A 144,179-nucleotide genomic window follows, 5' to 3' on the forward strand; every position below is an offset into this window, starting at 1 on the left:
CGAAAGATTACTTTTCAAGAGAGACATCAACGAACCTGGAGAGAGAGGTGAAAAATTTAAAACTAGCCCTGACAATCTTTTTCTTTTTTCTTTTTTCATTTTCATTGGTTTATAATTGCTTTACAATGTTGTGTTAGTTTCTGCTGTACAACAAAGTGAATCAGCTATATACATACATATATCCCCTCCTGCTTGAGCCCCTCTCCCCCCCCCCCCCCCGCCCTGAGGTTGTCACAGAGCACCGAGCTGATTTCCCTGTGCTTTACAGCAGCTTCCCACTAACTATTTTACACATGGTAGTGTATATATGTCAATGCTACTCTCTCAATTTGTCCCAGCCTCCCTTTCCCCAACCCTTACAATCATTTTTGGTAACTAATTAATTAATTTATTAATTAATTTATTGTTGGGTCTTCATTGCCGCACATGGGCTTTCTCTAGTTGCGGGGAGTGGGGGCTACTCTTTGTTGCAGTGGATGGGCTTCTCATTGCAGTGGCTTCTCTTGTTGCAGAGCACAGGCTCTAGGGGCGTGGGCTTCAGTAGCTGTGGCACGTGGGCTCAATAGTTGTGGCTCACGGGCTCCAGAGCATAGGCTCAGTAGTTGTGGCACATGGGCTTAGTTGCTCTGAGGGCATGTGGGATCTTCCTGGACCAGGGACTGAACCCATGTCCCCTGCACTGGCAGGCAGATTCTCAAACACTGTGCCACCACGGAAGTCCCTAGCCCTTACAATCTTAACAAGTCCTTCAGCTATTCAGGGATATCCTTTCCCTCTCACACTCTTATTTCATTCTCTCCCCACTCACTCCATTTTTCCCCTCCAGGTATGACCATCTGTGGTAAGGATGCTATACACATTAATATAATTTTGTAGATTAAAAAATTGAGGTACAATTACATACAGTAAGATGAGAATGGCAAGCAAATGTGTGCTTTTTTTTTGTTTTTGTTTTTGAAACTTAGTAGGCTTCAAAAATTTGTTTTTTCTAGATTCATTTGCTTTTCCTCCTATCATGCTCAGCCTTACACAGCTGTCCTTTATTTTCAAATTCTTTCAAGTACTGTGTGCTACCCTGGAGTTTCTTCCAACGGAAATGGCCTTACCTGGCACACACGTTTCCTTCAGAGCTGAGCTTCTTTGAAACCTTCCCCGACACCCTTGGGGTTCTGAGTTCCTTTGGTACACTTTATGTGATTCTTTTTTTCCCTTTTCAATTATTAGCCTTAACCAGATTGTGAGTTCTTCCTCTTAAGACAAAGGTCGGGGTGTGATGTAGCTTGTCTCTTTGCAATCCAAGTGTGTAGCCCAAAGAATGACACAAAGTGTGTTCTCCATAAATGTTTACTGTCAATAAGTGACCATTAACACGCATACATGTACTTCAGTTTTCCCAGCGCATTCATACGATCTCATTTATTCCCTACTACAACCTTATAAAATAAATGATACCGCCGTATCATTTCCCATTTCATAAAGTGTAGAGTGGAGACGAAGAGGTTAAGTACCTTGCCTAGCGCCAGTCAACAGTAAAGCACGACTAGTCCCTGGTCTTCCAGACTCCGAGTACCGGGCTCCTGACATCATACAACACGCTGAGGTCAGCACCAAGTTTGCGCCAGGATTTAAACTTGGAGAGAGACCCCTCCTGCGGCCGCACTTTCCGACGAGGGGCTGAGATGGCAAAAGCTGAGAGGAGCACCTGGGACCCGGACTACATCTCCCAGAAATCCCTGGGGCAAAACCTCAGGCGCGTGGTCGGGATCGAGCAGCCAATAGAGCCGCGACGAGCTCCTAAAGACCAATCACGGGCCTGAAGGGGCGGGACCTCCCTCGCGGAGGCTGGATTGCGCGCAGAAACTAAGAGAGTCCCGAGTTGCCCCAAACCCCTAGGGGAGAGTGAGCCCTGGCCCGGCGCCTCGGCTGCCACGTCGTCCTCCTCTCCGGGTCTGTCCCGCGCGCTCCCGGCGCCCCGGCCTGCAGCCGCGCAGGTCTAGCCGCCAGGCCCTTGCCGAGGACAGGCCAGGTGGTCGAGAAAAAAGCACGCGCTTGAGCAGCGGTCTGGGCCGGGGGTGCGCCTGCGGTCGCCGCGGCGCGCGCGGGTCCTGAGGGGGTCCTGAGGGAGGCCCCGCGGTCGGCGTCTGGGGCGGAGAGGCCCCGCAGTGGCCCCGGCCCCCGGCCTGGCGCGCACCGCTGGCCGGCGTGGCTCTGGGCCGTCACGTGTGGAGGGCGCGCCTCCCCCGCCGCGTGCCCTGCCCGAGGAGGAGAGGACCAGGCAGCATGTGCCCCGCGCTCCGCGACCTGCCGCCATCCGGTAACGCTGCGACCCGCTCTCCGCGCTCCGGGGCTTTCTTGCCTCCCAGCTCCCGGGGCGATTCAGTCGCCACCTGATTAGGTTTCCGCCTTTGAACTTGCCGAGGAGCGCCGAGGTCCCCCGGGTTTTTTTTTTGTTTGTTTTTTTGGTTTTGTTTTTTTTTTTCTGCGTTCCTTCCTTCCCCCACCCATCCCCCTCTTCCTCCGCAGGCAGACAAACCATCACGTCCGCAAAGCGCATCCCCTCCCCTCGAGCCCCCGCAACACACTCTGAACGTCCAAGTAACTAACCTTCGCAGTCTGACATCGCGTGTTCCTTGCAGGGCCCTGTGGAAGTTTCGCAGGATTGAACGTTTTCGTGCAGCATATGTTTACGGAGCACTTAACCCAGGAAAGGTTCAGGTGCTGAGAGATAAGGAAGCCCAGAGAAACATTTAAAACGGAGTTGAACTTTTTTTTTCCATTTTGGGATTGGAGCAGTAGATGTGCAAACTCCGGTGTGCATAGAATCGCTATGTTAAAATAGATTAGCGGGTACTCAGATAAGGAGTAATAATCCTGAGTGATTTTGAGGTTCCTTGCTCTGGCATCAACAATGGAGGGGAAAAAAACTAGTTTAGCACAAGAACTGAATGTATTTTCATCTTTAAAATGAGCTCTGGGCCTTTAACGCCGTCCCTGACTGTAATTTGTGGAGAGGTACTCCCATAAAAACAGGTGAGGTGTGAAGTAGAAAATGAAAAAACAAGAGAATCAGGAATAGAGACAGAACAGCAGCGATATCTTGATAGGTGAAGACGTTCAGCTCAGGAGGAGGGTGAAGACGGAATTCGTAACTAAGAGTGAAATTTTTCAAAGGTGAGCTAGGGACCCTTTTGATTCTAAGGTCCTAATAAATGGGACCGTTAGAATTGTTCATGAAACAAGTGGAACTGTGACTGAGAAACATTTTATTACTGTTGCTGTAAAGTAAGACCTATATTTCTCATAGGGGTGTCATTTATTTACTTGAAAATATCTCTCACTGATGACTTCTGGCCTTCCCCTCCTCATTTAATTAGAAAAGGAAGTATGTGATTTCCCTTTCATCTGAATGTATCCAGCAGCAAAATGCCTCTAAAGATTTAGAATAGTTTGAATAGTGAGTGATCTTTTTACAGCAGATGAAAGGATAATTGTTGAGTATTTGAATCTAGCTCAGCTCCCTGACCCCAAGGCTCACCTCTACAGCTGAGCACCAGGTCAACAAAGTTTAATCAAGTCTTGGGCCCCTGAAGGAGCTCTGAGCCAGGCCAGTGGGCCTAGAAAAAGACTTCAAGTTTATTCCCGCTTCTCTCTATGTGGGCAGCCTATATGCTGGGATGAGAATCAGGTTTTAACTTCCTAAAAACCCTTACTTACTTACTTATTGGTGTCCAGTCTTAGTGAAGCTCTTTAATGAAGAACTGGGAATTTCTGAATCTCAGGTTTGGGCCTTAAGCCTAAGTGTACATGACCTCAGACCATGGTTGTACCCTCTTAGGAAAGAGGATGGTGGGCTAGCGAGTACTTCTTGTGAGAAAAGTTTAACCACAACTTCTAAAGATTGCTTAGTTTCATCCTTGCTTGGTAGTACTGTGTATGTTTTCTGGAACTCAGTTAATAAATGATTAATGAAAGAATGAGTAAATGAGCCAGTGAATTGATATCAGCTGGTGACCTGATTCTAATCCTTCCCTCTTATTAAAATCAAAAGGGAAATAGTATATCTCAGGAAAGGAATATTGCACAAGCAAAGACGTCTACAAAGTGTCACAAGTTGGTGCAAACTAGGAGATAGAGATTCAAAAATGAAGTCTATTGCAAGGGACTTTGTAGGGCAGCAGTATAGTACAGTCTTTAGTATTGTAAAGTCAGGAAACTGCTGAGAATGTGTTGAGATCATTTGTTTATAATGCAGAAAATACATTCTTTTCCTTGCTCTGTGTGTTCCCCAGTTAATGCTGTGAATATGGGAGTCCTAAGTGAATCAGAGCTGCATGGGATTGTTCTGTCTCAGAGGAAATGTGTTCCTGACACTAATTTATTACCTAAAATCCTGTGTATTAGGGGTTTATTGGTTTATGCCTTCATCTTGTGATTCTTCAGGGTGATTCTTAAAGGTGATGCTATCTGACTTACCTCAACATCTAATTGGTGCTTTAACCAGTTAATCCCATGTTTGTTTATTCTTTGGAACCCCTACTATGAATCACAGTATCATCACTGGGAAATAAAATGTTAATGGCAGAAAAAAAATCACCCAAACAAAGTACATTGGCTAGGTCCTCTCAAACTTGGAAAAACACTGTGATATTTTAGGCTCGCTAGACAAGGACATTCTCTTCTGGACTGTATTTCTATAAACATATATACATTAAAAGTAAAATTATTTCTGAGACAGTGTTGTAACTAGTCAGCTAAATGAAGGACCAGCAAAGCTGTATATTCTTTTGTTCTCTGTGGAAGATATTAGGGAGACTCTGCTCTCATTTAGAACCTGACTAGTCAGGAGTAGAGTGTACAGAATGTTCTAGACCTAGTGAACTGAGTACAGATAAATACCAGAGCAGCGCTTTGGTGGTTTTTGTTGTTTATGGGAGAGTGGCATTTCAACGAAGGCTCACCCTACCAAGGGAAAAGAGAGTTGTTAAGTGACTTACGCTTACGAGAAGGCTTTGCAGGAGCAGTGGTGATTAGAAGCCAGTGAAAGGTAATCACCTACTGGAAAATCTTGGGTAACACATAAAGATTAGAACAGTGAGCACTTATACCCACAGACATGGGAGGAGGATCTTTCAGTGTCTCTTACCTTAAATCCTACGTTATCCCCCAAAGGAAAATAGGCATGTGGAAAATGTAGATGCATTGGATTTTTAAGGACCTCAGTTGCAGAGGAGTTTTGTATTCAATCCTTACAATCCCCACTCATGTTTGTTTTATTATGTGTTGCCTTTTACCTCTATTTTCTGTTCACAGTTCTCTTGCTCCTGTTTCACATATTTCCACATATTTGTACATTTCCTTGTAGACTCTAGTCTGTGTATGTGTTTTTTTTTTTATAAATTTATTTATTTTATTTATTTGGCTGCGTTGGGTCTTTGTTGCTGCACGCAGGCTGTCTCTAATTGCGGTGAGTGGGGGCTACTCTTCGTTGCGGAGCGCTGTCTTCTCATTGCGGTGGTTTCTCTTATTGCAGAGCCCGGGCTCTAGGCACATAGGCTTCAGTAGTTGTGGCATGTGGGCTTAGTTGCTCCACGGCATGTGGGATCTTCCCAGACCAGGGCTCGAACCCGTGTCCCCTGCATTGACAGGTGTATTCTTTTTTTTTTTTAAAGCTCTTTATTGGGATATAATTGCTTTACACTCTTGTGCCAGTTTTTGAAGTACACCAAAGGGAATCAGCTGTATTGGCAGGTGGATTCTTAACCACTGTGCCACCAGGGAAGTCCTGTGTATATATATATTTCTTAATTTTTGTATGTGTATTTTTAATTCATGTAAATAGAAACCTGGTAGTCATCTCTAACTTTCTCCCTTGATGTTCTGTCCTTAACGTTAGAGCAATACAGAGGTAGATCCCATCTTCCGTACAAGCATCCTACACATTTGGCTTTGACATTTTCCAAGGTTGTCTCTAACATGCTCCTTCTACATCCTCTGATGTTTTCTCTATGGATTGTTGGAGACTTTGTTTGGGAAAAACACCCAGGAGTGAGATTGTTGGGTTTTCCGCATGCTTCATTTTACTGACTCCCACTAGGCTGCTCCCCGCAGTGGCTGTATTTGTCTACGTTCCAAAAAGCAAGGGTTTAGATTTTCTTTGGCATTATCCAATCTTCTCATTACTGCCCATCCGTTGCGTATATATTGGTTTTGTCTTGTTTTAATTCCTGTCTCACTGATGGCTAATGAGTTGGAGCATCTCTTCATATACTTGTTGATTATTAAGTTTTTCCCTCCCTTGATTTGCCTGTTCACATTTTTTGCCCATTTTTCTATTTGATTTCTTATTGATTTGTAGGAGCTCCTGGCACATTATAGATGTTAGTCCCTTTCATTTTTTTTCTTTTTTTTAATGTTTTTTCCTTGGCCGCACCATGCAGCTTGCGGGATCCTAGTTCTTGGAGCAGGTATCGAACCTGGGCCTCCAGCAGTGGAAGCGCAGAGTCCTAACCACTGGACTGCCAGAGAATTCCCAGTCCCTTTCAGTTTTAGACGCTGCAGAATCGTCCTTCAATTCGTTATCTGTGATTATGGAAAAGACTGGGGTTTTTTTCCTAGAAGGTTTGAATACTTTTAAAATTAAATTTCAGATTCATGACCTACTCCGCCACCCATGCCATACCCTGTGGTCCTACCAGTAGGGTGATTCGGTCACACCCATTTAAGCTCACATGCTCTAATTTCTGGGTGAATTGCAGCTGCATTCTTTTAAGAAAAAAGGAATTCAGTTGAGCATATAGGTTAAAGCTTTTAATCTTCTCTCTTCTTATTCCCCATCTGAAAGGATCTCAGAAAGTTTTCACTGAGTATTGTCTTCCCTTGGCCACATTCATGTTCATTTCCAAACCTGTAAACATGCCATTCCTGCCTCCTGCCCCAACGTGAACAGAGCTGAGAGCTTCAGGCTTACATGATGCTTTCCCATGGCCAGCTGGACTCTAGTGTATAGAAAGCAACCTTTAGAGTTTCAAACCCAGCTCCACTTTTTATAGCTATGCGATGCTAATGATATAATGAGTCGTTAACATTTACGGGCTGTTTATTACAAGGCTGTGTGTCTCATTTCATGACTCTGTGATTTGAGAGTGCCATCCGTTAACATCTGAAATGTGCTTTCAAACACACTGTTTCATTCTGTTGTCACACTTCCTATGATAAAGGCAGGACAGATATTTCCCGGTTTTTCAGAAACACAAAGTCTTGTCCAAAACCCCATAGCTACTTAGGAGAGCTGGGACTAAAACCCAGATTTCTTGGCTGTTTTTGTGCTGTTACCGTTAGCTTAGCCATGTCAAATTCTGGATGCTTATTAGCTGATAGGACAGCCACATCATGGGTGGGGGAGGGGAGTCCAAATTAGTGCCACATCTGAACTGCCTTTGTTGACTTTAGCTGGAAGTGACTGGACCACTGCCTGGTTGCCTGCCAGTCTTTCTAGTATACATGTCTCATTAAACCCTACTTTTTCTTCACATTCCCAGAAAGTGGTTTTTTTCTTTTGATACTTGAAGTACTGCTGGTCAGATCATTGGATCTTAACTTTGTTCCTTTTCCAGGAAGATTTTTCTTTCACCTATTAGCTCAATAAACAAAATTAGGTGAGTTGGCTTTGGAAAGGAATAGTAAACCCTGAAATAAACATAATGCCCTTTGGGAAAGAAACCAGGTATTGGCAGATTTGCCTTGTGGGTTGCTAGAGCAACCTTCCTGAAGCCTGTTAGGAGTAATTCAGTCAAAATAGCTCTGTAGCCACCATTTAGCCCCTGTTTCTATATTGAGTACCTAAGACTGAACAGTAAGACGGGGCTGGGTTGTAAATTTGCACCCAGTGCCAGCTTACAAATATACGTACTGGTTTGGGTTCTAAATGACCTTCTCTTCTTTCTCATCTTTCCTCACTTTTTTGCTGTCTCAGTTAAGGAAATAGTTATTGAACACTTAGGTGCCAGGTACTGTCTTTGGTGTTGCTAGGGGCAGAGATGAGTTGGTCTGGTCACAGTCTTTTCCTCCAAAGGCTCAAATGGCTTAGAACCAGCTGCATTTTACTCGAGCTTTGTTCTCCTCTCAGGGAGCACAGAGAACATGTTGACAAGAGAGGTGGGTGTCACTGTGATTTGTTTTGAATAACTTGTAACTTTGGTAGGCAGTAAGGAATTGTTGAAAGTGTTTGAGCAAGGGAAGCGACTGGTTTAAACTTGTTCTTTTGGAAGATGGTGTATAGGATGGGTTGGAATGTGGGGTGACCAGGTGCAGTCACCCCGGTGGTTGTGAACTCTTACCTTTGTAGGACACGTGAGTTTTTACAAAGCATCTTCATATCTGATCCCATGTAACCCATAAGACAACTTTGTGCGGTAGGGAGAATGGGCGTTGTTATTCTCAGTTTTTGTGGATGCAAACTGAAGCTCAGAGGATGTCTGGGATGTGTAGTAAGGGCTTGAAGAAAGGGTGGCACTGGGGGTGGAAGGTGGACGCAGTGTGAATGCCATTTTGTTTTTTGTTTTTGGACGTGCTGCACAGCATGCGGGATCTTAGTTCCCTGACCAAGGATGAAACCTGTGCCCCCTGTAGTCGAAGTGCGGAGTCTTAACCAGTGGACTGCCAGGAAAGTCCGTGAATGGCATTTTGGATGCCAGCTCTATAGGGCTTGAGATCTGAGTAGATGTTGGTTATCAGGGAGAGTAAGAAGTCAGATAACACTGAGGTTGTCAGGTCAGGCTTCTGGGAAGGGTGGTGCCGTTCACAGAAACAGGGAGATGAGACAGGAGATGTGGCAAGTTTGGATTTGGATGATAGATTGAGGGGCAGGTGGGATCTCTAGGGGCCATCACAGGGGGACAGCTTGAAACCCGAGTCTGAGATTGGAGCCAGGCGTTTTTGATAATTCGAAGGTCATGGGTGACTTTAGAGAGTAATTTCAGTGGAGCAGTGGAGGAAGAACGCCTAGCAGGGAGGTAGGGTGAGGTAGAGTTGCTGGGGGTGGGAGGGGTAGATGGGAGGAGCAGTGGGAGGTGTGGGTGGAGTTGGTCACGTGCTCTTTGTTAGGTGCCCAGGGAGGGAAAAGAGACGGAGCTGGGCTGTGAGAGGATTGGAGGTGGAGGGGAGTGAATTTGAGGAGCTCCCCAAAGAAGACTCTTTTGTACAGGTGTAGGTGAAATCACCTGTCAGGAAAGAGGATGAGAAGGACTTAGTGCTAAAAGCAAGCAGAGGTTTGGGACAGCAGGCGTCGGAAGTGTTGAGGGAGCTGAAAAATGGTGAACCGAGGAAGAGGCTCAATGTTAGGAATTTTTAGTGACTCCAAACAGTACAGTTCTGTGGCTTTCCAGTAGTTCTTGGAAACCAGAAAATAGGCTTGGAAGGAGTAGGCATTGGGGCTTTTGAGGGCTGGGAGTTTAGGAAAAGTCAAGGACATGGGGAGAGTTGAGAAGCTCCAGGGTGTTAGGTGGTCATCACTTCAGAGATGGGGCAGGGGTGAGGAGAACCCTGTGTGTAGATTATTGTGTGTTCTGGCAGTAGGTGGGAGAGACCGTCAAAGTTAATGGTCTGAATGGCCGTTTGAAATTATTGACGGCTTTCAGTTATCAAGCGAAGTCTCCTTATTGAGGGGCACATGCACAGAATCAGCAGAGAGCCCTGAGGATGTTCTCCGGCAGCTGGCCTGGCCTTGTAGCACTTGGCTGTTTGCTGCCTATTTCAATCATTTCTGCAACAGGAATAACTACAGCCTACTTTAACCTCGGGTTGGTGCTTTACCAGTGACTCTGTGCTGTGTACAATCTCTTATTTCAGTAAGCATTGTTATAACTTAATGAAAACATTTTGGGGCAGCATTTTTCTTTTCTTTTTAAAATTTATTTATTTATTTATTTGTATATTAGCATTGGGTCTTCGTTGCAGAGAGTAGGGGCCACTCTTCATTGCAGTGTGTGGGCTTCTTATTGCGGTGGCTTCTCTTGTGGAGCATGGGCTCTAGGTGCACGGGCTTCAGTAGTTGTGGCCCATGGGCTTAGTTGCTCCGTGGCATGTGGGATCTTCCCCGACCAGGGCTCGGACCCGTGTCCCCTACATTGGCAGGCAGATTCTTAACCACTACGCCACCAGGGAGCCTGGGGCAACATTTTTCAAATGCTGCAGGGTTACATGTTTTATGGGCCCCATTTACTCCCCGTTGGGAATTATTATAATTTAGTCTACACTCCTCCACACACATTTTCTGCCTTTCATTTTGTAAAGTCAAATCTTCACTTTCTTTAAAGCAGGAATGAAGAAGACCCTGCAGGATGAGATTGACGCCACCCTGCGGGAGAGGATTATGGTGCTTGATGGAGGAATGGGGACCATGGTCCAGCGGCACAGGCTGAGTGAGGACGACTTCCGAGGACAAGAATTTAAAGATCACGCGCGACCCCTGAAAGGCAACAACGACATTTTAAGTATAACTCAGCCCGACGTCATTTACCAAATCCATAAGGTAAAGCATCCTCAGGTTTTTCTGCTTTCATCCTGCCGTTGTGCAAAGCCCTTTGGTATCCTGAGGGCAGACCCCAAGCACTCTGAGGGAGACAGAAGAAAGGTGTTCAGGAAGAGGCGGTTTATTCAGAAAGCAGGTTTCGGGCACCAAATAAAAGACATGCACAGTATTGAGCATTCGGGATAAAGAGTTCAGGAAGGTAGGTTTTCTGCCTTTGAGGCTTTTCGCCTCCAGTGGAAAACCATAAAATCCTGAACAAATTAGGGTTTTCACCTACACTAACTTATTTAAGTCACCACAACAGCCCCGATGAAGTAAAACTGAAAGGAAGTTGTTATTCTCATGTGTTAGATTTGGAAACTGAGCATCTCAGAGGTTAAATAACTTGCCTGACATTACAGAAGTTTACTGACTTGAAATCCCATGTTCTTTCATGCCATTTTCCTGTCTTTAATGGAAATGGCTAGCCTTGGTCAGGGAACAAAGATCCCACAAGCTGTGTGGCATGACCAAAAATAAATAAGTAAGTATAAATGGCTAGTCAGCATAAAGAGATCAGAAGCAAGTAACTGGGTATCACTAGACTTTTAAAATTTAAAAATATATGTAGGACTAAATTGTTTCATAGGTTATCATGGGAATTTCATAGAATTATGACCAGAAGAGATAATAAGATGATTTAATCTGTTTTTCTGGTCTGGATTCAACTTGGAGGACAAACATATTTACCAATTAAGTGAGAAAGTTTTATCTTGCAGAGAAGGGCATTGTTACAGGTGTTTCGGACCTTTTTTTAAAAAAGTGAGGCATAATTGACCAATAACTTTGGTTTCAGGTGTACAGCGTAATGATTTGATGTTTGTATATATATGTGTCATCATAGTAAGTCTAGCTAACATTCGTTACCCTATGTAGTTGCAGTTTTTTCCCTTGTGATGAGGATTTTTGAGATCTACTTAGCAGCTTTCAAATATACAATACAGTAGTATTAACTACAGTCACATGCTGTATGTTACATCCCATGACTTACTTATTTTATAACTGGAAGTTCGTGCATTTTGACCCCCTTCATCCATTTCCCCTTCCCTAAATCCTCCACCTCTGGCAACCACTTTCCTTCTTTTTTTTTAGCTCAGTCATATTCCATTGCACATACATAGGACATTTCCTTCATCCAGTCGTCTATCAGTGGATTGTCAGACTTAGATTGTCTCTGTATGTTGGCAACTGTAAATAATGCTGCAGTGAATATGGGGGTGCATCTGTCTTTCTGAGTTAGTGGTTTCATTTTCTTTGGATATTACCCAGAAATAGAATTGCTGGATCATATAGTAGTTCTATTTTTAATTTTTTGAGGAACCTGCATTCTGTTTTCCATAGTGGTTGCACAAATTTACATTCCTGCCAACAGTTCGAGAGGGTTCCCTTTTCTCCACCTCCTCACCAACACTTGTTATTTCTTGTCTTTTTGATAATTGGCATTCTGATAGGTGAGAGGTGATATCTTGTGGTTTTAATTTGCATTTTCCCCGATGATTAGTGATGTTGAGCATCTTTTCATATACCCGTTGGCCATCTGTATATCTTCTTTGGAATAATGTGTATTCAAATCTTATGCCCATTTTTTTGGGCGGCCATGCTGCAAGGCATGTATGATCTTAGTTCCCTGACGAGGGATTGAACCCACACTCCCTGCAGTGGAAGTATGGAGTCTTAACTACTGGACCGCCAGGGAAGTCCTGTCTTCTGCCCATTTTTTTTTCTAGTTTTTCTTTTCTTTTTTTAATATATTTTGTTTTTTTAAATTTATTTTTTTATTGAAGTATAGTTGATTTACAGTGTTGTGTTAATATACCTATTTTTTAAGCTCTTTATTGGAATATAATTGCTTAACACTATTGTGCCAGTTTCTGCTGTACAACAAAGTGAATCAGCTGCATTTATACATATATCCCCATATCCCCTCCCACCCTCTTTGTCCCACCCTTCTAAGTCATCACCCATCATCCAGTTGATCTCCCTGTGTTATGCAGCAGCTTCCCACTAGCTATTTTACATTTGGTAGTGTATGTATGTCAGTGCTACTCTCTCACTTCGTCCCAGCCTCCCCTTCACCCTCCACCCCTTGTCCTCAAGTCCATTCTCTACATCTACATCTTTATTCTTGCCCTGTCACTAGGTTCATCAGTACCATTTTAGATTCCATATATATGAGTTAGCATACGGTATTTATTTTTCTCTTTCTGGCTTACTTCGCTCTGTATGACAGACTCTAGGTCCATCCACCTCACTACAAATAACTCGATTTCATTCCTTTTTATGGCTAATATTCCATTGTATATATGTGCCACATCTCCTTTATCCATTCATCTGTTGCTGGTTCTGCCCATTTTTGAAGTGGGTTGTTTGGATTTTTTTGCTCCTCAGTTATATGAGTTCTTTATCTGTTTTGGATATCCGTATCAGGTACATGAATTGCAGATATTTTCTCCCATTCTGTAAGTTGCCTTTTCATTTGGTTAATGGTTTCCTTTGCTGTGCAGATGCTTTTTAGTTTGATGTGTTCCCGCTTGTTTATTTTTGCTTCTGTTGCTTTTCAGACTCTTCTTAAGGAAAAAAAAATCACTTAACAAATCAGTGATTAAATGATTCATTGATGGTGGAAGGGATCCTTCTCTTGGGTGGTCAAGAGATTGTTCTAGATAAGATGCAGAGTGGTTTTCATTTGAGGAAAAACTAGGACCGCCTTTCCTTTGGTCGTAATGGAAATTGTAGACACTGGAAGATTTAAAATTGGTTTGGTTCTGCAAGTTTTTCTGCTAGGCCGGCAAATGTGTCCTCAAATTGGATTAGAAAATTCCAGCACACTGTGGATTGGGATGCCATCATGGGTGTGAATTGCTTGGTATGGTTACAAACATCAGGTCTTATCATGCAGTGGTGACATCACCACCCTCCCCCAACCCCCCCACACCCACCGCAGCCCAGGCCCTGTGACTTTGTCATTATTCACATGGATTAGTACTAGAGTATCAGCTTCCTGAGGGCAGGAACTTGGGCCTGTTTCTCACTACTGAATCCCTACTGCCTGGAACATCTACTATCTTGCACATAGTAAGTACTCAGTAAATGTGTTTTTAGGGAATGAGTCTTTGTTCTGCATGTTAGGCCTCTAGGTAGAACAGCAGGTTTCCCAAGATAGGAACATGCAGCAAAATTGACTGTACATACAATAAGGTGTACCTGGCTGTCCCGTCTGTGGGGGGATATTGACTAGCTGGAGTTCTCTGGATATAGGGACCATGTCGTGTTGATGGATGAGGAAGGGAAAAAGACTGGGTTATTTTCACACTTAGTTATTTCTGGTGGAGTTACTGACCATAGTGCTGATCTGCTGATACTTAATTTCAGTGGAATGTCCAGGTTCTATTTGAAGTGTAAGTGCCTGACACTAAGCTTTTGGTTGCGGAGGCATCATTTCAGAGGCATCCATCTCGATAAACACCCTGCCAGCTGTGTGACACAGCTGCTGGCTAAACACCCAGACCAGGAATCAGGCTTCCCCCCATCCCCATGAAGTTCCCTTTTTAGAAAGCCCTGGGTAACCTAGATGAGTGGCCCTGCTTTTTCCTTCCTAAACCCTAATTCCTGCTCTTAGGTTTTAAGTTCTCCAGTAAAGAGTGAACCCACAAAACCCTAGGCAGCCCCCCTTGACCCCAGTAAAGGCAGAAGCCCTGGTTCTCTCAATTATTCCTCCCCAACCCCCACCTCCCTGTGTGGTCGGGCATGCCCGTGCCTACCGTCCAGGACCTGTGAGTAATAAACCTTGGTTTTTCCCCAGAAGTTCCCTGATGGTTGTTGCTGAGGTGAGTCTTGGAATCATAATAAGAACCGCTGGGGCCAGGCTAGCCATGGCATTGGTAAGGGCCCCTGTGAGTGCCTCAGGCATTCCTAGCCCATCACCTTTGCTAGGCTGGGACCAGTAGGAACAGATATTTAAAACACCTGTTGGTAGCCTCTGTCCCTGCTATCATTAATGGCCTTCTTTAATCTTGACAGCTTTCTATTGCTACGTGGGGAAACTGAGGAGTAGGGAAGTTAAGTAGCTTGCCCGTATCACAGGTGTGTTAAATCGGTGAGACTAGACTTGCGGTCTCGGGTGTCATCTCCAGAGCCCGTGAGTAGGATATTGTCCTGGGAAAGAAGGTGGAGAGAAAGGGTGAAGAGCTAGAAGAAACACCTTTTAAACTTTATAGTATGGAAAATTTTAAATCTACCCCAAATTGGAGGAAATAATAACTAGGAATTTAGAAATATCTTTCCTTAACTATAAAGACAATATATGTTCATTGTTACAAAACTAAAATGTCTAGCTAGATGCTATAGAAAAGCATAAAAGAGAAAATGAAAACCGCCTGTAATATCAATACCAAGACATAATTGCCATTCACATATTTTGATTTATATTTCAGTCTAGTTTTCTCTATTTAGATTTTTTAAATTAAATTGGGATTACTATTACTTCATACCATTTTAAATAATTTGCATTTTTTACTTAATACCATGAGCATTAAATATTCTGAGACATGGTTTTAACCACATCACAATCTATTCTACGTATATGTCATTTGCTTAACTAATCTTATTCTTAGGCATTAAGGTTGTTTTCAATTTTTCTTGCTCTCTTTTGAAAAACTAAACTTTAATTAATTGGTTCATATAAAAGAGAACCCATAGATAAGAATAAATTCCCTTTTAACCAGTACTCCAAGTTTCTATTTTTTCCCCCAGAGATAACCACTTATACTAGTTGGTGTATGTCTTTCCAGATCATTTGTTGTGCATTTACATATACGAGCATATATTATGTATGTATGTGTATACATATATATATATATATATATCTGTAGAAAGCTGAGTACTATTTGATTGTATGTATGTTTTAAACTTAATGGTATCATGGTTTACATATCAATCACTTGTTTTTTTCTCTATACTTTTGGAGATTTTTCGTGTTAGTATATGTAGATATATATGCACAGTGTTTTTTAGCTGCCACATAACATGTAATAAAATGGACGTATTATAGTTTGTTTAGCCATTTTCCTAGTGATGGATAGTTAGGACGTTTGTGACTGATTATAAATGTGTAAATCTTGGTTTTCATTTCCCAGCTGTTCTGCAAACAGCTTTGGTGGGGTTGGGTTTACTCACTATTGGAAAATTAAGAGATTCCAGAGTTTTTATCAGATTGAGGTTGAGATGGCGTCCAAAGAGTGAAATAAGCCACAAAGGTTTCAAACAGGGAGAGCCGGAGGGCACTGAGGTCCTCAGGATTTCTTAAGGGTGCATATCTGGCTCAGAGGGACCAAGAGCTGTGGACTGAAACAACTGTGGTCAGAATCAAGGTTTGACATAGGAAGATCAACTCAATGATGGGTGATGACTTAGAGGGCCGGAATAGGGAGAGTGGGAGGGAGTCGTGGGAGGGAGGGGATATGGGCATATATGTATAAATAGAGCTGATTCACTTTGTTGTACCGCAAAAACTGACACAACAGTGTAAAGCAATTATACTCCAATAAAGAGCTTAAAAAAGAAAAGTAGATTAATAGCTGCCTAGGGCTGGAAAGGGATTGGGAGTGGAGTGGTTGTTAATGGATATGAGATTTCTTTTAGGGGGGATGAAAATGTTTTAAAATTAGATTGTGGTGATGGCTGCATAACTGAATATAATAAAAACCACTGAATTTTACACATTAAGTGGGTGAATTGTATGATGTGAATTATGTATCAATAAAGCTGTTCGAAAAAAACAAAAGCAAAAAAAAAAAGAATCAAAGTTTGAAAAAAATAACAGATTAGCATGTACAGAGTCAGTGTGACCTTGGCACCTGGGGAGGAAGTCTTACCATCAATGGAGGACCAGCACTGCATCCCAGAAGGGAGGCTTTTAATCTTTATTTTTATCATGGACATTCTTTACTTCTGGTCAGTGCAGAGATAGTGTCCTTCTCTGCGGGGTTCTGACTGTGCTGAAGCAGGGAGCTGGCATAGGAACAGAAGGGGTGTTTGTTGAGGGCCATCGTGTGCCAGAAGCTTCATGTGTGACCTACACCATCATCTGGCCACCCGGTGACGTAGGGTTATAATACTTTCAAATGAGGAAACAAACTCAGAGAGTTTAAGGAACTTGACTCAGTTCACACCACAAGTGAACTTTGTCTGGATTCAAGTTCTGTGTTTACTTATATTGCGTGCCTTTCTATGAAATCCTTAAGTCTTTTTGCATCCCTAGCCTCTGTCTTGTGCAATGCCTTGCACTTAGTAAGGTCAAAAGGTGTTTGGTGGCCTTGGTGAGGAAGAGACAAGTTTATTCGTGGGGGCCGGGGATTCAAAAGCTCACAGCATTGACATTATTTTCTCTCGTTGCAGGATTACTTGCTGGCTGGGGCAGATATCATTGAAACAAATACTTTCAGCAGCACTGCTATTGCCCAAGCTGACTATGGCCTCGAACACTTGGTAAGGATTTCATTTTCCTTTGTATCTAAGATATTCATGAGCGTTTGCTGCATAGGTAGTTGCTAGTGAGAAAACCAGCCAAAGCTGCAGAGTCAAGCTAATGCCCAGTTATCCATTGTTTGTGGTCAGACGAGGAAAATGGTTGGAATCTCTTCTGTTTGTAAACACAGCAGCCCATTCATTTTCCAGCTGGTTTCTTTTATGGGCAAGTAATAATCAAATAAGAATGATACTTATTATGCAGTGACTGTGAATAAAAGCATCATGATTGGCCATGTGCACAGTCCTGTGAGGCCTTTTGAAGTTGGGTGACAGATTTGGTTTCCTTTTTTAAAAAATTGTGGAAAAATACATGTAACATAAAATTTACCATTTTAACCATTTTTAAGTGTAAGTTCAGTGGCATTAAGTACATTCATATTGTTGTGCTTCCATTACCACCTATCCATGGAACCCTTTTCATCTTGTGAAACTTAAACTCTGTACTGATTAAACAATAACTCCCAATTTTCCCTTCCTCCCACCCATTCTGCTTTCTGTCTCTATGAATGACCTCGTATAAGTGGATCATACACTGTTTGTCCTTTTGTGACTTGTTTGGTTCACTTAATGTCCCTAAGGTTCACTCATGCTGTAACATGTGTCAGGATATCCTTCCTTTTTCGAGGTTGAATACTATTCCATCATATGGACACACCACATTTTATTTCCTCATTCATCTGCTGAGGGACATGGGTTGATTCCACCTTTTGGCTACTGTGAATGGTGTTACTATGAGCACAGATAGTCTGTTCTTCACCCTTGCTCTCATTTCCTTTGAGTATATATACATATACACCCAGAAGTCGAGGTGCCGAATCATAGGATAATTCCATGTTTAATTTTTTGCAAAACCACCATACTATTTTCCACAGTGGCTGCATCATTTTGTATAGCCACAAACAATGTACACGAGTTCCAGTTTTTCTACATCTTTGCCAGCATTTGTTCTGTTTTTGTTTTTTCCCGATAGCAGGCATCCTAGTGGGTGTGGGGTGAAGGACTTGGTTTCTTTTTAATCAACACGATGCTTCCATATTCAAATTTTGTAAACTGATAAAAATATATGGTAGATGCTGAGGTCCCCATTTCTGGATGGGATTTTTCTAGAAGGTGCCTCTGTGTTCATGCACATAGTCCTGAGTGCTCTGACACTGATTTCCCTCAGGATGTTGGGGCTTTGTGAAATCACTTGCCTTTTGGGTTATCAAGGGAAAATGAGATTGCATAGCAATTACTTTTGTGTTATTTGAGGGCAGGAGTTGGCAGACTTTTTCTGTAAAGGGCCAGGCAGTAAATATTTTAAGCTTTGTTGGCTACATATAATCTCTGTTGCAACTACTCAGTGCTGGCATTATAGTGCAAAAGTAGTAATAGACAGTGCAAACGTGAATGGCCTTGAGTGTATTTCAGTAAAACTTGTGGGCACTACTTTGTATGTTTGTGCATTCTTGCTTTTTATTTCGTAGTGAGAGGGTTCGTGGCTCTTCTCCAAATTCTCAGGAGGTTAATAATCTACAAAAATTTCGGACCCACTGATTCCAACCATTGTACAGTGAAGGAAGCCAGGGCCTGAAGAAGTTGCAAAGGGAACTGCCCAGGCAGGTAGAGACAGAGCTGGTTCTAGAACCCAGGTCTCCTGTCTCTGAAGCCCATGCTTTTTCCATTACTATGCTTTTTTTTTTTTTTCTAATTCTCAGCATATTTAACTATATCAGCTTATTCTGATGTGCCAAATGTCCAGAGATTGCCCTTTTTAGCAGCTAGCTCATGGTTTTGGGGAAGAATGTAAAAGCAGTTCCCAAAGGCTTGCCTTTCCTGTTGCCTTCAACAGGAAGGCAGCTGATAGGCCTTCTTGGCTAAGATTTTATTCTGACCTCAAATTAATTCACTCTGCATTTCCTTAATGAATAAAATTGGGTTTTAGAAGGTCATGAACTCCTTGTTTATTTTATGGAGCGAGAGAAGGACAAACTAACATTCGCAGTTGATGTGTTAGGCCTACCAGATGAACAAGTGCTCTGCGGGGGTGGCCAGAAAAGCAGCCGAGGAGATAACTCTCCAGACAGGTAAGGGACAGTTTTCTCCTTTTTTTTTTTTTTTTTTTTTAAAACAGAGATGTTTCTTTTGACAGTCTCAGCTATCGTATACTTCCCTTATTGCCCCTTTTCCTTTCATGACAGTTGGCCTACAGCCGCACTGTGGACACCATCATGTACTTCTTCGTAGGTTACTTCTCTGTAGTTTCATAGTTGAGCATTCAGTGTCTCTCTGAATAGACTGTTTCTGTGGGCCTTAGGCTTAGGGTTTACCCTGTGTTTACTCTGCTGGATGTTTTATCCTAACTTTGTAGCTAGAATGGTGACTGCCTTGTACATTTACAGCTAAAACTATTTTTCGCCCTTTGGAAGTGCGTCTCCAGGTTATTGAGGCACAGCTGACTGTTTGGGTTATTTTGGTGATCATTAAGATATTTGATCTCATTGCTTTAAAGCTACCCTCATCCCTGTGATTTTGCTTTATTTAGGTAAAGAGAGATTGTCTTTTGAGCGTTTTCTACTTCATACCACTAATGTCTTTGAGGGCGCTGTGTAGCACACAAAAGAGGGTAGCGTTAGAGTCAGTCTTGCTGGGATTTGAAAAATGGCTTCCCAAAATAACTAACCTCCTGGCTGGCTGCCATGAGAACACTTGGGCACCAGCTGGAGGGCAGGCTTTGAGGACGGGGAAGGAATAGAAGAAGTATATGGAGCCCCTTAAGATTTAGAAACGGGAAATTATTGCCAACAGGAAAGGTGTAAAGCAAAATTGTTGGGAAGTTAGTATACTAACGAAGACTGAAGCAGTTTATAGGAATTCTGTTTCTGAGAGAGAACATTTAAATCTGGAAGGCCATAGACTGTTGCCCCAACAAAGTCATGGGTCCGAGGCCCTAAACCAGCTAAAGCAGGGGAAGATAAGGATGTCTTTCTTTTGCTCACGTTATTGTTCAGCTTTGGGGAAGATAAAGAATCTTGGGGCTTGTAACCTGTTCAAAGGCTGAGTTATCAACTAGTTGGTAGTTTTCTCCAGTTAAATGGTAAAGCATAACCATTTGGTTAAAATCACCAAAGGTGATGAGCAGTGTGACCCCGGCTTCTGTTGTGATATGTAAACGAACATAACATTTCAGGCTCTTTTAAAAGCACCTGGACTCTAGCCCAGAGGAAAGGTTAATAAAAAATTCTTGAAAGAGTTATTAAAGTAAGATTTGATCTGCTTCATACTTTAATTTCAGGCTTTATAATTGTTAATCATGATTTAATATTTTCCCCCAGCAAAGGCCCTGCAATACAACAGTGGAGAGCCTTTCAAGATTATCAATGCTGCTGTGAGAGCTTTTGCAGAACCCATGTTCATGACCTTCAAGGTTTCTTAAAAGTAGGAAGAGAGACAATTTGTCCAAGCATAGCTCTGGTGCTAGAGAAGGATTACTAACTGAAATTCTTTGAAGCCAGATGTGTGAGAATTGAGAGTTTTTTGGGTTGGCTTGGCAGTAACATGTGCACATACTTTATATTTCATAATTTCCCCAGTGGGGTCCAGGTCAGCCCTCATAATCAAACATTTGTTTGCAGTAAAATCTGTGACTTGTCCACTAAGTGGGGTAAAAACTGTAAATAGCCTCTTGTAGTTCAGGAGAGGTCAAGTTTTGTTGTCAAATGAAATAAGGAAAAAAGTGGGGCTTTTGCGCTTTTTGGATGGCAGAGTTACAGACAAAGGACTGTATACCTGCGTTCTAGGGAAAATCGGATAGCATGTTGACTCATGAGCTATTTAGAGATTTCACACTTTTTTTTCTTTTCCCAAAGGAATTAAGAGGTATGTGGCAGGAGCTCTGGGTCCAACTAACAAGACGCTCTCTGTGTCCCCATCTGTGGAAAGACCAGATTATAGGAACATCAGTGAGTATCAGATATAATCATTGACCTTGGGCAAGTACTTCTCTGTTTCGGTAATCTATAAATCTGTAAAATGGGGCCAATACCCACATCTGCTTAAGGGTTATTGTGACTTAAGGGCTTACAGCAGTCCCTGGAATGTATCAATAGTAGATATTAAAATAAAAAGTGAGCTATGATTAGTCATAGTATTAATACTACATATTTTGAGCCTGCTTTCAGAAGTACGTGTGGTTGTGTTTGGGCTTATGAACTGCACAAAAATTTTACCTAGGAGTGATTTTGTGTTTGAGATGGAAATTGCCCACCAGGCAGATTTCTTCTCTGACAGAGTTGGTGTCAGAGGACAGGAGCAAAATCTACAGGACCGCAGCCTTTCACCCCAGAGGGTGTGAGAGAATGTGACACGACCAGCGATGTATCCAGATGAGTGACACATTTCTCTAGTTATTCCTCATACTCATCCCTGAATTGGTTAACACCATCCCTGGAAAGATCTATTTGAAACATCTTAAAAGTCAGAGCCAGGGCTCAAGAAGTCATACACCTTCCTGCCCACCCGCTTGTTCCTGGCTCGCACAGGGCAGGTGAGCCTGTGTGCTAAGTGTTCAGGAGCAGCTGTGCTCAGTGTGCTCGTTTAACTCCGGGTACTGCCATGTTTCTTACAACAGGTGGTGTCGCCCTTAAATTGTGCATTATAAACCAGCAGTGGTCAGTTCATCTGGCACCAGGCCTGAACTCAGTGTGTGCTGATCTTTCAGAGGATGTCCATGACTGATGTCTTAGGTGTGGTTTGTTTTTTGCAGCATTTGATGAGCTTGTTGACGCATACAGAGAGCAGGCCAAAGGGCTTCTGGATGGCGGGGTTGATATCTTACTCGTTGAAACTATTTTTGATACCGCCAATGCCAAGGTGAGTTAAAGGAGAAAAAAGGGGCTGGGCTGGGGTGCATCCCCTCACGTAGTGAGGAGACTATAATAGCCATTATTAAAGTTAAATCAAATTCCTTGATTCCGTTTTATTCTTGAATATTTTTAAGTGAGTCCAGTAGAATGAAGGAGACTTTGAAAGGTTATCTTTTTAACTTTTAGAAAATGTTTTTTTAATTATGAAAATAAATATTTTCATACATAGCTACTATATATATGCATAGATGCCTAGAAATAAATATATATGCATGGTTCTAAAATTCAAAAGACACATGTGTATGGAGTAAAAAGTAAATATCCTCCCATCTCCTGTTCCCTGGGCATCTAGCTGTCTTCCCCAGGGACAGCTGCTGTTGTTGATGTGGGGGTCCTCACAGAGATTCCACGCAGCTGAAAGCGTGCCTGTGCGAATGTGTACGTGGTCATAGTCCTTGTATACGTTCAAAGGTACATAAACGTGTGGAATACAAGTTAGATATCCTCATACGTGTGTTTTTGCACAGTATCTCTGAGGATAAATTTCTACACGTGAAATTGCTCCGTTAAAGGGTATAAACACTGTTAATTTTGATCTTTAGTGTCAAGTTGGCCTCTAAGATTGTACTCATTTATCCTGCAGTCAGCAAGCAGTGCACAGTAGCGCTGCTTTCACCACAGCCTCTCTGTTGGAATTTTTGATCCTTTCCAATCTGATAGGTGAAAAATGCTACCTCACTATAGTTTTAATTTGTGCATCATCTGTATCTGTGGGTTCTGATGTGGAAGAGCCTTGAATGTTGGAGGACCTTGGTGTGTGGTCCTGGAACTTAATAAAACGTGGACGGTACAGACTGATGTGGGATTTGTGCCTTTGCAGCCATTCTAAGCTCATACTTTTTTTTGCAATGACATACACTTGGTTCATATACCTACATGTATATGAGGCTGTGGAAAGTAGAGGCGTCTTATTTATCTCTTCCTAATTTTGACTGAGAAAAAGAAGACGGAGTAGCTCTTCAGCTCTTCCTCAGAGGAAATACTAGTTCACGGGTGAACTGTGAGTCAGCATTTGTTTTGTGGTAACATGTGCAGTGCTACCTTGAGCGAGGGGTGCTGGGGTTGTGCGTTGCAGGGAGGATGTGTTTCTCCTCCCCAGGGAACACGTGCCTCTCATCTGAGGAGGGCTTGGTACAGGCAGTGTTCTGATCAGCCAGTTATGCCCACCTTTGACACAGTCTCTCAGAGACAGAGCTGTCCTTTTTCTCCCTGACAGGCAGCCTTGTTTGCAGTCCAAAAACTTTTTGAAGAGGAGTATGCTCCGCGGCCTATCTTTGTAAGTTCTAAAATATTTGCGTGATGAATTTTGTTTTTTATGAATATCGTCATTTTGAAGGGAGGGTTTTTGTTTTCGTGGCATATAACTATTGATAGTATCTTTTAGGAACCAGCTACTTTAACATCCTCTGTTCACCTCCCTCCTCCCACCATCTCTAGACTAATAGCTGTCTTATCTGTGCAAACGTGAAAAAGATGAACCTATAGGTGCTTTGTGGAAGGCAGGCTGTTCCAAAGAAGCCTGGCTGAACTGGTCCCCCGAAGCCAAAGTCTCCCTCTCGTTAGGGCCCCAGGAGGGGTGGGCTCGCGCGCGGACCATGAAGCATCCAGTATCAGAGACAGCAGACTGCCAATTCATTACTGCAATAGGCAGGCCCACATTGCTTGATGAGAATAGAATAGAATCAAACCAGGAGTGTTAGACGAATCAGATGTTGAACAGCAGGAGACCAGGATAAGCTGAGGTATCTGTTGGAAGGTCTTCTCCAGTGGGGCCGGAGGTGTGAATCCTAAAGCTTTTGCCTCCATGATGTTCCTTTTTCTCTGTTTCTGTGGCTTTCCAACCCTTCCCCTGGGCACTTTGCATTCATCTGTTCTGACCATTATAAAGCAGTGCTGCCTTGGAGTTTGAGTGCCACAGTTCTCTTTCATGTAAAAGAAACAGAGGAAGTCAGCTCGCTCCTTTTATTTTGTTTCTGTGACTGTATTCTTAACTCAGGTCTATGCTGTTGACTGAGTTTACTTTGTCAATTCAGATTTCAGGGACAATTGTTGATAAAAGTGGGCGGACTCTCTCTGGCCAGACTGGGGAGGCGTTTGTCATCAGCGTGTCTCATGCGGACCCACTCTGGTGAGTGATCATTTTTTCCTGACACCATTCCTTTTGCGGGGGGATCTCTTCTGGATGACTGCAGAATTGCTTCTCCGCATTTCCACGGTACCACTTGCATGAGATGCTGGCTTTCCTTGAAGTACATTCCAACTGCCCTGAGGATGTCAGAAGACCACTGCCCAAGTGGGTCAGTTCGAGGGGTTGGAAGAGTTCTCATACCCCCCAGCCCAGCCAGAGAGTTGCCTTTTTGTCTGTAAGTGTCCCCCTTGTAGTTTAAGATTGGCTAGGCCCAGTAATAACACCTCCGATCTATTATCAGCACTTAAAAACTCTGCTAGGTTTTTTTCACTCCCTACTTGTGGAGCAACCAGAAGCAGCGTAGCTTGGAATAAAGGTGGGAATTCTAAAGCTCAGATTTTTATCTTTAAAATTAACTAGGCTTCTACATTCTATTTTGAAACATCTCTCTGTTTTTCTGATCCAAATGGTTTAAATTCCGTGCCATGAGTGGAATGGAAGCTCTGAGAGTATGCATGGTATCCGTGCACGTACCGCCTCTGCCTGGAGGCCATGCCTGCCTCGCACCCTCACCCCCATACGTGAGCCTTTCAGACCCATCTCTAGGGTCCATTCTCGGGACCCTTCCCTCTCTCTCTTTTTTTAATGGAAATGATATTTTAAAAATATTTATTTATTATTACTTTTTAAATATTTTTTTTGGCTGCGTTGGGTCTTTGTTGCTGAGCACAGGCTTTCTCTAGTTGGGGCTGCTCTTTGTTGCAGTGTGAGGACTTCTCATTGTGGTGGCTTCTCTTGTTGCAGAGCATGGGCTCTAGGCACATGGGCTTCAGTAGTTGTGGCACGTGGGCTCTAGAACACAGGCTCAGTAGTTGTGGCACATGGGCTTAGTTGCTCCGTGGCATGTGGGATCTTCCTGGACCAGGGATAGAACCCGTGTCCCCTGCATTGGCAGGTGGATTCTTAACCCCTGTGCCCCCAGTGAAGTCCCGACCCTTCCCTCTCTTAACAGCCCAGGTCGATATTCTTCTCAGAGCACTCTGTTCACTTTTATTACAGCCTTGGCCGTGAAAATAAGAGTCATAGACATTTACTGGGAGTGTTCTGTGTGCCAGGCTTGCTTCTAGGCGCTTTTATGAGAGTCATCTCTTCTAATTTTGGAAACAACACCTTGAGGTAGCTGTTGCTCTTCAGATCTTTTGCTTATTTTTTTTAGATGGGTGGTTTTCTTATTGTTGAGTTTTAAGAATTAAAAAAAAAATTTTAGATACCACACATGTGTTTTGCTAATATTTGCTCCCAGTCTGTGGTTCGTCTTCTCATGCTCTTAACTGCATCTTTTGCTGAGCGGAAGGTTGTAATTTCAGTGAAGTCTGGCTTATCAAATTTTTTTCTTTCATGGATCCTACTTTCGGTGCTATATCCAAAACTCATCGCCCAACCAATGGTCACCTAGATTTTTCTCCTGTGTAATCCTTATATGTATATTTATATCTTTAATAGTTTTGTAATTTACAATTAGATCTATGATTTACTTTGCAGTATTTTTGTGAAAGATGTAAGTTTTGTGTCTAGAGTAGTTTTTTCAAGTGTGGATGTCCAGTGTTCCAGTTCTGCTTCTTGAAAAGACAGTCCTTTCTCCACTGGATTGCCTTTGCTCCTTTGTCAAAGACCAGTTGACTGTATTTGTGTGATTCTGTTCATGGGCCCTGTTTTGCTCCGTTGATCTGTTTGTCTGTGCTCTCATCAATACCAGAGATTCCTTTAGCTTTTCAGTGAGTTTTGAAGTCAGGTAGTGTCTGTCCTTTGACTTTCTCCTTCTTTTTCAGAAACTGTATTTGCTATTCTGGGTTGTTTGTTTCTTCATGTAAACTTTAGAATCAGTTTGTCGATATCCACAAAATTACTTGCTGGAATTTGGATTGACGTTGTGTGAATGTATATAAAATGAGGAAGAATTGATGTCTTAACTATGTTGAGTCTTCCTGTTGATGGACGTGAGATAGATCTTAATTTATTTAGAGCTGCCTTGATTTCTTTCATCAGAGTTTCATAGGTATACACACGTATTTCATTTGTTTCGGGCCATTGTAAATAGTGTTGTGTTCTGTATTTCACATTTTGATTGCTCATTGCTGGTATATAGGTAAACAATTGACTTTTGTATGTGAACCTTGTACTTTACAACCTTGGTTCTAAGGGTTTTTTAGGTGATTCTTTGGAATAGACAGTCTTATCTGTGAACAAAGACAAATTTATTTCTTCCTTTCCAATCTGTATACCTTTTATTTTCCATCTTCTCTTATTGCCTCACCTAGGACTCCCAGCAGGAGGTGAAAGAGGGCATCCTTGCCTTGTTCCTCATCTTTTGGGGAAAGCATCTAGTTCTATATCAAGTATGATGTTAGTTATAGGTTTTTTTGTTTGTTTTTAAATTTATTTTATTGGCCGTGTTGGTTGCTGCACACGGGCTTTCTCTAGTTGCGGCAGAGTTGGGGCTACTCTTCATTGTGGTACACGGGCTCCTCATTGTGGTGGCCTCTCTTGTTGTGGAGCATGGGCTCTAGGCACGTGGGCTTAAGTAGTTGTGGCACGAGGGCTCAATAGTTGTGGCGCACAGGCTTAGTTGCTCTGTGGCATGTGGTATCTTCCTGGGGCAGGGATCGAACCCATGTCCCCTGCATTGGCAGGTGGATTGCCAACCACTGCGCCACCAGGGAAGTCCGGCTATAGGTTTTTTATAGATGTTCTTTATCAAGTGGGGGAGGTTCCCCTCTGTTTCTAGTTTACTAAGAGTTTTTATTAGGAATGCAAGTTGGGTATTTGTTAAATAAACTTTTTATTTTGGAATAATTTCAGATTTATAGAAAAGTTGCAAAGACAGTATAGAGAATTCCCATATGCTCTTCATCTAGTTTTTTCTAATGTGATACTTGCATTAACTGTGGGACTTTTGTCAAAACGAAAAGTGTATTACTGTTAACTAAACTCCTGACTTTATTCTGGTTTCAGGTTTTTCCACTAATGTCCTTTTTCTGTTGCAGGATCTAATCTAGTATATCACATTGACTTAGAAATCATAATAAAGTAAAAAAAGTAAAATATGAAAAAATAAAAGATGACAGTCCTGTAACTTAATAGTTAATTCTTGAATTCCTGAAGCGCTCAGCGGCTCCCACTGAGTGTGGTTTTGGAGGGGTTTTAGCAACTCTGCTTTGATCTGTTTTATTTGAGTCTACAGTAAGTTTCATTTGCAAAACAGAGAGCCCCTTGGTTACAAATAAACCCACTTAATTTATAAGAGGGCAAGTTCTAAGTCCAAGGTCACGTTGCACGTTGGTTAAGCAAGGACTAAGTCTTTGTCTTTAAGACTCCCTGAGTGGCTTCCATATGCCATTGATCTACCTTCAAGACTTTCCTTTTTCTTTCTCTTAAGTTCTGCTTTCCAGTGTTTATTAGCAGCGGTAGTTTGCAGACATTGCTGTTTCATGGTACACCATTAACTAAACTGTGAACTTATGTAAGGAGTCACATCCATGGGCAGGGTCCTTTAGCTGTAAGATCATGTAGTGTTGGAGACATGGGTGGGAATATTTAGTGCTACAGGGGGCTTCAGTGAGGTGACTCTGACTGGAGCTGAATAAACGTGCTTTGAATCAGGAGATTTATTATCTGCTTGGTTTTAGACATAGTCCTTTCCTTATCATAACTTTTTATATGTATAAATATTTAGAATAAAAGAGGGTACTTCTAATATCTTTTTTTAAAGTAAATCTCTTTATTTATTTATTGGCTGCATTGGGTCTTTGTTGCTGTGAGCAGGCTTTCTCTAGTTGTGGTCAGTGGGGGCTACTCTTGGTTGTGGTGCGCAGGCTTCTTGTTGCGGTGGCTTCTCTTGTTGTGGTGGCTTCTCTTGTTGTGGAGCACGGGCTCTAGGTGCGTGGGCTTCAGTAGTTATGGCACATGGGCTCCGTAGTTGTAGCTCACGGGCTCTAGAGCGCAGGCTCAGTAGTTGTGGCACACGGGCTGAGTTGCTCCGCGGTATATGGGATCTTTCCGGACCAGGGATTGAGCCCATGTCCCCTGCACTGGCAGGCAGATTCTTAACCACTGCACAGCCAGGGAAGTCCCCTAATATCTTCTTTTTGTTTTTCCAGCATTGGATTGAATTGTGCTCTGGGTGCAGCTGAAATGAGACCTTTTATTGAAACAATTGGAAAATGTACAGCAGCCTATGTCCTCTGTTATCCCAATGCAGGTGTGTGTTTCAGGGGAGTCACACATGGGAAAATGCAAAATACACAAGACCTGAGTAGACAGGGTAACATCTGGATTAGAAGAGTTTGTTTTGCAGGTCTAGTATATCGTTGATTTTCAGTAGGAATTTTCTAAATGAAGAGTATTTGGGACCACTGCTTCCCTCTAGACCTGAAGGAACAGTGTGGCTCAGCCTGAAAGCATCAAAAGTGGACAGAACTTGGGGGAATAAAGCCTAGCACGTAACTGACCAGAGCCTTGGGATTGGTGACCATGCTCACCATGTGGATGTGGCCAAAGAGATGAGTGCAAAGAATGTGAGAGAGAGCCCTCTTCTCTGTTCCACTGTATCCACAGATGAGCAGACAAAGAGCCTGTTGCTTTTTTCCTTTTTAAGAGTTAGGACTTCGAATCTACAGTATATAAAAATTCCTAAGATAAACGTAGACAGTTTTCAACCTATGCATTTAATATTGGTAACCCATTCTGGGTTAACCAGATTTCCTTGTGAATGTTTTTGAGCACTGCTTAACTACTTGGGGCTAAAAATCATTTTCTAGCCTTCTTTCTCCAAATACACACTTTTTAACGTGCAGTGAATTTTATTTCCCACCAGGAGTAAGAGAACTGGAAGGGGATGATAAATAAAACAGGAAATTGGGTAATTAGATGCTAAAGTCTTGCTTGGGGAAATGTACTTGAAAGGAGACTTGTGGTGTTTGGCTTGTTTCTGATTGCACGTCTAGTGCTCGTTCGTTCAAAGGCTGTGTGGCACTCCCACAGCCTCCACCTGAGGCAGCTCGGTGACAGGAATGAATTTCCTTTACAGGAAGGGGTGGGATCGGGGTGGGGGAATTCTGTCCCATGAAGTAGTGATGGTTTTCCTTCAAATGGAAAAGAAATAATCGATGTTTATTTTCCTCTGTGATTTTGTTATAGTTGTTTTTTGGTATGGCATCTGTGTACTTACTGTGTTTAAATTAAGAATTCTTATATGTTTTTGCAAGTAATCACGATTTAATTATTAATACAGATTTTTCTATCCTTTTAATGTAAGACCGTTACAAATACTATGTCTGTTTGTTGAGGTCGTTTCCAGTAATGGTTGAAATATACTTTCTTAGGTCTTCCCAATACCTTCGGTGACTATGATGAAACTCCACACATGATGGCCATGCACTTAAAGGTCAAGAATCCTCTTTCACTTGGTTTTTAAGAGATGGAGAATGGAATTTTTGATGTAGAATATTTAGAAGTAGATTTTTCCCCTAAAGAAATCCCAGTGTATATATAACGAATGAAAGCTTACGGTAATTAAAATGATGGAGGCAGAGGGAGAGGCTTGATGTTATCAGCATCCTTCTCCCCAGTGGGTACTAATGGCTGATGGGAAATTCCCAGTGCGGTCAGCCCAAATTAACTGAAACTCAGCTCTCCTCTGCAGCCTCCCAAGTGGCCGCCTTCACCCCACAAACCCTTCGCTCCCTGTTGTCACTTCCCCCCTTCTCCTTCTCTCTCATACACCTCCCAGCTTTGAATCCCAGGTCACAAAACCATACTACCACATGAGCCCTCCTTATCACTAACCCCTGGGTCTCTTTTCCTCATTCCTTGAAGTTTTAACTTCTGGCTTACTGACATTCTCTCCTAAACTCTTTCTGACTTAATGCTTATGTTTTCAACATCTTATGTCAATGCTCTTTTCAATGCTCTGGCTTCTCAGTTCCCTGACTTCCTCTCTTGGTTATCTTGTCCTTCAAACCAGCTGTGGTTAAACTCTAGACCTGCACCGTGCAGTACATAGCCTCGACCACATGTGGTCATTGGAGCACTTGAAAGGTGGCTGTTGCGACTGAGGAACTGAATTTTTAATTCTTTAAACACTTGAATTTAAATTTAAAACCTGATACTTATTTTCTGTGTTATTGGAAAATGCATTATTCAGCTCACCTTCTTCTGCCTGGTATATGGTTAAAAGAAAAAGTCTTTATTACGATCAGGTAGGGAAATATCTCATTGCATTTCTTAGTATCTGAACTGTGCTCTGCTTTTACCCTTATATCCAAGGCTTGTGAAAGCTTGATATCTAGACTTAAGTATGCTTAGCTCTCTTTTAAATGAAAAATTAGTTTTTCAGGAAATGCAGATCTCTTTTCTGCTAAATTGGTAGTGGTGAGCTTGGAATTCAGATGAACTCTCTGAAACCTTTTCTTTTCCTAAATGCAGGATTTTGCTATGGATGGCCTGGTCAATATCGTTGGCGGGTGCTGTGGTACGACACCAGATCATATCAGGTGATAATCCCTTGTAAATAGTTTCACCTTTTGTTACGGGACGAGTCATGTTCCCCAAAATTCACAGGTAGAAGCCCTAACCCCCGGTTCCTCTGAACGTGACTGTGTTTAGAGCAGGTGTGCCCACCCCCTGGGCCATGGACCAGTACTGGGCTGCGGCCTGTTAGGAACTGGGCGCTGCAGCAGGAGGGGAGCAGTGGGCAAGTGAGCAAAGCTTCATCTGCTGCCCCCCATCGGTCACATTACCACCTCAACCATCCCCCTCCCCTGAACCATCCCCCCATCACTCACATTACCCCTGAACCTTCCCCTCCACCTGAACCTTCCCCTCCATCGCTCACATCACACCCTGAACCATCCCCCCACCTGAACCTTCCCCTTCATCGCTCACATTACCCCTGAACCATCCCCCCACCTGAACCTTCCCCTTCATCGCTCACATTACCCCTGAACCATCCCCCCACCTGAACCTTCCCTCCATCGCTCACATTACCCCTGAACCATCCCCCCACCTGAACCTTCCCCTCCATCGCTCACATTACCCCTGAACCAACCCCCCCACCTGAACCTTCCCCTCCATCGCTCACATTACCCCTGAACCATCCCCCCACCTGAACCTCCCCCTCCATCGCTCACATCACCCCTGAACCATCCCCCCACCTGAAACTTCCCTCCATCGCTCACATTACCCCTGAACCATCCCCCCACCTGAACCTTCCCCTCCATCGCTCACATTACCCTTGAACCATCCCCCCCACCTGAACCTCCCCCTCCATTGCTCACATTACCCCTGAACCATCCCCCCACCTGAACCTTCCCTCCATCGCTCACATTACCCCTGAACCATCCCCCCACCTGAACCTTCCCCTCCATCGCTCACATTACCCTTGAACCATCCCCCCCACCTGAACCTCCCCCTCCATTGCTCACATTACCCCTGAACCATCCCCCCACCTGAACCTTCCCCTCCACCGCTCACATTACACCCTGAACCATCCCCCCCATTGCTTGCATTACTGCCTGAAAGGAACCAGTGCCTGGTGCCACAGAGGTTGGAGACTGCTGACTTAGAGGTGAGGCCTTTAAGGAGGTAATTAAGTTAAAATGAGGTCATATGAATGGATCCTGGTCCAATGTGACTAGTCGGTGAGGACAGAGACACATACAGAGGAAGGGGTGTGTGAAGACACAGAGGGAAGATAGCCATCTACAAGCCAAGGGGAGAGGCCTTAGAGGAAACAGTCCTGCTGACACCTTGACCTGAGACTTCTAGTCTCTAGAACTTTAAGAAAGAAATTTTGCTGTTTAAACTACCTACTCTGTGGTATTTCACCGTGGCAGCCCTAGCAAACTAGGAAAAATTATGAAAAATTCCAGAGATTAAAGTAGAAAAATAATAAAATGAACCCCCATACGCCTACCACCTAGTTTCCATAATTTTCAGCATTTTGCTATTCTTCTTTTATGTATTCTCCAACTTTTTTTCCCTTAGACTATTGTAAAGCAAATCCTAGGTACCTTTAATTTCTCTTTTTTTTTAAATAATTCTTATTGGTGTATAGTTGCTTTACAATGTTGTGTTTCTGCTGTACAGCAAAGTGAATCAGCTATGTGTATATACATATCCCCTCTTTTTTGGATTTCCTGCCCATTTAGGTCACCGCAGAGCACTGAGTAGAGTTCCCTGTGCTTTACAGCAGGTTCTCATTAGTTATCTATTTTATACATAGTATTAATAGCATGTGTATGTCAGTCCCAATCTCACAATTCATCGCACCCCCCCTTTCCTCCTTGGTATCCATACGTTTGTGCTCTACATCTGTGTCTCCATTTCTGCTTTGTAAATAAGATCGTCTATACCAGTTTTTTTAGATTCCACATGTATGCGTTAATGTGCAATATTTGTTTTTCTCTTTCTGACTTACTTCACTCTGTGTGACAGTCTCTAGGTCCATCCACATCTGTGCAGATGACCTGATTTCATTCCTTTTTATGGCTAATATTCCATTGTGTATATGTGCCACATCTTCTTTACCCATTTCTCTGTTGTTAGACATTTAGGTTGCTTCCGCATCCTGGCTATTGTAAATAATGTTGCAGTGAACACTGGGGTGCATGTATCTTTTTGAATTATGGTTTTCTCTGGGTATATGCCCACTAGTGGGATTGCTGGGTCATATGGTAGTTCTATTTTTAGTTTTTTAAGGAACCTCCATACTGTTTTCCATAGTGGCTGTACCAGTTTACATTCCCACCAGCAGTGCAGGAGGGTTCCCTTTTCTCCACACCCTTTCCAGCATTTATTGTTTGTAGGTTTTCTGATAATGCCCATTCTGACCTTTGTGAGGTGATACCGCATTGTAGTTTTTAAGCAAATCCTAAATATCTTATTCTACCTTGAATAGCTGACTAGTATTCCAGTGCTCAAGGAGGGACAGCTCATATTTCTTGTGGGCAAATACCTGCCTCCACTAGATTCTCTCATGGACAGAAATAAAAGCAACAAGCACCTTGAGGTCAAGAGAAGCACCCTCACCTCGCCTGGCACAGTCACGGCGCAGGTGGCATCATGGGGTGAGGGCATGAGGAAGGGAGTGAGAGACAAGGGCATGGCAAAGGGTGGGGTTAAGTCCCTGCAGTTCTGTAGTTCACAGGAGGGCTGGAATTGAATGGAACAAAACATAGTTGAGGACTGTTTGCATTTGTTTTTCCCTAGAGTGACTGATGATCATATTTTGAGCTAGTCATCCTATTTACTCTTCTGCATCTGTTTTCATGCCTATAATTAGTTCACTGTACTGAATTACCTAATGTTGCACTGCTTTTGTTGACTTCTGTGATAGACTGTACTGAGTCTATATAATTTTTGAAACATCTTTTAAATAATATCTGAAAGCTGTCAATAGTTGAGGATAGCTTACCTTTGGGTCTCTTTTTGTTTTTAAGGTTATCTCCTCCTTTATAAAAAGAATTGTTTTAAAAATATCTCTGTGTGTGTGTGTGTGTGTGTGTGTGTGTGTGTGTGTGTGTATGTGTATGTCTATTTACCTATCTCTGCATGTATGTTTGCTGCTTTTACTTTGCCATTCACATACTCGTTTGGGGGGCGATAGAGTGAGCAGTTCATACTGGTCCTGATGTATTTAGTAGAACAGCCAGATTTTTTCCATGGTGATCAAAAGACATATTTCGTTGACTCTGATAAAGTTCAAAAGAGTATGAATAATTAAAACAAATTTTTAGGAATAATTATTTCAGAGTTTTAGTGATGTATTATTCCTCTGTACCCTAGTATGTTTGTGCGCTTGGAAAGAAGACCTAAAGGATTTAATTTCCTTCACTCCTGTTACCGCCTCTCCTATTTGCTCTACCTTCTCAACACTGAAGGCTTTTTTTTCTTTTAAATTACCGTGTGGATTTGATGGAGTCAAGGACATCCTCAGGTTTGGGAAGGGGTGGGAGAGATTTGCTGTTTGTATTTGTGCAAACCATCACATCTGTAGGTTCACGTCTGTGAGCACAGAACGTGGTACAATCAGTGCCCAGCAGACGGGGCAGATACGGAAATGTTAAAGATGATAGATTCATTTTCTGCATTACTGAGAAAACTGAAAAGCACAATTGCTGCTGCGCATTTGGAACTAGGTATATAATTATGTTAAGCAGACTTAATTTCATAGCTGGAAATTAGTTTAATTGAATTTTGTTGTGAATTAATGGATATTGTGTTTTCTCTTTTAACTCAGAGAAATTGCTGAAGCTGTGAAAAACTATAAGCCTAGAGTTCCACCTGCCAGCGTTTTTGAAGGGCATATGCTACTGTCTGGTAAGGCATAATGACTTGATTTTTTATGATTTCACAAATCATTTGTAGATTTAGTGTGTTTAGTCTACATGGTAGTGATATTTGTGCCACGGAACTTGCTTATTAGGTCAAAGAAGAGTACATATTTTTCTTGGCACTTAAAAACGAATTCCAGTAAAGAACGCTTTTTTTTTTTTAGGGTTGGGAGAGGGAAGATACTGACTTCAGGGAAATGTGAAAGAAAGCACAGGTAGTGGCCTTGGTTAGAATTATCGTGCACTGCTTTGAAAACGTACATAGGCCACAGCCCCTAACAATTTTAATCATCAGATTTGCTGCTAGTTCCTGAAAAATCAAGCCCAAGCTGAAGGTTTCTCAACGACAGTAGCCTCTTCCTAGAAAATTTTATTTGCTTCTAAAATATTATTGTCATGCTCTCATGTTGGCTGTGTGTTCCGGACTTTACAAAGAGTTGTAATATTTATTATTCTGTTTTATTCTCAGCAGCCCTGTGGGGTAGGCAGCTTCCCTTTTTCAGAATGAGTTTTGATATTCAAAAAAGGAGCATTAGTCAAATAGATTATCATGCCAACTATGAGAATAATAACTTTAAATTTTATATTTTTCCCATAATACTTTAATGATGTATTCTTAGATAGTATCTTTAAGCAAAAAAAAAAAGCAAAACCTGTAAACAGATTTTTGGAGAACCTGCAAATAGCACAGACGAGGAAATATGCACCCTCATAAATGACAATTTAACATTTCTTTAAATTGATGTATTTTTGTTCCATATGTTCTCCTAAGAAAAGTGAAATAAAATGTGACAGTAAAAGTAATACTCACTTTTCTCACTCAGAACATATTGCATAGAATTACTCCCAGTGAGTGAAAATGAAGTTGGGTTAGAAATATGCCTCTTCAGGCTACCCTTTTCTCCCTTTTATATTCCAGAAGACAAGATGAGATTAGAGGAAGAGGATTTGTGTTTATGACACACCCCTCTGACAAAAGGGGCTTTTGTCAGAGAGAGATATGGTAGGATAGTTAATTTCATCCTGAGATCTTAAAGCTATTAATTGACTTTAGCCAAGGATTAAGTTCAAATTGTTAACCTTTGCCAGAATCGAAACAGGAAAGAACCATTTAGTTATGATTTTTAAAAAGAATTTGTGTGTACGAATGAAAGAATCCTTTCTTCTGATTTGAATTTCATGTGCTATTTCTAAATTGTTTTAAAAATCATCTTCAGTCAGATTTTAGAAGAATGACACCAAACATACTCTTTTTAAATGTTCTTGCACAAATTGTAGACTTGAGAATAATGTAGGTTTTTTTCTTTAAGAACTTTTATTGACATACAATTGACATACAATAAACTGCATATGTCCAAAGTGTACGATTTGATATTTTTTTCTTATTAGTAATGTATATATGGCAATCCCAATCTCCCAATTCATCCCCTCCCCCCACAACACACACTTTCCCCACTTGGTGTCCATATGTTTGTTTTCCATATCTGTGTCTATTTCTGCCTTGCAAACTGGTTGATTTGTACCATTTGAGAATAGTGTAGTTTTTCTATCAGATACTTCACATTCAAATAAATCAGAAGTGCTTTGTGTGAAGTGCTTTTGGGGCAAGATGTAGGATCTCACCTGCGTTTAGCCCTGCTTGTGTGCCCTGGGAACCCCAGGTCTGACTTAGGGTCAGGGATGCCCTGAGGCCAGCGTGGAGGGAAGAGGCTGTGAGGATGTTACCAGTGGGAGAGGAAAGCACAGCCCAAACTGGAAAGTAATAGTCCTCCAGTCAGGGAACAAAAGACCTGGGGTAGTTTTGTAATTACCTGTTTCATTCTTTTCCTCTCCCTCGTGTCTATTTCTTCCTCAGCCGAAAATGCTTTGGCAAAGGACTTAAAAGCCATTACCTTTTATTAACAAGAACAGCTATGATTGCTGGTGCTGATTTTATGAGCATTGATAATGCTTATCAATGTTATGTAGTCTCATTTTTACAATAACATTGTGAGGCAGATACTTCTTCTGTCTCTATTTTATAAGCTCAGAGGCTCTGAGAGAAGTGCCCTGGGGTGTTCACTGAGCTGGCTGCACAGGGCTTGGACCCTGAGGCTGGCTTCCCGAGAGCCTGCTTGTAACCATCTAGCAAGACTGCTGCTCCGAGTACTGTAAATATAATGAGTAGAACCAAAACAGGTAAAGGCCTTGTCCTGTAGCGGTCCTGTATACTGCAAGTTGCTTTTTACCTCGGTGTAGTGTGTCCACATTAATTATCTGATATTTGCCCCAAAGTCATCCTGTAACAGGGGAGATGTTATTATTGTCCCTTTGCAAATAAGAAAGGAGGAGCAGAAAGCCCAAGTGGCTTGTTCAGAGTCGACTGTCTCCCAGGGTTCAGCCCGGGCCTTCCTCATGGCCCTGTTTGGCTTTGCTGGTTATTGGTGCTTGGCTTCTGGATCAAAGAGATGAGATAAAGCTCTAAACACACGGTTGGTGGGGTTCAGAGCGCTTGCTTGCTCCATCTGCCTTCATGCCGGTGTCTGAATGGATGGCTTTGAAGCAGTCCTTTATATTCTAACTTCATGGCTTTTGCCCCAGACTCTTGATTACATAAGAACACGATGATCATTTTTCCTTGTTTCTCAGTGCTGGTATGATTCAGCTCTTTTGAGAAATTTGTAATTTAAAGCCCTGAAGTATTTTTTCTTTTGAGAGTTCTGGTTATAAACATAGAGCCTTTGTTGTGTGTAAATGTCACAGGGGAGAAGGCCATGGTCCTATCCCCCCATTGGGCCTCCTGGCTAGTCAGATGGGCTGTGGCACAGAAACGTCTTTTCTTTCTCATGAAAACATTTGTTTTCTGTCTGTCTCATGTCATTACGTGCATTTTCAGAAAATTTTCAAAATACTTCTCCTTTTAAGGTCTAGAGCCCTTCAAAATCGGACCGTACACCAACTTTGTTAACATTGGAGAACGCTGTAACGTTGCAGGATCCAGGAAGTTTGCTAAACTCATCATGGCAGGAAATTATGAAGTGAGCATCTTCATGAGACCCTTGAGGCATCTGCCAGGTTTTTGGCTAAGACAGCACGCAAAGGCAGCAGCTCTGCCTGTGATAATTATTAGCAGAGCTGCTGGAGAGTGTGAGAAGAACGGTAAAGTGTGTTTGCAGCCGGCCAGGCTGGTGGGAGGACGAGGCTTCAAAAAATCAAAGCTGCCCTTGTCAATATTTGTGAAAAAAATGCGTTCGTTCGGGGTATGAAGTGGGATGAGGTGGGAGGCACCCAGGTTCTAGCTATTTATATTAATTGTGAAATACATTTAAAAATTTAAAGATACTTTGTTTAGGCTTCTCACAAATCCTTCAAAGGAAAGGGAAAGCCAAGACAATTCCTGTTCATTTCCTCAAGACCACATCAGACACTGACTCACATAGTGTTATTGATTCTGTTCACTGTAAACTGAAACAAGCAAACACAAAAGAAAGAATAGGCCCTGACTTGGGAAGTTTGCAAGATAGTTTCGCCATAGGATTCTTAAGCTCAGTCACTCTATGGATGAGCAAAATTTAATCCAGATAGAGCCTATCCTGGGACTTCCCTGGTGGCGCAGTGGTTAAGACTCTCCCAATGCAGGGGGCCCGGGTTCCATCCCTGGTTGGGGAGCTAAGATCCTGCATGCCACACGGTGCAGCAAAAAAACCCAAAACACAAATAAACAAAAAACAAATAGAGCCTACCCTAAACATCTGGACAGATTTTTTTTTTCTTATTCAAATATGAAGTTAAAAGTTGGAGGAAGCTGATCTGGGCTTTAATAATTTTATTTTTTTCATCAACCTTCTCTCATTTTAAGGCTTTTCAACTTTTAGGAAATAGATCTTAGTTCTAATCACAAGGAAAGGGTGCATTTATCATCCTTTATGGACTTGTTACTGACTGCTCTGTGGCATCCCTCAGAGGTCTCCTCTCCAGGTCCATCAGTAGGGCCTGGTTACCTGGTTACTGACAGTTCCCGTCATTCCTCTTCCCATCGTTCCCGCTGCTGCTCAACCAGCACGTGCTGCTGCCATGTTCCTCCCCAGTTCAGAACCTTTCACGGGGTGGCTTTTTCTGCACATGGGATAAAACCCAGACTCCTTAGGCCATCATCCAGTCCCCTCCACTTAGATACCCAACCGCCTTCCACCCTGATCTGTCATCTGAACATTTCAGGAGGCTTGCTTCTGCCTCTGGGCCTTTGTTGATGTTTGTACCCTTCTGAAATCCTAGTGACCCTTCATGGTTGTATAGGGTTCTTCAATGGCAGTGTTTCTATTTATGTTTTGATTCTTAAGACCATTCTGCAGTATCCCTTTCAGCTCTCAGATTTGATAGATTTGCTACAGAGAGCAGATGGCATTTTAGGAAGAAGCAAACAAGTGGGAGTGATATCTGCCATCTCAGTCTTGCTGTATGCCAGTCGCTATGCTGAGTGCTTTACAGCAGACCTGTGAGATAGGTGCTGTTATCATCCCCATTTTATAGATGTGCAGCTGGAGGCTTGGGGGAGATTAAACAACTTGCCTGTTGTTTCACAGCAAGTGAGTGATAGATCTGAAGTCCACCAAGCCCATACCTTTCCCCGCTCTGCTGCTTCGCCTGGGGGACACGGGGAGGAGGCTGCGAAGCTGGAGGGCGTGGGGAGGAGTGGCTTCTCGTTGAATTCTAGTTCCGCATTGTCAGCAACCCCTCAAGGCTCTGTGGTTAAGGGAATGAGCACTGACCCGAGAGAAGGTCGAGTCCTATCTGTTTGTTCAACTTGCACATCTTTAAACAAATCACTTCATCTCTCGGAGCCTATTTGGGAGGTTTTCTTCGGCTAAAAAAAATTAGGACAACATCAGAATCTACAGTTGATTTTATCCCTGCTTATTTTATTACACCGTGAAGTGTACAACAGAGACTTAAAGTCTCTGCTGTACCAGTCAGTTAGCCTTATTGAACGTCTGTTTTGCCCAGTATTGTTCAAATGAGAGTGGGAGATACATAAGACCTTTCTAGATTTCCAGATGCTTAAAATGTATTTCGAAGAATAAGCTAATAGTCATGAGATCATGAGGAAATGAGAGTGTAATACACCACGTGATAATGTTTATAATTGTTACAGACCATGAGAGGCAGCCGGTCATTGCGGAATAAGCAGTGTTTCCCAAAGTATGTTCTCTAAACACTGATCCTACAAGATTTTCCTTAAGCGATCATAAGTGGAAATTGCTGTGTACTGTATTTTGTACTTGGAGATTTAGTGTGTAATAGCATATTAAAAGATTTGAAAATCCTTTTAGCATAAAAAAAGTTTAACTCATATTTCACATAACTTTTATCAACAGCCTGCAACGAATGCTTTGCATGTTTCGGCAAACACTGAAGAGTTAGATAAGTTTCTCTAAGGACTTTTCTTGGAGGAGGTGGGACTTGAGCCGGGTCTTAGAACAGGAAGGAAGGGGATTGTGTCGGAAACAGAGGGAACGACGTGATGTGTGACACAGAGGCGGAAACGGATTTGGCTGCGTGCCGGGTGCCAGGGGTGGGAGTGGGGGGAGGAGTTCAGTTTGGTAAGAACATGGGGCAGGTTCCGGAGGGCCTGGAGCCCCAGGCTGAGGGATTGAGGTTCTTTATGGGGGGAACAGATCCTCAGTGCGTTCTGAGGAGTGACACGCTGTGAGGGAGAAGCTGTTTAAGAAAGGTTCATCTGTGGTGGTTGAGAGCACGCTCAGGGTCGGGGAGGCTGGCTGGGTAGCCTAGTGGAATCTGAAAGGACTCCTTTTGTCAGCCTTCTCTTAGTCACCCTCTCCTGATGCTGGTTCCTCTTGAATTCTGTCCTCAGGAAGCTCTGAGTGTTGCCAAACTGCAGGTGGAAATGGGAGCCCAGGTGCTGGATATCAACATGGATGATGGCATGCTGGATGGTCCAAGCGCAATGACCAGATTCTGCAACTTCATTGCTTCTGAGCCTGACATTGCCAAGGTCGTGCAAAAGTTTGATTCATCAAGGGAATTTATACGTGCTGCTCTGTCGCTCATTGAACTTTATCACTTGTCCCTTCATCTGTCGTGTCATACGCAGGTTTTCTGTTGTCATGGGTTGAAAGCCCAGTGGTTTCTGGTTGTCAGTTTTCTCACTTAATGGCAGCCTTTAGATATAAACCAGACTTGAGAGAGAGAGATGTGACTTCAGCGTGGCTGTTTCCAAGGCTTCTGGAATTGGTCACAAGGATTGACTTGAGTTTCCCCTGCTGTCTGGCTAGGCTAAGGACTAACTTTTCATGTCTCTGAAGGATATACTTATCTCTTCCTACCAAATCATTAGTTCTATTCCTACCACAGACGAGGGAACTCAGTTAATCCTTCCTTATTGCAGGAAGAAGAGACCTTTTTAGGTTTATCAGAGTAAGACAAGATTATAAAACAAGATTAAATCAAGTTATTAATGTCAGCTTTTACATTTGTTCTTTAAAGGATGAAAGTTAATTTTGGGGTCAATGTTTTCAAAAATTTTAGATGGATTCTAAAAACTTTAAAAATCTCATTTCATTTCTCTAGCATTGAATTTGTGATGAGGAGTGATTTTTGAAGTTGCTTTTGTTGTTGTTTGAAAGACACTTCCTAGTGCTTTAAGAGATAGGGCTGTCATTTTTTTATTAGGCTTCAGCAAATGTGTAAGTTAGAAGTCTTGTGGTAAATAGTGAATTACATTAACCTGTCCTTCATATGTCTTAAAACTCCACTTAAAAGCCTCAACACTCCTCTGGGAGTAAATATTTTGAGAATTTAAAGTGCAGAGAAACTAAATGCACTTGTTCAAAGTCAGAATCAGACAAGAGGCCAGTGAAATGACTTCAGTGCTTTCATTCTGATGTTTAGCTGTGATCTTTTGAGTTATCAATTTCTGGCCCATGCATTGTGTCTCTTGTTAGACTGGAATTACTACAACTATTTTGAGCTTTAGGAACAAGGGCTTATGAATAAGATTAAAATCCTGTCTCTCTCACACTACTGCTATTTGTTTATTGTTTCCCTGAAGAAGAAAGGGCATATTTGGGGTTCCTTGGAAGGGGATTTGTGGTGACTTGCAATCTTTCTGTGATTGTCTTGCCCTTCTGACCTCAGGTGCCCTTGTGCATTGACTCTTCCAATTTTGCTGTGATTGAAGCCGGGTTAAAGTGCTGCCAGGGAAAGTGCATTGTTAACAGCATCAGCCTGAAGGAGGGGGAGGATGACTTCCTGGAGAAGGCCAGAAAGATTAAGAAGTTTGGAGCTGCTGTGGTGGTCATGGCTTTTGACGAAGAAGGACAGGTGAGTGATTTCTTTTAATCTCACTCCATTGTGTTACACGGGCTTAGAGCTGTGGAAGAGAACTGAGTCCAAAACAGGTGTGTATACCATATATACCATATGTATGCATATACACACCCACAGACAAATCACAGAGATACCAAGGGTTCCGTTCCAGGCCACCGTAATAAAGCAAATACCGCAATGAAGGGAGTTGCATGAATTTTTTGGTTTCCCAGTGCATATAAAAATTATGTTTATGCTACACTGTCGTCTGTTAAGTGTACAGTAGCATTTTGTCTAGGGAAACAATGTACATACCTTAATTAAAAATGCTGATTTAACTTGGTGTACCCCCAGAAAAATAATAAAGAAAAAAAATGCTTTATTGCTAAAAAATGCTAACCATCATCTGAGCCTTCAGGGAGTTGTAGTAGTAACATCAAACGAATAGAACAATAATGAAAAAGTTTGAAATATTGCTGGAATTACTAAAACGTGACACAGAGACATGAAGTGAGCAGATGCTGTTGGAAAAGTGGTGTCAATAGATTGCTCAAGGCAGGGTTGCCCCAAAGCTTCAGTTTGTAAAAATGCAGCATCCATGAAGTATCTGTGAGTAAAATGAGGTATGCTTGTAGATATACGAGTGTGTGTGTACACAAGTACATACATGCATGTGTGCCCATACTTACGTGTGTGTGTATATATATGAAAATTACAGAAGACATAATAAATAAAGCTTTTATATCAGTTGAGAAAGGAATTATTCAATAAATGCTATTGGAATAATTGGCTCTGCATTTGGAAGAAAAAGTTAGAGCCCCATTTCCCACCATAGACCAAAATAAAATATACATCAATTAAAGATCTAACTGTTAAAAAAAATACCTAAAAAACACATGGGAAAATATTCACTGAAACTTGGGAGGCCAGAAAGAAAACTGATAGACCTATTTAGCTAAAAATGTAAAACTTTGTGTGACAAAAGATATGGTATTATTTGCAGCATGAGTAATAGCAGTGGGTTAATATCCTTAATATGCAGAGTTTCTGTAAATCAGAAAGTAAAATGCCCCAATCAAGTCAGTAGAAGAAGGAACAAAGGAAACAAGCGATTTTTAGAAAAAGAAACACAAATAGCCAATAAACCTGTGAGAAGATACTATACTTACTAGTAATTATGGACATAAAAAATGAAGCAATAATGAGATATTAGTTTCTTTTATCAAATAGAGAAAAAAAGGGAACAAATTGAGAAATGGCAGCTCTCATGTCGTCAGCACCATGGAATCAGGGAGGGGTGATGGGAAGCTTCAAACACAATGATAGTTTAACCCGGGCGATGGTGGGTGGTAATTACTGTATTGTTTTATAATGTTATAAATACTTTCATTTCTATTCCATATTTAATTTGATTAAATATTAATTTAAAAAAATCCATGCCTTATAATTCAGCCCTCTCCTGGGAATCTTGTATTAGGCTGAGTATATGTTCACATTCATTGTAGCATTGTGGCAGCAAAAAATTGAGAGGGCTCTCAATGTCCATTAATAGGGGAATGCTTAAATCTGCCTACATATCACATAGAATACCGTGTAGCAATTAAAAAGAATGAGGTGATGGAACCATGTCTGAACTATATATATATGTGTGTGTTTTTTTTGGCTGCACCACGTGACATGCAGGATCTTAGTTCCCTGACCAGGGATCGAACCTGTGCCCCCTGCAGTGGAAGCACAGTGTCTTAACTACTGGACCTCCAGGGAAGTCCCTAAAATATATTGAAAAGTGTAAAAACAAACAAAACCAAGTGGCATGATCCTGATTTTATTTACTAAAAAAGGATTTATATGAATGTATGTTTCTCTATAAAAAGAGAAAAAAACTTGGCTGTTAACTGCAGAGTAGGGATGAATTGACTTCTTATTTATATAGTTGACAAGTAGTGGAGTTGTGTGTTATTTTTCTTTCTTTTCTCTGTTTTTTCATGTTTTTGAAGTAAAACTGTTTTTAACAGGTGTTTTGTTTTTGTGCAAAAGATATATTTCATCATGAAAAAAGTTCACATAATCCAGAGGAATACGAGAGAGACAGCTTTGATAACGAACGTGTATTGAACCATTACTTGTACCAAGCAAGCACACTCACGTGTTAAGTCAGTTTTTCCTCCCAACATGTAAACGTTGGGTATGTATTACTATTTTTGTACTGCATGTGAGGAAACCAAAGCACAAAGACTTTACCCCACTCTCTGTTGTCACACAGGTAGCAAGCAATCCTGCTTGGTTCAGACCTCGGAGATGTAGGTCTGTGCTAAATGGTTGGGTGAAAGAATCCGGGGTGAGGCTGTTAGGGGAGAGTTGGCTCTTTTAAAGAAGGTGCCCCCTCTGAGGGGGAAATGTTTGAAAACCTGAATAAAATGAGAAAGCCATGTTGCCATTTAGGGAAAGAGAAGAGTCTAGGAAATCTAAAATGTTGTATGAACTGCTGTTCGATAGCTCTTGTCCTGACTCAACAAAATGTTGGTGTCTTCCCATCTTAGTAAGTATGGATTTTAACTCCATCTTTTATGCTTGCATCATATTCCAGTATGTGGGTTTTATTTAGTCTGTTATGGCATAAAATTGCAATTGTTTCTAATATTTTAGTAGGATGAACAGTGGCCAATGAATATCCTAATTCATGAAGCCTTTTTACCCTCATTGTGTGATTGTCTTAGTTTATAGAAGTGGGACGGCTAGATCAAAGGGTGTGCACATTTGACATTTTGATACACAGCATTAAATTGTTCTTCTGAAAAGGACAGTATATCTAGTCCTCTTCCACTGCTAGTTCAGTGTGGTAAGACCTTTTTGACATAATTTTTATTTTTACCAAAGGTATATATGCAGATAGTTAAAGAGACAAAGAGTTCTTTTGATAAAAAATAGAAGCCCTACGCCTCCAGGTCCCCAGAGGCACAACCACTTACAACTTAGCTGATTTGTATATCATTTACCTTCTTAACTTCAAATTATAGTTTTAGTTATTATTTATTGCCTTTATATAATGGTTAAGGATTTGACTTTTTCACCATCCTCTACCCCCACTCCACACGTTTACTTTTATCCCTCCATCCTTCCAGTATAGTCAATTTCAGTTGTAACTATTTTCGGCACTTATATGAAGCAGTGTAAAAGCTGAGCCATGTAGTATACCATGCTTCCTTTTCCTTTCCTGCACCCTCTGTCTTTTCTATGAAGTTAATACCTATCTTTTTGTTTGCTTTGTTTCTTATATATTTTCAGACTGTCCCCTAGTTGTGTAAATTTCCAATATCCAGTGTATCCAAAGACATTAAGTAGACTGTCGTTTTAATTTCTTGAAGAATTCTCTCTCCAAGTCTCCTGACATAATCCAGAAAGGTTGCTCAGTAGGCCGACTGCACAGCTGTCACTGCGACATGTCCCTCCCCATCATCTGGACATTTTGTCTCAGCTTTCTCTTAGGTGTTTAGACCTCAGAATTTCCTCATTCTTGGTTTACTCTGTCATTAAGTGAAGTGCATTTTCTGGCAGCTTCTTGTGAGAGAAAACCTGGCAGTAAATATTTCTGAAACCTTACATGTCTGAAGATGGCCTTATTCTACTTTTATACTTAATTGACCATCGTATGGGTATAGGAGCACAAGCTTGAAGTGATTTTTCTCTCTGTTTTGAGATCGTGGATCCGTTGTCTTCTAGCGTCTGTTGGTATTGGTGAGAAGTCCAGTGCTGTTCTAACTCTCGGTTCTTCTCGGGAAACCTATTTAGTGCCCCCTTCCTGGGTGCTTGGATCTTCGTGTGCACGGTGTTCTGGAATCTTGCGACCATGAGCTGTCCATTGTGTGGGGCCCTGTGAGCCGGGACACTCACGGCCGCAGCTGCAGGAACTTTCCTTGTCGTTTATCTTCTCGTGGGCTGTGGATTTTTCAGAAACCGAATGTTTTGGAAAGAGTGCCTCATTTTCTTATCTTTTCCCTCCTGTTTTTCAACGCTGACATTTGTGAGATTTCTGCATCCACAGTTATCATCTTCTTCTTCCAGGAGCTCTTTTTTGTTACCTAAACGTTCTTTTTCAAATTCATATAGCACCCTGTTATTTAAGGGAGGCAGATATCTTCTCGAATTCCCTCAAGTGTATCTTGAATGCATAGTGTGTACCAGGCCCTGAGGAGATCGCAGGGAATGAAACCTAGTCCTGTCCTGCACAGTTTGTATTCTAAGGGGGCAAAGGGAATAAGGTATTAAAAAAACACATAAAAATATACCCCGTGTCCCCCGATGGTGTTGAATATAATGGATGTGGAGAGAATAAGGGTGATAGGAGGACCAGGGTGGGGGTGACCTCGTGGATAAGGTGACATTTAGCAGAAACCTGAAGGAGGCGAGGGAGTGAATCGTGTAAAAATGTAGGGCAGAGGGAGCCTTGAGATAGACACATGCTGGTCAAAACCAGCAGGGAGGCCAGTAGAGCTGGAGCAGCAGGAAGAAGAGGAGGTTGGGAGGTCATGAGGCTAGAAGGGCAGCAGGTCAAATTGCATAGGGCCTTGGAGACCACTTTTAACACTTTGGCTTTTCCTACGAGTGAGCTGGGAAGGCACCAAAGGGTTTTGAGCAGAGGAGCAAACATGTTCTGAGTTATGTTTTAAAACCACTCTGGTTCTTTGTGGAGAATGGTCTTTGGGGACCAAGCAGGACCATCAGAGGTTGTTGCTATACTGCCGAGGAGAGGTGATGGTGTCTGGGACCAAGGCGGGAACAATAGAAGATGTGAGGAGTCATCTATTTCTCGATATATCTTTAAGGTAGAGCCAGTAGGATTTGCCTTCACGTTGGTTGTGAGCCATGAAAGAAGGGGGAGTCACAGATAATTTGGGGGTTTTGGCCTGGGCGGTTGAGATAGGAGGACGGTGAGCAGCCAATTTGGGGTGGGGTAAGGAGAAGTGTGGGTTTGGACGTATGTTTACAGTGGTGTGTTGAGCACATGGTTGTGTAGATGAGTCAGGATTTCATGGGCAAAGTCTGGATTGAAGATAGGATTCCCTTACTTGGGAATTATTCATAGATGGTATTTAAAGCAGTGAGACTGACTTCACCAAAGGAATGATGGTAGAGAAGAGGCCCTAGGACCGAGGGAATCTTGGAGCTGCAGTGCTTAGTGTTGGGGAGAAGGGGAGATACCATCAGAAGAACTTCGGATGGAGCAGCCTGTAGGAGAGGAACCATAGGAGAGAGTTCATTTGGAAGCCAAGTGAAGAACAAGCTTCTGGAAGGTCATGAAGAGCTATTTTAGAGCTGTGGATAGATCAGGGAGGAGGAGACCCAGAATTTACCCTTGCATTTAGAAACGGGATAGTTTATAATCTCGCTGTGCTGTTTCCAAGGACATGAAAACTTAATTGGAGTGGGTTTAAGAGAGAAGAGGAGAATTGGGGACAGCAGGTATGAACCATTTTGGGGGAGTTTTGTCACAAAGGGGAACAGAAATAGGGTGGAAACCAGAGATGGATATGCGGTTAAGAAATGGTGTGTGTGTGTGTGTGTAGATGATGTGACATGTTTTTGTAAGCTGGAGGGAATGTGTGTGTGTGTGTGTGTAGATGACGTGACATGTTTTTGTAAGCTGGAGGGAATGACCTGCTAGAGAGAAGGGGAGGAATTGATGCGCGGGAGAAAGGGGGCACTTGTTTGGTCCATGACCTTGTGTGTTGAGAGGGCTGGCAACCAGTGTGCAAGGGGAGGGGGAGGCAGCGTGCTCACAGCGCAGGAGAGAAGGCAGAGCTGAGAGCGCTGGGGGGAGTCTGATTGCTTCTATTTTCTCACTGAAGCAGGAGGCAAGTTCACCTCTGAGAATGAGAGTGGGATGTTGTGTGCTTTGTGTATGTGGTGCTTTACCAGAAGTGTGAAGCAGAAGCACTCCCATGGGGAAGGGTAGTCACTGCCTGCCCTGTTAAAAAACACCCCCCCCCCACCCCGGGCTCTGCCCCCTGAGTTTCTGACTCATTTGGTAATTTTAAAGCCTTAGAGGTGATTCTGTTACACCCTGGCTGAAAACCACCAGCAGAGTTGATCTCATTCAGTCCTCATAGTAACCATGTGAGGTAGCTGTCGTCCCATTTTATAGTGAGCCAAGGTCAGACGGCTAGGACGCACCAGAGCCAAATGTGGATGCCTGGTCTGCCTGGTTGGAAGGCTGACGTGTGCTTCCACATCCTGCGTTATCTCCACTGCAGCGGGCTTGATCTTGGCTGAGAACAAGCTCTCCCAATTTAGATTTGAATGTGTCCAGAAATAAAAAGCAAATGTAGGAGAAATTTTTGAACTTGCTAGTTATGAGAGGAATGCATGTTAGAACAATATTAAGGTCATGTTTTGTCCTTACTAAGTTAGCAAAAGTAAACTTTAAAATGATCAAGATCTCTACTGGTACGGCAGTGGTAAACAGAAAGCCTCGTTCATTATAAAGTGTAGTAAAAACTGGGACAGTCCTTTTGAAAGACCCCATAATACCTATCAAGAGACGTAAAAATGTTCATACCCTTTGAGGTAATGATCTCATTTCTGGGAAATTATCCCAATAGAAGCATTCATAAGAACACTATATGTGCAAAGGTTTTTCACCAGCTTTTTATTGAAGATAAAACAACCTAAATGCCCATCTGGAGAGAAATTGATTACTTAGGTTACATCATTCTATTGGAGTATTATCCAGAGTACTTAAATATTATGAAGACTGTGGAACAGCCTGATACTGCTTACAAGATATAAATTAAAAATATAAAACCAGTGGTTATATAGACGCCGTATATATACAGCCACATGAAAGCTGTTTGATAAAGACTGGAGGAAAGTGTTGTCCAGGAGAATAGTTGTTAGAGTAAGGTGGTGGATTGAAGGTGCCTTTGTAAAAACTGCTTTTCCTAATTGAAAGTAATTTTCCTGCATGATTATAGGCATATATCTCATTGAAGAATTGTGGTATTGGAAATTTCATAAAGAGCAAAGCAAAAAATTCAAGCACTTGAAAAGTTCAGAAACCAACAATACAGATATTTTAGTGTGAAGGCATTTCTTCTGTCAATTGAGCTCATAACACTATAGAGTGTAACAGTCAGTTAAGAAGGAAGACTTGCTTTGCTTAGGTGACACCGTTGGTTATAAGGAGAGAGCAGCTCCTTTCAGCGGAAAACCACTGTTGCAACCAAACAAAGCAGAGGAACTCACACGTGCTTTTGTTCCAGTACATGGTGGCTGTCTTTGCTTTATGTTTGCGATCCGTATTGCAGTGAAAACTGCAAGGTCAAGGCCAGATATGACAGAGGACTGGCTCTGAGACTTCTGGACTGGAAGGCAAGTAAGGAAGCATTTCTGTGCTTTTTGTTGATGTTAGTAGTTTTGATCAACTGTTATTTTTAACTCTAAATAACAAAATAAACCCATTAAATATATGTAATAATATATAAAATATAATAAAGAACACTTACTGAAATTTCTATGGGAAAAATAACTCACTACTCACTTTCTAGATTTAATTTTCCTTTTCTAATTGAAATAATTATTTTTATATGACAGTTTTGGGTAATGTAAGGTTACTTAGAAGTACCATTGTCACAGTAGAATAGACTATATTATTTTTGTTTGCACGTGTGTAAACTATATAAAAGAATAATCAATATCATCCTATAAAAGATCCATTATATTCAACACATTTTCCTATGTTAAAATGATTTGAAAATAATTTTCTAATTTATGGAGAAATAAAACTCCATTGGGATATTGATTAAAATTTAATTACTCCTAACCTAGAAAATGATGAGGAATTGGTGTCTGGCAGTCATTCAGGAACATGATATGTCTTTCCAGTTCAATCAAGTTTTATAGTTTTTCTTAAATAGGAAATCTCAAGAACATTCTTAGGTATTTGTGTTGTTTTGTTGTGATTTTGGCTAATTTTTCCTTTCGTAAATATTTTTCCTTCAGTAGTAATTTTTTAGGTTTTTATTTCATAACCAGCTTCTTTATAAAATTTACATAAATTGATACCACTTTTTAGTTGAATAGCTTATATTTTCCAGTAGGGAGTGCACCATAGTATTATCATATATGTAGCTCTAGGAAACCAAAATCAATAGTTGTTAGTTTGCCCTTTATTTTTTTCTTGCTGAAGGTCGTTGACCCAAGCCTAGGAGTTGATTCTCACATTTTCTGTTCTGACCCTCTCCGAGCTTTGTTAAAATCTGGCATATGTTTCTGTATATCAGGGGCCTCCTTTTTAGTGGCTATAGAGAGGTCACCCCTCTCTGGTTAAGATGCCATGATTGAGTGTTTCTCTCCTTGGGCCTTTCTTTATAAGATGGATTATATTTTAAATGTTTTGTTTGTAAGAAGGGGACTTGTCCAGATTGCCTTCAGAGGTGGGAGTTCGTGGTAGGGATATGAGGAACACAGGCCTCTGATCTATGCTTGATTCTCACCTCCATGCCTGGGGTGTTCATTTGTCCCATGGAAATCACAGCACAGCATAACAGTTGGCACACCTTCCACGCTGAGGGTCCTAGTTCCCCGGCATGCACCTGGCACCCCTCGTTGTAAGAGGAAAGGTTTGAGTGGGTTCATTTGCCCCTGTTGGGACGTAATGTTGCTTCATCCAGGCCTTAGTATTTGGCTTTGTGGACTGGGATTTTCCAGTTAACAGCCTTTCCCTGTAGTTTCTAGAGAAGAGCCATGAGCAGGCATTGGCTCATGATAAAGCCCATGCAGATGAGTCTTCTCTGCGATCTCCTCACCTGCTGTGTCCCCAGTGGTGCCTCTAAACCAGTAGTTCTCAAATGGGGGTGATTTTGCCACCCCAGGAGACATTTGGCAATGTCTAGACAGATTTTTTTATTGTTATGACTGGGTTGTTGCGGGGGGTGTGCTTCTGACATCTACTGGGAGAGAGCAGGGTTGCTGCTAAAAACCCTACAATGCACAGGGCAGCCCCCACAGCAAAGAATTATCTGGTCCAAATTGCCAGTAGTATCCAGGTTGAGTAACTTTTTAAATTGTAGTTGATTTACAGCGTCGTGTTAGTTTTGGGTGTACAGCAAAGTGATTCAGTTTTTATATATACATAAAATTCTTTTTCAGATTCTTTTCCATTATAGGTTATTACACAATATTGGATATAGTTCCCTGTGCTATACGATAGGTCGTTGTTAGTTACCTATTTTATATATAGTAATGTGCATATGTTAATCCCAAATTCCTGTTTTATCCCCACCCTCCCCTTTTCCCTTTTGGTAACCGTAAGTTTATTTTCTGTCTGTGGGTCTATTTCTGTTTTGTATATAAGTTCATTTGTGGATTTTGTTGTTGTTTTTTAGATTCCGCATGTAAGTGATACCATGATATTTTGTCTTTCTCTGTCTGACTTACTTCACTCAGTGTGATCATCTCTAGGTCCATCCATGTTGCTGTGAATGGCATTATTTCATCCTTTTTTATGGCTGAGTAATAGTCCATTGTATATATGCACCACATCTTCTTTGTCCATTCATCTGTTGATGGACATTTAGGTTGCTTCCATGTCCTGGCTGTTGTCAATAGTGCTGCAGTGAACACTGGGGTATCTTTTCAAATTATGGTTTTCTCTGGATGTATGCCCAGGAGTGGGATGGAGGTGAAATCATATGGTAGTTCTATTTTTAGTTTTTTAAGGAACCTCTATACTGTTTTCCATAGTGGCTGTACCAATTTACATTCCCATCAACAGTGCAGGAGGATTCCCTTTTCTCCGCACCCTCTCCAGCATTTATTTGTAGACTTTTTGGCGATGGCCATTCTGACTGGTGTGAGGTGATACCTCATTGTAGTTCTGATTTGCATTTCTTTAATAGTTAGTGATGTTGAGCATCTTTTCATGTGCCTTTTGGCCATCTGTATGTTTCTTTAGATCTTCTGCCCATTTTTTGATTGTGAATAACCCAGTTCTTAACCCAGGTCAGCTTCTTTTCTGCATCCCATTTTTCTCTCTGATGTTGTCTGGATAATGGAGAAAGGACAATATGGTTTTCATATCTTAATCCTCTTCTCTCTGCCAAACCCTGGGCTCTGGGTACTGAGGATAAATAAGGGCTAGTAGAGGGCCCAGCTCCTTGCAAGATGCAGTGCCTTTCAGAGGTTTTGGTGAAAGTGGAAGAAAGACCTGATGAGGCAGGAAAAGTGGGATTCCAGAAAGATTTGAAAAGCAGGGAAAGAGTTCATTTTTAGGGCTCAGTTGTTAAAAGGAAGGCAGAACTAGATAGGTTATAGGTCTTAATATTTTTGGGTATTGGTTTTAATTACATCTCTGGATAGTAGCTCAGTCTTCTTTTGCTTTTCCTTTGAGCTGTCTCTTTCTACTGTATCCCCTTCCTAGCTCTCCCCTTGAAGATACTAAAGCACACCCATCTTCTGCTCTATCCAGGAATTGTACATGTATTAAGAATTTCCTTCTCTTTCTTTCCTTTCACCCCCCACAGAATTTGCATCTTTTCCTAGAAGGTGACATTTAAAACGACTTGACTTCTTTAAAAAGTTCAGAAATTTTCAGTGTTGGCACCTACAGTTCTCTAGAGTGCAGTTGAGTCCCATTTTCCTCACCAGGTGGCTTCTCAGTGTTGATTCCATGTCTGAAAGCCTATCCATTTCCTCTGTAATACCGAGTTCCTAGCATCCACGTTCTGCCCGGACTGTGAGTTCTGCCAGGCGCACAGCCTCTGTTATCTCAGGTGAAGAGTGACCCAGGAGGCGGTCCAAGCTGGCCTTGCGTCTCCTATGACCCCAGCTCAGTGCTCTGCCCTGCCCTTCATCCCATGTCTCCACTTCTGCCTGCAGGCCTGCTGCTTCTGCCGGGGCTCTTGGTGTCCTAACGCTTGCCTTCAGCTGCTTACGTCCACCCGTTTACTGCAGTAGGGAAGTCACTCCAGTGATATTTGGAGCCACGTTGTCTCTCGTCCTGTGTCTTCCCTTGGAAACTCCCCTTCTTCAGCTTTTTTCTTTCTCACTTGTCAGTGCCTTTCTGATGGTGGCACACATGTCCCTTTCCGTCACTTCTGTTTTGACCTCTGGCAGCATGATGGGTCCCCTGCTGTGTTCCGAGGCCCACATTAAGCTGGTTCAGTCAAGTTTGAAATCTTTAACTTGCCTCTGAATTTCGTCCCGTTCCTTCTCTGCTCCTTGTCAGGCTGCAGTTTCACAGGATCTAGGTGTCTTTGATACTTTTTCTTTCTTTTGCATAGTATCAGCCTTGATAACTAAAAATTGTTTTATGCTTATCTCATTTTTCCCTAAGTGTCTGATAACCTAGAAAGCCTGAGCAGTAGATTTCTTAACTGAAGCTTTCTACCTACTGATGGCTGTCTAGCTTTTCTGCAGCTTGAGAATAAACCTGGGAAACCATAAAATCTTAAAAGATACTTCTTCCTTCCTTCCTGGCCTTTAGATTTGCAGTACTGTCACTGAGGTTTCTTCTAGCTCAGCCTGAGAAGGTGCATCTCACCCATCAGAGGTCCTCACCTGGGCTGTACGTTAGGATCACTAAGGAGCTCTTTAAACATACTGTTGCTTAGGTCTCATATCAGGATTCTGATTTAACTGGTCTCGAGTGAGGTTTAGGTATTAGTATTAAAAAACAAAAATCCCTCCAGGTTATTAAAACATGCCACCAAAGTTGAGAGCCTCCTGGATCTGTGAAATCCTCAACCCTCAAGGCTTATTGGCTGTTTATATCACCACCCGGGCTGAGGAACAGGACAGAGAGAACCTTGGAGAATCTAATGTGATACGGTCCTGGCAAAGGCCTGTCCATCGAAACTGTGCGTTCTGAGATTCGCTTGTTTATTCAACAGACAGCAGTTGCCTGCCTGTTAATGTGGCAGGTAGTGTATCAGGTGCTGGGAGAACGATTTGACAAGGGTCTCATCCTTATGGAGCTGATGGTTGTTGACTCATTTCTGACCTAGAGATGAATTCCTGTCCTGTGAGGCGTCATTCACGGCTCAGAGAAAGGACAGACCAGGACCTACCAACCAAACTAGGTTACGAAGAAGTACTAAGAGCACTGGTAGCCCTGAACGCCTGTGCCTTCTCTCTTAGTGAGCTTAGCTGGGCCATGAACTTAGAACCTAGAACTCTGGCCCTCTGTGAAGGGGGAACTAAAATCCAAGACTACAGGTGCCCCTGGATGACCTGCTCCAGACCACGTTCTTCCAGGCCCATATCTTGATCCTGACCTTGACTTTATCACTAACTGAAGGAAGAAGCTGTTGAAGACATTCAGGTAAGGAAGACGAGAGCTGCCACCTTCCCTAAAGCCTGGAGCAGTGGGGCTGCAGAGCCCACTCCTTGTGATCCTTTCCTTGGGCCCTTTGGTCTGCTCTCATGGGCGCACGTCCCCAACAGGAGGTGAACTTTTAACCCCAGCAGCTGCAGGAGGCAGGGAGAGATTAGAGACCAAGGAGACCAGTTGAAAAAGAACACCAAAGTAGGCATGCAATCAGAAGTCTGGATCTGAGTGAGTTCTTTTTTTTTTTTTTTTTTTATTATTTTTTTTGGGGGATACACCAGGTTCAATCAACTGTTTTTATACACATATCCCCATATTCCCGCCCTTCCTTGACGCCCCCCCCTTGAGTCCCCCCCACCCTCCCTGCCCCAGTCCTCTAAGGCATCTTCCATCCTTGAGTTGGACTCCCTTTGTTATACAACAACTTCCCACTGACTATTTTACAGTTGGTAGTATATATATGTCTGTGCTACTCTCTCGCTTCTTCTCAGTTTCCCCTTCACCCCCCGCCCCCTCCCATACCTCGAGTTCTCCAGTCCATTCTCTGTATCTGGTTCCTTGTTCTTGTCACTGAGTTCATCAGTACCATTTTTAGATTCCGTATATGTGAGTTAGCATACAATATTTGTCCTTCTCTTTCTGACTTACTTCACTCTGTATGACAGATTGTAGTTCTATCCACCTCATTACATATAGCTCCATCTCATCCCTTTTTATAGCTGAGTAATATTCCATTGTATATATATGCCACATCTTCTGTATCCATTCATTTGTTGATGGGCATTTAGGTTGCTTCCATGTCCTGGCTATTGTAAAGAGTGCTGCAATAAACATGATGGTACAAGTTTCTTTTGGGATGATGGTTTTCTTTGGGTATATGCCCAGGAGTGGGATTACTGGATCATATGGTAGTTCTATTTGTAGTTTTTTAAGGAACCTCCAAACTGTTTTCCATAGTGGCTGTACCAACTTACAGTCCCACCAACAGTGCAGGAGAGTTCCCTTTTCTCCACACCCTCTCCAACATTTGTGGTTTCCAGACTTTGTGATGATGGCCATTCTGATTGGTGTGAGGTGATACCTCATTGTGGCTTTGACTTGCATTTCTCTGATGATTAGTGATGTTGAGCATTATAATTCCCCCACCACACCTTTCTCTGGAGGCTGGGGCCTCACGAAATGTCCTTGAACTGCAGCAGAGCGTCCTTACCCACCTTCCCTGGTCGCCTGAGAGCTCCCTCTAGAGGTCAGAGTGTGCATGATCAGGAACTGACTGTTTACCACACTTCGCACATCTGGTCAAGGGTATCCTCCCTCCTAGCTGTCAGCTTGGGAGACTCCACGCTTAATTCAGTGGCGTTGGCCACTTTCCAAGAACATTTTACACATTTATTCAGGATTGTATGTGACATTTCTTTGGAACCTCTGTAGTGATAGTAAGTATTCATTTTTTCTTCAGAGCAGATTTTTTTTTTCCTACAATCAGAAATCATTCGGCATGAAATTTGTTGAATAAACCTCGCATTGAGGTTGTAAATTTGACCTGAAGACAGTTTCCATGACAAAGTTCAGAAATGCTCTGAGTCCAAGCCTCATTCATTCATTCATTCAACAGTAATATTGAGTACCTCTGGCAGGCACTGCCCTAGGCTCTGGGGATACAGCAAGACTGATTCTAGCTCACGATGACAAGTTAATAATAGATAATAAAACAAATAAAAATAATAAACAAGTTGCCAAATATACTCTCTAGAAGGAGAGATGCTATGAAGAAGAGTGGAGAGTGGGTGGGGGGGGATGAACTGGGAGAGCGGGTGGGGGGGGATGAACTGGGAGATTGGGATTGACATATATACATTACTAATAAGAAAATATCAAATTGTATACTTTATATGCAGTTTATTGTATGTCAATTATATCTCAATAAAAGTTCTTAAAAAATCTAGCAACCAAGATGTCCTTCAGTACATGAATGGGTGAATAAACTGGCACATCCAGAAAAAAAAAAAGAGTGGAGGAGGCAGGAAGGGTCGTGGGGGGCTGGTTTAGAGATGGTGATTAAGGAAGGCTTCTCTGAAAAGGGGACCTTTGGGCAGAGACCTGAGAGATGCGAAGCACAGAGCCATGTCACAGTGTGTTCTGGGCAGTGGCAGCCATGAATAGAAAGGCTCCGAGGGAGGACGAGCTTGGTGGGTTTCAGGAACATCAAGGGACCCGTGTGGGGAGAGTGGAGCAGATGAGGAGACAAATGATCGGAAACAAAATTGGAGGCGTGGGACCCGCTCCTGAGGATGATTGGAAGCAATGGGAGGACTGGGATTTGCGGGAGTCCATGCTCAGCTTTCTAGAGTCACTGTGTTGAAAAGCAATATTAATTTATATCTGTGATTTAAGGCGCACGTTCATTAGCTGATGTTATGGTGGGTGGGGTGGAGGTGGGGAATAAATACACAGCTTTGAATCTACATAGACTGTTCCTGCGGGAAGGTCCAAGAAAGCCTGGGTGATGGGTTACGACACTGCAGGCAGGTCCAGAGAAGGGGGGCACTTATTTTTTAATTTATTCTTTAGTAGTATTTGAACTTTTATCCTATGTGTGTATTTTTTTTTTTTTTTTTTATGGCGCACGGGCTTAGTTGCTCCGTGGCATGTGGAATCTTCCCAGAGCAGGGCTCGAACCCATGTCTCCTGCCTTGGCAGGCGGATTCTTTACCACTGCGCCACCTAGGAAGTCCTATGTGTGTATTTTTAAGAAGCCTATTTATTAATATGCCATACATGTGTGTAAGATTTGATATTTATAGAAGCAGTGTAGCTGCTGTGCTGATGAAAACACAAAGCAACTTTAATTCCTCCTCGGAGATAATTTGATAAATATTTAGAGGCTTCTTGACATTTGGATTTCTATGAAATTCAAGCATTGATACTTAAGCGCTTTCGACAAGTGAATCATCCTTCTGTTTTCACAGATAACACCTCATTTTTCTGTTTCAAATTACATCTTTTGCTTCTTTCTCCAGGCAACAGAAACAGACATCAAAATCAGAGTGTGCACGCGGGCCTACCATCTCCTTGTGAAAAAACTGGGCTTCAATCCAAATGACATCATCTTTGACCCTAACATCCTCACCATCGGTACTGGGATGGAAGAACACAACTTGTACGCTGTCAATTTTATCCATGCAACAAAAGGCATCAAAGTATGTATGAGTATTTTCTCCTTTCTACCCATGACATCGCTCAGATTTATCACATGGCTCCAGTGAATGGTTTGAGCTACCATATATATTTATTTATTTAAGGACCTTTATTGTTTTCCTTTTATATATTGTTTTATATTGTGAAGTAAAACACACACACTGGGGAATATAGAAAAAATGTAGAGTAAGATAATTAATTATGAAGCATGTAATAGCCTTCACTTGGGTCCTGAAATGGAACGTGGGTGGCGCCTCCATGACTCTTCCTTTCTGATTACGCCCTCATTCCGAATTTTATGAAGGCACCACCATGCCGAGTTTTATGATTCGACTTTGTTGCTTTTCTTTATAATTTTATCGCTTCTATTGAGCTGGTCCAAAAGTTCATTCAGTTAATGACTGTGTTGTTCAGTAAAGTTCTTGGTGAAAATGAACAATCTTTAGGTAAAACTCAGCGAACTCTTTGGCCAACCCAATATACACACAGTCAATCTGAATTATCCATGGATTTTGTATTTGCAAAATCACCTGCTTGCTAAAATGTATTTGTGACCCCTGAGTCCGTACCACCGGTGCCTCTGCGTCATTCACGGCATCCGCACCTGCAGAGTGGTGGGAGTGCCCAGCGCCTGCCCCACCTGTTCCAGACGAGTCGGCAGGGGCCCGCCCTGCCCGCTGGGTTCAGCCCTCATTCCATGAAACAAGGGCCTTTTCGCCGTCTGTTTAGTGCCATGTTTTTCACATGTTTGGAGCTTTTTGTTGGTGAATGATTTCTCTATTTAATTGGCCCCCATGCATTGTGCTGAAGTGCTGTCTAGTGTTCCTATGGGCAAGGAGGCTGTGCTGTGCCTTGTGGAGAAGATATGTGTGTTAGATGAGCTCTGCTTAGACACGAGTTGTGGCACTGTTGGTTGTGAGCTCAGTGTTAGGGAATCAAGAATGTATATTAAACAGGATGTCTTTAAACGGAAACACGTATGAAACAGGGTTATGTGCTGATCAGTAATGACAATGTGGGGAGCAGAAGTTCGTGAACCGAAGCCCGCATGTCCCGTGGGAGCAGTGGTTTTTACCCCAGTTCACAGCGTTCCCAGTGACGTCACAGAACACAGTTGCCACAAATAATGAGAAGCAACTGTACGAAGGCTACAGTTTAGTTTTGCCTGTTTTTGAGCTCACTATAAATAGAATCTTAGTAGTCTTATGCCTTTTTTTCCTTACCCAATCTCATTTTAACGCTTCGCCTGTGTTGTAGCTGTACTTTGTTCATTTTTATTAATGTATAATATTCCATCATATACCTGTTGCATAAGTAAGTGTTCTGTTGTTGGCAGGGTTTGGTTTGTTTCTAGCTCGGGTACGCTATGAGCAAGGCTGCCTTGAGTGTTCTTGGATATGTCTCTTGTATATATCTCTTGCACCTGCACGCATGAGTTTCTGTACAGCATTCTCCTGGAGGTGGAGTGGTTGGGTCCAGTAACAGGCAGTGGCCAGCTGTGTCCCGAAATGCTTGAGCTGCTTTGTACTTCAGCCAACAGGAAGTAAGGGTTCCTGTTGTTCCACATGCGTACTAATTCTTTTATTTATTTATTTATTTATTTTATTGGCTGTATTGGGTCTTTTTTTTGCTGTGTGTGTGCTTTCTTTAGTTGCGGTGAGTGGGGGCTACTCTTCATTGTGGTGCGTGGGCTCCTCATTGCCGTGGCTTCTCTTGTTGTGGAGCACGGGCTCTAGGTGCATGGGCTTCAGTAGTTGCGGCATATGGGCTCAATAGTTGTGGCTCACGGGCTCTAAAGCACAGGCTCAATAGCTGTGGCACACGGGCTTAGCTGCTCCGCGGCATGTGGGATCTTCCTGGAGCAGGGATCGAACCCGTGTCCCCTGCATTGGCTGGCGGATTCTTAACCACTGCGCCACCTAGGAAGCCCCGTACTAATTCTTGATATGTCATAAGGTGTGGTGGGAACTTCAATTTCCTTTTGTCCTTTTATAATTAGTCAATTTTCTAGTGAACTAGGGAGTTTGTTCATTTAGGCTATGAAAGCCTTCTAGTAGCTTGTGCTTCCAGTGAGTGACCTCCTGCTCTGTCTTTCTGTGATCCGTCTCTTTCTTTCTCTGTTATTTACCCAGCGGATATTTTCCAGCACACTGAGCATGTATTGTGGCCCATCATGGTCAGTGTAGAAGTACACAGAGAGAAAGCAGAATTTTTTATTTTCCCTTAGGGAGATTAGAGTCTAGTAGGAAGAACTGAAGCAGTGCCTTCAGGATGCCCTAATACACAAGTTTTGGTCTGTCTCTAGCTACAAGAAGCTCTCAGTTACTTTGAACTTTATAAATGTATATATTTTTTAACTTTCTACTCTTATAAATAAAGCTTAAGGGATGTGATTGCTGCCTAGGGAAATCCTTTCACATTTAAAATTTTTTCCCCAGGAAACGTTACCTGGAGCCAAAGTAAGCGGAGGTCTTTCCAACTTGTCTTTTTCCTTCCGAGGAATGGACGCCATCCGAGAAGCGATGCATGGGGTTTTCCTGTACCACGCAATCAAGGTATGTGGGACGCCTGTTTGCCCTTTGACACTGGCTTTTACATCAGGCAGGGGTTCGGCTCACAAACTAACTCTGGTCTGCTGCCGGTTTCTGTGGATAAAGTTTTATTAGAACAAAGGCACACGGTCTCACTCGTATCCTGGCTGTGGCTGCTTTTATGCTGCGGCAGCAGAGCTGAGTGGTTGTGACGGAGAGTGGCCTGCAGTATTTTCTAGCTCGTCCTTTACAGAAAGAGTCACTGACCTCTGATTTACAGTATCCCTGGAAATCCTCATTTTTCTTTTTATTGTCCTTAGTTTGGTATGGACATGGGGATAGTGAATGCTGGAAGCCTTCCTGTGTATGATGACATCCACAAGGAACTTCTCCAGCTCTGTGAGGACCTCATCTGGAACAAAGACCCTGAGGCCACCGAGAAGCTCTTACGCTACGCCCAGGTAGGGAGAGGTGTTCTGACGGATGGCTTTTCCTGTCTTTGAACCTGTCATTCACTCATAGTTACTAGACCTTCACCGTAGAATAGAAGCAAGGATCCCACCATGCCTTCGGATCATTGAAGATTTCTACAGAGTATTCCAAAGAAGGTGTTTTCGTTAGGGCGAGAAAGGATAAACAGGCCATACCCAGTCTGCTTCAGTATTCTGAGTTTATAGTTCTTTAAATTTATTTTAAAATGTAAAGTTAATTTTTCTCATACCAAAGTAACACATATTAATTCTAGAAAATTTGCGATAATATAGGTAAGCCAAAGAAGAAAATAAAAATTACTCATAATCCTACTACCCATTGTTAACCACTGTTGAGATTTTGTTATAACCCTCTAGTCATGGTTTTGTTTTTCTTTTCAAAACTAATATGTGCTAACAGGTGTTTCTATACACACACACACACTCACATACATTTTTATAAAAATCTGTATTCTTGATGCTTTTCTGGTAACCTGTTTGTTTAGTGGTATACTGGAAACACCTTTCCATTTTATTAGATACTTTTTTACCTCATAGTGTAAATTGTCTATTTTGGTTTTTCTTGTGTGGCTAGGTGGTTCCCTGATTCCTGTTGTTATATGTTTACGTTTGTATACCTGTTTTCTTAGGATCTGGTCCAGTTGTAGCAAAGTTCTACAGTTCAGGGCTTGAGGTCTGTACGCATTTGATCTGTAGACATGAGTCTCATTTTAGTTAATCCGAAAATCAGTTCCTTGTTTCCATTTATTATGTGTTGGGAAGTCCTAGGTATAGTAAGTATTTATCATGGGTGCTGCTTCCTAGAGCTCAGGTTGAGGAAAGATGAGATCTTTACCTCAAGAAAACTTACTTTTTAATGTGTTTCAGAAAGCGATAGCAGAGGAAGACATTTTTCTCACAAAGCACGTGAGGAAAGTGGCAGAATGCTTTTGTATGTGTTGCCACCTGTGTTAATGTTTTCCGTGTTAAAATCTCGGTTCATCTCTGGCAGAACTGCTGAGTTTTCCTCTTCCTTTGACGAGTACTAAAGTGTTCTGGAAGAAGGACAGGACAACTTAGAATTAATTGCATCCTTGATTTATCAGCCTCACAGGTGACGGGATTTAGATTTCTGAAACAGCCCACGTTAGCCTTAGGTTCCTCCAGCAAAGCAGAGTGGAGTTCAGACTCAGTGCCAGTGAGCACACGACCCTCCTCTCAGTTCCTTAGGACATTTCCGATTTCGCATGTGGACCCAGGACAGAATGTCTCAGGTCTTGACTGTTGCAAATATAGTCAAGTTCTGCTTCTCAGCTCGTTACATAAGAAACAGTGCCGAGATTTCCTTCCCTATTTCCACGATTGTTTCTACTCAGATAGACGAAGTGCTGAGCCTTTTAATACTCTTTGGACGTCAGGACATGAGTGTGAAACACTACTCAGTTTTTGTCTTTAGCCTGCCTTCCACTTAGCGGGGGATCCTTCATTAGTTACTGACTAAGATAGGGTTCTGCTGAAGGCCAGAAGGGCATCTTAGCTTCTATAATCAGGAAGTTATACTAGAGCATTCTTAATTAACCCATAAAGTGTTATTTCATCTCCTCCACTGTTCAGATAAGACAGCTTTTACTTAGGAAAGATAGGGCTCTGTAAGCCTATTCTCATTTAAGGTTTTGTATTTTATATCAGTCATTCTTTTTGGTCTGTGTTCACTTTCACTATTAGTTTACAAGTTTTTGTTTCTTTATATCTTGCTGAGCTGCCAAGAGGTTTTGCCCCTGGGGCAGAGCTGAAGATTAAGGGGAAATCTTAATAGCAATTGCAAGCGTTCAGCAACCCATCATATAGAAAGTTGCCTCCTTCGTGTGATCACAAGGAGTTATTACAAGCCATTGACCCCCCTGTCAAGTAGGCTGTCTGCGTTGAAGGTGACTTCTGTTACCAGTAAGGAACTAATAACCAGAACAGGTGTGCTTTCATCACTCAGGAGTCGTCAGCTCTGTAGCCATGCCTTAGGGTGCACTGAGTGCAAAGGGAGCGTGAAAAGCAGGAATGTTACTAGGCAAATCAAGGTGGAGGAACTGTTTTTTCTTTATAAGAGAATGATTCTCTCTCTTTGTTATGAGATGATGAAGTCTGCACCCAAGTTTCATCTGATAGATTATTCAGTATTAAAAAGAGTAGAAAGAGTCCTGTCTCTGATCTTCCTAAACTCTCTCACGGGCTTTATTGAAAAATAATTCCCCTGATTTGGTGCAGACTGACCTGTGGTGAATAAATTATCTTGGGTAAGAAGCAGCTCCAGGTGTCATGAGACCATGTAATTCATGTGGAGTTTATTTATTAGGCAGTACTTTTTGGGCGTGACCAGGCAGGATCTCTGCTCTGGGTCAGAGGGCTCTTGAACGGTCTCAGATTGTGAGAATACACAAGTCCCCAACTTACCGTGGTGCGAAAGCAGCAAGCATTAAATAGAAACTGTACTTCAAATTTTGAATTTTGACCTTTTCCGCGGCGAGTGATATGCAGTACCATCCTCTCTCGTGATGCGGGTGGCGGCAGGGAATCACAGGGAATCGCAGCTCCCGGTCAGCCGCGCCGTTGCGAGGGGAAACAGCCACTACTCTTACAACCACTCTGGACCCACGTGGCCATTCTGCTTTTCACTGTCAGGACAGTATTCAGTAAATTACATGAGGTATTCAACACATCAGTAAGCTTTGTGTTAGATGATTTTGCCCAACTATAGGATAATATGAGTGTTCTGAGCATGTTAGGGTAGCCCAGGCTAAGCTGTGAAGTTCATGGTTAGGGTGTAAATGTGTTCTCGACTTACGATATTTTCAGTTTATGATGGTTTTATCGGATGAAGTATTCTTGGTACTTTTCTGGAGAGAAGGCCATCTGTTCCTTGATATGGCCTTGGTGCTTCTCATTGCCAGTGGGCACTCATCCTCCCCTTTGGTTTTCTCTCAGGCAGTTTCCTCCCTTGATGCTGGTCCAGTTTAACATCAAAAACAAAACCCAGGTCCCCAAGAGGTCCCTGTGAAGCAGGAGCCGCTCTCGAGCAGTAGATGCAGATGAAGGAGTAGCCAGTGGACACGGCGGTTGAGTGGCCGCTGTGCTTGGAAGCTTTCTGTTTTGATGACCTTCCTTGCTGTGTGTGGTGTCTGGCCGACTTAGTGTGTGAAACTGCAGCAACTTGTGTTTAGATCATGGAGAGCGTCCTACTGGATAACTAGTTGGAAAGCAGATGGGTGCAGCATGCTGGGTCGTACTTCTGAAATAGCTGCTCTTAAATGGTACCATTTAAAGTATTGATTTTCTGAAGTATGTTTATCATTTATCAGGTGTGGTAGTGAAACCCCCGACACTGCAGGGAAATCCTCACTGGTCCTCACTGCATCCTCGTTTCCCACTGTTCATAACGGCACATGTGTCAACCCCTCCCTGCCCCTTCTGTGTGAACACACCAGGTCTTTTTTCCAAGAGTGTTTGGAACACTCTGCCCTGTTTTTACTTATCAGCCTCCATCCTGCAGGCAGGAATAGCCTGATTGTGTGGCTAATAGAACAAATGGTGTTTACATGTATCAAGTGATGTGAACGTGAGCTTTAGAAGGATTCTTTCTTTTTTTATTCTTTTTTTTCCCTTCCCTGTGTCACACAGCTCTGGTTTTGTATTTTCTCTTAAATAAAGGTCAGGGTATATAGTCTATGAATTTTGTAATTTTTAAGCTTTTTAACTGAGATATAATTAACATATCACATTAGTTTTAGGTGTACAGCGTGATGATTTGATGTCAGTATCTACTGTGAAATGATGATAGTAAGTCTAGTTAACATCTATCACCACACTGTTTTGTTTTTTTTTAGATTCCAAATATAAGTGAGATCGTACTGTGTTTGTCTTTCTCTGTCTGACTTATTTCATGCAGCATGATGCCCTCAAGGTCCACCCATGACAGGATTTCCTTTTTTTTATGGCCGAATAATATTCCATTGTATATATACACCACACTTTCTATATCCATTCATTCACTGATAAACACTTAGGTTGTTTCCATGTCTTGGCTGTTGTAAATAATGCTGAATATATATACTTATACACACACACACACACACACACATTTTTAATTGCCATCTTCTTTAAGGCGTATGAGAGAGGCATTGGTCTCTCAACATGTGAGGAAGCCCTGCGCCGTTCGGTTACCACACCAGCCCTCAACCTGGGAACTGACCCAGGCCCTTCCTTCTCTCCTTCTACACTGTCCATTACTTGATGCCTTTATGTTTGTCCTTTCCTCCTCTTCGTGTTCCTACTGCTGTCGTTCAGGCCTTCATCATGGACTGTTAAAACATTCTCCCCCTTCTAGGGTTCTCTTAAAAATACTATGATGGGAATTCCCTGGCGATCCAGTTGCTACAACTCAGCGCTTTCACTGCCAAGGACCAGGTTCAGTCCCTGGTCAGGGAACTAAGATCCCACAAACTGTGTGGCCAAACAAAAAAGACTACTTTGGAGGTTACTCTGCAGCTTCAGAACTTTGTGTTGTGTCATTCCTCCCCCTCCGCCCCCACCACCATTGCCTGGAAGGTTCAGTCCAAGTGCTATAGCATGGATCTGTGGCACTCTGTGACTTGGCCTCTCCTGTCCTGCACAAACATTGCTCTGGAGAATCCGTTCTTGTTAGGCATTAAATCATTCAGCGCATATTTACCCAACTCTTGTTTTGTGCTTTGCTCTTTCTGTACTTAGAGGGTCTAACTAGTAAGAGAGACGTGCCCCTACAGAGCCTGCAGCTTAGTGAGACATGCAAACGTGTGTAGAGGCAGTTGTCATCCGTTGTGGTAGGTAGGTGCGGTGACAGGGCATGTATCGGATGCTATGAGACTGCTTAGGAAGGACACTGAACCCAAAGGTGGAGGTGGTCAGGGAAAGCCTCCCAGAAGTGCTGGGTCAGGTGAGACCTGAAAGCTCAATAGGAGTTAGCCCGGCTAAATTTGGGGAGGGAGTGCAGTACTGGTTTTCCCTGCCAGAGGAGGAGTGTTTGCATCTAGCTGGGGCCTGGCATTCTGGTAGGTGCTGAATTAATGTCAGATAAACGGAGGTGACGGGCCAGGGATGACAGAGATGATGGAGAACGTAAGGAATTGAAATGTTCAAGACGGCTGAGTTTGTTGGGAATGGCAGAGATGAAGCTGGGAGGACGTCAGATCAGGGCGTCACACGGCATGGGAAGGAGTTGGTACTCTATCCAGAGAGCAACAGGGAATTTACAGTGAAGTTTTTCCCGTGGGGGCAGTTTGGTCAGGTTTGCGTTTTGGAAAGGTCCCTCTGGCTTACAGTGCGGAAGATGCGCTGGAGACCAGGGTGATCCTGGGCCTGGAGACCAGTTGGCTGCTTGGGCTGTGAAAGTGGAAGTGAAGTGGAGAGAAATATGGGGGCGGTGTCATCATTAGGACTCGGTGATTGACTGAATGTGAGGAATGGATGGAGCGTCAAGAGTCACACCTAGGTTTCTGGTTTGAGTAACTAGTGCCATCAGTCGAGGTGGAGGAGACCGATAACGCCATTCGCCCTCCGTACCGTGATCACTGCGCTTCTGTCCCTCTGCTGAACTTGTCAGCTTCCTCGAAGTCTCTCTTCACCACTCCAGTACGTGACGATCACTCCCTCCGCAAAATTCCTAGCCTCGTCTGTATCCTCTCCTCGTTCAGCCCTTGGCGTGTGCTTTCTCTTTAGCTTTCCTTTCTTTGTGTACTTCCGCCTCCCTTATGATACGGCAAAGTCCTTGAGAGCACAGTCTGTGTGTTTTACCTCGCAGTGTGCCCACCTCCAGGATGATATTTGCCTTAGCTTCGCTACAGCCTCTCCGCACATCTCTGTGGGTGGTGATGGTCCTTCTGGAGAACTTTAAAAGCTCATCAGATATGAAGTTTATCTTCTCTTACTGTCCTGGAAATCTTTGGTCCTAGGATGCTATCCTTTAGGAAAGGAAGGAAAAAAAAAAATGGAGCCTTATTCTGTCTCCCTCCTAAACATTCAAATCCTAGTGGTTTTCATTTTGTAATTATAGAAATGTCAAAGCACTGTGCTGTGCACCAGGAACTAACAGTGTTGTAGGTCGATTATGCTTTTAAAACAAACTAACTTGTAGAAAAAGAGATCAGATCTGTGATTACTAGAGGCAGGGGGTGGTGGGAGGGAGAACAGGATAAAGGCAGTCAAGGTACAGACTTCCTCGTAAGATAAATAAGTACTGGGGTGTATTGTACAGCATGAGAAATGTAATTAACACTGCTGTATGTTGTATATGAAGGTTGTTAAGAGAATAACTCCTGAGAGTTCTCATCACAAGAAGTGCTTTTTTTTCTTTTTCGTTTATTCTGTATCTGTATGAGATGATGGATGTTCATGTATTTGTTGTGATAAACATTTCACGATGTGTGCAAGGCAGCTCATTATGCTGTACACCTTAAACTTAAACAGTGCTATATGCCAATTATGTTATATTTCAGTAAAACTGGAAGGAAAAAAAATTTTTTAAAGCAGTTCAAATTCTGAAAGATTTCTCTCTTTCGCTCTCTCCTTACCTCACATATTTACCGAGATCTTAATTCATGCTGGATACTCTACTAGGGCCTTGAAATGTAAAAGAAGAATAAGGCATAGTTCTTTTCTGCCAATTAGCTGAGTAAGTGACCATCTCTCTGTCCAAATTTCAATCCAGACTCAGGGCAAAGGAGGGAAGAAGGTCATCCAGACTGACGAGTGGAGGAGTGGCCCCATCGAAGGGCGCCTTGAGTACGCCCTCGTGAAGGTGAGTGTGGGCTGCAGGCTGGGGCTGGTCCCAGTGGCTGATGACGTGGCTGGAGGGGAGGTGCTGGCAGCAGCTGACAGAGGAGGTTCCCTGGACCACCCTGGGTGATTTTGCCCTCCACCCCTCCCCTATCTCTAGCACCTTTGGTACTATCTAGACGTATTTTTGGTCGTCCCAACTGGGGATGGAAGCTTTTACTGGCATCCAGTGGCCAGGGATGCCACCAAACATCCTGTGATGCGCAGGACAGGCTGCGCCACAGAGAGGTATTCAGTCCACACTGTCAGTAGTGCCGAGGTGGAGAAATGCTGTCCTAGACCAAGTGGCTGTCATTCGGTCAACAAGTGAGTCCTGGCTCTTCTGCTGTAATTGAAATTTTAGGCCAGATAAATCATCTCTTGGCTTCAGTTTCTGCTCTTGTGAGTCTGGGAAATTTCAGAGTTCTTTTTTTGCCTCTAGAATTTAAATTTGAATTTCTTGGACCTTTTGAGATTCACGTACTTCAGGTTGTGGAACTAATCGGCCACCTCCCAGGATCCTTGAAGTGGGAATGCTGGAGGGCCAGGGCTTGACCAGTGGGGGCTGACCTTGAACTTCGCCTGAGCGTTCTGCCCATTGTCGTTCCTGCCCTCACTGAGCCCTGTGAATTACAGTGAGAAAACATACTGGTTTCGCAGGAGATGTTTGTTCATATATAAGCTGTTAAACCACTGGGATAAAAAGTGTATTTTATTATGAATTTGAACTTAACTTACTAGTACTCCCTGTGTCACTAATTTTTCACTTTTACTCAGTACTTACTTTATATTAATAAAGCCAGCTAAGCACTTTGCATGAGTTATCTCTTTTAATCCTCAAAATAACCGTGTGAGGTTGGTGCTATGTGATATATTCATCGAGGAAGCTCAGGTTTAATGAATTGTCTAAATTAGTGACAGGAGCCAGGGTTTGAACCCATACAGTCTGATTCCAAACCCATAATCTTAAGTATTTCCATGATTTATTCTTTGTTGGCTGTTTGAACTTAAGCCAATTTTTTTATGTGATATTTTTCCCTTTCTTTTTTTTTAAAATAGGGCATTGAAAAATACATTATTGAGGATACTGAGGAAGCCAGGTTAAACCAGGAAAAATATCCCCGACCTCTGAATATCATTGAAGGGCCACTGATGAATGGCATGAAAATCGTTGGTGATCTTTTTGGAGCAGGAAAAATGTTTCTACCTCAGGTTGGCAAATGGTGGGGGGAAATTTTCACAATTGAAAGGAAAAGCCTTTATCTTTTAATGAATAATAGGTTTGGGTATATTTCTCAGGTTTTAATTTTGATAAGAGCTCAGGGGCATTGAGATGTGATTCTTGTCATTCTTTCTTTAAATGCATTTTTAGGAGTAGCCTGGAAAAGTCCATCTAGGCTGGTGTGGTGGTTAGAGGTCATCTGGACATTCACAGCATTGCAGTCTTCATGTTCTAGGCTTCTATACCACCTCTTACCCCAACACCTGTCTCTCCCCCACCCCCCAATTAAAATGAAACCCAGGATTAAAGTTAATCATATTAAGATTTGATTTGAGCAGCCAGTGTTCATCCTTAAGGATAAATATTTTGAAAAGGTCATTACCATTTTAAATAATGATATACATTAAATGATATGTTTCAAATAAAACCAGTATTCTTACTCTTATTTTGATTTACAGCAGCTATGGACCACATCAGTTAACAAGTATTCGATACATATTGAACCTTCAGGGTTCAAGTCTGTGAGGCATACAAAAAACTAAAAGTCCTTGTTCTTTTTTTTTTTTTCTTATTTAACTTTTTTTAAAAATAGAAGTATAGTTGATTTTTAAAAACTCATTCTATATATAATTATTCATTGCCCATCTCCCCCATTTTCCTTCATAGCATTCATCTTTTCTTGTAGCTTATTGTTTTAAAATTAATATACAATAAACTGCACATATTTAAAGGATGCCATTTGATAAGTTTTAACAGGTCTGCACCTGTGAAACCATCTCACCACACTCAAGATAAGGAGCATTCAGTTGTCCTGTCTTCATCTCCCCGAGTCTGCGACAGTTCCACAGTCTTTATTTTCATAATGTTAACTTACTATATTAACTTTTTATTTTTGCGTTAACTTTAGACCTACAGACAAGTTGCAGATGTAGTTTAAAAGTGTCCATGTATCCCTCACTCAACTTCTTCCTCTAATGTTAACATTTTTACTTGATCATAGTACAGTTATCAGAACCAGGAAATTAACGCTGCTATAACACTGTTAACTAAAGACCTTACTCATATTTCACTAGCATTTCTGCTACTGTTCTCTTTGTGTTCTACAATCCCACGTTGCTTTTATCCTGCCTTTTCTAACAGTTCCTGAGTCTTTCCCTGTGACCTGGACTTTTGAAGAGTATTGTATAGTTTGATGATGGTAACCTGTCAGTTGGAATTTGTCTGATGTTTTCTCTGTGCCCTTCTCAGTGGGTCATATCAGGAGGTCCATCATGTGGCTCTGTCTCGTTACTGGTGAGGTTAACTTTGGTCACTTTGTTAATGGTGTCTGCTGTGTCTCCACTATAAATTTACTTCTGGGGAGAAACTGAGACTGTGCAAATATCCTGTTTCTCATCCTATTTCTACTCATGAATTTTAGTATATATTGATGAATTTTATAAAAGGCCCTGTTCTTTTTTGTCTGTTTAACAGTTTTGACATGTTACATTTTGTAAATGTAAGGTGCACAGTGATACATGTATATATTGTGATATGATTGCCATTGAAGCAATTTTTATCACATGGTATCATTATGGTACAATATTGTTATCTATATTCATTGTGCTGTGTATTAGATCTCTATGGCTTCTTTACTTGTTACAGGTTTGTACCCTGAAACACCATCAGTCTTATCCTCCCATCCCCTATCCCCGCCACCATTCTACTCTCTGTTTTGTTTTTTTCTTTCCAGTTTGACTTTTTTAGGTTCCACATATAAGTGATATCATACAGTACTTGTCTTTCTCTGTCTGATTTATCTTGCTTAGTGTAATGTACTCAAGGTTCATCTGTGTATTTTGCACATGGCAGGATATCCTCTTTTATCATGGCTGAATAATAATCCATTGTATAAATGTGCCACATGTTTTTTATCCATTCATCTATTGATGGGCATTTGGGTTGTTTCCATATCTTGGCTACTGTAAATAATGCTTTGATAAACATAGGTGTGCAAACATCTTATTGAAATCCTGTGTTCATACCCCTTGGGTTTATATCCAGAAGTGGAATTGCTGGATGATATGGTAGACCTATTTTTAATTTTTTAAAGAACCTCCATTTGTTTTCCATATAGTTGGACTAATTTACATTGCCACCAAACAGAGCGTAAGAGTTCCCTTTTCACCACATCGTCACCAGCACCTGTTGTTGCTTATCTTGATGGCTATTCTGACAGGTGTGAGGTGATATCTCAGTATGGTTTTGATTAACATTTCCCTGATGATTAGTGGTGTTGAGCATCTTTTCATATGACTTTTGGCCATTTGATAGCCTCTTTGGAAAAGTGTCTTTTTAGTTCTTTTGCCCACTTTTTGATCGGAATATTTGTCTTTTTGTTATAAAGTTGTGTTAGTTCTTTACATATTTTGGATATTAATTGCTATCCAATATATGTGCAAAATTCTTCTCCAATTCTGTAAGCTTTAAAAGGTCCTTTTTTGCATAAGCCTTAATTATAAGTGAATTGTCATGCTAGGGATTGAGAGGAGAAGGCTGAGACGGGGCACTTGGAGGAGAAGCTTGACACCTGAAGGATGTGTAGAACTTGGAGACCTGATGAAGGGCCTTCTGGACAGAGAAGAAACAATGTGCAGAAGTTCAGAGGACAGAAACTGCGACATTTGATTCCTAGCCCTGTTTTCCTTCTGCTCTACCTCATTCATTGACATTCCCGGTGGGGATCTCCTTCCTCACCCTGCCCACTGTCATAGTGGACTCCAGGGTGGCTGACCTGAGGACAAAGCGTGCATAATAATTGGTGCTAAAATTTCACAGGTGGCCAGTGACAAGCATCCGGGTGTTTTGGTAAAGATGCCTGACTCTGTATTTTCCCCAGGTTATAAAGTCAGCTCGGGTCATGAAGAAGGCTGTGGGTCACCTTATTCCCTTCATGGAAAAAGAGAGAGAAGAAACCAAAGTGCTAACTGACACAGTAGAAGACGAGGCAAGTCATTTTGTCTGGGTCTGTGGGCCCTGTGAGCATTGGCTCTGGACTCTTACTGGGGTGGGCGTAGGGACCTTGGCCATCGGGCGTGGCTGTGTTTGTTGTTGGAGATGAAAGAGAGAAATATATCCTGGCATTTTCCCCATAAATGTGGCTTCATGAAATTTTTAATAGGAACATAAAGCCTTTTTTGAATAGGCTTTTCAAACAAAGCCAACGATTTCAAACAAAAACAGGTTGTTCATTCATCTGCTGACTATTTACGAAGCTCCTACTGTGTACCAGGTGCTGTGCTTGACACTAGCGAAAAACATTCGGTCTCTGCCCTTGAGATACTGTTTGGCTTTGGAAAAGCTCTTCACTGAATATTCTCTGTGTGCTGGTCGTGTTCTTGGCACCGCTTTTGGATCCAATTCCATTCTTGTTGGCTGCACCACCCCAGTAACTCATTAAGCTTTTGACCTTGCTGAGCTTCCTGTGAAGCTCAGGCAGCTTTGGCCCCTAGGATTCTGAATTCTTAAATGGATCTGAGTTTGTGAATGGCTGTGACATAGTGTTTATAAAAATCCCACTTCCCTTGCATGCCTTTTTCTTTGCTTTTTCTCTTCTTCTCTCCTTTTCCTTTTCCTTCCTTCCTTTGTTTCGGGGGGAGGGGATGCTGATGGTGCGTGGAGCAGTAGTGTTTAAGGCCCCCTGCACGGGGCTCTTGTGCGCCTTCCCATTCTCCCTGGACACGTGCACTTCACCAGCTCCTCCCTCTCCCTTCACTGCCAACAGTAAACATTCATCAGGCAGCTTTTGGGGGTTAAGGATATGATCGTCAGCCATGGGACTGTTTTGAATTTGAACTTAAACTGTCCTTTGAGGTGATGCAATGCCTGTTCTTGGTTGAAGTCCCCTGAGCAAACCAACTGGGTGGGCCTCCTTTGAGCTGCTGGGGCCTTTGGCCTTCTTCTCACAGAGCAAGGGACTTGGGCTCCGGGCCCATCTTTTTTTTTTTTTTTTGGCCGTGCCACGCAGCATGCGGGATCCTAGTTCCCCGACCAGGGATCAAACCCGCGCCCCCTGCATTGGAAGCTTGGGGTCCTAACCACTGGACCACCAGGGAAGTTCCTCGGGTCCATCCTTGAGGTTGCTTGGTTGTATTGAATTGCTTTCTGTGCCGACACCTGTCTGGCTCTAGAGAACTAGGTGATCTGCCTTGAAATGACCACAGTGATGCTCAGCTGCTTGGCTTCCTCTCCAGGACCCTTACCAAGGCACCATCGTGCTGGCTACCGTTAAAGGCGACGTGCACGACATAGGCAAGAACATCGTTGGAGTAGTCCTTGGCTGCAATAATTTCAGGTAAGTTAAGACCCACTGCTTTCAGCCCCTTTCTTATGTGAAGTGAAAGCATTAACAGGGTAATTCTTTACTGGGTGGGAAGGACAGGGTAGGGCAGTGGCTGTTAGAGTTTTTTTTTTTAGGTGTACAACTTGATATTTTTTTTCTTATTAGTAATGTATATATGGCAATCCCAATCTCCCAATTCATCCCCCCCCCTGCCATTTTCCCTCCTGTTAGAGGTTATTTTTAATCTCTTTTTCTTCACTGTGTTTTTGGATTTTCTGCATTGAACATACCTTTTCAAATGAAGTAAGTATTTAATGCCGTATGCTCAGTAAGGACAACAAGAATAGAAGAAGCTATTCAAGCAGGGTCAAAACAAGCAAGAGGCTTCTTGCGGATTAGGCTTCGGGCCAGAGACTAGGACACTGGGTGCCGCCCGTGGCCCAGGGCCTTGAGCATACTTCCTGTTTCCTCTCAACTGCCAGATTTTTAGAGCCAAGATCTTACTAAGACTTTGGCTAAATGATGTTTTTTAAGAAGGCTTTGACTGTCCAGTTCTTTTTCCTTTGCTTAGAACAGAATCACGCATGCCTCCTGGTGTTGATGAAGCTTGTCTTTGAATGTTGTGTAGGAGTAAATCCTTTTCTTATATCTCTCATTATAGTTGAATAACTATTCAGTGCAAATTTATTTCTGTGCGAGAGCTCATGACCCACAGTAAGAGCATGTTTTGCTCAGATTTCAGCGTATTCTTTGTAATGAAAAGCCTGGTATAACTAATGTCTTCTTTGCTCTGTGTCCAACCAACAGTCCTTTGAATCATGGACTTCTTTCCAATGTGCTGTTTTCTCTGTAGAGAAGAGAGACCTGACTGCAGCTGCAGCTGGGCCCCCTTGGAGCTGTCCTTGCCTGCTGTCAGATGACAGTCACCCTCTAAGCCCCCTCCCTCCCCTCCACATGTTCGTCCATGTCTGTGTTCGAGGCTGATTAAATGCAGCTGAGGACCACTCGGCATGGCTGGAGATGGAGGAGCAGGGTTGGGGCGGCACCTTCTTCCCTCTGGCTGTCTTCACAGGCACTTCTGTTTGGCTGCCTGTTCACCGTCAGAGACGTAGCATTCTGACCTAGTCCTAGAAATGAGGGATGTTGTTCTTGGAATATATTTATTATTTTTTTTAAAGATAAATATACTGGAGATGCAGTGGAGGTTGTTATAATGAGATTTTACCTACAGGATAAGTATTAGGATAAGGAATAAACATTTGGGTGAGGTATTTGCTTCCTAAAATCTCTGACATTTCTGCTATTGTCTCATCTTTTCAAACCCTATGTTGTTGGTTTCTGTTTGCATTCATCATAATTAGTTCAAATTCAGAGAAGCCGATAAATGTTTATAGATCATCCTCTACATACCATGCATTGTATCAGAGACACCAAAATGATGTAGCAGACTTTTCTCCATTCAAGAACTTTACTCTTTATCAGGGTAAAAAGCCAGGAACATATTCAACGGTGATAGTGGGACAAGAACTATAGGCAATTTGTAGGCAAACTCCCTAAAGCAATACTTGAGATATCATTGTTATGTGTTTATCATTTTTTAATATGAAAATGGACAAGTAGCTGAGAGAATCATACCAGGAATGTTTTTTCCTCCAGTTAAGACATTTAAGAGGCCAGGGAGAGCTGTGGCATTTCTCCAGGGTGCTACTGGAGCCCAGTGTTAACAGTGAAAGCGGCTTATTAAACCTGAGGCTTTCCTCCAGCACACCCGCTTCCTCTAGCTTGTGTACTGGGGGTCGCAGTGCGGGCAGACTTTTTCTATCAGGTTAAATACGCTTTTGGGTGTTGTGCCTCATAACACATGGACTCTTGGTGCTGGTGGGTGTAAAGTTATGATGTCAGTAGACAGGTGCCCCCGAGATCTGCCTTATGTAGTTAAACATATGCTTTTGCTGGACATCCGTGTTCCAGGCTGATGCCTGGGTGAATCACCCAGTAGTGTGTCTAGCAAACCATCCAGTACCAGATAGTAATGCAGCTTTCTCATTCCTGGCTCTTTGTCATTGATGCAGTAAATCTCATGAAAAGACAAGTGTTCTTGGTGGGGGAGAAAGAAGTAAAGAGGACTGAAGGTGATAGTTCTGTCTAGACAGAAAGCACACTTTTTATGGGGATGATGCAATAGAATTTGTAGATTTGAGACTTTGAATAGATCTAGGGATGTGTCCACCAAAGGTTTACTAATACCTAACATTTGTTTTCTGTTTCACAATTTATATAGTGCTTTTGTTATTATTTTTTTAACTTTTCTTTTTTCTTTTTTTAAAACATTTATTTATTATTTTATTTATCTATCTATTTTTGGCTGCGTTGGGTCTTCATTGCTGTGTGCCAGGTTTCACTAGTTGTGGCGAGCAGGGGCTACACTTCGCTGTGGTATGCAGACTTCTCAGTGCAGTGACTTCTCTTGTTGCGGAGCAGAGGCTGTAGGTGCACAGGCTTTAGTAGTTTCGGCACATGGGCGCAGTGGTTGTTCCCCGAGGGCTCTATAGCACAGGCTCAGTAGTTGTGGTACATGGGCTTAGTTGCTCTACTGCACGTGGGATTTTCCTGGACCAGGGCTTGAAGCTGTGTCCCCTGCATTGGCAGGCAAATTCTTAACCACTGCGCCGCCAGGGAGGTCCTATATAGTGCTTTTATAGAACTTTTCTTTCTTTTTTTGGGGGGGGAGGGGTATCTTTTCTTCCTTCCTTCTTTCTCTTTCTTTCATCCTTCCTTCCTTTCTTTCTTTCTGTCTTTCTCTTTCTCTCTCTCTCTCACCCCGCCCCCCCCATCCTTCATTCTTTCTTTTTATGGTTTTGATCCTGCTTTGCCTGCCTCAATTGCTGTATTTCTCATTTTACACAGCTAGCAAGTGGCAGGGTGTACTCAGGGGTTCTGAATCCAAAAGTCAGGATTCTGTGTTATGTCAGTTTAGTTTCCAGTATTTATTCCAGTTATAAACAATTTTAACTGTAATGTCTAATATTAATATTCTAGTTAACTTCCTCTTAAGAAACAATTTGGAATATTTAAAATATTTTTGATGAGATATTTGATTACATGAAGGGATCTTAGGTATACTCTTTAATAATAATTATGTAAAAAGACAAATGTGGACTTTTCCCATTTAACAGATAAAGCACACTGTTTAATTGGGTAAGAAAAAGTAGGATATATTAACAGAAATGTTAAAATTAGATATCATATGTCTAATAGTTTAAAAAATATGGATCAGTGAATCAGATAATAAGGCATGTTTTCATTTTAACCAGTCGTTCTTGATATAACTGTCTGGTATGGGTAAATAATAAGCAACGTATGGCTAAGAAGAGAGCCCTTTGAAACAGTATAATGTTAGGTTTTCAGCTGAGTGAGGAAGATGAGTGTATCTAAGTTAAGGGCGCATGAATCCCGTCTCTCCCAGCACCTCACATGCTCTCTTGATAATTATTTGGAGGCTTTCAGCCGTGTGTGTGTGGGGTGGGGGGGGGGTTTCCAGCTTCATTGAGATGTAGTTGACATATAACATTGTGTAAATTTAGGGTGTAAAATGTGCTGATTTGATACACTTACATATTGCAGTATGATCGCCACCATAGTGTTAGCTAACACCTCCGTCACATCACTTAATTACCATTTCTTGTTTGTGGTGAGAACAGTAAGCTCCCCCTTCTTAGCACTCTCTCAGTGCTGTGTATCAGATCCCTAGAACTTGTTCATCTTCCAGCTGGAAGTTTGTACCCTTGACCAACATATTCCCATTTTCCCCACCCCACGGCCCCTGGTAACACCTGTTCTACCCTGTTTCTATGAGTTCAGCTTTTTTTAGATTACCCATGTAAGCGTATCATATAGTACTTGTCTCTCTGTGTCTGACTTATTTCACTTAGCGTAATACTCTCAAGGTCCATCCATGTCGCAGTGGCAGGATTTCCTTCTTTCTTATGACTTCTTATGGTTCCATTGTATGCATTTATCACCTCTTTATCCATTTATCTGTTCTTAACCACAGATTGGAAACCGTAGTTGGGGCTGTAGACTGGTATGGTACCCCCATCTGGTGGTGGTACATGTGAATTGCAGGGTCAGAAGACGCCACCACCCTTTTTGGGAGGGAGGTGTTTGTTTTTCCTTTGTTTTGTTTGTTTGTTTTGTTTTATTTTGAAACTGCCACCTTTAACTTCATTTCAAATGACAGCAAATATGAGGCACCCTAAGTGGATGCAGATGTAAAGCTAGCTTTATTTTCCATTTTAATTCCTTCTGGAGAGTAAAAGGGGCTTTATCTATTACAAAATTTATTGCTAAGCCGTTTAGTGCAGCTTACATTTTTTTCTGAATTAGAAACCCAGATTAAATGCTTGTGTTTACAGCTCTCTTGTAAGCATTTTAGGAAGGTGATTATAAAATACAAAATTTTCTATAACATCATTTTTATTTTCTTTAATCGCTCATGTGGCAAAATATAAGAATGTGTGTAAGAGGCTTACAGACATGGGGTATAGCTCAGAGTGCAGAAGGGAAACCAAGAGAAAGCCAAGGGAGGTGGAGAGGTATGTGGGGGAAGCAAGGAGTTGTAGCAAAGGGGAGAGAAAATGGGACTGGGTGGTGGGAAGGATGGCAGCTGCCACAGAGGCAGGGGTGGGACTGACCAGGCTTCAGATCCCTTCCTTCAGCCGGAGTTCGCCAGGGCCCATTGTTCATGATTCTGGACCTTTGTGGTACTAGTCTCTGCAGGGTGGCCCTCTGTTTTCCTTCATCTGGTGGATACCTGTGTATTTTTTCAAGATTCAGCTGGTATCACCCTCCTGGGATGCTTCTACTTGTTACCCAGGTTAGATGGCCTCCCACAGCAGACTGTAAATGTTCTTTCATGGCACTTGTCACACCATGTTCTAATTCAGAACTTGCCAGTGGTTTCTTAACTCATATGAGCTCAGAAACTGGTCCCCTTCCTCCTCCAGGGTGGGACCGGAGGCAGCCCCGGTCCTAGGTTGGTCATCCCTCGTGGGGAGCAGCCTCCCTCCTGTACCCCAGCGCCATAAATACTATTTTCTGTGCATGGAAAGCGTTGGGAAGTGCTCCTCTAAACAGTGATATATTTGACTGCTTCCCAGCAAGGCTTCTTACAGCCTAATATGTTGGGAGTTGAACTTGTATTCCAGTCCCCTAGCTCACTATTTCCAGACTTCCTCTTACCTCCCCAGTGGCTGGCTGTCTCTCTGTTGCTGATTTCTCCTCTGTGCAACCCCTGAACAGGGGAGTGCTCCATGGCTCAGCCCTCGGGCCTCTTCTCTGTCCTCACTACCTAGGTTAGCGCCTCTCCGACTGTCATGTGCCTTCTGACCGCCTGGGATCTTGATAAAAGTCAGATCTGATTAAAGTCGGTCTGGACATGGAGGCCTGGATCATCTCATTCTGCCTCACGACTTTTTTTTTGCTCCTCTCCCCTTTCATCTCCCCTTCCCTTCCCCTCCTCTCTCCTCGCCTTCCCTCCCCCTCTCTCCCCACCCTCCACCCGCTGTGGGTAATTTATTTTTCTGAATCTTTTACACATGGTCTCAGGACTTTTTTATGCTGTCTAATATTGCCAACAAGCCCTGAGTTTTATCCCCAGCACGGATCTGTCACCTGGACTCCAGGGAACCTGTCCAGACGACTACCTGGGGGCACCACTTGGATAGCTAAAGAAACCTCAAACTTAATATTTTGAAAATTGAACTAATCGCCACCATTAAGGTGCCCTCTCTTCCCCCTGTGACCTCACTCCCTGCAGCTTTCTCCTGCGCACATGACATTGCTGAAAGATACAGTGCCTGAGACAAGAAAAAGGATTGAGAGCAAGATGATTCTTGCCATCGTCCTGATGATTTTTAATGGAATTTTTAAAATATATGCAATGTTGAAAACAGTCAGCTTTGGAATACATGCCTCTGTCAAATTATACTGTTTTGCTTAGTTTTATAGGCTGCATTTAGTCATAGTTTAACAGATCCCGTTGCCAGACTGGGTGCAATGTGCTTAAAAAAAAAATGAAGGGGGGGTACCACCTCATCCCTGTTATAACCTGCAGTGCCCCATCACCAACACCTGCAGCATTTGTTCTTTTACTGAGTTAGTGCTAACAGACCTGAATAGAGTTATCATTCATTTGAAATTGTCTGCTTCCTGAGGATTCCATATGTGCTAGTTCATTTTTTCTTTTTAATTTAAGTAATATGGCAACAAGCTAAAAAATCCAACAGTATGAAAAGATATATAGTGAGAAGCAAGGCTCCTTCCTGCCCCTGGTGTCCAGCAACACCCACTGTTAGCAGCTGATAGGATGTCAGGTAGTAGTTCTTAAGCACTATTTTTTTTTTTTAAATTTAAAATTATTTGCCTATTTAGTTTTAAGAATTGTTGACATTAGGAAACAAGTAAAAACGCATACTGTAATTTTTTTAACATCTTTATAACAAATACTCATGATCAAATTAAATTGTCAAAATGACTGACATTCTCTGTACTCTCTAAATCTAGAGTAGAGGAGTAGTTTATAGAACATTTTCCAGGGCAGAAATCCCATTTTCTCTGAGTTCCAGAAAGCTGTCTCCTCTCTGAATTACCATTCCTTGGTGTTCCCGTGTTCTCTGAGGGTAACAGGCTGCAGGCTTCCTCTGCCCAATTGCATCCTCCTTCTCGTGTGCTCTTCCTTTAAGTCTCACTCCATCTCTCATGGTGAACTGCTCTCTGATTCAGGTTCCCTCTCCCTTGACTTAAGTGACCGGATTCCTTCTTGTCCGCTTTCATGTGCAGAAACTGACCTCCTCTTGCTTATCCTTCCTGTTGCCTTCCATGTAGGGTGTACTGTTCAGTAGGTATTTAGTGAGTGAGCTTCCCCAGTGTTTTTATTGGCCTTCATGGCTAAAGAAGATGGGTTTTGGCGTCCCATCTTGGTTCAAATCCCAGCTGTCTGACTAGACAAGATGCTTAACTTCTGGGCCTATGCTTCTCTGAGCCCTTCCTTATTAAAAATGTAAAAACTGGGACTTCCCTGGTAGCACAGTGGTTGAGAATCCGCCTGCCAATGCAGGGGGCACGGGTTTGATCCCTGGTCCGGGAAGATCCCGCATGCCGAGGAGCAACTAAGCCTGTGCGCCACAACTACTGAGCCTGCGCTCTAGGGACTGCGAGCCACAACTACTGAAGCCTGTGCACTCTAGGGCCCATGTGCCACAACTACTGAGCCCATGTGCTGCAACTACTGAAGCGTGTGCACCTAGAGCCTGTGCTCTGCAGCAAGAGAAGCCACCGCACTGAGAAGCCTGCACACTGCAATGAAGGATAGCCCCTGCTCACCGCAACGAGAGAAAGCCTGTGCGCAACAATGAACACCCAACGCAGCCAAAAAAAAAAAAAAAGAGTAAAAATTATGTTTTCAAGAATAAAAAAAAGAGTATTAATTGGTAAAACCTACCTCAAAATCAACTTTAAAAGTAAGACTCAAACATCATTAAAATATTTGTAGTCTTTAATACACTAATCCCATTTGTAATAATCCGTCCAATGTATATATTTGGATAAATGCATAAAGTAAATACATGAAAACAAGCTCCCAAAAATGGGCCCCCAGGTAGTGCTTCCACGTAGGGTTCCTGTGAGGGGTAAACAAGATTATTTATACAGAAAGCCTAGCATAGTGGGAACAACCCAGGTGTCCACTGACAGATAAATGAATAAACACCATGTGGCACAGTCATGCAATGGAATATTATTCGACCTTGAAAAGGAGTGAAGTCCTGACACAGGCTACACCATGGAGGAACCCTGAAGACATCACACTAAGTGAAATAAACCGGATGCAAAAGGACAAATAATGTGTGATTGCACCTGTGTAAATATCCAGACGAGACAAATTCATAGAGACGGAAAGTAGAGTAGAGGTTCCCAGGGGCTGGGGAAGGGAGATGGGGGGTTGCTGCTGAGGGATTACAGAGTTTCACTTTGGGTGATGAAAGGGTGTCGGAAATAAGTAGCGGTGGTTGTTGCACAACATTGCGGCCGCCTGATTAGTGATGCTGAATTGTACTCTTAAAGTTGGTTAAAATGGCAAATTATGTATTATATGTTTTTTTACCAGAGCTTAGGAAATAATTTTGTCCTCTATCAAAAATTATTGAATGGTCTACTTTAAATAGGTGAATTCGATGCTCTGTGAAGGCAGCGACGGTGTTTAAAAGAGCTCAGCACAGTCCCTGACCCACGGTCAGTTCCTAATAAATGGCAGTCATCGTTGAGTTAGTTGTTGGTATTTGGCGAGCTTTTCAGTGTGATTCCAGGTTACATTAGAGCAGTATTTAACGGCTAAATAAAAATGTCCGTGTAGCTTTGTTGCTAATGGGTTCTCATTAATTTTCTCACATTGCATTTCTGGGCCCCAGGGTTATTGACTTAGGAGTCATGACTCCATGTGACAAGATATTGAAAGCCGCTCTCGACCACAAAGCAGGTACCGTGCAGCCGTGCTCCTGGGCGTCTCAGAAATGCCGCTCCCCCCAGTGTCCGTCAGGGAATAGTGATGCCGCAGCCCACTGGGGGGGGGGGACGTTCAGACAGTCAGGCGCCAGCTCCTGCCTGGGGGGTGCTGTCATTGCCGTTTATAATGGGGGTTGAGGGGGTGGCTAGGTAATTGTGAGACTCCTCTCTAGCTCTGAGGAAGGGCCATGGGACAGCCTTCTTGAAGGAGAACAGTTTTATTAGATTTTTTTCCTCTGTGTGTAGCTGCTTTTATGTTCCTTCTGACACTGACACGTTGAGTCTGGGAAATCATGAACTAACAATGGCGTGGCTTCCCCGAAACTGTGGCAAGCATATTATTGCAACTTGAATTTGCAAATCATATTTACTCCCGAAAGCAAACAATAAATTGAAAACCCCCAGTCAGAAGAGAAGTCTCAGAATTAGAAATTGGGAACTTATCTTCCATCTTGTGGTCTTTATTACAAAGTCTTGAAAATGACTCTTCATACTTTTCTGCTTTTTCTCTCATCCTCCTCACTGTCCTTTTTTTCTTTTTTTATATAATAGATATAATTGGCCTGTCAGGACTCATCACTCCTTCCCTGGATGAAATGATTTTCGTTGCTAAGGAAATGGAGAGATTAGCTATAAAGATCCCACTTTTGATTGGAGGAGCTACCACTTCGAGGTAAGTCATGCTAATGAGCTTTATGCTTCACTTAAATTCTCTTAAATGCCAGTGTTTAAAAAACAGTGATAAAACCTGAGTCTTTTCTTACCAGTAGTGCATTGGCTGCTTATTATATAGATACACAAACTTTCCAGTCTTCACACCACGAGAGCCAGAATCATTTGGGGGCCTGTTGCAGGAAACTTATCTGTTGTCTCCCCCCATGCCTGTTTTTGGATTCCTTTGGCCTGCAGTCCTCTTTTCCTTAATCTTCTCACCTCCCATTTAGTTCCTGCGACTTCTAATGAATACGTACTCGTTCTGAAATCAAACTGAGTGGAGAAGCTGCTTTTTTGGCACAGAAACAGTGCTTGAACTTTAGCCCACTCTCTGTCTTGAAGCAGGTGTCTGACTGAATAATTAAAGGTTCTCTTGAAGAAACTCCAACCTTGTAATAGTTGAGATAGAAAGCTGACCTGGAGAGAATGAGTCAGAGGGTCGCGTTGGCAAGTTGTTTCTGAAAGGGAGACCTTTGGGGAACCTTTGGGTCAAATAATTTAAAGAAGAGGAAGTTCGGATTTGGTCACATGATTATTATTGTTTGTCGGATTTCTCCTGGAGTCATGATCATAATATTTGGTGAGAGGTATATTAATTATGGGTATTAGTTTTTTTTTTTAATTTTTATTTTATATTGGAGTAGAGTTGATTAACAATGTTGTGTTAGTTTCAGGTGGGATTCAGTTATATATACACATGTATCCATTCTCTTTCAAATTCTTTTCCCATTTAGTTTGTTACGTAATATTGAGCAGAGTTCCATGGATATAGACTCTTTATGACGCATTGCTTATTCCCCACGTAGTTCACTTTGACAGGGAGCAGTGCCCAGGTGGAGCATTGACCTTGGTGGTCAAACAAGGATGCAGTTTTACTTTTCTGAGAGAAAATACAGTAGATGTTGGGTCACAGCTATTCCAGAGTTCCTTTCACGTTAGAAACAACTATATGTTAAGCCATTTGTATTAGTCAGGGATCTCCGAAGACACAGGATCAGTAGGGCGCGCGTGCGTGCGTGCGTGCGTGTGCGTGCGCATGTGTGTATGGGTGTTTCTATATGGGGGTGTGGGGGGAGGGAGGGAAAGTGATTGATTTTAAGGAAGTGGCTCATATGAAATGGGGGCAGGTAAGTCTGAAATCTGCAGGGAAGGTGGGCAGACTGGAGGCCAGGCAAGATGCTGTTGCATCTTGAGTCCAAAGGTAGTCTGGAGGCAGAAGGCCTTCTTCTGGGGACTGTCGTCTTTTCTCTTAAGGTCTTTGATTGGATGAGACCCACCCACATTATGGAGGGCAGTCTGCTTTACTCAGAGCCTACTGACTTAAATCTTAATCACATCTAAAAAATACCTTCACAGAAACATCTAGATTATTGTTTGACCAAAAATGGGGTACCATGGCCTAGCCAAATTGACACATAAAATTGACCATCCTTCCATTTATAACCCAAATGGACCTTTTTCACGAGTAGTCAGTATTCTATGTCACGTATCCACTAATTATTTTTCATACTTGAAGGACTCAGTCGTGTGGCTATTGTTGCTCACATTCGAAAACTGGGTTTGTTTTCCTGCGAAGGATGTACCTGCTAGGATATGTGGCAAGTTGTCCTGCAGGGATGTGACCAACCATCAGTCACTGGGGCTTCAGCGGTCATGGTCTTGGGTAATTGATGATTATAGTGTGAATATGCATTAGCTTAGTACAGAGAATGGTAAGAGAATCTACAGATTATTGTCAAAATGAAAGACCTTTTAAAATCATAGTGGTAAAATAGCAATAAATAAATATTTAAGTCAGCAGATGTAATGAAATGCATTATGAGTTATGTAAATGTGATGCTGGTTTCCAAATATGAACCATTTTATGTGGACACTACACTCAGAAGTTCAAAATTAGGAAACCACATATTGCTCCTTGTGCAACTTGGAACATTACCAGTAGTTAATTCTGTTATATCTCTTACCAGGCAAGAGCCACTGGATTAAAGAGGTTTCTTAAGAAATAATCAGAAGTAACATGACTAGCCTCTCCAGACACATCATTGGCAAAATTAGCCATAAAGGACTCTTAACCGTTATAATCTGGTATATCAAGTTAAAATTAATCAGATCAGGAATCACCCACAGTCTTCATGCTATTGTAGAATATTCTCATCATCTGGGAAACTGAATGTGTTCCTCCCAGAAGACAGAAATCTGGTTCCCCTGACCCCCCAAGGTCTCTTTAACTCTGATGTTTTGTTTCTTGGTGAGCTTTTCTGGTTCTATTCTCTTCCATGCGTGTTGCAGTTTCTGAAAAATTATTTAGAAAATAAAAGCCAGTAGGGGTGCTTCCAGGTAACCATTCCCTTCTCCATTGTGGTGCTAGATCAGCCTTTGCAAAACAGATTCTCGTGCAGCCTCCAGGAACAGCAGTGTAAAATTCCCCTTCTGCCGTCATTCTAAAGCGGTGACAGAGGATGAGGTCTCAGGCCTGGAGTCTTGCTTCATCAAGCCCTCTTATTTAAGTAAGCGCTTTTGCTGAAGTATAGCAGTCACACAGGGAAGTACACAAATCACAGGTTTACAACTTGGTGAATTTTTACAGAAATGAAACCACCCATGTAATAAACCCCAGATCAAGAAATAGAACATTAGTGACACTCTAGGAACCTCACTGGATTCCTGCACTTAGTCATCCTTTCCAACAAATGTTACAACTATTCTGTCTTCTATCACCATAGTTTGATTTTGTCTGCATTTCTGCTTTGTATAAGTGGAATCCTACTATATGTATTCATTCTTCTGTGTCCCGCTCAACATTATGACTTTTAAGGCCCAAACTCATTGTTAGAGTAGTTGTTTTGTTTTGTTCCCATTGTGGTATAATATTGCATTGTATAATGCCCTCTGGCTTATTTACCCATGCTATTGTTGGTGGACATTTGGGTTTTTCCAGCTTGGGGCTATTACACAGAATGCTGCTATGTATATATTTCTGCCCTGAAGCGGACTTGCTGGGTCACAGAATATGCATATGGTCATCTGCATTAGATATTTTTTGCAGGGTCTTTTTCCAAAGTGATTGTCTCCCACCAGCAATTATGAGATTTCCAGTTATTCACACCCTTTCCAGTTTTAGCCATTTTAGGATGTGTGTAATAATATCTTGATAAGGTCTTCATTTGTACTTGTCTGCTGCCTAATGGTGCTGAGTACTTTTTCACATGTATATTGACCTTTTGGATATGCTTTTCAGATCTTTTTTTTAAACTAGGTATTCTGCCTCTTTTTCTTGCTGATCAGTATGAGTTTTTTATTTATATTGGATGCTAGCTCTTTATCAGAAATATGTATTGCAGATGGATTCTTCCAGTATGGCTCCCCTTTTGCTGTCTTAGTGGTATTTTGTATAACAAAAGTTCTTCAGGTTCATGAAGTCTGATTCATCAATCTCTTCCTTTATGGTTAGTGCCTTTCGCATCTGTATAAGGAGCCCTCTACCCTAGGAGAGTCAGCTTTGCTAGAAAGCGTTCAGGAGTTTGAATGTCTCAGAAGTTGTCTGAGTACCCTTACTGTCACCTCCCCCAGACCTGTCAGGGGCTCTGCGGTGGCCCAGTTCTTTCCTTTGCTAATTGTTGTTGAGTAGATGGAGGCTCAGGACTTCCAGGTTCCCATGAAAGCAGATCTGTGAGGGGAGTAGCAGCATGGCTTTTCCAGACCTCAGGGGCCCGCAGTAGGTAGCAGGGGGTAGTTAGAACTATACCCCCAAGACACTGGAGATGAGGCTTGCGGATGGATCCTTGGAGAGGCTGGAAGGGTTGTCAGATTTTGGGGTCATATATGGGTAGAAATGTGCTTGGAGTGGCCCTTTTTTACTTGTAGCTATAAGAGAACAGAAAACTGAATATTCTCTTGTCTTTAATACAGATGGTTTTGTATCACAAACTAGAAATGACTTTAATGAAATCTGGCCCTTTTAGCTACAGAACTTCTCAAGGGCACAAGTCTGGCAGTTAGCTCTCAATTTTTTAACTGGTTCAAAGCCAATAACTGCAAGATGTCTTTTTCACTTATCTTTTGTGTAATTTAACTTGGAGAATTCAATAGGAAGTCACATGGCTCAAAGCTGGAGCTAATTTTCGGAGTTTTTTTTTTTTTTAATTGCTACGAAGTAAGGTCTGAATTATATAACTGATATTTTCCTCTGTATAGGATTTCAAGGGATGAATTTTACATGTTAATCTCACTCTTGAGTCCTTCTTAATTTTCCCATCTTTATTTTCTGTTTTCTCTCATTTTTCTCACCGAATTTTAAGTTTTGGTCATGCTGCATTTTTGTAAAACACTAGTTCTGGGATAGGGTATGACATGAAATAAGTGCCTGGAGTACTTGTTCTTTTTAAGAGTGTTAAAAAGATCTTCTAGGACTGATACTATCATGCCCATTCGGCAAGTGTGGGAGGTGACCAGTTAAATCCTAAATATTGACTGTGCAGAGATGGACTTGGGATTCAGCCCCAGTGTCTAGCCCTTTGTCCTGCCCTGGGTATGTAGGAAGGGGATGAGAGATTTCAATGCTTTGCATCTTTCAGATTTCAGAAAGAAGTCTTCTTCCAGCTGGAGAAGTTTGCATAAATGAAAGCTTAGAAAAAAAGTGGAATCAGTGTCAAACCAGAAGCACTTTTCTTTTTTTTTAAATAATAATGTGATGTTTTGTTTTGTTTTGTTTTTTGATCACACCTCGCATCGTGGGGGAACTTAGTTCCCCATCCAGGGATTGAACCCGCACCCCCTGCAGTAGAAGCGCAGAGTCTTCACCAGTAGACTGCCAGGGAAGTCTCTGGAAGCACTCTTGATAGGTGGGCAAGCTCAAATTTCATGCCTGTGCATATCCAGCTTGGGCAGTTTTTATGTTGGAAAGCAGCACTGTGATTTGTTTTGCTTTGTTTTTTTAAATCGTGAAATCCATCCATTTCCTCTCAGTGTCCTTTTTCAGAAAAGAGAGAATGGCCAGAATTACACTGAGAACCTAACCCTTGGATACTTACTAAATATCAATTATGTTGATTTAAACATTTTAAATTTTACTGGCTCTCTTTAAAAGAAATGTCACTGAAGTCACGTCAGGCTTAAAATATTGTTTCCTGGGGAAACTTCCTGCAGAAGAAAGACTGGGGTATATTTGTGTGTCTCCAGTTGCTGAGGAAGCATCGGAGGAAGAGGAAGCATACAGAGACTGACTTGTGTTCTGTTTTGAAACTGGAAGCAACTTCTTTATAACTTTTCCTACTGTTTGAAAATCTCCCCCTTCCCCCGACAGGATACCCAAGATATCTCCACAGTCTTTGGTCCCCAAGCACACAGTAGGCACAGAATGGGTCCTGAAGAGGCAGTGGCGTTTGTAAAGCTGCCCCAGGGCCATGGTGCAGCTGCCCCTGCGGGTGGGCACCCCAGCCTCCCAGTCCGCAGGGCGCCTCCTGTACTAACTGGCCTAGGCTCAGCGTGCATCCCACAGCCCAGTGCTGGGCTCATGGCTTTAGTGCTTTGCTTCCTGTTTATGAGCAGAAATACGCTAGAAAGGGGACAGATGAAATGTTGGCGGTCTTGTCTGTCTCATTATGAATGAATTTTTAGAGCCTTCCCTTAGAAGCCTGTTAAACACACACACACAAATAAGGCACCTTTAATATTCTCGTGGTTTTAGAAATTACGTCAGTAATCCACACTTATTAGAACATGTCAGACAATGCAGAGGAATGGAAAGTGAAGCTTAGCCTCTCCCTCCCTCCTTCAGTCCCAGTTCTAACCTCCATATAACCAGTGCTGATACTTTGACGTCCGTCTCTCTGTGTTTTCTAAATATACAGACGCTTAGATACAAGATTGGTTGGTTGGGGCAGGTTGAGAGTGGTGGTGTTTTGTTTTGTTTGTTTGTTAAATAAGATTGTATTAAACACACTGTTCTGCTATTTTGGTTTTTCCTCATAAAGTAGCATATTCTGGACATCTCTCCAAATGAAAATACATTTTAGTCGAGGGGAAAGAATCTGAAGCCATCTGACTTGGGGAAAGCTGCCGCTACTTTAAGGGGGAAGGAAGGAGGAGAAAAGACTAGAAACACTGCCCGTCTTGTGGGAACTACTGCTGTCACCTTTTACATGAAATTGTGGCAAAGTCCCTGGTTTAACTACAGTAGGAGAGCGTGTATACATTTTCAGTTCTCACTTTAATATGTTATGTTCTATAATGAAATAGCAGATATGTAGCCTATGCTATTGCTATAAACACTTAGCAATCAGAGGGCAATTTTTTGGTAAAATCAGGTAATTTTAAGGATTAAAGGGTGTTTCGTCCTCAGAGCTGACATTTTCAAGTTTGGCAAAGGGGCTTTGGGGCTGAGCCAGCATCAGGATAAGATTGTTGGTTTGGCCTGTCTGCGTTACTTTGTGTTGAATTTACTTAGGGTCCAAGGTTCCTTCCTACAAGTACAAGGTGAGTTTGGGATGCAGCAGTGTTGGTGTCTCCTGGGGGCAGGGAGCAGCAGCTGGGGAGTGGTGTCCCATGTGCCCTGCCAGTGTCTGGTTTCCCAGGGGTCCTGGCTGGTGGCCCAGCTCCTCTGCAGGAAGAAACTCCACTTGACCTTTTTATGACATCTATGCAGTCGCCCAGGCTGGTCGGCTTCCTTCGTTCAGACAGGCCGCTAATGAGTGCCAGGCCACCCTCCTGGCAGAGATCTGAGGACACCATCCTCATTTTATCCTAGGCTTCTTTGCATCCTGGGCCAAAGATCCATGTCTTTCCCCTTGGCTTCCCCATCTCGGGGGGTAGAAAGTCATTCTCGTTTTCCAAGGGAAATTTAAGTACCTTGAAATCTTTCTCTGGAAAGCACTGCAGAAGTGTATTACTTTTAATGGTTCTGAACAAGAGTTGTGTAGGAACTGTCAGCCCTGACGGATGTGTTTTTCTCCCTGACCCCTCTTTTCAGAACCCACACGGCAGTTAAAATAGCCCCAAGGTACAGCGCGCCTGTGATCCACGTCCTGGACGCGTCCAAGAGCGTGGTGGTGGTAAGTGTGGACCTCACGTGACTTCACATCTGCTGTAGAGAGAAAACAAAGGCAGCGTTGAGAGGTATCGCCCAAGATCTTCTACTTATTTTTGCCCAATTCTACTAAAAAAAATGTGAAAGAACATCCTAGGGCTTGTGATGGAATCACTGCGGGTGTCCGTGTTGCCGGAAGGAGCGCGGGTGGGTGTGTCCTGTGCTTTCAGAGGCCCCTTCCCGAGCCAGCAGCGGCAGTGCTGGCCCGAGTAGCAGGGATGGTGCCAGGACACCTGGACCTTGACACCAACCCAGAGAGAGAGTTCAGCCATTTACAAACGTCTATGAACGTGAATGTGTACTTTCTCAATTCCATGCTGGAGTTACAAGGAATGTAGAATTTTTTTTATCACTTTTTTAAAATTGAAGTATAGTTGATTCACAGTGTTGGGTTAATTTCTGCTGTACAGCAAAGTGATTCAGGGATACGTATATATACATTCTTTTTTTATATTCTTTTCCATGATTGAATATAGGATATTGAATATAGTTCCCTGTGCTGTACGGTAGGACCCTGTTGTTCATCCATCCTCTGTATAAAAGCTTACATCTGCTAACCCCAGCCTCCCCGTCCATCTCTCCCCTGCTCCCTCCCCCTTGGCAGCCACCAGTCTGTTCTCTATGTTCATGATTCTGTTTCTGTTTCGTAGATACGTTCCTTTGGGTCCTATTTTAGATCCCACATATAAGTGATATGTGATATTTGTCTTTCTCTGTTTGACTTCCCTCACTTAGTATGATAATCTCTAGGTCCATCCATGTTGCTGTGAATGGCATTATTTCATTCTTTTTTATGGCTGAATAGTAAGGAATGTAGAATTTTTTAAAATGACCCATTTCCAGATAGTGAAATGTTTAATCTGGAATGGGCCAGTTGACCCTACCCAAGGACAGAAAATATTCACAGATAAATGTTGAAAATGCAGAATTCAGTGAATATAATAATGAACTTAACCTAAGTGGTTTTTCCTGCTTTGCTCCATCAGTGAAGCCTAACATCCTCTCTTGTTCCATGTTTCATTATTGCCATTGAATAATGGGATAGAATAGCTGGTGGGAATCTGAGTGCCCAGGTGGTCCAGTGGTTTCCAAGTTTGTTTTAGCCACAGAAGCCTTGTTTGCAAGTGATGTCTTCCCTGGAAACTCTGTAGAATACGAATAAGAGCGGCCCCTTCCACGCCTCGTCCCCCTCCTGGTTCTCATCAAAAGAGCACAGTTGAAGCACCACTAATCTAGTGCAGCCTTCACATTTGCAGGAAGGTTGCTGAGGGGCCTGGTGCTTTGTGACGCTCCCAGGCACTGTCACGCAGCCCGGACCAGGGCGACCACATTTCCTGAGCCATCTTCCAGAGGAATTCTTTTATACCTGTTAACGCAGTGATCGCTGATATTATTAAACATTTCTGGTGTGCCCAGCACTGTGCTAAGTGCTTCACATGGATTTTTTATTTAATCCTCTTTAGGCAGATACTTTCCTTGTCCCCATTTTAGAGGCGAGGAAACAGGAATGAAGAGGTTGGTAACTCTTGAGGCCACATGTCCCTCAAGCAGCGGGTGTGGATTTGAATGCAGGTGGTCTTACTCTGTGCTGCATTAGGTAAAGTTGTTCCCATTAATATTTAGTGAGTCTCCTTTATTAAGAAGGATAAAATTAAATTGGGCTGGAATGATAAAACTGCAGTTATTTAAATTACCACTGACATAGACTAATGTGCAAATAAACTACATTTCTACAACTTAATTTTAAAACTATTTTTATCTTATATTTGGATTGTGTTTCATAAGGAGCTTATGTCAGGTCCGTGGTTGGATAACCAGTGAGCTTCTCTTTAAGGCTTGTTGCTGTTTTCAAATGCTAATGAACGACTGTGAACATCTCACATTTGGAGACCAAGTTGGACCCATTTGAGTCCACAGTGGTAACATGGCCCCCCCAGGTTGGGGAGGACTTTAGCTGGGCAGGACTTGGTCCCTTGATTGCATTTCGAGGACACTCCTCCTCCGTCTTGAGGAGCTAAAGCACTGTGGGCCTAGCTGGAAGCCAGCAGAGGATGAGGGAGGATGAGGCGTGGATGTCTGTGCTCTTTACCATTTGGTTCAACCGGGCAGCTGGCAGTGGTTGGCTCTTCTCATATACAAAGAAACAGCCACCTTTTGAAATTACTCAGACATAAGTCTGAGGATAAATCATTTGGGTAATTGCTGGTGATGCATTTCGGGAGTCACTGGTACAGTTTGTTTAGGTTGATTTGTTTAGGTTGTTGGTTTAGAGTCTTTTGATCTCACTGCCATGAGCGTGACTCAGGCTCACGCTCTGGCTACTGTCTCATGTATTTATTTGAAAGATTCCAAAATGTGGCAACTACATAATTGTTGGAGATTTAGACCAGATGATGCCCCTTACTTTCTTTCCTTTTTTTTTTTTAATAAAAAACAAGTGCCAATATTTAATTCTCTTTAAATTAGAAAATATATTTTCAATGTTTTCTCTCTCATTGTGCTGCGATTTGCTGTGAGAAAGAAAAAGGAAAAAAGAAAGAAAAGAAAAACTGTACTATGGCTGGTGGTTGGCATGAAAACACAGGATGGACTCTGGTTTTGTGATGGAAGGACCACATAGATCAGCCCATATAATTGGCCATGAACTTGTTTCCATCGAGCAAGTCAGCCCGGGCAGGGAGGGGCTTGTCACAGTGGCTCTGGCAGCGGGGGCTCCACCGGGATGTGGAAGGGCCAGCTCACACTAGCAGCACCTTCCATCTACCAGGTGGTTCCTGTGTTGCCTGCTGTCAAGTTTTGTAAATAGGGGTAGGGGGTGGGGATGGTTACTTTATCAGAGTTTAAAATCTAGCAGAATGCAACAGTGTTTTAAAACATGGGTTGCATGTACCTTGGGGAGCTCAGGAGCAGGCATCCCTTCTTGTTTTCCTGAGCTCTGCTGGGTTTCCAAAGGGAGGACTCCATTGAGGTGAGGTTCACGAAAGGCTGGGAATTGCTCTGGGGTGAATACCTTTTGGGAGCCGATTTTTAGGCTTGTCACCATAGCCTTTTATGATTAAGTTACTTAATAAAGTGATTTGGTTTTATACTAACTCACAGGTGATTGGATCGTTATTAGAGCTACTTAGACAATTCACATAGAATTCTAGACATTTAAAGCTGATGGGCACTTCAGCGATCCTCCAGCTTACCTTCCTCCTTTTCAGATAATGATATCAACTCCCCTGCCGTTAGTGTGTTAGGAAATCCTGCTGGAGGAGGCAGGGATGGGGCAGTGCTCTGATTTTGGAACTGATGTGACCAGCAGCAGCCGTTTCTTCTTTCTTTGTGATTTTATTTTGAGCTTTGATAGTAGCAGTTCTACCAACTTGACTATCATAGTCATAAATACTATTTAGCTGATTCCAGTTTTACAGTTTACTGGGTACCCTCATGTATCTCGGATGCTCACTTTCCTTTCTTGTTTTAGCACAAGCTCATGGTTGACTGTGAAGATCAGCCTTATTCCATCAGCAGACATTTAGTGAGGATGCACCTTGTACATGCCAGGCCCTGTGTTAGAAGGCTGGGGCACGGAGGTGGTTAAGGTGCAGTCCTACCCTCAAAGGGCCTGCACTCTAGTCAGGGAAGTAGATCCATAGACAGAAGCTAGAAGCCTGTGGTGGTAAGTGCAGTGATGGAGAGATGAACAGAGTATCTTTGAAACCCTGAAGAGGAGGTACCTAACAAGTGTGTTATGGGCTCCCAAGACCACTCCCAGTTTCAGTGATTTGCTAGGACTCACAAAACTCAGAAACGCTCTTATACTCACAATCATGGTTTATTACCATGGAAGGATACAGATTAAAATTAAGTGGCCTCTAGAAAAGGCCAGGCACCAGCTTCCAGGTGTCTCTCCCCATGCAGTCATATGGACAGTGCTTAATTTTTCTGCTAATGATGTGCGACAGCATGTAGAGGGTTGCCAACCAGGGACGTTCACCTGAGCCCTGGTGTCTTGGGCTTTCATTGGAAGCCAGTCACGTAAGCAGAGCCTGCTCATCTGTCTGACCTTAATTATAACTCTGGCTTTAACCCCTCCAGAGGTCAGACAGAGTGTAAGCCAAGTGTCCACGTAAATCATGTTGTTCACATAAACTTTCTGGGCTGGCCCAAGGCCCCAGGTAGACCAAGACACTCTTTTATCAGGCAGGATCTTTTCTTTAGAATGTGCAACATTGGAACATTCCAGGCCTGCTGAGATAATCTGTTACTGTAAAGTCAGGCAGGAATTAGCACAATTGGTGAAGGGAGAGGAAAGGAGGTTAACATGGGAAGGCTTCCTAAAGGAGGTGACCTCAGGACTGGCCAGTATTATGCATGTTCTGTCTTCTTTGGCTGCTCTGTGTTTGCTGAATGCTGATCTTGCATTTTCAGTGTTCTCAACTGTTAGATGAGAATCTAAAGGATGAGTACTTTGAGGAGATTATGGAAGAATATGAAGAGATTAGACAGGACCATTATGAGTCTCTCAAGGTAAGTGACGGAAACAGGTCCCCGCTTGTTTGGGTAATAAAACGATCCTACAGTTTTTAATGTGACTTTACTGTCTGGAGGAGGGGAAGGTTTGGGATCATTTTAAAGAAGTCCTACTTTCTAGTTCACATCAGCATTCTTCAGTGTTTCCAATAGTCTTTGGTTATATTAAAATTAATTTTATTCCGCCAAACGTGTATTGAGTGAGCAGTAGGTGTTGGGTGCTGTGCTGGCTACCAGAGTTAAAAGAATGAATAAAACGTGAGCCCGTAGCCAGCAGGGAGCCCGGAACTGAGACAGTGTACTGACGTGACTCCCACAGTCCCTTGTTCTTGAGGAAATAATGGAAGAGAATGAAGACATTAGACAGGAGCACTGTAAGCCCCTCTCCCTGACGGCCTGGCGCTCTCTGTGCAGAACAGTCTTTCAAGACCTGCCCCTCTGTAGATGAGCTGCAGGGGACCCGTGGAGACGAGGCCTGGCTGCACTTTAGAGGTCGTCGGGGTATTTCCTCCTGCTCATCTCCCTGCTGTCCTTCGTGTGTGGAGAGGTGGGAGGTGTATTTCGCGGGTGGCCAGGGAAGTGAAATGTGACAACAAACAGCGAGAAGGGAACGTGTTTCTGAGGTGTTGGCTAGACCAAGGCACTGCAGGGGGCTTTCCCCTTCCTTAGTTGCCCGCCGTTGGCTGCTTCTTGGTTCTGCCTTCTGGGCCTCAGGGTGGTCAGTGGCCGCCCGTTAACCCCGGCCTCAGGCGAAGTGCAGGCAGGAGGCTATCCCATTGCACGTTTACCTTGCAGTGAAGGCTGCCGGCCCACCTTGCATTTACGTATCCAAGTGTAACAGATGTTTACTGCATCTTTACTCTCTGTTGTTCTGGTGCTGATGTGAAACCATTGGATGTAAAAAGAAGAGCTTTTTAGGATGTGAATTTTCGTGATGAAAAGCATTTGTTTTCTTGCAAAACTTATTTTCTAGCTTCCTTGGACACACTTTCATAGTAGCAGCAGAAAAGCTAAGAGTCTCTGACTGAATAACTTTTCTTTTTTTCCGTAGGAGAGAAGATACTTAACCTTAAGGCAAGCTAGAGAAAACAGTTTCCATATTGACTGGCTGTCAGAGCCTCCCCCAGGTCTGTCTGGCTGTTGGTTAGAGAAAGGCTGCATGGGATAACTGTGAGGCCAAGAGATGTTTGCGTTTGTTTGCTAGGCGGCAGAAGCGAACAGGCAGCTGGAAACTCTTAATTATGTTCCACAGTGATGACGAATGGCCATGATGGTTGAAGTAAAAGTCTATAGGTGCCGTTTACGGAGAATCAAACACTGTCCTGAGTTTGGTCTGCAGCAGCTCTGAGTCCTTGACACAACCCTGTAATGAATGCACGATTTTCTCCACTTTAATTTGAAGAAACTGAGTTTTGAGTAATAACTTTTAAAGTTACTAGCATTCTGCCTCTGATCCGCCTTCTAAACTTGTTCCCTTGCCTCTGTGCTGTGCTGGAGTGGGCCTCCTTCAGTGTGAAGCCAGTTCTAGAGACCTGCCTGGGCAGCACTGTTAGCGCGTTGGCCTTGGTCCCAGGCAAGCCCAGGTGCAGACATGGAATGTCTGAAACTGCAAATGCCTGCGTGTTAAGCAGACCTGAAGACATTGTAGCGAAGCAGGCTCTCCCGTTTCTGTTCACTCTCATTCTCTCTCAGGCGCTTCCCTCTTTCGATTTCTTTCTTTCCTTTCTGATTTCCAGCCACCTTTCTTGCCTTGCATAGGTGTTCACGAAGGACTACAATGTGTAAGACATTTTGACAGGTTCAGAGAGGTGTGTGATATGAATGTAAAACCAAGACAGGGTGAACAGGGGTTATATTAATTGAATCCGTATTTCCAAGGAAACATCTCAAATCTTCTTTCTTTGCTCATGACACGCATGTTCTGCACACGCTCAGCAGAGTGGAGGGAATTAAATTGGAAACGTAGGTGAGCTAGGTTCTAGATTTAGTCCTGCTGAGTTCAGTGGGGTTTAGTGGGAAGATGGCAGATGGGGAGTTGGGCAGCCTGGATTCTAACCCCAAGTGTCCCCGAGCATCTTACTTCCATGGTTGACAGTTTCTAATATGTAACAAGGAGTTACTTTATGGAAATGTTGTGGGGATAAAATAATACATGTAAACCTTTGAACAATATAAATCACTATATAGTCCAAGCTACTGAATATTATTTTCTCTTTACCTTTCACTATGAAGTTGGAAAAATATCACAAGTTGGGGAGTCCATTTTAGCCAAGCCAAACGTCCGAAATACATCTGAGTGGAAATAGGCCCCTGAAGGCCTGCAGCACCAGGTGGCAGTGGTGACAATTTTCAACCTCCTTGCAGGGCACCTCAAGGACAAGTGTAGTTGCAGGAAGTCGGTCAAGGGAGAAGGAAGGGTTCTTCTCTCTCGGTCTTTGGTGGTAAAACCTCAAACAAATCTCAAACTCTGGCCGACAAGTTCATTTAAGAATAACACCCTTCAGTGACCCGGAAGCAGAGGGTTTCCCTGCTTTTCCAGGCAAGAGCACACTTCAGTCAGGAGAACAGCTGTCAGTTTCTTTTTAATTACCAAACAAATCACGATAGAATATTTACAAGGAAGGGATTGTCCTGTATAGTAAAAAGATGACCAGGAACACATGGGAAAGAGTTATACATAAACTGTATAAAAAGGTAGAGATTTCTAGGCCAAATTAAGAAGCTGCTCAGACTTTTCTTTTCCTGTACTTTCCCCTCTCACTCTTACGGTCTGCTGAGAGGAAAACACTGCTGAGACTTCTGTGTTATCCCTGAGCACCTGAGTGTGGTAGGGCTTTAGTTTAAGTTCTCTGATCCCTGTTTGCAGATCAGGAAACTGAGGGCGTGAGGGCTGGGAAGCAGGCAGCAGAGTGGTCACCTCGGACCCCTGCCCGACCCACGCCGGGCTTGGCAGCACAGGGGGCGGTACTGGTGCCCCGGGAGGCCCAGTGGCACCGTCTGTCTCTGAAGTCTTCGCCATATTTCATTAGGATCTCCTTAGACTCACGAGGAGGCATAAAGAAGAGTGTATTGAACATCCGCGTGCCCCCCACCAGCCACTTAAGGAATAACCTACTGCCCGTTTATAAAAGACAAAGCAGAACATAGTGGGGACTTCCTGTGATCCCCTCCCTGCCCTGTAGGACCCTGAACTTGATGCCTGGTTTCCGTGCATTTCCTTAGACTTTGGTTATGCGCATGTGTATCAGTAGGCAATATATTGATAGATTATTGACTTATGTTTTTAAACGTTATGGAAGTGGCGTATGATATGTCTTTCTCCAGCGCTCTTTCTGTGTTGTCTTTGTCTGTACAAGTGAGGATGAGCCCCCGTCTGTCTTGTTTCTTGGTGGGGTGGGTGGGGGTTGAGGGGAGAGTTTCCAGGGGTGGTGCAGGCTGTCAGCTGCAGAGGAAAAAGAGTTTTATTTAAGATGTGCTGCAGAATTACTCCTTCTCCACGGTAATTTCAAGTTCCCCTCTTTGTAAAACAACTCCTACGAGTGACAGGCGGGAGGCAGAGTGTGGGCGCTGACAGAGCAGGAAGGAGCCGGCCAGGACGGCCTCTCGTAGGTGGTGCTGTGCACAGGGGGCTCTGAGCCCCGGGCCTGACACCAGGGTTGACGTCTGCCCTTCTTTCCTGCAGTGAAGCCCACGTTCCTTGGGACTCGGGTCTTTGAAGACTACGACCTGCAGAAGCTGGTGGACTACATTGACTGGAAGCCTTTCTTCGACGTGTGGCAGCTTCGGGGCAAGTACCCGAACCGAGGCTTTCCCAAGATATTTGATGATAAAACTGTAGGTTAGTTCAGCAAGTCTTTCGTTCCTGCTCTAGCATCCGAGACGTGGTCTTGGGACTTTGGAGATGAGAATTGGTGGCGAGCAGTGGGTTCGGATTGTGCAGGGTAGAGTTTATCGTTATGATGTGATGTAGGATGGTGTTTACCCGCTCAGCTCTTTGATGGCTTTTAAACTGCTGGATTGGTCCTTGTTTATTAACTACATTTGGCATTTTGTTTATCCGTCCTTTACTCAATGTTTATTGACATCAGTTACATGCTGGGCACTGGGGATAAACAACGGAAAATGTGTCAGTGCTGCCGGCGGGCTGGTGCAGCAGGGGCGGGTGAGTCCTGTACAGTAGGCCCAGCTCCTGCTGCGGGACTGAGTCCAGGCTTCTGTGGACGCAGGGAGATGCACTCGACCTCAGGGCAGGAGCTCAGGAGGGGCTCCCTGGAGGAGGTGATGTTTGAACTGCTTTTTGAAGATTAAGTGGGAGTCACTGGGTCTGGGACTGGGTATGCGAGGTGGTGATGAAGAGAAGGACACTCCAGCCTGAGGAGGACAAGTGAGGAGGCGCAGACGTGTGGGCTGATTTGGGGGCTGGCAAGGAGTCCGTTGTGCCTGGTCTGGGAGGGAGCTGGGGGTGACGAGCTAGTCGACAGATCAACTGCCAGCCCTGCTTCTCACTGCCAGCCCTGCCCTCAGAGACAGGGGATCCAAAGGCCAGGCTCTCCACATGTTCGGTAGCAGCCAGCTCTGGGCGAGGCGGGGGTGGACGGGGGGACGTGGGGGGTTAGGGCTGAGGCGCGCCTGAGAGAGGGCCCTTGCCTGCTTCCTGGAGGGACTCTGGGGTGCGTGTTAGGATGCTGTGACTCAGCGGCTCGGGCTGGCCGGGGTGCAGCCGTGGGAGAGGGGCTCCCGTCCTGAACTGCTCCGCAGCGATCACAGATGAGTTGCTGAGTGGCCACAGCCGGGCCGCCGTTGGGAAGCCAGGCCCTAACCCCGCTGGCTCCCGCCGTAGCCAGGTGAGGGCCTGCAGGAGCCCTGGGCTGAGGCGGCCCAGGAGCAGCCCCGAAGCCACGCGCCACTCCTCAGGCTGTCCTGCACTCCAGGGGTCACGGTGAGGCCAGGGGAGCTGTCCATGCGTGAGGGGCGCGGCGGCGATGGAAGGGTCTGGCCTGCTTTGTCTCACTCCGCTGACACGCTGCTGCGGGAGCACAGCTCTGGCGCTCTGCCTTGGGGTAAATGGAAAAATGTCAGTGGCTTGAGCTGGCCAGGCAGGCTGTGCAGTGGAGCTGCATAGAGAACCCTGAGCCCTTAGCTTCTGCACCTGGGGTTGTGCTGGGGGTAAACACTGGTTTAGAGTATTTGAGGGGTGAAGAGAGAAAATGACTGAGGAGGGTAGTGGTTTTAAAAAGATGCATTCTCCGCTGGTTATTATCGGCGTCCCTAAGTAAATTCTTACGATATTTTCCTAATAGGTGAAGAGGCCAGAAAAGTCTATGATGACGCCCAAAATATGCTGCAGGCACTGATTAGTCAGAAGAAGCTCCAGGCCAGAGGCGTGGTTGGGTTCTGGCTGGCGCAGAGTGTCCACGACGACATCCACCTGTATGCCGAGGGCGCGGTGCCCCAGGCCTCGGAGCCCATCGCCACCTTCTACGGGCTCAGGCAGCAGGTACGGAGCCGCACTGCCCGTGGACACAGTGCCCTACTTTTTGGTTTAAGCACTGAGAAATGTAACTGAGAATGGCTTAAGTTTGAGCTTCGTATAAGCGTAGTTCTGCGCCACCTCCCCCCAAAGACCAGTCACAGTCCCGAGCCCAAGGCATTTGGGGTGAAAATAAGGGGTCAGCATGCGTTTAGAGATGTTTCCTGGTAGGTGGGACAGGTGAGGAGAAACGCTGCCGCCTCGGGGTCACGCACAGCTGGACATTCACTTGCTCAAAAACATTGGTTTGCGTCTGTGCGTGTTATTAGAATAGGCTGGCGGCTCCTTTCTTAAGGGGAAGACGGGAGAGCAGATATTCGCTGAGTGTGTACCAGGGGCGAGGTGCTTCGTAGGGCGCTTCATGGACTCTCTTGTTTCATCTCCACGTAGCCTGTTGTCAGGCAGTTTACATGTTCCCATGCCGCAGAGGAGGAAAGGAAGGCTGGTGGAGAGTGCGCTAAGCCCGGCGGCTCAGAGGGGAGAGCCCAGCCCGTCTGCACCCAGATGGCTGTTCTTTCACGCCACTGGCTTCTCCGGGGTCACATCAGGCTCTTCTCCACACGGCTTCCTCTCCTGTGCCCCCACCTTTGAACATGCAAATTCGTAAGCGTGTCCCTTTAGCTGCTATAAAAAACGAGCTGCCCTGATGAAGAATTGGAACCAGAATTCACCAGTCGTTAATAAAGGGTGATAGCAAGTGATTCTTGCAAAGTCTTACTGCCATTCTCAGTCATTCAAAAGTGATAGTATTTTTAATCATAACCACAGTATAATTCATAATGACAAATATTTTAACTGTAACAGCATCTGAGGAAATCCTTAAACTAGAGGCATCAAACATACCATAACAAGTTAAATGGGGGCAGCTGCACCATTACTGTGTGTACTCAGGCCCGGCGCCCCCTCACTCCCCGCACCCGGGCCCAGCGCCCCCTCACTCCCCGCACCCGGGCCCGGCACCCCCTCACTCCCCGCACCCGGGCCCAGTACCCCCTCACTCCCCACACCCCGGCCGACACCCCCTCACTCCCTGCACCTGGGCCCGGCGCCCCCTCACTCCCTGCACCTGGGCCCGGTGCCCCCTCACTCCCCGCACCCGGGCCGGCACCCCCTCACTCCCCGCACCCGGCGCCCCCTCACTCCCCGCACCCGGGCCCAGCGCCCCCTCACTCCCCGCACCCGGGCCCAGTACCCCCTCACTCCCCACACCCCGGCCGACACCCCCTCACTCCCTGCACCTGGGCCCGGCGCCCCCTCACTCCCTGCACCTGGGCCCGGCGCCCCCTCACTCCCCGCACCCGGGCCCGGCGCCCCCTCACTCCCCGCACCCGGGCCGGCGCCCCCTCACTGTGCGCTCGGGCTCAGACACCACAGAACACAAGAGGACTCTAATGTTAAGTTCTAGCCCCTCCTCACTTGGGAATTGGTGACTTTTCTTTGATGGAAGTAACTAAGGTCAGAAACCGCCACTCTGGCCTGAATTTCCATCCTTCAAGTACTGTGTCCTCTGATCTCTTTTTACATCCAGCACCATCCGTGTCCAGGCAGTCTGTGAGGGACTGTATTAGGACCTTTCATGTACTCACTGCTCAATGTACGTGTATTACCTACCCAGATGGGTATTTCTGAGGAGGTGCTTTTTTTCCAGTACACGGGAAAGTTCTGGCTGCAGCGACTTACTGCTCCGGGCGTCTTCTGTTCTGAGTGGCTCTGATCGCTGCCTGTTTTGGAGAGCTGTGGGGCTCTGTGACCTGTCTCTCCTTGTGGTGCTGGGAAGCTTTGTGTCTCCCTCTGGCTTTTGTTAGCAAAGAACAGTTGCTAATAGGGCAGAGTACAACTGGAAGGCAGCTCCTCCTGCATAGCTGGCCCTGGCTCTGTGACACTTCCACGTGCCTTTGTCACACACCGTCTTATCTGCAGCCACTTAACCATTTTCTGCCCAGTGTCGATTAGACTGCACTTGTTTCCAGAGCTGGCAGGCAGATAGCTGTGAAGCTTCTGCGTTGACTGATCATTGATCTGTCCTAAGCAGGGCTGTACAGTGGTCAGGAGCACTGGTTGTGGATCAGACCCGTGGGCCTGACACGCTCTGACCTCGAACCAGTTCTTCAGGCTCTCACTGCCTCAGATTTCTTGTCTGTAAAACAGAGCTGATGGTCTCACTTACTTCACAAGGTTATTGAGAGGATTGAATTCGTTAATTCATATAAAGCACCTACTGCATGCCTGGCAGTAAATATTAGTCACTTGCTGTTTACCTTCTCAGCAGATGCGTGTCACCTGAGTAGCAGGGAAGCGTCTGTCATCAGCGGAAGGTGGAAGGCGGGCGAGGATGGCCGCCTGGCCCGAGCAGAGAACCCCAGAAGCGGGTCCTGCTGGGTTCTTTGTTTGGTTTCAGGCCGGCCCAGCATGTGCTTAGCTGTCCCCTGACCCACCGTCCATGGCAGGCAGCACGTGGCCCTGTGCTGCTGACCTTGGCCGTTTGTTAAACTGCTTCTGTCGATGCGAAGTAGAGGCTTGTACGCTGAGTGGACCCCTTTTGAACATAACTTCAGGATTTAATGTCGATCTTGAATTGAAAACACTTTTGGAGGAAAAAAAAATTTTTATATGACTATTTAGGGTTCCTGCAGCCATTTGGTAGGTGTTTGGTCGGTGTGTGAGAGAGCGAACTGCTTCCTCGACTGTGTGTGTCACGTCACATCATGTCAGATCTTTCCAAGCATCTCGTTCCATTTGTTTATTCAGCACATTTGTTGAGCGCTCACTAGATGCCAGGCCGCCTTCTCAGTGCTGGGGAGGTAACAGTGAACGGGACAGCCCGCCCCTTGGAAGCGCACGTTCACTGGAAGGTGCTCGGTTGCGGCCGCTGTGTGTTGGAGCCACCTCCGTGCTTATGGCTGCTCTGCCCACTCCTTGCATCTCAAGGCCGAGAGGGACGCTGCCAGCGCAGACCCCTGCCTCTGCCTCTCGGATTTCATCGCCCCTCTGCACTCGGGCGTCCCCGACTACCTGGGCCTGTTCGCCGTCGCCTGCTTCGGGGTGGAGGAGCTGAGCAAGGCCTACGAGGAGGAGTGTGACGACTACAGCAGCATCATGGTCAAGGCGCTGGGGGACCGGCTGGCCGAGGTAGAGCCACGGGGCCTGGAGCCAGAGTCCGGGGCCGGGAGCCCGTGCTGGGCGTGCATGTGTGTGTGTGTGTGTGTGTGCGCGTGTGTGTGTGCGCATGCGTGTGCGTCTGTGCGTGTGTGTGTGTGTGAGAGAGAGAGAGAGAGGGAGGGAGGGGCTGGCTCTAACGGCACACACTCGTAAATCGTGTGCTCCCACGCCTCATCTCTGGGCACAGAGCAGCCTCCAGCGACACTGTAGTCGGAGCGGCCCCCTGGAGCCTTGACTTCATTGCCTTGGTTCTGGTGTCTCCCTGTGCTTGTGATGCGATGTTTTCCTGAGAAGCATGAAAAAAACCAAACAGGTTTCTGTCCCAGAGCTTCTCGTCCTAGTGTTGGGCTTCTCTGTGGATCCCCCATCTCCCTCTGTGGGGTGCGGTCACCGAGGCTGTGGGGGCCGCTGCCCCTTCCCCGAGAGGGACAGGGGAGGAGCTGGGCCCTGTCACGGTCCCTGCCTCGCCTTCTGGCCACTGTAAGTTATAGCCTGAGCGTCAGGAAAAGGTTGGAAGGACCTCGTATCCTCAGATCATTGACTGTGATCCTTGAGAACCGAGGCGGAGGCCACGGCTGAGCCGCAGAGCAGCCGGTGACACGACAGATGGGCTGAGCCCCTGGCCCGTCCCTCTCACTGGCCCCCCCCCCCCCCCCCCCCCCGCCTGCGGCCCAGGAGGGCAATGCCCTGTGGGCGGGGGGGAGGGTGGGGGGGCGGGGGGGAGGGTGGGGGGGCGGAGGGGAGGGTGGGGAGGCGAGGGGGAGGGTGGGGAGGCAGGCTCCCGCCTCTGCCCAACCCCGTGTTCTGCCCCAGGCCTTCGCCGAGGAGCTGCACGAGCGGGTCCGCAGGGAGCTGTGGGGCTACTGCGGCGGCGAGCGGCTGGCCGTGGCCGACCTGCGGAGGCTGCGCTACGAGGGCATCCGGCCGGCGCCCGGCTACCCCAGCCAGCCCGACCACACCGAGAAGCTGACCATGTGGAGGCTGGCGGCCGTGGAGCAGCGCACAGGTCAGCGCGGGCTGTAGCGCAGGGGAGGCCCACGGGCGCCAGGCGGCAGACACGGGCAGGCGTCTAGTGAAAGCCCTGATCCCGTCCCTCCTCACGTCCAGCGGTTTGTTCTGTACTTAATCTCCGTATCATGATTGTTATTATCTTAGCAGGAGGAAAAGAAACATGTTTTAGTTCGTGCGCACAGAGGCCCATAGAAATGGGGCCTCTTCCCCTCCGTGTCATGGAGTAGCGGTCTTCCGTCACCACTCTCCGCTTCAGCAGTTTCACCTGTTTTCTCTTCACCTGCAGTAGATGGGAATTTAGCTGACTCGCCAGCCCGTACCTCCCCTGCCCCGTTTTCCTGTCACACGTGTGTTATTGTTTTCAGCCTCTCCTCTAGGGAGCGACCTTTGTAACCTTTAGTAAGGTACCACGTCGCGCTCTCTTCCATCGCTTCTAGGAGCGTCTCTGGGCGCTCGCCTCACAGAACTCCCACGCTTCCCTCTGCTCCCTCTCTGCTGCTTTACGCTGCCGTGAACACAGTGCACTGTTTCCAGTAGAGTTCACCAAAGGTGTGCCGTCCATGCCAGAGAAGTTAAGGGGATGTGGATGGACGTGCAGAGCATTGAGGCTTGTTGAACCTGGGGTGGCAGGGATGGCACAGCCTCCAGGAATCAGGAGACGGGGATCTGGGACCCGTTTCTGCCATAAGCCAGCTGCGTGATGTTTGACAAAGCACTTAACCTTCACGCTGCTCTGTTGCCTTGTCCTTAAAGTGAATGGTGTAGACTAGATAGCCTTGGTGTTGCCTTTGAGTTCTTAGCTCCTAAGGAAAAGCATCTCTTCTTCCTAAGCTTGTGGGCTCACTCTCCGCGGGGCCCAGCTGTCAGGCACCCCCTGTCGCCTGGGCCCCACAGGAGCCCTCGGAGGTCCAGGTGGTGTCCTTATCTGCAGGGTTGGAGCTCCTGGTCTAGAAGGCCCGCCGTAGCCTCCATGACTGATCTTGGAGGGCGGGGTGAGAGTGTAGAGAGTTCTCCAGGCCTCTCCCCCAGGTTAGAGAAGAGCTGCACGTCCTGAATTTGTTCATCCCCTTGGCGGGAATTTGCTAGACGAGTCCCCTTGCATCTTTCATGCCGTGTTGTGTGTCCACCCAGAAGGCACAAGTTCACTCTCATTCACTTGGAAACAGGAGCTTGTTGGATGCCTACCAACTGGCAGCCTGTCTCAGCACTGAATCAGCAAGCCGTCTCTCCCTGCCCGCTCTCCGCAGGCATTAGGTTGACAGAATCGCTGGCCATGGCACCTGCTGCAGCTGTATCCGGCCTTTACTTCTCCAATTTGAAGTCCAGATATTTTGCCGTGGGCAAGATTTCCAAGGATCAGGTAAGGTAGCCGTTTCACTGTGTGTGGCATCCTTAGATGCCTGTCTTGTTTTCAGTGGAACTGGTAGACCTGTTTTATTTTACATGTGAATGAGAATAAAATGAGAGGGAAAGGATGAAAAATTTACCCCTGTTATTGTCTTGATTTGATTTCCACCCGTTACCCCAATTCTTGCTTTCCCGTTTACACACAGACCACTCCGCCCACCCACACACACCCCAGCCAGCCTGTCAGCATCAGGTAGTTACACATGTTGTTTTTCTGCCCAGAGAATAAGGCAGTTTGGTGAATAGATAAATGTGTGTCTCCAATAAATATCTGCTATTAAGATAAGACATGGAAGGTACTTAATGTTTCTTGGTGAATCCTGTGGAAACTTTAGTTCAAAAAGTCTTTTCATTTTGGTTTAATAAACTGCTTTTAATCTTTTGCAGATTGAGGATTATGCTTTAAGGAAGAACATGTCTGTGGCCGAGGTTGAGAAATGGCTTGCACCCATTCTGGGATACGATACAGACTAAGTGTTTTTCTCCCTCTTCTGTACTTGGTGACCCTCAAGGAAACACGGTCCCAAGCGCCTTCATAGTAACTGCGCTGTGGCCACAAGCCCATCTGCATCCGGTTCACCTCTGCTCCACTCCAGGTTGTGGACATTTGGTGGGACCTTGTAGAAGAACAGGGTCTTCCTACGGTTCTTGGAAAACGAGTGGCTGTTTTCTGGGGACCTTGAATGAAGAGCAGGGAGCAGAACTCCGGGGGTGTCCCTGGTCCCTTGGGGACTAGGACAAGCTGGAGATGGAGGTCTTTTGCATTTCAGAGCAAGTCAAGTTGCTTTTTTCATTTTTACCCTGGACCTAGGAGGCCACTTCTTTTTTTTTTTTTCCCTCTCTCTCTCTCAGAGAAAAGCTGAAAGTCAGTTGAATAGAAGAACGTGACCCTGTGGCAGCGTGACGCTGTGAGCAGCGGGGCATTTTAATCTGAGTGGTTAGAGCAGTTACTCTGACAGGGAAGAAGCATCACTCTGCCCTCTCTCCCAAGACTTCCTTTTCTGAAGCCGCAATCAGACGCTTGCAGGAGTCCCTTTGGCCAAAGGCACGCTCTGCCCGCCGGCTTGTCAGAGGCACTCAGGCTTCTTGCCCTGGCAGGTCAAATACAGCCATGTTCTCCAAGTATTTTGTCCTCTCCTAATTTCGTATTCCCTCGCCTTAAGGGAGGAGGAGGAGGTGGGCAGAGAGAGTGGCCGCTCAGGGCAGTTAACATCCTTGGGTTAATTTCCAGCATCGAGCAGGGTCTCGGCTCGGCTGCGTGTCCTGTGCGGCGTGGACAGGCGAGCAGCACCACTCCACTCAGTTCTTCCTTCTCTGCCGCTGCTCCAACTCCAGACTCACACGATATGGGAACAGCACGTGGACTTGTTCACGGTTATTGCAGGGAGACGGTTAAGAACACGGGCTCTGAAGTCGGATATGCCTGGATTCAAGTTTCAGCTTTGCCACATCCTTGCTGTGCGACGGAGGCAGATTACTTCAGCAATCTCCAGTGTGCTTTTCTCATCTGTGAAGTGGGGACAAGTGACACTAGCTCCTCTCTTATGGGTGTGAGGTGTGGATTAAAGGAGGTGATGCACCTAAGGCAGGTAACACAGGTCTGGTACTTGGGGAGAGCTTGATTGCCAGCAGCTTCTGTAGAGCTCTCTAGGTGGTCCCTAGAGCTCAGCACAGGGTAGGTGTTCGTGGAATGGGTATGAGAGATTAGTAGGGGAGAAAAGATATTAGGGAAGTGCACATGGGAATGACCGGGTTGAATATACTAGGTACCCTTTCTGGGATTAGAGCCCCATTGAATACAGTGACTGGAGTGAGAAGCTACTGTCTCTGTCATCAGCGCCATCAGGCCTCAGGCCTCATTGTCTGAGACGGTCTCCCCTCCCCTCGTGATATAAGCTGGCCTTGCCCCAAAGCAGTTCTATCAAATATACACTCAGGTACACTGGAGGTGAAAGGGGAAAGAAAATGTAGGAAATGATAACCCTGCATAGCTGTAGCATATACGTGTTTACCTGCAGAGTCACACGCCTTCTTAGGCATCACTTGCTCTCAAAGTGAAGAGAATTGTATGCTTTCTTTAGGTACATTTAATCTGTGCTAGATTGAGAATGGAACTCAGTTTCCTGAGATGCTCAGTTGGAGGACTTATTTTTTTCTTCCATAGCATGTACATTATTCTGGGTGTTGGTGCATCCTTCTGTAAGAAAGGAAAACCCCCTGCAAATATTTTAACATATTTTATCCAAATTACAGTTGCTAAAAGTCTCCCAATTTCATTAAATATTTACCATATCTTTTCTCAGCTAGTTGGGTGATGGGATGGCTTCCTTGAATTTATTGTTGACCTGATCCCGTGATGGGTGCCTTTTATCTAAAGACAAAATCAGTTTGTGCAAGTTCAAGTGCCTGTATGTTCATTACAGAACATAGAATGTAGCTTGAAAACCTCGTCTTTAGTTTACGTCAGGTGACCTCAGAGGCAGGAAGGTGACTGTCCCGCACGCAGGATCTTGGCGGTGCCTCTGCCTGCGCGTCCAGAACCTCTCCTTGTCATCGACGTCCTTGGCACTCACACCCGCGCTCTCATCTGCGTCGTTTCCGTGAGGGATGCCATGGTTATTCTTCCCTCTAAGGAAGCGCTTGTCCGGAGCCTTCCTCGCTCTGCTGCTCGCCCCGCTCCCTGTGCCACGGAGGCTGGCATGTGGGATGATGGTTGAGATCAGGTCCTGTGACACTCTGGGTCTCCTCTGAGATACTCTGCCAACCGCCTCCTCCACGCGCAGCTGGGCTCCTGCGCAGACGAGGTGGCCTTCTTTCTCTTTCTCTCAGCCTTGTCCTCAACAGGCATCTGCGTGTCTGCTCTGTGCCAGCCACCTTCTCCTCCCATTCTCTCCTTCGTCTCCCCTGTCATTAATGACCTCTTAATTGTTAGATCCTGTGGCCTTTCCAGTGATTTTTCTTCCCTGGGTTTGGGCAGTACCGACCGCTTCTTCAAAAATCTCCTTTCTGAGGTTTGCCCTTGACTTTACTCTTCTGGTTAACCTTCTATGTTTCTTGTAACTTTTAGCTACTTCCATAGTTTTCTCCTCCTCTCTTCCTCTGTCCGTTTAAAGCCTGGTCCTCACAAGCCTGTCACTAGTTAACTTCTTAGTCATATAGTTTCAGTGGGTAATCTCCTCAACCAGGATCTCCATCCAGACTCCTCTGTCCTGAGGCGTGCATAGCAAAGACCTGGTGTGTCTCAAACCAGTGTCATCTTACTCTTTGCAAATTCTTGATATATTCAGTGGTGAAGAATTGTGCCACCACTCCAGCAAGAAACCTCAAACCCACCCCATCTTTTTCTTGGACTCTTGCGGTTATCTAAAAAATTGGCACATAAAAGACCCACTTATCCTAGTTTTAGTTGGGAAGGTAAAAGAGATGTTTAAAGGCAGGCAGTGTTTAGGTTAAGGCCTGATTAGGGATTTGAAAGATAAAGGTGAAGAAGCAAGATAGAAGGAAATACAGAACTGTTGTTCACGAATATTGAAGGTTGTAAGGACATCATATCCCCCCAAAATGATCTATATATTCAGGGCCATTTGCAGCAGAAATTCCAACAGAGGTTTTGTTGAATGTGACAAGCAGATATTTAAATGTCTGTGGAATAGTCAAGGACTAAGATGGCTGGATACTACTAACTATGATAAAGAGGTTGAGGGGCTTACAAGATAGTAAGTTTTATTGTAGAGTTTGTGTTGTATGTGGTACAGAGGTAGGCGTTCTGAGCAGTGCAGTGAAATAAGGAGCCTGGAAAATAGCCCATGCATATATGCTGACCTTTGAGACGTGAGAGGTGGCATGGCGGATCAGTGAGGGCAGGAAGGGTGACTCCATAAATAGTTCTAGAACAACAGTTATCCTTATGGAAAAAAATGAAATTGATTCCTGCCTCACACCTCATGTAGCAATCAATTCGAAATACATTAAGGTCTTCATTACAAAAAGCAAATATTTAAATGTTTGCGTGAAAAAACCTTAGGGCAGGAAAGATTCTCTTGAGACATAAAATGCTGATCATAAAAGAAATGGTGATTAAATCAAATGTACTAAAGCTAGCACTTAGGCTAAGCTAACAAACAATTTAGTGTAGTGAAAAGACAAACCAAGATCGATACTTACAATACAGTTAACTGACAAAGGAGCAGTAAGCAGAATATAGAGAGAATTCCTATTTTTTAAGAAATAGAAAAATAGACTTCCTCTTCTGGGGATGGTGTCTAGAGGCATTCAGGGTGGTCTAGCATTTGACATACCATCGTAGGTTGTCCTACAGTACAGCCTCTAACAAAACCGGGCTGTCCCAAACCCCTGGTAATAGAATTGTTTACCTTTATACCAAGAAAGTTGGGAAAGCACCAAAATCTGCATGTGGCACGTGCCCAGGCCTACTTCGAGGAGTTCGTGCTGTGAGGTTGTCTAAAACGAGAAAGCATGTCACCCGGCCCTGTGGTGGCTCCGTGTGTGCCACACGTGTCTGTGACAGGATCAAGCGTGCTTTCCTTATTGAGCAGAAAATCATTGTGAAAGTGTTGAAAGCACAGAGTCAGCTAAATAAAAAGAAGCTTTTTTGAGTAATAAAAAAAATCAAAAAGGAAAAAAAAAAGGAAAAGAAAAATAGAGAAACCTTGAAGAGGCATTTCACAGAAGAGGAAATACATAGGGCTTATAAATGAGTAGAAATCTTGGACATATGAATTAAGACCACAACGAACTTGCAATTTACGTTCGTAAGATTTGTAAAATTAAGGCGTCTGACAGCACCAGGTGCTAAAGAAGACTCGTGTGAGCTCGTCACTGCGTGGATGTGTAAACAGGCGCCTCTGCTTTAGAAAACAACTACACCTCACCAGGTTGCACATTTGTATACTTTAGGGTCTAGCTTGTGACTCCATCTCCCAGTTGTGTATCCAATAAACCCTTGCATTTGTGTACCAGGGGGTATGTACAAAAATGTTTATAGTAACATCTTCATAATAGTTAATAACTGGAAAAACTGAAATGTCCTCTCTACAGGAGGATGTTTAAGTAAATTAGGTGTATTCACAGTAAGAGATATTACTCAGTAGTGAAAATACGTGAACTACGGTTCTACCTGGCAATAAGAATGAATCTCTGAAAATATTAAGAAAAAAAAGCATGTCCCAGAATATGGTTGAGACTATTTTTATTGAGCTCAAAACCAAGCAAAACCAAAGAGTATATTGTCTTAAGCATACAGAAATGGGAAAACTGTACTGTAACAAAACAATGATGAACCAAAATTTAGTCAACGGATGACCTCTGAGAGGAAAGCAAAGGGAGCGCACAGCAGAGGGACACGTGGGTAGAAGCTGGTTATTAGTAACGTTCTCGCTCTTGTGTTGTATGCTAGGTTTACGGTTGTTTATTGTGCTTTACAACGAATATAAATATTGTAGAATTCTGTATGTGTTAAATATGTTGTACCTAATGTGTTGAATATAAAAATAACAAGAAAAATGGAATAGTAAGCTAAAATCTGGCAACTTTGTGGATAATGTTTTGTGTGTCAAACATATTTTTTAAAGAAAGGAAGGACAGAAGGCACAGCAGCGCCAAGGCGGGGGCAGAGAGCCGAGCATCTGTGCCTCCTCCAGCCAGAGCCGCGTGGCTCCTGATACGGGCTTCGGAGAATGGTCGCTGGTGGCACCCTTGGCGAAGGCGGGGAAGGTAGGAGGGGAGGAGAGAGGAGTTCTGGATAAACTTGATGTGACCAAATAGGGCAATCACATACCTGACTTCGGAATGTCGGAAGAACGGCCTTATAACTGGGAGACTTCCACGTGGAGGTGGAGGTTTGGACGGGATCACATCTGGAGAATCTGAAGAGAGGACGGAACTTGTTCTAGGACCAGGGATCCGGGAGGATGGGGAGCCAGCGGAGGAGCCGCCTGTTGGGGAAAGGAGACCGAGATGGGGGCCGCGTCAGGCAAAGCAAAGATACACACAGTTCTTAAGTGGTCCCCTCTGGGGAGTAGGGTGGGGGACCAGGGGCGGGGGCCTCATGGTTTGGGTATTTCTCACTCTTTCTGCACTGCTTCAAATTTTTACAGCAAAGATAGATTATTGTACTTTAAAAAAAGATTAGCTTGGCAACAAATCCAACTTGAAATAAATGCTATTTTGTATAACCTGAATGAAAAGTTAGTATTTAAGTAAATTAACCCCTAAATTTGGTGTCATCTCTCAACACTTAGAATATCTAATTCCATTTACATTCTCTCTTCCTCAAATGTAACTTTCAAAGATATAAAGATATCTTTTGCCTCCTCCCTTGCTTTTAAGTGTTATTACAGCCTTTCTGAGACTCACAAAACAGGCAATCTCTAGAATTGTCTAGGAAGGGATCTTGGATTAAATGATTTTTGAGAACCTTGAGATTAGATGTTCCATGAAATGGAAGAAACAAAACCCAGACAGGCTAATAAATGGTGTTTATCACAGTCTCTGCCGTCCATCACGCAGATGTATATGACAGCCTACAGAGGATGAAGCTTGCAGCAGCTGAGAGAAGAGCTTTGAACTTTTTACAATTTTGTTCTTTCACCCAGAGAGAAACCAGAATAGAGAAAACTGACATTTTATGTCACATTATCTGAAAGAATTTCAACGCTTACCTATCGTTAATCATGAGACATAATCCTATTTTAGAAAAGAAGAGGCATTTATTTTGTGTGTTTTCAAAAAAAATATGTGAAATCCAGTTATCTTAGCAAATAGTGCTAAGTATCATTAATTAAAAATACTTTAGGACTGGGGAGAGATGGGGACCAAGTGGCAGCAACAAAGATACCTGAACTGCCCCTGCCGAAAATGGGCCCACGAGGCAGATAAGCGTTTCCAAGGCTTTTGGCTACATTTGCATCTTCGCATCTCAATTTCTGCAGAATTTAGGGACAATGGTGTGGAGTTGGAAGACTGAAGAAAATTCGGGAGAGATGTTAACACCAGTTAACAAAGGTGAACTCTCCTCAGAGATTAAATGTAAGACAACCTAGAGGAGAAGTCTGTCTTAACGCAAACTTGTTGATGACAGATCAGCCGGTGGATCTTAGCAAAAGCAAAGGAAGATGCTACAGATGCGGAGATTTCTATATATGACGGCCTCTCCTGGAGTGTGATGAAAAGATTTCTTCCTCCCTCTAGCGTAAAGCCAGCCTTCTTGATTGCTATAACCGAGATCAACTTCTCAAGGAAGATGGCAAACAGGAGAATTGAAGGAAATCCGAGTACCTGGCAACAGAGGACTGGTATTGTAATCTAGAGCAAAGCACTACCTGCTGTATGTGCAAAACTCATTATTTTCACTGACAAACCTTTGATAGTTCAGTAAGATACTTTTTCTGAAATTTGTATTAGTTTTGCATAATTTGGCTTCTGAATATAGGTTGTATTTGAATAATGAGTATAAAAATCCAGAATTTCAGTTTCACTTACATTAATGCACAATGTCTGAACCTACGTAAACACCCTGAGGTTCTGAGTGAAAGTTTAATCTAAAAATTATGTAATACATACTGTAATATATAAAATTTCGGCCACCATAAACTATATAGGACACACTAAAATCATCTTTAGCTGTTTTCTCAGTTACTTGCTATTAAGATACTAAACAATATATTTAGAATGAAACCATAAATATTGCTGTTAAACCAGTGATAAGATTCAAAGGCAGCAAATTTATTTTGAAAAGGAAATGTGGATCAGTGTCTTTCACGCCTGGACCCCTGTTAAAGGGTACATGTTATCACAAACGATCCTCCCTCCCCTGCAGTGTGACTTAAACTACTTTTATTATGACATGGCTTGCATGTGTACTGTCATAAAATCAGGGATAAATTCCTCAAGCTTATTTGACCTATACTGATACAAAACCAGAATAGGGTGATACAAATACAATTACAAACCCAATAAAATTTAATTAAAAGGAAATGTATGAATGTTTTCTACCTTTTGTGGAAGGATTGACTCTCCAAAGTTAATTACAGCATAAAAGACATCGTTAACTATAAAGTATATCACTCCAGAGCCCCTGCAGGTTTTTTTGTTAACATGTTAAACATATTCTTACATGATAAAACTAAAGTACCATTTTGTATTTTAGAAATTTAAAAACATATGGCATCAGGTGTGATAGGCTTAATGTTTCAGTTGTGGTACTTTGGCTTAGTGACATTGTCATTTCAATAAATTTAAAATATTAAGTAAAAAATATATTAACCTAATATGATAGATTGTTGTTTTTTCATTCTGTTGGAATGAGCCCATCAAGAAAATTTGAAAAATTCCAATGAGGAAATTCTTAGTGTCAAAAGTGCTTGATTATTTAAAAAATAATGCAACTCTTGGGCTTCCTAGGTGGCGCAGTGGTTGAGAATCCACCTGCCAATGCAGGGGATACGGGTTCAATCCCTGCTCCAGGAAGATCCCACATGCCGTGGAGCAACTAAGCCCGTGTGCCACAAATATTGAGCCTGCGCTTTAGAGCCCGTGAGCCACAACTATTGAGCCCATGTGCTGCAACTACTGAAGCCCACACACCTAGAGCCTGAGCTCAGCAACAAGAGAAGCCATGGCAATGAGGAGCCTGCACACCACAATGAAGAGCCCCCACTCACCACAACTAAAAAGAAAGTCCGGGCACAGCAAAAAAGACCCAACACAGCCAATAAAATAATAAATAAAATTAATGCAACTCTTTACTGAAAAGGTAGCAATTAGCTCCAAGACATAGCTCAGTGGCTTGTCTTATGTAAAGCCTTCCATCTGGTCATCATCTGATTTCTCCTAACATTGCTGTGGGCAAGTACTAACACATCTGCTTTGGAACTGCTGGGAAAGCTGAAGGACAGGAAATCTAAGTGAGAGCTTGGTCGTTATAGAGCAAGGCTGGTTCGTGGCCTGCAGAGTCCCATTTCCCTCCACTGTGCCTTCATGTTAATGAAATCTTGAATAAAGTTAGGAGTCAAATATCAATGAGTGGATGTATCCTACCCGCCCAGCCCCAAATAATTGGTGAATTATATGATAGAAGGAAAACGGTGAGGCATGTCTCTATATCTTTTTGAGTCCGTTTCAGCTTGGCAGAGGGATGAGTTTGGGTACAATTAGAAAAATGGTCCAGTAAGATGAAAATAATTTAAAAACCTAATCATGCTTCACACTTTGATTGTCTTATTACCCAACAGACGAGGCCAGAGAAAGACCCTGTGAAGCTTCTATTGGCTACAATTGACCATGGTGGGGGAAAACAGACAAAAGCGAAACTTTATCAGAAATTGGAGACAGGGAGATATAGTACTTATTCTATTTGATAAGGCACTCAAGGAACTCCTTCCTTGATCATTTGTAATAGTGCTGATAACCGACCAGGGCTCTTGGCATTCTCCAATCAATAGAAACTGATCAGAGGCCAGACAAGAAGTTCAGGTAAGGCTTTATTGGGGTCCCTGCTGCACCAGGGGGAGCAGAAACACCTCACAGGTTCCCTTGTCTGCTCCCTGAACAGGGAGGGGCAAGCTGGTTCCTTATATGGTGAGAGGAGGGGTGGCTTTGGTGGTTTGCCCACCCCTTAGGTGGTGTTGAGTGTGGGGGGCGAGCACAGTACCCTGCTTTTGCTCCCAATTCCCTGTTTTTGCTCCCAGCTCTTCAGAAGTGGCACTTGGGCTTTTTTGGTCTTTTTTTTAATCTTGTCCATAATTTGCCCCAGCTGCGCAGACACATGGTTATTTTTGGTTCCTTATAGTTTCTTTGTATTTTGTTGCTCGAGGAGACGTTTGTCCAGGTGCAAGCACTGCAGCAAAGGGTCCCAGATCCCAGCCTGTCTCAATGCCAGAACCCAAATTTACAGATTCTGCCAAGCACATAGTAGAAAAGTTAAATATTTGTTGAATGGATGAAATCATGTTAGAGGACTAAACACCAAGAAACCAGCTAGGAAGTGAGGTAAGAGACAAATACTGTATGATATCACTTATATGTAGAATCCAAACAAACAAAACCAAAAACGACAACTTTTCTGTAAAAACAGAGTAGAATGGTGGTTACCAGGGACGGGGGCAGGAGTGAGGGTGGGGTGGGAACTGGAAAGATGTTTAAGGGTACAAACTTGCAACTAGTAGATAAATAAGTTCTGGAGATCCAAGGCAAACATAGTGGTTGTAGTCACCCATACTCTATTATAAACTTCAGAGTTGCTAAGAGACTAAATCACAACTGTTCTCAACACAAAAAAAGAAATGATAAGTATGTGATGTGATAAAGGCATTAGCTCACTCCTGTAGTAATCATCTTGCAATATAGAAATATATCAAACCAACACGTACATCTTAAACTTAATGCAAGGTTATATGTCAGTTATATCTTTAAAAAAAAAAAAGGCAGCTAGCTCCAGAGAGCGTTTCGAAGCACATCCAGAGACTTGCTGCACGTGTCCAACGCAAGAAAACAACCGAGCAGAAGCAGATCTGCTGCATCCGTCAGTGGCCTTTCCAAAGCCTGCAATTCAGAGATCAGTGATATTCATAATGGTAAGCTGTGAGTATTGCAATAGTCTCGCAAATCCCTTCTTCATCATCTGAGACTTATGAGAATTCAGTATAGCTTCAGTATTAAGTACATTTTACTGTGTAAATTACTGTATTTGAAGGCTGGCCACCCGAGGATAAGTGTGATTCCTTTCCTTTAACCAGAAAGATGAAAAGAAATGCTTCCCTCCCCCTTTGTCAGAAAGAGTATCTTCTGCTGCTCTCATCCGTGGCAAAAGAGCCAAGCCTGACACAGTTTAAACTAGAGAGAAAGAAGTGCTGAAATGAAGAAGGTCCACTGGGGTGAATGAAAAGATGTGGAAGTAATGTGGTTACAAAACGAGGGAGTGTGTCGTGACAAGGGTATTAGCACAGACCCTGGAAGCTGAAGGGGCTGTGCCCGGAAGGGCTGAGTCACTTAGCGCCTTGGCGTTGAAGGGGAAAGAAAATGCTAATTTTAGATGGTTTGTATCGGATTAGCAGGAGGACCTGACTTCAGAAAGCAGAGTAATTATTGGGTTTTATTAAGTGAAAAGTGAGGTTTGGCTTTAGGTGCCACCTTTAAATTTTGACTCCCATGATGTGTGGTGGGGAAGGTTGAGATTTATGGATGCTGGGAAGTGAGAATGAATTTGTGGGCACATTTGAGGGTGGGGAGCAGGGGGAAAAGCAGTGGAAACGATTCTAGAGGGACCAAGCCTTCCTTCTGTAGGGAAAAGACACGGGTGCTGATTCTAGTGCGATGAGTGCGTTGCCAAGTGCTTTGGTTTTACGAATACAGGCCACTTTGCTGACTCCTTTCAGGTAAAAATTTGAAAGACTTTATTTTGTAGATTTAATTGGAACCTTGCTATCAGGGCCCTGCTAAGGTTTGCTGTAATAGGGGAAAAACCATTTACATTTACCTTTTAAATTTTTTTTCCCCATGAGCTCAAACAATGCTCCTGATATTAGAGAAAACGCTGGTTGCACAAGTCACCTCTCCTTTTGCTTTGGCTGAGCTCCCCAAAAGGGGAAGAGTTTACTGTCATATGGCATTTGTGCCTTCATTCATATTCATTCAGTCCGTTCATATACATGTTCATTTAGCAAGCATTTATTGGACCATTCCTAAGTCAGATTCCCTGGCCTCACGGTGGGTAACATTCTCCACAGAATTTGTGGGGAACTGACTCCCTCCAGCACTTTGTATCACTCAGGTCTTGAACATCCTCCGCTGCAGATTCAAAAGCAGGGGAGGCATCTCCTGGTCTCCCAAAGGTCTTATTTTGAGGGACACTCACCACCCATGTTTGTAACTGGCCTCTTTCCCAAGATTTGACTGCCGTTTCTGAGTGCAACTCCCAGCAGGTAGAGAACTGTAATCTCTCTTACACTGTCACCCTAACCACCTCCAGTTTTAGGCTTCGTCAAGCAAGCCTGGGTTCATTTCTTCTTGCTTAACCCAGGTTGAAACCAGTATGCTGTGTGCTACTGTGGAAAATACTGGTACGATGCCCTGGGGACGGAACTGCTTCCAAACATGAATCTTATTGCTGCACCAGAATCATGTAAGAGGCGCGCGAGTGTGTGTGTGTGTGTGTGTACACATGTAGGCATATGCAGGCACCGCTCTGTGTCTTAGAAGGAAAGGTCTAGGACTAGCAATGAGCGTAAACACAGCTCAGCGTTGCTTCGTGAATACAGATCCAAGCGCAGCTGTCAAGCTTCCCTCCTTCTCATCTCATCACAGCCTTTGGGGAACAAAAGTGCCCAGACATCTCCCCCGGCAGATTTGCAAGCCACGCTGCCACGGAGTGTTCACCGATAGACATCTGCCTTCCAAAGGGAAAGCATTTATTCAACACACCGCTCTTTAGAGATTTATAGATGCAACTTGCCTTCCTGCCATTGCCCTAAATCATGACTCCCTTCTTTGTCCTCCTCTGTTTTTCTTTTCTAAAAATTTGCTTTTTGAGCCTTAGTACACCGAAGAGTCAGTAATTTCACAGTAACATAAATTTGGTACACCAAATTTGGTACACCAAAGAATCAGTAATTTCAGTTACATAAATTTTGTAAACTTCCACCCGACTTTAAAACATTATTTCTGTTATTCAAGGATATTTATCATGAGAAAAATCTACAAAAGAACCCTGGCTTATCACATTTAACCACTCTGCCCTTAGATGCCTGGTAGAGATAAATGCCTCTTAACCACCAACTACCTGCTATAAACCACCTATAATCACTGCCTCAGTCTGTGTATCTTGGCCTTTCCTCCATCAGTTGTGTGTGGTGGCATTTTTGAGGGTTTATAGTGTTGCTTTGTAACTCTACTTCCATCGTAAGGGTATAAGTATTATATTTCAAATTCGATTGTAGGATATTGAAAAGGGCAAGAACCATCTCCTCTGCTTTCTTTGCATGTTCTGAAACTCTGTGCCCTTCACCACTGCCTCCCGCCCCGCCCCCCGCCCCCCACCTCCAACAATTACTACCTGGGTGACATTGGAAACCTACGTGGCCTGTGTAAGCTGCAGCTTCTCTCTCTGTAAGATGACCATGATACTGACACTCACCTGGCAGGATGGAGCAGGAGCTGGGATGACGTCCTCCAGAGAAGGCACTCTGTATGTGCCTGTCTTAATATAAAAAAATCTTCATTAACTGAAGAATGATAAAGGAGACTCTTGGGAGATGTTTGATTTTCTCCATGCTTTATGGAAAAATGAATGCAACACCACATCAAACATTCCTCATTTATAGACAACGTGCGTGAGTCTAATTATGAATGCCAGAGGCACTAGGGAAGTTCAGGGGCGAGAAACGTAATAGTGGTGATTCTGGGAGTTTTCCAGAGGGAGCTATAAATATCACGGGTGAGCCAACTGGGTACAAATCAAGGCCATTGCGAGTTAAGAGAAGGTGATTTGGGTTTTGCCAAGTATCTTACCAAATGTAGCGTCGCATTTTTGTACATTAACCTTCTCTTTGTAGAAGTTTTAATTTTGACTGGATCAAGTCCTGAGTAGGCATAAGTGGGAAACTTGTGTTGGTTCTACAATTATAGACAATATTCCTGTCACAGGACTGACATTTTACAAATGGATTATTCCAATCATGAGGAGAATTATACCAGGCATGATGGGTAGTTTAGTGAAATCCATCCCACACCTGGAAAAGCACCCCCAATACACTAAGCTGTATCTGCATTATTTAAAAAGTTAATTTAAAAACAGGTAGCACTTTTCATGATAAAACTTGTTCATTGCCAAAAGCTTGTAAACTATATAAAAGTATGCAGAGGCAAACAATTCATGGTTCTATAATCCCCATTTAGCTGCTATTAATGTTTTATTGTATTTCTTTCCATTGTCTTCTTTCTTTCCTACCGTCCATCCATGTGTGGATAAGCTGAGTAGTGGCCCCCAGAGATATCCACATCCTCGTCCCCAGAACCTGCGAATATTACCTTATGTGACAAAAGGTGTGATTAAGTTAAGAATCTTGAAATGGGGAGATTATTCTGGCTAGCCCAGTGGGACCTAAGTGCAATCACACGTGTCCTTAGAAGAGGGAAGCAGGGGGAGATTTGACACAGAAGAAGGCAGCGTCTCCACTGAAGCAAGGCACTGTGCCACTGGCTTTAGAGATGGAGGAGAGGACCATGAACCAAGGAGTACAGGCAGCTTCCAGAAGCTGCAAGAGCAAGGAAACGGGTTCCCGCCAGAGCCTCTGGAGGGAGGGCAGTCCTGCCGACACCTGGATTCTGGCCCAGCGATAATGATTTCTGGCCCACAGAACTGTGAGAGAATAAATGTATGTTGTCTAAGCCACCAAGTACATGGTGATTTGTCATAGCAGTGACAGGAAAGGACTATCCCATGAATCTATCCATTTTTATACCTATCAACCTACTTACCACATACCTTCTATAATATGACTTATATGTAACTATATATATAAAACTACACATTTTATATGCTATACATACATATATATGTAATATACATACACATATTATATATATCCATGTACAAGTATTTTTTATTTTGTTAAAATATCCATAACATAAAATTTACCATTTAAGTCAGTTTTAATTGTGCAGTTCTGTGGCATGACGTACATTCACATTGCTTTGCAACCATCATCACCAACCATCTTCGGAACTTTTTCATCTTCCCTAACGGACACTGTACACATTCAACACTCACTCCCTATTTCCTTTCCCCCTACTCCCAACCCTTGGCAACTGCCATTCTACTTTCTGTTTCCATGAATTTGGCTCCTCTAGGTACTTCATATATTTGGAATCATACAGTATTTGTCCTTCCGTGACTCTCTTATTTCACTTAGAGTAATGTCTAGAAGGTCCATCCATGTCGTAGAGTGTGTCAGAATTTCCTTCCCTTTTAAAGCTGAATAATATTCCATTGTGTGAATACAGCACATTTTGTATATCCATTCATTAGTTGATAGAGACTTGGGTTGCTTCCACTTTTTGACTATTTTGAATAATGCTACTATGAACATTGGTACAAATATCTGATTGCATCCCTGCTTTCATTTCCTTTGGGTATATAGCCAGAAGTGGAATTGCTGAATCATTTGGTAATTCTGTGTTTAATTTTTTGAGGATTTGCCGTACTGTTTTCCACAGCAGCTATATACCATCTTACATCATCACCTGTAGTGCACAAGCGCTCCAGTTTTTTGCCATTTGTTATTTTATTTTATTCTTTTCTTTATTTTTGATAATAGCTATTCTAATGGGTGTAAAGTGGTGTCTTATTATGGTTTATACATATCTATTTTTATATTACTGTTTTTCCACCTTGTTTTAAATCAAAGTCTTCAAAGATTTTTTTTTAAGCCTATATGACAATCTATTCTGAATACGTACTGTAACTTATATAGCCATTCCTCCTTGTGGAACATTTGGCTCTTTCTAACTTTTCACCATTGTAGGTTACAAAAGTGTGAGCATAAATGAACACTATACCTTTGTCCACATCTCTGAGAACATCCTAAGAATGAATTACTCAAAGGAGCATTACATTGAAAATTATTGGTGTATTTAACCAAATTGCTTTTCAAAAGGCCGTTTCAATCTGCAGACTGTGGGAGTGCTGAGTAGCAGATTTTAAACCTATTTTTTTTCAGGTGCAGGGTATCTTTAGCATACAGGTGAGAATACCTGTGAACTTGAGCACCCGTAGAAGCAGAATCAGCTTGCAAAAGGCTCATTTTTTTTTTTTTTAATGTTGGATTGAATTGTTGGTTTTAAAGACAGTTATACCTGTTTTATCTTTAGATTCTCAAGAGGCAACACTTCCACATGGAAAAAAAAAGGCAGTTTTCTAGAAGGAAAAAATAATTTGCAAGCAACTCATGAGCTCTGGTCTGGCTCAGCTACTAAAAAGCCATGTGACTTTGGCAAGTCATTTAAGATCTTTGGGTTTCAAATGATTCAGCCATGTGTGAGTGGCTTCAGTCCTCAAATTTTCTCATGTGTCATATAATTATGGATTGGAAGCTCATGTTTGGTGGAGTTTTATCTGCTGGAATCCTAAAGGCTTGAGTTAAAGGTATGTCCCTCTACACATTTCTTTCTTTCAGGCACACCTGGGTATTATAGCCTGAGGTGGCTTTTTATGTGAATGTTTCAATGTAGATCGGATTCCCAGACCACAAAGGTAGTACAAATTTGAACCGCAAACACAGAAGAGAAAAGGCCCATGGTTATAACTTCCAGGGTGGGACAAACTGGGAGATTGGGGTTGACATATATGCACTGCTGTGTGTAGAATAGACAGCTAGTGGGAACATGCTATAAAGTACAGGAAGCTCAGCTTGGTGCTCTGTGATGACCTAGATGGATGGGATGGGTTTGGGGGGTGGTGGGAGGGAGGTCCCAGAGAGAGGGGATGTAGGTATACATATAGCTGATTCACTCCATTGTGCAGCAGAAACTAACACAACTTTGTAAAGCAATTATACTCCAATTAAAATGATAAAATAAAAAAATAAAGACAAGTAGATTCAAACCACAAGATGAGATCAGATAGCCATCTAGTCACATCACTTTGCTGATGTGTTATTCTTAATTTACACTTTTACTGAGGTTGTCAGTTATATGTCAAAAAATTGGACAACCTAGAAGAAATAAAGTCCTAGAAACATATCTTCCAAGACTGAATCAGGAAGAAAAGGACAATATAAACAGACCAATTACTAGTATTGAAATTGAATCAGTAATTTTAAAAACTCTCAACAAACAAAATCCAGAACCAAGTGGCTTCAAGTGGAATTTTACCAAATATGTGAGGAAGAGTTAATACCTATCCTTCTCAAACTATTTCAAGAAAATTGAAGAGGGGGAATACTTTTATTCTAGAAGTCCCCCATTTCCCTGATACCAAAAACGCTACAAAGGAAGAAAATTACAGCCCAATATCTCTGATGAATATAGATGCAAATAGTCTCAACAAAATATTAGCAAATTGAATTCAACAATATATTAAAAGGATAAAACTATGATCAAGTAGGATAGGATTCATTCCAGGGATGCAAGGATGGTTCAATATCTGTAATCAGTGAATGTGATACATTAACAAAACAAAGGATTAAAATTACATAATTATCTCAATGGATGTAGAAAGAGCATTTGACAAAAGTCCACACCCATTCATGATAAAAACTCTCAACAAAATTGGTATAAAGGACACAAATCTTTTTTTTTTTTTTAGCTCTCCTCAGCTTTTTTTTTTCTGACATACAATAAACTGCATATATTTAAAGCGTACAATTTGATATTTTTTCTTATTAGTAATGTATATATGGCAATCCCAATATCCCAATTCATCTCAGCCCAACCTCCCTTCCCATCCCCCCTATGCCCCCCACCTCTGCCGCTTTCCCCGCTTGGTGTCCATATGTTTGTTCTCTACATCTGTGTCTCCACTTCTGCCTTGCAAACTGGTTGATCTGTATAAAGGACACAAATCTTGACATAACAAAGGCCATTTATGACAAAGCCACAGCCAACATCATGCTCAATGGTAAAAAACTGAAAGCTTTTCTCCAAAACCAGGAACAAGCCAAGGGTGACCACCCTTGCCATTTCTATTTAACATAGTAATGGAAGTCCTAGCCACAGCAATCAGATAAGAAAAAGAAATAAAATGCATCCAAATTGAAAGAGAAGTAAAACTATCACTATTTGCAGATACTATATATGGAAAACCCTGAAGTTCCCACCAAAAAACTATTAGAACTAATAAATGAATTCAGTAAAGTTGCAGGATACAGAAATCTGCTTTGCTATACACTAATAATGAACTTATCAGAAAGAGAAAAGAATCCCATTTACAATCTCATCAAAAATAATAAAATACCTAGGAAGGGCTTCTCTGGTAGCACAGTGGTAAAGAATCTGCCTGCCAATGCAGGGGACATGGGTTCGAGCCCTAGTCTGGGAAGATCTCACGTGCTGTGGAGCAACTAAGCCTGTGAGCCACAACTAATGAGCCCATGCTCCGCAACCTCTGAAGCCTATGTGCCCAGAGCTTGTGCTCCACAACAAAAGAAGCCACTGCAACAAGAAGCCTGTGCACCACAACAAAGAGAGCTGGTAGCCCCAGCTCTCTACAACTACAGAAAGCCTGCATACAGCAACGAAGACTCAATGCAGCCAAAAAATAAATAAATAATTAATTAATTTTTAAAAATACCTAGGAATAAAGTAAACCAAGGAAGTGAAAGACCAATATTCTGAAAACTATAAGATGCTGGTGAAGGAAATTGAAGATGGTACAAATAAATAGAAAGATATCCCATGTTCATGGATTAGAGGACTTAATATTAAAATGTCCATACTGCCCAAAGCAATCTACAGATTTAATGCAATTTCTATCAAAGTACCCATGACATTTTTCACATAACTTGAACAAATAACCCTAAAATTTATACAGAACCACAAAAGACTTCAAATAGCCAAAGCAGTCTGGAGAAAAAGGAACAAAACTGAAAGTATCATAATTCCTGATTTCAAACTATACTGCAAAGCTATGTCATCAAAACAGTATGGTACTGGCAGAAAAATGCACAGATTAATGGAACTGAATTAATTAAAGAGAGCCCAGAAATAAATTCATGTACATGTGGTCAACTAATCTACAACAAAGGAGGCAAAACTATAAAATGGGGAAATGACAGTTTTTTCAATAAGTGGTGTTGGGAAAACTGGACAGCCACATGTAAAAGAATGAAAATTGAGTGTTTTCTCACATTATATACAAAGATGAATTCAAGATGGACTAAAGACCAAAATGTAAACCAGAAAGCATAAAACTTCTAGAAGTAGGCATAGGCAGTGCAGTCTTTTACATAAGTTTTAGCAATATTTTTTTGGATCTGTCTCCTGAGGCAAGGGAAACAAAAGCAAAAATAAACAAATGGAACCTGAAACTTAAAAGTTTGTGCACAGTGCAGGAAACCATCGACAAAATGAAAGACAACATACTAAATGAGAGAAAATATTTGCAAATGATATGTCTGATAAGGGATTAATAATATCTAAAATATATAAACAGCTTAAACAACTCAATATCAAAAAAACAAACCAATTAAAAAATGGGCAGAAGACCTGAATAGACATTTTCCAAAGAAGACATACAGATGGACAACAGGCACATAAAAAGGGGCTTAACATCATGAATCATCAGGGATATGCAAATCAAAACAACAAAGAGATATTACTTCATACCTGTCAGAATGGCTATCATCAAAAAGACAATAAATGTTTGCAAGGAACCCTAGTAAACTGCTGGAGGGAATGTAATTGGTGCAGCCACTGTGGAAAACAGAATGGAGTTTCCTCAAAAAATTAAAAATAGATCTAGTATATGATCCAGCAATCTCATTTCTGAGTATTTAGCCGAAGGAAATAAAATCATTATCTTGAAGAAATATCTGTACCTCCACATCCTTATATTCATTGCAGCATTATTTACAATAGCCAAGGTATGGAGAAAACCTAAGTGTCTGCTGACAGAAGAGTGCATAAAGAAAGTATGAGATGGGGAGAAAAAGATGGCGGCGAAGTAGAGAGACGTGGAGTGCATCCCTCTCCACAGATGCATTGGGAATGCACGGAAGGAGGCAGTCATTCCCACAGAGAACCAGCTGAATACCAGCAGACGGCCTCGGACACCGGAGAGGGCTGCGGAGAACCTGACATAGCCGGTAGGGAGGCATCTACGAGGGCTCAAAGAGGGTGAAGCGGCGGAGCTGTGGCAGACGGGAGGGAGTGAGAAACATACGGAGGGTCCGCAGCGCAGCTCAGCGTTCCCGGACCGAGACATCGATCCGCGGCTGAACGGAGGGTCCAGGAGCGGGAGCGTGGGAACCGGAGAGCTGGTTCAGGGGGAGAAACATTGTTGCCGGTAGGGTGACGGACCGAGAGGACAGGAGGGAGGAGGTCCGCGGAGAGGAGTGCCGATCCCTGAGAGCTGCCCGGCCATGATGGCGGCTGGAGGCTGCAGGCTCCCGGGCGGCGGGGAGGAGCCGTGCGCATAGCCTCTCCCTCTCTTTCTGCGCCTCTGCAACAGGCAGCGGAGAGACGCCCTGCGGGGCCACATAAGGCGCTCAGGGATAACAAGTACCCTCAGGCGCTCGGGCGGGGCTAGATTAAAACTCCTTGCAACGCCAGCAGCAGGGAGGCTGCCGAGAGAAAAAAAAAAAAAAAAAAAACCAGCATCAAAAAGAAAAAACCCCGAGAGAGGCCCAACTCTAAGACTTTCTGTGTACGCCTGAGCCACCAGCGCTCTATGCAACAGGCACCTCCAAGCCTGACTGAAGCAACAGTGCGCCACTGCTCACTCCCTCCCAGGAGAAGGAGCCACTATTGCACCCTCTCCCTCCCCACACACCGAGGCTTACAGACGAACAATAAAGGAACCTCTGCTGGTCACAGAATAACGCAAAAAAAAAAAAAAAACCCAAGGCAAGGAAAAGGACACTTACAGCTGAGACGCTAAGGAAACAGAAATAGTAGTATCAATACCTATTGAACTGGTCCATTCGGGGATCAGTTCTGGATTTTTTTTTTTTTTTTTTGATTTATTAAATACGATCTTAGCCCTAAGGGATCTACAAGTTTTACAACATAATTTTATAAGGATATTTTTCACTCTTTTTTTTTTTTTTTTTTTTTTTTTTTTTTGCCTTTTAAAATACTTCTATATCTAGCTAAGTTTTTGGTAGTACGGACAAAATATCTTTCCTACTTTCCTTTCATCCCTTTCTTTTATACACTTCTATTCCTTTCTTTTTCTTTGCATATTTCCAACCACATTACGCTCTTCTGTTCCCCTTTCTTCCAGCCATTTTAAGTGTATTTTATCTTAACATACTTATAAGCAACACTATCGGTCTGCTCAGACTCCATGCTCTATTCTCCAGATGATGCACTGCCTTGGTATTAATATTAGGCTTTTGTCTTTATCTTAGTTCTTAGTACAGTTGTCTAATTACATTCTGAGAATCTCCATTCTCTCTGGTGGTACTCCAGCTCTTTTCTATATTTGATCCTAGCTTACAAAATCTCCCTGGATTGATGTTTGTATGTGTAGGGTGTTATTTGTTGTTTGTTTGCTTTTGCTTTTGTCTCTGATTCGTTCTGTTTCAGTTGTCAATTTCTGCTGGGTTTCTCTCTGAATATCTGATAGCACACTGGGGTTCTGTCAGGTCTTTCTAGAGCCTTATGTCCTAACGGATTCAATAATTGTGTGTCTTATACATGTATGTGTTTCCTAGACTGAATATTCGTCTAATCCAATACTTGGACATTAGTCTGAGGCTTGGACAGTCTTCTATAAACACCTCTATCACCAGGACAAGCAACCCCAAAAGCTTGGACAACCATGAGGAAACAAAGAAACACCATGCAGGCAAAGGAGCAGGAAAAAAACCCACAAGACCAAATAAATGAGGAGGAAATAGGAAAAATGCCTGAAAAAGAATTTAGAGTAATGATAGTAAAAATGATACAAAATCTCGATAACAAATTAGAGAAAGTACAAGAAACAGTTCATAAGAACTCAGAAAAACAAACAGCAATGGATAACAAAATAACTGAAATTAAAAATACTCTAGATGCTCTAACCAGCAGAATGACTGAGGCAGAAGAACGAATAAGTGAGTTGGAAGATAGAATGGAAGAAATAAACGCCACAGAGCAGGAAAAAGATAAAAAAATAAAAAGACTAGAAGACAGCCTCAGAGACCTCAGTGATAACCTTAAACGTACCAACATTCGAATTATAGGCATCCCAGAAGAAGAAGAAAACAAGAAAGGGTCTGTGAAAATATTTGAAGAGGTTCTAGTGGAAAACTTCCCCAACATGGGAAAGGAAATAATTCACCAAGTCCAAGAAGCACAGAGAGTCCCATACAGAATAAACCCAAGGAGAAATACACCAAGACACATATTAATCAAACTAACGACAATTCAACACAAAGAAAAAATATTAAAAGCAGCAAGAGAAAAGCAACAAACAACATATAAGGGAAAACCCATCAGGATAACAGCTGACCTTTCTACAGAAACTCTGCAGGCCAGAAGGGAATGGCAGGATATACTGAAAGTCCTGAAAGAGAGAAACCTACAGCCAAGAATACTTTACCCAGCAAGAATCTCATTCAGATTTGAGGGAGAAATCAAAAGCTTTCCAGACAAGCAAAAGTTAAGAGAATTCAGCACCACCAAACCAGCCTTACAACAAGTGCTAAAGGACCTTCTCTAAGTAGGAAACACAAGAAAAGGAAAACACCTACAAATACAAACCCAAAACAATTAAGAAAATGGTAATTGGAACACACATGTCAATAATCACTTTAAATGTAAATGGATTAAATGCTCCAACCAAAAGACACAGACTGGCTGAATGGATACAAAAACAAGACCCTTCTATATGCTGCCTACAAGAAACCCACTTCAGACCAAGGGATACATATAGACTGAAAGTGAAGGGATGGAAAAAGATATTCCATGCAAATGGAAGTCAAAAGAAAGCTGGAGTAGCAATACTCATATCAGACAAATTAGACTTGAAAGTAAAGACTATTAAAAGAGACAAGGAAGGGCACTACATAATGATCAAGGGATCCATCCAAGAAGAACATATCACAATGGTAAATATCTATGCCCCCAATATAGGAGCACCTCAATACATAAGGCAAATGCTAACAGCTATAAAAGGGGACATCGACAGTAACACAATTATAGTGGGAGACTTGAACACCCCACTTACATCAATGGACAGATCATCCAAACAGAAAATAAATAAAGACACACAAGCTTTAAATGACACATTAGACCATCTCGACTTAATTGATATTTATAGGACATTCCATCCAAAAACGACAGACTACACTTTCTTCTCAAGTGCACACGGAACATTTTCCAGGATAGATCACATCCTGGGTCACAAATCAAACCTCAGCAAATTCAAGAAAATTGAAATCATATCAAGCATCTTCTCAGACCACAATGCCATGAGACTAGATATCAATTACAGGAAAAAAACTGCAAAAAATACAAACACATGGAGGCTAAACAATTCACTATTAAACAACCAAGGAATCACTACAGAAATCAAAGAGGAAATCAAAAAGTATCTAGAAACAAATGACAACGAAAACACAACAACCCAAAACCTATGGGACGCAGCAAAAGCAGTTCTAAGAGGGAAGTTTATAGCAATACAGTCCTACCTTAAGAAACAAGAAAATGATTGAATAAACAACCTAACCTTACACCTCAAACAACTAGAGAAAGAAGAACAAAGAAACCCCAAAATGAGCAGAAGGAAAGAAATCATAAAGATCAGAGCAGAAATAAATGAAAAAGAAAGGAAAGAAACCATAAGAAAAATCAATAAAACTAAAAGCTGGTTCTTTGAGAAGATTAACAAAATTGATAAACCATTAGCCAGACTCATCAAGAAAAAAAGGGAGAAGATGCAAATCAACAGAATTAGAAATGAAAAAGGAGAAGTCACAACGGACACCTCAGAAATACAAAACATCATGAGAGACTACTACAAGCAACTATATGCCAATCAATTGGATAACCTGGAAGAAATGGATACATTCTTAGAAAAATACAATCTTCCAAGACTGAACCAGGAAGAAATAGAAACCATGAACAGACCAATCACAAGTACAGAAATTGAGGCAGTGATTAAAAATCTCCCAACACACAAAAGCCCAGGACCAGATGGATTCACAGGCGAATTCTATCAAACATTTCGAGAAGAGTTAACACCTATCCTTCTCAAACTCTTCCAAAATATTGCAGAAGGCGGAGCACTCCCAAACTCATTCTATGAGGCTACCATCACCCTGATACCAAAACCAGGCAAAGATGTCACAAAAAAAGAAAACTACAGACCAATATCACTGATGAATATAGATGCAAAAATCCTCAACAAAATACTAGCTAACAGACTGCAACAGCACATTAAAAAAATCATACACCACGATCAAGTGGGGTTTATCCCTGGGATGCAAGGATTCTTCAATATACGCAAATCAATCAACGTGATACATCATATCAACAAATTGAAGGATAAAAACCATATGATCATTTCAATAGATGCAGAAAAAGCTTTTGACAAAGTTCAACATCCATTTATGATAAAAGCTCTCCAGAAAATGGGCATAGAAGGAAATTACCTCAACATCATAAAAGCCATATATGACAAACCAAAAGCCAACATTGTTCTCAATGGAGAAAAACTGGAAGAATTCCCTCTAAGAACAGGAACAAGACAAGGGTGTCCACTCTCACCACTGTTATTCAACATAGTTTTGGAAGTGTTAGCCACAGCAATCAGAGAAGAAAAAGAAATTAAAGGAATCCAAATTGGAAAAGAAGAAGTAAAATTATCACTCTTTGCAGATGACATGATACTATATATAGAAAACCCTAAAGACTCTACCAGAAAACTGCTAGCACTCATTGATGAGTTTAGTAAAGTAGCAGGATACAAAATTAATGCACAGAAATCTCTTGCATTCCTATACACGAACAACGGAAGAGCAGAAAGAGAAATTAAGGAAACTCTCCCATTCACCATTGCAACCAAAAGAATAAAATACCTAGGAATAAACCTGCCTAAGGAGGCAAAAGATCTGTATGCAGAAAACTTTAAGACATTGATGAAAGAAATCAAAGATGACATAAACAGATGGAGGGATATACCATGTTCCTGGATTGGAAGAATCAACATCGTGAAAATGACGGTACTACCCAAAGCAATTTACAGATTTAATGCAATCCCGATCAGATTACCAATGGCATTTTTCACAGAACTAGAGCAAGAAATCTTACGATTTGTATGGAAACGCAAAAGACCCCGAATAGCCAAAGCAATCTTGAGAAGGAAAAATGGAGTTGGTGGAATCAGGCTTCCTGACTTCAAACTATACTACAAGGCCATAGTGATCAAGACAGTATGGTACTGGCACAAAAATAGAAAGGAAGATCAATGGAACAGAATAGAGAACTCAGAAGTAAGCCCAAACACATATGGGCACCTTATCTTTGACAAAGGAGGCACGAGTATACAATGGAAAAAAGACAGCCTCTTCAATAAGTGGTGCTGGGAAAATTGGACAGCAACATGTAAAAGAATGAAATTAGAACACTTCCTAACACCATACACAAAAATAAACTCCAAATGGATTAAAGACCTACATGTAAGGCCAGACACTATCAAACTCCTAGAGGAAAACATAGGCAGAACACTCTTTGACATACATCAAAGCAACATCCTTTTTGACCCACCTCCTAGAATCATGGAAATAAAATCAAGAATAAACGAATGGGACCTCATGAAACTTAAAAGCTTTTGCACAGCAAAAGAAACCATAAACAAGACTAAAAGGCAACCCTCAGAATGGGAAAAAATAATTGCCTATGAAACAACGGACAAAGGATTAACCTCCAAAATATACAAGCAGCTCATGCAGCTTCATACCAAAAAAGCAAATAACCCAATCCACAAATGGGCAGAAGACCTAAATAGACATTTCTCCAAAGAAGACATACAGATGGCCAACAAACACATGAAAAGATGCTCAACATCACTCATCATCAGAGAAATGCAAGTCAAAGCCACAATGAGGTATCACCTCACACCAATCAGAATGGCCATCATCACAAAGTCTGGAAACAACAAATGTTGGAGAGGGTGTGGAGAAAAGGGAACTCTCCTGCACTGTTGGTGGGACTGTAAGTTGGTACAGCCACTATGGAAAACAATTTGGAGGTTCCTTAAAAAACTACAAATAGAACTACCATATGATCCAGTCATCCCACTCCTGGGCATATACCCAAAGAAAACCATAATCCCAAAAGAAACTTGTACCATCATGTTTATTGCAGCACTCTTTACAATAGCCAGGACATGGAAGCAACCTAAATGCCCATCAACAAATGAATGGATACAGAAGATGTGGCATATATATACAATGGAATATTACTCAGCTATAAAAAGGGATGAGATGGAGCTATATGTAATGAGGTGGATAGAACTACAATCTGTCATACAGAGTGAAGTAAGTCAGAAAGAGAAAGACAAATATTGTATGCTAACTCACATATACGGAATCTAAAAATGGTACTGATGAACTCAGTGACAAGAACAGGGAAGCAGATACAGAGAATGGACTGGAGAACTCGAGGTATGGGGGGAGGCGGGGGGTGAAGGGGAAACTGAGAAGAAGCGGGAGAGTAGTACAGACATATATATACTACCACCTGTAAAATAGTCAGTGGGAAGTTGTTGTATAACAAAGGGAGTCCAACTCGAGGATGGAAGATGCCTTAGAGGACTGGGGCAGGGAGGGTGGGGCGGAATCGAGGGGGGGGCGTCAAGGAAGGGAGGGAATATGGGGATATGTGTAAAAAAAACAATTGATTGAACCTGGTGTACCCCCAAAAAAAATAAAATAAAATAATAAAAAAAAAAAAAAAAAAAAAAAAAGAAAGTATGAGATACAGACGTGTGCGCACGCGCGCGCGCACACACACACACACACACACACACACACACTGGAATTTTATTCAGTCATAAAAAAGAAGGAAATCCTGCCATTTGCAGCAACACAGACAAAACTTGAGGGTGATATGCTAAGTTAAATAAGCCAGACAGAAATGGACAAATACTGCATGGTATCACTTATTAGTGGAATCTTAAAAAAAAGATCAAACTCATAAAAACAGAGAGTGGAATGATGGTTGCCAAGGGCTCAGAAGTGGGTAAATGGGGATAAAGGGTACAAACTTTCAGTTATAAGATGAATAAGATGTGAGGATCTAATGTATAACATGGTGATATTGTTATAATACTGTAGTGTACAATTGAAATTTGCTAAAAGAGTAGAACTTAAGTGTTCTCACACACACACACAAAGGTAACTATATGAGGTGATGGATGTGTTAATTAGCCTGATGGTGGGCATCGTTTCACAATATATATGTACATCAAATTGGCACATGTACAGTTTTCATATATTACAATTTTATTTGTCAATTATACCCCAATAAAGCTGAAAGCAAACTACTTTTGTTAATAAAATATACATTTCTCACTGTTGGAGAAAGCAGTTACAAATATGGAAAGGAGGCATGACTATTGCCAAAGCCGGCACTTTCTGGTATCTCTTCTTAATCTGAATTTTACAAAATATCCCAGAATTTAGAAACATGGATAAATAGGAATAAATGGGATGCATGGGAATTTATTGTAAAATAAAACAGAATTTTGATAGTGACATCTTTTGACATATGTTGATGCTTGCTTAGGATGATTCTAAGATCATATCCCAGGTATTTAATAGACTTTGCTTTGCTTTGGAGTTTTCAAAGAAAATATCCTTTAAAAAATTCTTTCTTACAAAAAAAGTGATTTTCAAAATATATGCACAAAACAGGAGGAGTTTTTCTGTCAGAAGTAGGCATAGTTCTTGGTGAAGGCTGAATTGTCTGGTGTTGCCACTTTAAGCCGCTTAGCTACATTTCTGTTTCTGTAGAGCAAAAGCAGATCCCAGAAAAGTAATTTTTCTTCCTTTGTAGAAACTTCTTTATCTGGCAGAAAATGGTAACTCATCAAACCTGCAGCAGAAGGCAACTTTTCAACTCTCAGTCAATATGATGAACATCAAGCATCTATCAAATGAAGGATCGGGAGTGATAACCTTAAAAAATCCTGCCAGCCAACTAGTTATTGATTCTCTGTTCAGCCTGATGGATGAAGGTGCAAAGGCAACAAGCGATTGGAGAAAACACAAGCCTGCCTGCCTGCCTGCCTGCATCAGGCTGGGTCAGGCAGGACTTCCGGCCAGAAAGCATTATCTTTGGTTTCACCAAAAACATAGCTCTTTCATTCCGACGCATGAGAATTTGATTCTAGCAGGAGGTCTGCTCTTCCTCACCTTTCCTTGGGATTTTCAGGAAAGCCCAGAGAACAATTAACAATAAAACTTCATTATTTTTAGCCTGGCTGTTTATATGCTTGGGGATCTTTGGAGAATGAAGTTTGTGATTTAAACCAAGAAAAAAATTGGCACGTTTAATTGTATGAAGGAGCTTGTAGAAAGGGCTTCATTTATTTTGGAGATTAAATTATTTTCAGGGGCTTTAGAAGCATTGATTCATATTAAAATAATAAATGGGCTAATTACAGTTTAATCGTTTCACCTCATTAAGCCAATACCACAAGACCTCTCGTTAGCCACACCACCTTCACGGGTGAGAACGCTTATAGTTCTTGCACAAGATCCTGGAGTCAATCAGCTGGCAACAGGCTGAGCTACCCTTGACCAGAATCAGAAAGTAAGAGATCTTTCTGGCAGCATCCTTCTCCCTCCTCTACAGGTGTTCAGTGCCCTTAGGTTTTCTGCATTAACATTTCTGAAAGCTTTCCTTGCCCAGTTACATTAAGAAGGATCAAGTAAATAAGTGGTGCTTTATTATAGCACTTGTAACGTCCTGTTACAGTGATTTATTCAGGTTTCTCTCCCTACTGAACTGTAACTTCTAGTCAGTAAACGTTCATTGAAGAAATTAACGTGTGATTGATGAAAGTTATACATGCCCGATACTGTTTTGCCCATTTCAAAGTAATTAAAATATAATGAACTAGACTGTAAGCCCCTGGTGGACCAAGAGTAGGTCTTATTGAAGTTGCATCCCAGAGGATAACACAATGGTTAGTACAAAATGTTTGCTTAATAAATAATATTCAAAAGATGGTGACAACCTCTTAACCTCAAAGGAAAAGCTCTAAGGGGAGAATTCTGACCTTGGACGAGAACAGACTTGGGTGGGCGTCTTTCCAGTTGCTCCTTGGAGTTGCACATCCCCACTGGGATCCCCGATGGGGGAAATACCTGCGTGAATAACTTCCTTTGACTCAGACTCAGGCGAACTACAGCAAACAGCTGTCCAGCAGTCATGAATGGGCTGTCACTGGACGTGTCCAGGGAGAGTCAGGATGTGTCGAGGTCGCTGGACCAGAGTCCCCCCATCCAGAGGATTACAGGAGCTCTGAGGTTCCACAGGCCATGCTCTCATTTTACTCCATTATTCACAGGGTGACAACAGGAGACTGTCGTTATCACCCAACGAGGGCTCAGCATTACCGAGGAAGCAACAAGAAATACCTTCCAACTCAGAGCGTGCAATGCTTGTCGCAGCTGGGTGGGCTGCCCAAGCACATAAATCAATTCCCGTCCTAATTAGTCAGTGTCTCCTGAACACCTTGAAATTGGAAAGAGACATGTAACAACAGTTACATAACAAACCTCCAGCTGCAGCCCGTCCCCGGCCAGCCCCCGAAAATCCTTTCAGTAACTTTGTTCTGGTGGTCCACATTTTCTGTCCCAGAAATTGTGAACAAACAGATGAAGGTAAACAATTATCAAGAAAACATCTCAAAATCTCTCCTCCTGCTAGAGGATGTGATTTGGCTGAATGTTGTACATTGACTTGAGTTGATTGAAAGAAGGGAAAAGACACTTATCTGGTACCAGGCACTTCAGCTGGCCAAGTGTCAGGAGGGTGTGAGCAGTTTACAAGACAGTCCAGCTGGTTTACACTGTTGGTTTAGAAAAAAATGTTCTCTCCTGTTCCTTCTGAAGTTAAAGGTTTGCTTTGGAAATGGAAGGAAACTTCAATACGCACTCTTGTTCCTGTCCGATATTGACATGGAGATGGAGGAATAAAGAGAGAAATGAATGGGCGATGAAGGAAAATCAGAAGACTGGTATCTTGGGGGTGGGGGAGGGAGTTAGTCCTCCCGTCTTCCCACCTTTGTAAACTTCATGCTTTGACAGTGATCACCAAGTCTTCCTCAAAGCCTTGAGACTTAGAAACACGTCTGGAAGTGGGGAAAGCCGGGGCAGGGTGGGGGTGGGGGGGCGGAATGAATTGGGAGATTGGGATTGCCATATATACATTACTAAGAAGAAAAAATATATATCAAATTGTACACTTAAAACACATCTGGAAGATTTGGGGGAGGGTCTTTGTGCACAGAGAACAGTGTTCACGTTCAGGATGTTTCAAGCTCGAACATTTGTATTTCATCAGCGAGAGGAGGTTTGCTTAAGTGACTGTGAAGACACCATAGGAGGTGCCCCGCGGGGTTGGGTGGGGCGCAGGTGTGTCCCCAGGGGAACTTGTGCCGCAGAGACAGAAATGCATGGAGGAGCAAGAGAGCGAGGACAGCATAAGCTAATGAAGACAAATGAAGGAAGAAGGAAGAGGAATTTGCGCAGAATGGGGAAAAGAGGCGGGAGAAGCATGGATATAATTCTCTCTCTGTCTCTCTGTCTCTCTCTGCCGCTGGCTGCTCAATGACCTTCGTTGGAGGCACCACGGCCCCCCAGGCCATCCCCACATCAACCAGGTACCCCTCCAAGCTCAGGCCCCCACTTCCTTCCCCCTCTCTTTCTCTCACACCCACCTCCAATCCATCAGTATGGGCAGTTACCTCTCCCAGCAAATGTGCCCCTTCCAGAAACCCAACTCCTTCTCATCCCCCTCTGCCTCCCTGGTCCTGGCTCTTGGGTCACGGCCATGGTCTCCTAATAGCACCGGCACCCCCACTCCTGCCCCTGCACCCTGCGCTCTGCTTCGTGTTCACAGCAGGTCTTGTTAAACGATCCAGTTGCGCAAAACTCTTCCATGACTTCTCTCCTTCAGAATCAGGTCTAAACCCTGTGGACCCGGCCCCTGGATCTGTCCTCATCTCCCACCGAGCTCTCACTCCCAGCCTCCCTGGTCCTGCTCTCTCCTGCTGGAATGGTCTCTGCACAGAGGGTCCTGTGGCTCACTCCCCAGCGTGATTCAGGACACTGCTCAAATATCACCGCCCAGAGAGATGTTACTGGCCGTCTCATAAAAGGGTACCTCCTCTCTCCTCCACCCCCTCAGGGTCTAGCCTGCTTTCTTCTAACACACATCACTACCGGATTCTCCAGCCCATGTCAGTTCCCTGTCTGTCTCCTCTACTAGAGCATCAGCTCCACGCGGGCAAGGATGCTGCTTTGGCCACTGCTGTACCTTCCATACAGTCATGTCCAGCACACGACCAGGGTCCAGTCCCTGCATATTGAGGGGGCGTATGAATGAACAACTGCACTGTGCACGGCTGCTTCTCTCTTCCTCGGGTTTTGTCTGGACATGTGCGTGCTCTCTTCCCTCCCCACCCCGTACAGCGCCTCCCACCTGGGGAGACCCAAATGCCCAGGAAGAAGCGCACCTGTCATTTTGCATGCTCCTTCTGTGGCCAGCCACTGAGAGCGACCTTTTGGACTGTTAGTGGTTACGTGATAACTGCATGGTAGTGACCGTGTCCGCTGGCTGCCTTTATTAACATGAAGCGGGACTGGGTGATGGGGCTTTGTGTAGGGCAAGGTCTCTATTAAGAGCTGTGACTCCCAGGGCTCCTAAAGGCGGGGACCCACCTGTCGGTCATACTGCCACCTTGGCTTCACATCTAAAGAACTGTTCTGTTTCTTTACAATGAACGTTTCGTAGTCAAAGACTCACCTCCTCCACCTGAAAAGGTCTTGGGCTAGTGGACTTTCCTCTCGGGAGGGAAGTGCACTGGGGCTCCCGGATGAAAGAGGGCAGCTTGACCGTCCAGGACATCCCACTCTTCACGGGCCCTTCACAGCCTGCCAGCTTCAGTTTCGGCCCTGACGGCCTCTGGCTTGCAATTCGGTCCCCCACCTGAGCGTGCAGTGTGGCTGGCAGACCAGGACCTGCCTTTGTTTACCGGGGATGCGGCGGCAGGTCCGCAGAGTTGACATTGACCTTCATTAGCACTCCTCCAGGCTCTGGAACTCCATGACCTAAAGCTAGTGACACAGAAACAGTTTGAGACCCTTTGGAGTCCATCTCCTCCGTCCTCGAAACCATGGGAGGAGCCGCTATGACCATCCCCGGGGGGTTCTGAAGGTGTTTGGTTGAAATAGTGACCTTGACGGTGCATGGCCTCTCTTTACGTCTCCCGCTGCACCCAAGTCCTCTGGTCGTGAAGCATTTTGTGTGTGTGCTGTAGGATCTAAGCTCATAATACAACGTGGTAGTATGGGAAAAGAATAATTAAGTGTCCACCCCAGCTTGAAGTTTAGTCTGATCTGATCATTTGGTTTGGCCCAGCACCTCTTGACTAAAAATGCTCAGTCTTGCAGGTGTGTTTCCTGCCCCCTTCTCCCTCTAAGATGGCATGTGGCGCGGGTGAGGCTTACACACGTCTCGTGTGGCGGGGGGGATTCTTGGGGTGCTTGGCAGAGCTCCGGTCTTTGTCCCTTGGGGAGCTGCTAGTGTTTGCAGCTGGAAGCTACAGCTGCAGAACTTGTGAACTGATCTCTCTCTATCTGGTTAGCGCTCATCCTGCCTCTGACTCCCACTGGTCTGGACGTCCATCTAGCCTTTCAGAGCTGCCTCATCCCTGCTGCTGGGACCGCCTCTGGTCCAGCCGCACCCTGAAGACGTTGTCAGTCATGGGTGTCTTGTATATTGAAAGGGAGAAAAATATACCACCCCAAAAATGTCTCTTTGGCATAACGATTATCTTGAGCTGGTTTGTGTGTGTGCGTGTGTTTGTTTTTTCTTTTTTGGCCGTGCTGAGAGGCTTGTGGGATCCTAGTTCCCCGACCAGGGATTAAACCCCAGCCCTTGGCAGTGAGAGTGCAGAGTCCCAACAACTGGGCCACCAGGGAATTCCTGAGCTGGTTATTTTTAAGGAACAGCAGACATAGGAGAATCTCTGAAAATGAGGCATCCCTTTAGTAAGGGATGTTTATATTTACAAGGGAACTCTCCATTTGGAAGGTTGTACCAGGAAGCAGAGAAGGACTCAATCTTTGGAAACTCTTATCACTGGAGAAGACAGCAACTTAAACCTGCATAACAACCACGCCCTTGTTTACTGTGCTTTGCTTGGTAACCTCCCATAAGTGGCCTCCCCTGACCCCCACCCCCAACATCTCCTTCTGTCTTTAGTGGAGTTGGTATTTAAGGTGGTAGCTTGGGCCATTTCGGGGAGCTATTCAGTTACATGTTACTAAGCTGCTGTTTTTCTCCTGCTAATCTGTCTTTTATGATGGGGGCATCTCAGCCTAGAACCTAGAGGGCAGAGGGAAATTTTTTTTTCCTCTGCTACAATATACTTCACTTGAACTGAGGAAATCCCAGCCACCATGTGCCTAAGGCCAGCTCACCTGACCATCCCGTGTGGCAAGTTTGCTCTGCTGTGCTGGCATCCAGGTTGGTCAGGGAAGCCTCTTCCGGGGCTTCCTCCAGATTTCCAAATGAGGATAGGGGAAGAGCATCCTTTTCTTCTTCTTCCCATTGCCCCTCAGAGTGGAAAGAAGGGGTTTTCTTTTTCTCTTCCTTTGGTCACTGTATTAGTTTGCTAGGTCTGCCGTAACCAAGTACTGTAAACCGGGGAGCCTATACAACAGAATGTCTATCTTCTCCCAGTTCTGGAGGCGAGAAGTCTGAGATCAAGGTGTTGGCAGGAGTGGTTCCTTCTGAGGGCTGTGAGGGAAGGGCCTGTCCCCAGCCTCTCTCAACCATCTTCGTGTTTGCATGGCATTCTCCCTGTAGAGCTGTGTGTGTGCAAATCTCCCCCTATAAAGGGGCACCAGTCATGTTAGATTAGGGTCCACCCTATTACCTCATTTTAGCCTGATTGCCTCTGCAAAGATCTTATTTCTAAGTAAGATCACATTCTGATTCATAAACTGGGATTTTTGTTTGTTTCTAAAGCTCTTTATTGGAATACAATAGCTTTACACTGTTGTGCCAGTTTCTGCTGTACAACAAAGTGAATCATCTGTATTTATATATATATCCCCATATGCCCTCCCTCCCGTGACTCCCTCTCACTCTCCCTATCCCACCCCTCTAAGTCATCACCCATTATCGCATTGATCTCCCTGTGTTATGCAGCAGCTTCCCACTAGCTGTCTATTTTATATTTGGTAGTGTATATATGTTAATGCTACTCTCTCACTTCGTCCCAGCTTCCCCTTCACCCCGTATCCTCAAGTCCATTCTCTACATCTGCATCTTTATTCTTGCCCTGTCGCTGGGTTCATCAGTAAACTGGGGTTTTAAGGACTTCAAAATATGAATTTGGAAGAGAGACACAATTCACCCTGTAATGGTCACATTCTGCTTCTACCTTAGAGGAATGCAGGTTGTAGTGTCATCCCCACCCTGTAGCTGTTACGGACAAATGGATTTGCCTTTACCTCATTAGATGGGTGACTCTGTGACCCAAGTCATCCAGGCTTGATGGTTAATATGCCAGTGGAGGAGAGAAAGGTATTTTAAAAATCCTCTATTAAAGCTGTAGCCTGGCTGCAACACCATCGCCTTAGTAGTTAATCCTACTTTACATGTCAAAAGCTGAATATTAACTAAGTCTTTCTCTCTGCACTTCTTCTGTGACATTTTTAATCTTCCCCCAAACATCCCAGTTTTCCAATTTGCATCTCTCCAGCTGGGAGAAGGTCATGCAATTAGAAAGGTAAGAAATCAAGTATTACCAAGTTCTAAAATATTATCTCTATTGTAAGAAACTGATGCAGCAGTCTTTGAAAGGAAAACTATTTTCTAGCTCTTTCATTTGCTAGGCTGATTTTTAACCAAGTATTTATTAAAACCCATAGATCTCAGTTTACAATGATATTCATTGAAGAGAGAATCTGGTATTCAGGTTGGAGAGAGAGACAGATGAAATCAGAAAAAAATGTAATTCGGGGCAGAAATTGATTGAGGAAGTTCAAGAAATAAACTCAGCCTAAGACAAAACTTTAAAAGCAAGTAGAGACTGAACAGGAGGTGGTTGGACATCTTTACTTATATTTTCTCCCCTGTTTCTCCTCCTTCCTCAGTTTTCTCTTCTTTCCCCGCTGCTTCTGTCTCTTTAATTTTCCTTCTGCAGAGCCTGTCTTCAGGCCCTAGAACTGAGGATGGAAATGGTTAGTACTTAGATGAACTACCTATGAGTTAAAAGGGTTTTTATGCATTGAGCATAAAGGATTTTTATGCAGAGCTAAGTGAAATTTGCATTGCTTTCTGTTTCCATTTTTATTTAAACAATATGGCAACATCAAAAGAAAACTTTTGCTCATATTCCTACTACTTTAAAACAACTAATTTCATTTTTTATAAAACCCTCTTGACATGTCTATATACAACAATATTGCTATGAAATTGTGAGCTTGGGCCACATACCAGTTGTACCTTCTGATTCTTTCACTGAACATTGGATCACAGATATTTTCCATGTGATATCATAATAATCACCATTGACATCCCATGACATCATAATAAGTCATAATCATTTTTAATATTTGCATAATGTCACAACACACCGATTTCTCGTAATTCACCATTTTCCTTTGTGGCACAATTTGACAGTATCTAGTTCTGCAGTGTAACAACAGGAACTATCATTGAACATCTTGGTTCTTTTTTCCCACTGAATTGGTGGCTTTAGGGCACATTCCTTGCAGTGGTGCTCCAGGGTCAATGATTATAAACCACTTCCATGCCTTTTGATACGCATTTACATAGTGTATCTAATTGGAACGTGATGCTGAGTTTTCCAAACAAACTGCCACACGAATAAAATTGTATCACATTGCTGGTTTTAAAATATCAACCGGCTATTCTGTATTACAGTCATACTATGGAAATATATGTACAGATATGCTAAGTTTATGAGTCTTCTTACGAAGAGTGTATTCTCAGCATTGGGGAGCTATAATATTATGCAGGAAGGCAGGATTCCTGGTCCCCCTCTGTCCCTTTCAGCTCCCCGGACACTCTCAGCCTGCTGAGAGCACTAGGAAACGCATCTAGCTGCATTCTGGCTGCATGACATGGAACAGGGGAGGAGAGGTGGTGTCTCCAGCGCACTAATGTCTTTTTCCAGAATAATCCTGTAGGCGGAAGGAGTAGGAAGTGTTGTCAAGGCCCGAGAAACAGGACCCAGCTGCTTCTCAGAGCTCTGTAAGGAGCGGGGAGGTTGCCTTGTGGGCTGCTGTCTTTCCTCTTTCAGGTGAAGCCACGATTTAAATACCTCGCTAATGGAGTTCTCTGGAGGAGCAGAGAATTTGATTTCCTCACTGCAGCCCACTGCCACCTCTCAAATACTTTAACAGCTGGCAGGGCTGCCAACGAATGTGTCCAGAGATGGATTTAAAAGAGAAGGAAGATGGAAATGGCTCTTCCTTGCCTGCCTGCCTTCCTTTCTTTTTTATCTTTCTCTTTCCTTTTCGAAGCAGTAAAAAATTCAGAATCTTTTCCTTTCAGGGAAGAGCCAACCTTAAGCCGCACGCTTCAGAACAAGATGTGTAGCTTTACAAGGAGCAACAGGAAGGTTCCAGCTACGAGGCTCCTCCCCAGAGCTGAATGCTGGCAACACCCCCTCACCCCCACCCCCACCCCTAGCCTTTACCAGCTAAGAGTAACTAACCTGGCAGCTGGCACAGGAGCCCATGAGCAGTGCAGGCAGGGGTTTTTTCCCACAGGACAACACCTGTTTCCTAATCATCTTGAAGTGGTAGGTGATGAGGCTGCGCTTGGCTCTGTTAAAGAAGTGACCATGTCTCTCTCTTTTTTTAAAATAAATTTATTTATTTATTTATTTATTGGCTGAGTTGGGTCTTCGTTGCTGCACATGGACTTTCTCTAGTTGCGGCGAGTGAGGGCTACTCTTCATTGTGGTGCGCGGGCTCCTCGTTGCTGTGGCTTCTCTTATTGTGGAGCGTGGGCTCTAGGTGCGCAGGCTTCAGTAGTTGCAGCTCATGGGCTCAATAGTTGTGGCTCATGGGCTTTACAGCACGGGCTCAACAGTTGTGGCTCACGGGCTTAGTTGCTCTGTGGCATGTGGGATCTTCCTGGAGCAGGGAATCAAACCCGTGTCCCCTGCATTGGCAGGCGATTTCTTAACCACTGAGCCACCTAGGAAGTCCCATTGTCTCTTTTTTAAAAAAATTCTTTTCCATTGTGGTTTGTCACAGGATATTGAATATAGTTCCCTATCCCATACAGTAGGACCTTGTTGTTTATCCATTCTCTATATAATAATTTGCATCTGCTAATCCCAAACTCCCAATCCATCCCTCTCCCACCCCATTTCCCCTTGGCAACCACAAGTCTGCTCTCTACATCTGTGAGTCTATTTCTGTTTCATAGACAAGTTCATTTGTGTCCTGTTTTATATATAACTTATATGGTATTTGTCTTTCTCTTTTTGACTTACTTCCCTTAGTATGGTAGTCTCTAAGTCCATCCATGTTGCTGTAAATGGTATTATTTCATTCTTTTTTATGGCTGAGTAGTACTCCACCGTATATATGTACTACATCTTTATCCATTCCTCTGTCAATGGACATTTATGTTGCTTCCATCTCTTGGCTATTGTAAATAGTGCTGGTATGAACACAAGGGTGCATGTACCTTTTTGAATTATAGTTTTGTTCAGATATATGCATAGAGTGGGGTTGCGGGATCATATGGCAATCTATTTTTGGTTTTTTGAGGAACCTCCATACTGTTCTCCACAGTGGCTGCACCAACTTACATTCCCACCAACAGTGTAGGAGGGTTCCCTTTTTTCCACACCCTCTCCAGCATTTTTTATTTGTAGACTTTTAACGATGGCCATTCTGACTGGTATGAGGTGATATCTCATTGTAGTTTCGATTTGCATTTCTCTAATGATTAGTAATGTTGAACATCTTTTCATGTACCTCTTGGCCATCTGTATGTCTTCTTAGGAGACATGGAAAAGACCATGTCTTTCTCCAAAAATGGCTCCAGATTGGATGAGGATGGCTAGATCCCGTGCAGACTATAAACCACGTTGAATGAGATTTAGAACAGTGCACATAGGAAGCACTAGATAAAAATGTGGCACCACAGAATCCTATTCAACAACATAAATAATGAACTACTGATACTTGCTACAACATGCATAAACCTCCCAAATATTATGCTAAGGGGAAAAAGCCAGACACAGAAGACCACGTCATTTGATACCATTTATATAAAATTTCCAAAAAGAGAAAAAAATACAGAGATAGAAAGCATATCAGTGATTACATCAGGATAGAATGAGAAGATTAATACAAATGGTTATGGCAGAACTTGTTCAGGTGATGGGAAAGTTCTAGAACTGGATGGCGGTTGTACTGCACAACTCTGCACACATTAAGAATAACTGTATTGTGCACTTACAATGAATATCTTTTTAAGGAATGTAAATTATACATCAATAAAGCTATTACAAATAAGACCTACAAACAAACAAAATTCTCAAAAAAAAAAAGAAAGAAATAAAGGAAAGTGTCCTTTATTATGAAGCTGAAGAGCTGGTGATTATGAAACAAGAACATGTAGTGTTGCAAAAAGGCTATTTGGATACCTTGAAAACAGAAAATACAATTTTGCAAAAGCAACGGACTCTTTATTGACAATGCTGGAAGTCAGGACATGGGAGGAATATATTTAAGATGCTGATGGAAAAAATGTGAACTGTACTTTGATGTCTAGCCAAATAATCATCTAAAAGTGGGAGCAAAATAAAGACATTTTAAGTCATATGATGTCTTCAAGAAGTTATCCTATCCCCCATGGATTCCACTGGAAAACTACTAGAGGTTGTGTTCCCATTAGAAGATGTGAGAACGCAGTGGCGAGAAGGGTCACACAAGCAGTAACAGTGAGAGAAGTAAGTATAATAAGATGTATTCTTGCTTCAAAAACAGCCTTTTATTAGAAATATGGACCTAAATTTGCAAATAATATCAATGTAAGGTGTCGAGATGAAGGAAGTGGGGCTTTAGAGTCTGTGTACCTGAAGGAGATAAAAAATGTGTTACAGATCCTGGTTTATTCTGGGGGAACATGTCGGACCAGATGAAATTATCAGTTTTTGTAAATAAAAAGTGGCCCAATACTGGCAATTTCACATGGTTCCACTGAATCGATATTGCTTTACTCTGTAAATGAGAAGAATAGAAGTAGAATGGATGACTTCAACTCAATAGAAGGAGAAATGGGGGTATTTCACAAAGAGGGAAAAAAGATGTTCGAGTTGCTTTGGATGGAACCCTGGCCCAGTTGACTTCCAGAACCCACGTTCTCACTGATACTTACGCCTTTGGTACTAGGAACCTACCCTAGTGGTCCACGTGGATGCTGCATGTTCCTCCCTTGGCAACTGGAAATGTATGAGTGGTGCAGATTGAGAAGCTGGTCACACACCCTAACCTCTGGGGGACCTCCAG

General features: G+C 43.2%; 1 protein-coding gene and 1 pseudogene across 7 annotated transcripts; both read left to right on the forward strand.

Annotated features, from left to right (window-relative positions):
* The first annotated feature begins 1,882 nt into the window (after positions 1-1,882).
* MTR (5-methyltetrahydrofolate-homocysteine methyltransferase) lies at positions 1,883-110,846 on the forward strand. Of its 7 annotated transcripts, none has more exons than XM_057736227.1 (33): positions 1,883-2,314; positions 10,314-10,528; positions 16,964-17,053; positions 19,092-19,161; positions 20,944-21,036; positions 21,840-21,946; positions 23,216-23,275; positions 24,033-24,127; positions 28,285-28,385; positions 29,509-29,570; positions 30,611-30,678; positions 34,425-34,504; positions 37,423-37,535; positions 40,370-40,510; positions 41,653-41,838; positions 57,169-57,348; positions 59,785-59,901; positions 60,198-60,338; positions 67,081-67,170; positions 68,247-68,399; positions 71,288-71,395; positions 72,642-72,742; positions 81,196-81,263; positions 81,842-81,962; positions 88,971-89,052; positions 93,504-93,602; positions 94,657-94,732; positions 97,288-97,443; positions 98,906-99,102; positions 102,064-102,264; positions 103,108-103,300; positions 104,553-104,665; positions 105,100-110,846. In XM_057736227.1, exons 1-33 carry the CDS (start codon positions 2,281-2,283, stop codon positions 105,184-105,186), a joined length of 3,798 nt encoding a protein of 1,265 aa, XP_057592210.1. In that variant the 5' UTR covers positions 1,883-2,280; the 3' UTR covers positions 105,187-110,846. The 7 variants fall into 7 exon arrangements, with proteins under 7 accessions (XP_057592210.1, XP_057592211.1, XP_057592214.1 ...); XM_057736228.1 differs by having other exon boundaries at positions 10,317-10,528; XM_057736231.1 differs by having other exon boundaries at positions 1,883-2,026; positions 10,317-10,528.
* Positions 108,556-110,846, forward strand: LOC130854251 (60S ribosomal protein L34-like; annotated as a pseudogene).
* Positions 110,847-144,179: the final 33,333 nt, after the last annotated feature.

Source organism: Hippopotamus amphibius, chromosome 5 (assembly GCF_030028045.1).
Source record: "Hippopotamus amphibius kiboko isolate mHipAmp2 chromosome 5, mHipAmp2.hap2, whole genome shotgun sequence".
Classification (NCBI taxonomy): Eukaryota; Metazoa; Chordata; class Mammalia; order Artiodactyla; family Hippopotamidae; genus Hippopotamus; species Hippopotamus amphibius.

Excerpts from the sequence above, each read along its gene's own strand:
- MTR (XM_057736227.1), top strand. The coding sequence starts at position 2,281 with ATGTGCCCCGCGCTCCGCGACCTGCCGCCATCCG. Across the intron at positions 67,171-68,246 it reads TTGAGTACGCCCTCGTGAAG|GGCATTGAAAAATACATTAT; the intron begins GTGAGTGTGGGC and ends TTTTTAAAATAG. Across the intron at positions 103,301-104,552 it reads GGCCGTGGAGCAGCGCACAG|GCATTAGGTTGACAGAATCG; the intron begins GTCAGCGCGGGC and ends CGCTCTCCGCAG.